The sequence below is a fragment of the Zingiber officinale genome, chromosome 5A (genome assembly GCF_018446385.1).
Source record: "Zingiber officinale cultivar Zhangliang chromosome 5A, Zo_v1.1, whole genome shotgun sequence".
NCBI classification, from domain to species: domain Eukaryota; kingdom Viridiplantae; phylum Streptophyta; class Magnoliopsida; order Zingiberales; family Zingiberaceae; genus Zingiber; species Zingiber officinale.
Window position 1 is genome coordinate 127,734,458 of NC_055994.1, and position 142,966 is coordinate 127,877,423.

General features: G+C 41.2%; 9 protein-coding genes and 1 pseudogene across 14 annotated transcripts; 7 read left to right on the forward strand and 3 right to left on the reverse strand.

Annotated features, from left to right (window-relative positions):
* Positions 1–674: 674 nt before the first annotated feature.
* LOC121981694 (protein SMAX1-LIKE 4-like) lies at positions 675–4,552 on the reverse strand. Its single transcript, XM_042534346.1, has 3 exons — positions 2,791–4,552; positions 2,207–2,399; positions 675–2,117 (listed from the first exon to the last, which is right to left on the reverse strand). Exons 1-3 carry the CDS (start codon positions 4,116–4,118, stop codon positions 735–737), a joined length of 2,904 nt encoding a protein of 967 aa, XP_042390280.1. The 5' UTR covers positions 4,119–4,552; the 3' UTR covers positions 675–734.
* A 23,146-nt stretch (positions 4,553–27,698) lies between these two features.
* On the forward strand, positions 27,699–29,094 carry LOC121983226 (transcription factor bHLH35-like). 2 transcript variants are annotated; one of them, XM_042536179.1, is made up of 5 exons: positions 27,699–27,831; positions 27,891–28,053; positions 28,132–28,335; positions 28,472–28,642; positions 28,863–29,094. In XM_042536179.1, the coding sequence occupies exons 1-5, from the start codon at positions 27,755–27,757 to the stop codon at positions 28,941–28,943; spliced, it is 696 nt and encodes a 231-aa protein (XP_042392113.1). In that variant the 5' UTR covers positions 27,699–27,754; the 3' UTR covers positions 28,944–29,094. The 2 variants fall into 2 exon arrangements, with proteins under 2 accessions (XP_042392113.1, XP_042392114.1); XM_042536180.1 differs by having other exon boundaries at positions 27,700–27,828; positions 28,863–29,093.
* Positions 29,095–29,411: 317 nt separating this feature from the next.
* LOC121981695 lies at positions 29,412–33,983 on the forward strand. The gene is made up of 3 exons (XM_042534347.1): positions 29,412–29,886; positions 33,442–33,541; positions 33,770–33,983. The coding sequence occupies exons 1-2, from the start codon at positions 29,499–29,501 to the stop codon at positions 33,507–33,509; spliced, it is 456 nt and encodes a 151-aa protein (XP_042390281.1). The 5' UTR covers positions 29,412–29,498; the 3' UTR covers positions 33,510–33,541; positions 33,770–33,983.
* Positions 33,984–37,408: 3,425 nt separating this feature from the next.
* LOC121981696 (nitrate regulatory gene2 protein-like) lies at positions 37,409–41,523 on the forward strand. Of its 4 annotated transcripts, none has more exons than XM_042534348.1 (6): positions 37,409–37,562; positions 38,167–38,346; positions 38,449–39,625; positions 39,722–39,930; positions 40,017–40,240; positions 40,818–41,523. In XM_042534348.1, exons 3-6 carry the CDS (start codon positions 38,473–38,475, stop codon positions 41,431–41,433), a joined length of 2,202 nt encoding a protein of 733 aa, XP_042390282.1. In that variant the 5' UTR covers positions 37,409–37,562; positions 38,167–38,346; positions 38,449–38,472; the 3' UTR covers positions 41,434–41,523. The 4 variants fall into 4 exon arrangements, with proteins under 4 accessions (XP_042390282.1, XP_042390285.1, XP_042390284.1 ...); XM_042534351.1 differs by having other exon boundaries at positions 38,249–38,346; XM_042534350.1 differs by lacking the exon at positions 37,409–37,562 and adding an exon at positions 37,777–37,932.
* Positions 41,524–41,820: 297 nt separating this feature from the next.
* Positions 41,821–42,798, reverse strand: LOC121983227. The gene is made up of 2 exons (XM_042536182.1): positions 42,537–42,798; positions 41,821–42,449 (listed from the first exon to the last, which is right to left on the reverse strand). Exons 1-2 carry the CDS (start codon positions 42,702–42,704, stop codon positions 41,928–41,930), a joined length of 690 nt encoding a protein of 229 aa, XP_042392116.1. The 5' UTR covers positions 42,705–42,798; the 3' UTR covers positions 41,821–41,927.
* A 21,103-nt stretch (positions 42,799–63,901) lies between these two features.
* Positions 63,902–64,587, forward strand: LOC121981698 (60S ribosomal protein L12-1-like). Its single transcript, XM_042534354.1, has one exon. It carries the CDS (start codon positions 63,971–63,973, stop codon positions 64,469–64,471), a length of 501 nt encoding a protein of 166 aa, XP_042390288.1. The 5' UTR covers positions 63,902–63,970; the 3' UTR covers positions 64,472–64,587.
* Positions 64,588–64,695: 108 nt separating this feature from the next.
* LOC121981699 lies at positions 64,696–65,887 on the reverse strand. Its single transcript, XM_042534355.1, has 4 exons — positions 65,479–65,887; positions 65,257–65,392; positions 65,130–65,174; positions 64,696–65,052 (listed from the first exon to the last, which is right to left on the reverse strand). The coding sequence occupies exons 1-4, from the start codon at positions 65,717–65,719 to the stop codon at positions 64,995–64,997; spliced, it is 480 nt and encodes a 159-aa protein (XP_042390289.1). The 5' UTR covers positions 65,720–65,887; the 3' UTR covers positions 64,696–64,994.
* A 27-nt stretch (positions 65,888–65,914) lies between these two features.
* On the forward strand, positions 65,915–69,475 carry LOC121981697 (pentatricopeptide repeat-containing protein At3g14730-like). The gene is made up of 2 exons (XM_042534353.1): positions 65,915–68,112; positions 68,699–69,475. Exon 1 carries the CDS (start codon positions 66,132–66,134, stop codon positions 68,013–68,015), a length of 1,884 nt encoding a protein of 627 aa, XP_042390287.1. The 5' UTR covers positions 65,915–66,131; the 3' UTR covers positions 68,016–68,112; positions 68,699–69,475.
* An 11,344-nt stretch (positions 69,476–80,819) lies between these two features.
* LOC121983228 lies at positions 80,820–82,355 on the forward strand (annotated as a pseudogene).
* A 13,434-nt stretch (positions 82,356–95,789) lies between these two features.
* Positions 95,790–98,310, forward strand: LOC121981700 (protein TIFY 3-like). Of its 2 annotated transcripts, XM_042534357.1 has the most exons (5): positions 95,790–95,984; positions 96,075–96,183; positions 96,281–96,461; positions 96,570–96,627; positions 96,718–97,004. In XM_042534357.1, exons 1-5 carry the CDS (start codon positions 95,932–95,934, stop codon positions 96,800–96,802), a joined length of 486 nt encoding a protein of 161 aa, XP_042390291.1. In that variant the 5' UTR covers positions 95,790–95,931; the 3' UTR covers positions 96,803–97,004. The 2 variants fall into 2 exon arrangements, with proteins under 2 accessions (XP_042390291.1, XP_042390290.1); XM_042534356.1 differs by lacking the exons at positions 95,790–95,984; positions 96,075–96,183; positions 96,281–96,461 and adding an exon at positions 98,056–98,310 and having other exon boundaries at positions 96,546–96,627; positions 96,718–97,947.
* Positions 98,311–142,966: the final 44,656 nt, after the last annotated feature.

Consider the following 142,966-nt stretch of genomic DNA (forward strand, 5'->3'; position numbering starts at 1 on the left):
ACTCTTTCTTTTCGCGTCATATCGCTTAATAAATAAATTTACATTTTTTTTAAGAAAAGGTGAAACCATCGGATTCAGTCCACTGAATCAAAAGCAAAATTTGCAGCTAATTTGAATGATGAATCGTTTTCTCGGTCAAAAAGTTTGTGCTTTCCGCTGGATAAAGGACTAAGGATCAAGTATGGATAAAGAAGAATAAAGAAGAGCGTATGGGTTCTTTATGATAGTGTGTCTGTTTTCTTTTTAATTTGAAATTCAATTGATGCCATCAATCTAACCCGTTATCATTTTTATTTTTATTTTGTCTAGATTTTGCCTGATTAATGTTGAAGATAGGCAATTTTCTCTCCTCATTCCCGTTGAAATTCAAACGCTAGTCCTCTTCTCTTCTGATGTAGGACCTTCTACATGAATCTAACAACAAAAGTGATCCAAAGCTAAGATTCATCATTTTTTTTTTTTTGCATGCTGAACAAAGTTTGAGTGCTTCATTCCCATGATAATCTTTTTTAAGATGGGAATTAATGGATCAGTAATGATTGTTTGATCAGTGGTCTCTTCATCAGTGACCAACATGATTGCTTCATAGTATTCAACTCATTGCTTTGCGCCCAAGAGAAGCACTATCAAATGCACACATAAAGTAAGATTTGGATGCGGTAATATGACATTTGTTGATCAAAGTGGAAAATTTTGCCAAAAGAAAATGTTACAAGATGCTCAGTTTTAAAAGATTACTTACACCCACATTTTATCCTATTTGGTAGTTCGGAAGCCATGAAACCAAATGCTTCGATGTCGGTCTCTTTGCCTTCCAAACTCAGCCTCAAGCTCCCGCCCTCTTGCACAGTTTGTAAGCTGACTTGGAACACCTCTCTCACCCACTTAGCAAAGAAGCTCTCGAGGAAGAAGGCTGAGGCCTGCATTAGCTCCTCCGTGACTCCTTGGTCGACAAAGAGTTGGCCTTTTCTGTCCTTGCCGTGCTGCACTTCCTTGAATGCTCGATCGAGCTTTGTGAGAAGATTGAACTTGAATTCCTGGTGCTGACCAGTCCCCGCATTTAAAGTGAGCTGAACAGTGGATTTCAGCAACTCTTGTGGGAGATGGAAGCTAATGCACTCGGTCTCCTGTGTTAGATCACTAGGAACAGCATGGACCTCCTCAATGTCATAATATGGTTCGAAGTTAAGATCAAAAACTTGCTCCTCTTTTCGCAGCCTCTTTGATCTGCTCCCGAGATCATTTTCTATCTTCCTTTTCGCATCACCGAATGATGATGCATCATCAGCACAAAGCTTCATCATCACTACACTTTTGATGTTATTGGCATTCTTAAACTTGGTCACTTGGGAAGTGGTCAGAATGAAAATTACATTAGTTATACTAGCTTCCTCATCACCTTGCGTGGCCTTCAAAGATCCTTTCAAGGAATCTGTGAATGATTTGACAAAATTATCACTCATTCGATCCATATCCTCTACCAAGATTATGCATTTTTGGGCCTTTCTTATGGCATCCATGATGGTTTCACAGCATGAATCATTTTGCTTAATATGTATCAACCTATCCGTTGAGCCAAAGATGGACCTAGCCATGACCAATGCTAGCCTTCTCTTGGCAATATGATCACTACCTTGTATCAGCAGGCTCACGACCTTCTTAACACCACTAATGCAGTCATGCAAGGCTTCCATGATCAAAGGAATGTTGTTTGATTGCCAAGGGATTTCCTCTTGCAATTGGTGTTGCAGATTTGTTGGGTCTGCCATCGGTAGCCTTGTCTGGTCCTTCGATGTTGCTGAATCTGAGAACAGAGGGCTGGATAGAGCAACCGTGATCTTATTCTGCTGATTAGTTGACATTGTAAGAGAATTGAAGCTTGCCTCAGATGAGTTCATTGTTGGGCTTCTCTTGTTAAGCTTGTAAATAGGGGTAGAGATAGATACTGAATGTGGTTTGACGAAGTCTTTGCTAGGCCACCAAGTATGGGACAAAGACCTGGTGTAGCTCTTGTGGGTGACACTTTGATTGAAGAATGGAGAGCACAAATGGGAATTCTTACTATGGAGGCTTTCACATAACTTGTTCCATTTCCTCCTCAATTCTTGCAAGGCTTCCTGAAAGAAACAGAATCAACAAAGATGTTAATCACAGAAAAATATGCTTTTGAAGAAAAGGAAAGAATGTTGCTTTGGTGCTAATTCACCTTGTGGTTTCCCTCAGAGTTGACTTGCAGCCAGCATGGGGTCTCTGACCTGAAAACTGATGCTTCTTTTTCTAGGTTAAGTTTGCACTCATCACAGCAAATGAGGTTCTCTTCTTCCTTTGAGCTTAAAATCCTTGACTCAAGCAGTTCAATTGGGAACTGACCAAAATTTGACAGCCTTGTGTCAATGCCACTGCAAACATGGAAAAGGAGGAGCTGCTTTAATTCCATCTAGTTCTTCTGTTACAATCAGATCATGAAATGGAAATGCATTTAAAAATTGCATGATGCAGCAACAAATTAACTGAAATGTTAACATGATATATGCTTTGGTAAATTTTAGATAAAGCATGCAAGCAAGTATTATTTTGGATTTCTGAAAGTGATGTGTCATGTAAGGGCATGGCAAAGCAAAGCAAAGTTTTGTATTTTGTCTTCCACAAAAGCAAACTAAGGTGGTCCTATTATCATATCACTGAAACTTCTTCCTCTCAAACTTGGAACCACAACATGAACAAAGATTGAAACCAGGAGACAAGGATCCATGCTGAAGGACACTAGGATTTCAATCAATGATATCTCACCTGGAAGCTTGGAGGCCCAAGCCAAGCCAACCTGAGGGAACCACAACAGCTTGGAGGGCCCATAGGGTGTCAAGAGATGGCTGCCTTATTTGGCATTTCCGGTATGTGCTGTAGCTTGCAGTGGCCAATAGCCACACCCTGTTCTCAGTGCTGCTATTGAACTCAGAGAGGAGCTTGCCCATCTTTGCAATCATATGTTCCACAGGATTGAAGCTTAATTCACCCCCATCTCTTGCTTCCTCATCCACTGCCCACCTCAAGTCACCAGCGTAGATGATGATTCCATTTCTATGTGATGCTAGAGAATTGATGGTTCTTCTGAGATCTGATACCTTTGCATCCACATCATCCTCGTGCATGAGCCTGAGGTGGGAACAGGAGAACTGTAAATTTATGAAACTGGCATGCCTGAGTTCAGCTGGGATCTCACTCCTCCCCAGCCTCCTCATCAGCTCAGCCACAAGGCCTTCCAACAAAGAGCCAGAGTCACCCACCACCAGAGTGTTGGTCCTCCTCCCCTGCTGCCTAAGCATCACTTCGATGACCACCCTCAGGTCCTCACTCAACGATGGCTTGAAGTCACGGTTGATGAAATCCTTGGCGGTGTCTAGCAGAAATAGTGAGGATTGGCTCAAGGCAGAGGCCTCTTCCTCGAGATGGCTCTTGACGCATCTGCTGGAGAAGCCAGCCTCCTTCATCACCCTACTCACACTGGGGTCATCAAGAATAGAGAGCATTAACTGCTCCATTCCTACCTTGATGGTCAAAACAGGCTGCTGCAGCTGCTGCTGTTGCTGCTGCTGCTGCTCGAGCTCAATGCAGCCTCGTCTCTGGTTGGCCTGAGCCCTCTTGATGGCTGCAATGAGAGAGTTGGAGAGGGAGGAAGGGGAAGGTAAGAGGGTGCCGGAGGAAGGAGAGGTGGCGGTGGGAAGCCTGTTGAGTGCCACATTAAAGCAGAGCTCAAGAGCTCTGCAGTGGAGTGGGTGGTGGAAAGCAGGACGGTGAGGCTGGGACTTGAGGCAAGCTCTCCTGAGGAGGTTAGAGGAGGCAGAAGACGAGCTGATGAGGGTGGCAGCAACATGGAGGGGTGTGACCTGGGCATGGCCTCTCCTCGTGGCCAGGTCGAGGGAATGCTTTAGAACTGAGGCAACCTCGGCAGTGAGGGCCTGGTGAACTGCGCACACTCCAGTCCTCATAAACACCAGCTCCTGTTGCTCCTCAATGGGTCGTCGAGTGGAGTTGTATTGAGATGGTGGAGAGTTTGCGTTAGAACAAGGAGTTGTGATTGTAGGAGAAGTGTAGTGGTGACCGAGCTTTATACAGAGCATGAGGAGCTCTCATTGTGCTTCTTATTAAACCATCTCTTTCTCTTTCTCTTTTCTCTTTCTCAGCCTTTTTTTATTTCTGTTGTGGTTGCTGCAATAATGTTGTGATGCTTTTCTACATCCACTTCAGGGATTACTCGCTTTCACTTTCTGCACCTTCATTTGGCATAATCCGTCCCTTTTTGTGCTTGCTTATGATCCTGCAAGAATATTGTCAACATTCTTTTCTATTAATTTTGCATGATCCAATAAAATGTAGAAGAAGAGCTACCACACAGGTCTGCCCTACAAAAACGTGAGACAAATGCAGTGCATGGCATGAACTATCTCACAGAATGTTGATGCAGTCTGCTTGTGTACGGACAAGCTCTCAAAGCATCAATCAAAGGCAAAGAGCAGGATGAGGTAGAAGAACAAAGGAAAGAGAAAGGCGGAAAAGGTTGAAAATTTTGAAACTTTATGCTGAGTTAAAGACATGGACATTTGTGTACTGGTGTCTCCTATTCTCTCGCTTTGGAGCAGCCACTGGACTGTTTTCTCCCTGTCTCGTAATAACGATAATGGTAGAGAGACAGTTCTTCCCCCCAAGCACAAAAAAAAGGTCATGGCTGCTCCACTTACGTCACTTTGGTTTATGCATAAAATGATGTTGCATTCAAACTCCAGAACATGTTAATTTAATATGGAACAGATTATTTATTTTTTTATATACTTAAATAAAATATAACTATAAATTCATAAACCTTGACGAGCCAAGTGAATGTTGGTAAACAAGTTTATTTATTTTATATATTTTAAAATATCAAATGAATATAAATAAATTCTTATTTGGTTAAAAGTATTACCTTCATCTCCAAGTGTGAAACCAAAGGCGAGGGTTTGAAGAATGAGAACTGATGTGTTGATGAGCTTGTGAACTTCATGGTGTTGCTGTGCACTCTTTTCCCACTCATTCTTGTGATCGAAAGGAAGCTTTTTGACCAAAGTCTTTTGAGTTTTATTGGTAGCTGTGAAAGATGAGCTCTCTCAGTCACTCTGCCTTCTGTTTATTCTCCCAATTCATATTTGATGGTCTATCGCTTCAGATCCAGGGTCCCATCTCTTGCAGAAATAGTGAAATAAACAAAATTCCTTCTCTTTTACAGTTTTCCTTCATGCGAGCATGGTAAAAGGTAAAAGGCTGCCAAACTATTTAAAATCCATTAAAAAATTACATTTTAATCAGTCATTTTAATCAGTCTCTTTCAGCTATTAAGTTGAAGAGTGAAATAGGCGAAAGAAAGAAAAAACACCTTTAAGAAATAATGAATTTATTAAAGCTTTTGACTAACAAGGAATTATCACAGGTAAAGATAACCAATAGATGGAAATGGGTGAAAATGAAATTGGAATTAGATTAAACTTCATTTGTTAAAGTTAAGAGATGAAGACAAATTTATTGAAAATGGTAATTATTGCCACATGATTTGCTCTAGCATTTTATTATTAGCACAATTTTTTTATTAAAAAATAAAAGTTTTGTTTAGCTAATCAAATTCAATGAGAATGTTTAGGAGGAAAGTGCCTCGAATAATTTGTTCATGGAGTCTGAAGATCATGAGCTCAAATAATTTGCTATGATGAAGTCCAAGATTCAATCCTTCATAAAACATTACAGGTAACAGAATACTACTACAACCATGGGAAAAAAAAAATTAAAAAGCAATAGTCATGCTCACTCCCGTATATTTTTATATCATCTTAAATTATTCTACCAGATCATAATTATTTAATGGGATGATGTTTGAGAGAATCAAACTGTAGTTGAGGAAGAGAGCGAAAAATATTCTTTCAGAAAAAGAAAAGTGAAAAGAAGAGAACCCACTCACAGTGACACCAACACTTGCTTCCTCCAGAATAGACCCATCGCATCGCTACATGCTCCAGCAATAGCAAAACCCAGTATTTTGCCTGCTCAAATCCAACACTCTATCTCAGCATTCAATTACAATTCTAGATCCTTGCCATATGTAGAAAAAACAAAAAAACAAATAAATATATTAAAAAGTTGTTTATACATTTTGATAAAGCAGTCAAAGTTCAGCTAGAAATTGAGATGTATATGCATTAAAATGATTACGTTTACTATATGTGCTCTTCTTTTTATAGGAGAAAAGATACCTTTTATTGGATGATGGCCATTGGAAGTTATTTCATTTATAAAACCAACCTGTAGAAGTTGGATATCTCATGATCATACCTATAGAAATAAGATCATGGGGAGGTATCCGATCCAAGTAAAATATTATTATAATAGAGTACAGATGTAGTAACTAATTATCATGGTTACATTAGATCTTTGGTGCACGGGTTGCCTTTGAAGCACCCTCCTACTTAAAACTTGCTAATGTAAGGTAAAAGGTGTTGAGAATGGAGTAGGCAAATTCGAATATGATAACTAAGAGCTTGAGTTAAGACTCTAAGCAAGAAAGAGTTAGAAAGAATAAAATGATATACTTTTGATATGTGCAACGCGATACTTACTATCAGATGCATTTAATAATTAGCTCGATCTCAACCCATATGCTTGAAATAACTTAACATGATTTGAATAGTCTCGGCGAATCTCAACCACAACCATAGTCCAGGGGTTAACATGTAACTCCAAAATTCTTGCTATAGTCAAGATTGAAGTTTGAAGAATGATAAGCTTGTTGAAAAAGTATGCTCACTCTGATCCAACTTGATCATTGCTCCTTATTCTGAGGAGGCCTAAAAAAAAAATTTGAACTATTGATGGCTTGAAATTTGTGCTTTAGTTGACAGACATAAAGAAGATTCATCTTTCCAAACAAGCAGAGAAAGATTTCAATTTGGCCTCCTAAGTGTATGTGTTGTATCTATTTGTAGTTTAAAAAAATGTGAGGAGTCAAAAATTGCTTAGATTTGATGAAACCCAACTGACTCTTAGAGTCGATGAAGTCCAACATTGATCATGTGCTTTTGCATTGATCTCTGCCATAGGATATAGACAGAAGAAAAGAAACCAAATTTATTACTTCCTTTTGGAGACTTTAAAAGAAAGAACTATCTGGATATTTAGTGTAACAGAAAGAGCTGCAATACCTATCCAAGTACTCAGATGTTAAAGAAGAAGTCACATTCTAATTAAATGGTGTCTAATGATTAGCTGTAAAAATAATTTTGTTCCAAGTTTGGGCGTCAGTGGAGTTTCAATGCCTCAATGCAATAATGAAATAATTCCTGCAAAATAGCATAAAATCAGAGTTGTCATGGCAGAGGCAGACATAAATCAAATAAAAAACAAAGTGACTCTATTCATGTCCTTTGTATTGGTCATCTGCAGTATGGTGGAGAAACCAAGGAGAATGAGTGACAGAAATAAAAATTTCGTTTTTTTTTCCCTTTCATTTTCTTCTTCCTAGATTTGTATATGGCAGCGTCATTTTCAAAAGAACACGCAAAAGGAAGAACGAGAAGGGGAATGAGAGAGGAAAGGGATGGCAACAGTACCTACAAGACAATGTGGGATGACAGATGGATACCGTAGGAAATAAGTGCGGTGAGCGTTGTAGGCAATGCAGCAAAACGCCAAAGGGTGAAACCCAAGACCCTAAAATTCTCCTATCAAAGGACAGGACAGGCATGCAAAACTATGCCTCTATTATCCTTCTCTGTTTTCAAAGCTTTCTCAAATTGGATTCTGTCAGAACAAAGGTCTACCGTCATGGATGGTATGCTCTTTGTTCCACTGGTTCAAGAGTGTATATCATTGTCTTTTGCATGTCATAACTTCTTTGCCCTCAAAAAATTATCTATCTTTTGTTTTGCCTCAAAGTCATATCGGGACAAAAGATCTCATCAATATCTACCCATGTGTTTCACTAATAATCAAAACAACATTACTATGCTCTTCACGGCACCTCACCATAACAAGAACCACAAAACAATTCAATCTGCACAGAACTCAATTGTATTATCACGGCCTGTTAATATTGCTTTCACTTCTGCCATCAAGACAAGGGAATGTAGGACCACAGAGTTGACAGGACAACAGTAAATGTCTCTTGAATTTGGCCCACAAAAACCTCAACCAGATCTCTCTAACATCTGGGACTGGAAAAGGAAATGTGGAAGTGCTTTCTAAAGATGGGTATTTAGTTTGTGTTGGACATCATAATTTTTTAAGCCCAGCTAGGAAAGCAATTCATCCAAAAGACCAAAACTACAGATTGTTTAAAAAGTTATTTTATTCAGAACGAGATAAACTGCAATTATAGATCAGCAAAAGATATCATGTGGCAAAGTTTGTTGAGAAGCAAATACAAATCATAGTTATTCAATACCAAGTCTCCAAAAGGGCTGAGAAGTATAAACGAGTTTCCAGATTGCTAGTCTTTTTATCAAATGTGATGTGTATATATATTTCCAAATTCAATAACAGGTTCTATACCAAGTATCTAAAAATTATTTCTGACCGAAGAAGGTTTGTCACTGACAATTTATTGACGACAAGTATGAGTCAGTCCAACAATTCTAACGAAGGACCATAATTACTCTTATGGTCCAGGCCTCTCCACGAGTATCCGGTCATCCTGACCTGCTTCGGAGCCTTCCCGCAAGCATCAGGTCAATCTGACTTACCCAAGAGCCTTCCCGCAAGCATCAGGTCAATCTGACTTACCCAAGAGCCTTCCCGCAAGCATCAGGGTTCCAAACTCAATTGTGGCAACTAAACACGAGGGTTGCGCTCGTTGCGGGACTGAACCCAACACCTTACGGCACGAGCTGACGACAGCCATGCACCACCTGTGTCCGCGTTCCTGAAGGCACCCCTCTATTTCAAGAGGATTTACGACATGTCAAGCCCTGGTAAGGTTCTTCAAAGCCACCCCACATCTGGTCAACTTGACTTATCCTCAACTTCGTTCAAGGTCACCCCACATGGTTTCTATTAGAGTGTATACTAAAAGCCTAGCTTTTGTAAACAATTATTTGTTGAAATAAAAGAATCACATTGGTCAATATCTGCATTTATTTGTTAAATGTAATTGTTCAATTAATTTATATAGTAGATAACATGGAGTGTGGTGTCACACTCAGAAGATCATGTTGTCGGTTCTCTATAAATTATAAACAAGTTGCTCACGATTAAGATGGAAAGGAACAAACCATCAGAATAGTCGTAGTGTGATTAAGTATTAGTTTATCTTGACTAATAAATTACACTGATACACTTTAAGTGTATTGAGTAGGGTCATTTAGGTAAGTTCTTTTTGTACTGACTTAGTAAAAGAACTAGACCTTAGTTATTATGGAAGTATGTGCTCTTAATCCTAATATAATAACAAGCACATATATTTAATATTTATTTCTTTGACTTATCAAAGGGTGAGGTTTAGCTCGATAAATCAATATGTCCGATAAGTTGGGAAATGATATTACTTATAGTGTGTGTTGTTGATTATAGAAGGAATCTGTGTCCTAGTTATCTAGGTTGAGAATGTCCCCAAGAGGAGCTCATAAGGATTGTCATGTTAAACCCTGCAGGTGGACCTAGTCCGACATGACAATGAAGTTGAGTGGTACTACTCTTGGAGCTAGATATTAATTAAGTGAGTTGTCAGTAACTTACTTAATTAGTGGACATTCGTAATCTTAAACACAGAGAGACTAACACACTCATGATAAGAAGGAGTTCATAATGTAATTTGGGATTGGTGCGGTAGTGCGGTAATAACTCTCTAGTGGAATGAGTTATTATCGATGAATTTGAGTTGTGTGTTCGGGGCGAGCACGGGATACTCAAGCTCATCGGAAGGCCAAAACCAATTTCTCCTCTAGGTCCCTGTCGTAGCCTCATTATAACCTCAAGTTCATCCAAATGTAAGGCTCTTCTTGATGTCCAAGAAGGGGACCGGACCATTGCTTGGTGACCAAGCAGTGGCCGGCCACATCCTCTTATAGGGGCCGACCCTATAGCTTGGTGACCAAGCTTGTAGGGGTCGGCCAATATTAATTCAAGTAGGAGGGTTGTTTTGAATTTTTTAAAATATTCTCTTTGTAGAAAACTATAAGTTTTAAAAGAAAGATTTTAATTTTAAAAACTTTCCTTATTTGAATTTGGCCACATGTTTTAATAGAAAGTTTTAAAAGTTTTAAAACTTTCATTTTTTAACCATCCTCATGGTTTAAGAAAAAAAGGGAGATAAGTTTTAAAATTAAAATTTTCTATCATCATGTTAAAAAAGGAAATTTTATAAGAGAGTTTTTAAATTTTAAAACATGGTTTTAATTTTTAGAAACTTTCCTTTTTTAACTCCTTTTTAGGAAAGAGAGCATGTAAAATTTTATAAAAATAAAATTCCTTTTTCCCCTTGATGAGGTGGCCGACCACCTTGCTTGGTGCCCAAGCAAGTGGCCGGCCATATTAAATTATTTAAAATCATCACAAAATTAAATTTAGTGATTGATTCAATCAAGAGGAAAGAAAAAGAAAAAGGAAAAACTCTTGGATGATTTTATGTTTTGTAAAAAGTTTTTTCTTATTTGCCTTGGGCAAGTAATATAAAAGAAGGGATGAGGGGGCTTCATGAGACACAACTCTTATTCTATTACTTGGAGGTCTTTTGGTGGCCGGCCCTCTCCCTTCTCCCTTTCCCTTTGCTCTCTTCTCCTTGGTGGTGGTGGTGGCCGAATCTTAGAGGAAGAGGAAGGACTCTTTTGGGTGGTGTTCATCTTGGAGGATCGTCACCCACACAACGTCCAAGGCGAGGCGAGGAATACGGCAGAAGATCTCGAGGTCATTAGCTTACAAAGAGAAGGTATAACTAGTAATTTTCTTCCGCATCATACTAGTTATTTTCTTTGTAAGAATTCTAAATGCAAGAGGCAATTAGATCTAGTTTATCGAATTTATTTTTCGATTTTGTGTTTTCTTCTTTTTCGAATTTGTGATTCGATTGTTCTTTTTGGTTAACCTAGAGTTATTTAAGGAAATAAATATTAGCTTTCCTTAAAAGGGTTTGCCTAGGCGGTGGTGGTTGCTCCCATATCCAAGAAGGTCATGTGTCTCGCCATGCAGTCCTAGAAGCCAATTTTGGAAATTAATATTTATGGAATTAATAACTTAGGTAGATTTGAATCAATAGTGTTAAGTTCCGCTTGCGATTCAAATCTAAACCATTAAGAACAGATAAGTTAAATTTGAAATCAATGATGTTAAGTTCCGTTTGCGATTCCTGATTTAACTTCTAAAGAACACAATAGGTTATTTAAGGAAAGGTTCGACACTTGTACAAAAAATTTTGTAAGGATTAACCAACAGTTTCTAGCCTGGACCATGACTCTGATACCATTTGTTGTGCCCAAAGGATGCTCACATATCTCCATAATGATATGATATTGTCCACTTTGGGACTAGGCTCTCATGTCTTTGCTCTTGGGCTATCCCCAAAAAGTCTCATGTTAATGAAGATATCCTACATCCTTTTAAACTCATGATTTTTACCAAATCTTTCCAATATGGGACCATAATTAAACTCCAATAAGTCTACATCAAGAAGCCATCTGCATATGACAAATTTGATTCGTTAGAATCAGATGATAAAGTCTCATCAACATGTCATGAAGCAAACATTCAAAGAAAAACAATGTAAACAAGTAATTTGTTGTTTTCATTCATTAAGAAGGCCATTATTTTACTTTCTTAGCACAAGATGTCATAGACTCATCAACTAGAAGACCTGAAATATTGAAAAGAGTGTGCAAGGTCCCAATCATTTAGAAGCAAATGAATTTGGTGTACTAATAATGTGGTAAAAAAGGTAATTCGTTTACCCCCAATGCCCTTGTCAATTCATTCCTGGGCCAAGACAGAGAAGGTAAATCATGGGTGACTACTAGCCATTAGTGCAAGTGGCCAAGACATGGGGGAAGACATGATAGGACACGCCGAGTTTCAACCCCAAAACCTCATGTGGTAACACCCCATGCCTTAATCACTGCACCGCCCCTAGAGGACATTTGATGTACTAATAATGAACAATAAGATAATATCTAAGCAATGTTTTGCTATTAATTCAATAAATCAAGAGAGACATTCTTTAACTATCAACACAAATGTAGCCTCAATTAACAAAGTATTCTAACGATGTGAATACAACAAGCTAGAATATTCATAAATCAGCAAAACCGGTCTTAAATATAGTAACCAAATAATAATAAAATAATATGGTTAATTGAGAAATTAGCTTATAGAATTTATTATGAGTTTTTAGAAATTTTTCTGAATTTTATAAGAGTCTTTTTATGCTTTATGGGGATAAACGGATTAATAGAAAACCTATTTTAGATACCCTAATTAAACAAGGAAATGTTTAATTTTTCAAATTTAATTTATATAATACCTATATATAAATAAATTCTCATTTCCTATTCATATCTACCCCATGCCCTAACTCTCACTGCCGCCCCTCTCCCTTGTGTCGCTAACTAATGATTGTCAATCCGTCGACCCTCAATGTCATCGTCAACGATGGCCATGTTGACGCCGGTGCTAAAGCCAACCGGCCATCATCACCGTCTCTCCCCTGCTCCAGCCGTTGTATACACAATGGCTAGCCATAAGCGGCTATCACAACCACCACAGCTGCCGGCATTCGCCTTGACAGCGTTGTCGGCCCTCTTTTGGTGTCCAACCTTTCGACTTCATCCCCGCCTCACCCTTGCTCCGGCCGCCACAGTCACAACATCCATATACGGGTGGTTGTCCGTAGCCACCCAACGCTATTATTTCTGCCATTGTCGTCGTTCCAGCCATCATCACCATGCGAACAAACGTCGGCAGCTCAGTGACCAGCATATATCCAAGCCAACAGCAGTCTTGTGCTACCTTCTTGGGCCATCGCCACTTGGGTTTTCTCCGGCCACGAGGGAGACACGGGCGACCACCCTACGACTGACTTTATCTTACCTTCCCTGTTGTTGCCCTCTTCACCTGTGACCAACCACCTCCTTGGTCTTGCCTGTGAGTAGCAACTTCTCGACACTTGCCTCGCCGTGAGCATGAGCCGAAAATCATCGTCACCAGCTCTCTATTGCCTGCTGCCATTGCCGGAGAGGAAGGGAATTGGATTTATGAGTTGATTGATTTAAAGAATGGTTGGTTGAGGATAGTTTCAACACGGTCTACAGATAAAGACGGGTACTTCCTGCCTTATCCTTTAGTACTTTGACCTTAGTGCATGATCTATGTTTAGATAGTTGCTATATTTCCCTTGATTCTATTCGTTCTTACTTCTTGAGCTTAATTTTTTATTTTTTGATTTTGTATGTTGATTTTTTTATATCCATGCAGCCTCATTGTTATCCATGCTATTTATGACCATTTATGCTCATACTATTATGCTAGCGATACTATATCGTAGCATAGTTGTAGAATATTGAACTAAATTATCGGCTTGATATTTATTCATGCCTGTGTATTTGTAAGATCATATCGTAGTGTAAGATATCGAGTATCCTACTTGACCTTGTATGTTATTTAGGCTTATGCTTAAACACTAGTGAGGTTAAACCTTCTACGTATTATTACATTGTTATATCCTATCAACCATTATCTCCCATTCGTGGTTGAGAAAGTCATCAGCAATCGTTGTTATATCTTATCGACCATTGTCTCCAACTCTTGGTTGAGAAAGTCAACAGCGACCGTTGGTATATCCTGTCGACCATTGTCTCCCACTCATGGTTGAGAGAGTCATTAGCGATCATGATATATACGACTGCCCACGAGGGCATTCGTGGTAGCGAGTTCCCATGCAGTCCGTAGCTAGACAGCTACTTATATACCTTACCTGCCCATGAGACCATTCATGGTAGTGAGTTCGCCAGCAAATAGTGACTGTTTACTTATCTTGTTTGCTCACAAAACCATTCATGGTAGCACATTCACCTGCAGATAGTGACTATTTGTTTACTCTGATTGTCCACAAGATCATCCGTGATAGAGCGTTGTCCTGCAGTTAATGCTTGTTATATATTTGCTATATGTCGGTGATGTATTTGTTTGTGCAGGTTGAGATGTATTGTATATGCTCTCGATTTATTGGTCACACTTGGTTGAGCATATTAGTGGAGGATTATTATTGTTAGTTATACTTTAGTTAGCAAACGATTATAGTGACACACTTACTTTTGTAATAAGTATTTTCCTGAGACTATATACCTTTACTCTCCTTATGTTATTATCATGCACTATCTTCTATTACCTGCGGAGTCATTTGGACTCACTACCTGTTACATTTTTCTTCCTTCAGGCAGCAGGTATGATATATGTATGGAGTTGCTTGGAGGATCCTGCCTGCCAATCCCACGTCGCATCGAGAGTTTTATTTTTATTGTTGCTTTTACTCACATTTTGGTTTTCCGAACATGTTCATGTAATAATTAACTTGAGTGTAAATTTTCGTCTTGTGTTGGTCTTTTGTTCGGTTTGATGGTTGATGTGTCAAGCCAAGTTGGCTCGCAGTCCATTGTTTTGTTCATGTCTTCCGTTGTATTTTTCTCCCAGCCGTGTGGCCTGCTATTTATCTTGCATGGTTGTGGTTGTTAGTTTCTAGCCGTGTGGGCTAATGTTATTATTCTTGTTCAGTCGTGTGGCTATGTATCTAGGTTTCATATATATATTATCATAAGAGGAGAGATGTTGTCCGTTTGTCGGGTAGGGACTCCTCCAGAGCATGACAACCTGCAACTTTAGAAACAACTCGAAGTGAAACCAAAAGTGAATTCCTGATCCATCCATAAGTTCTTCATCCACCAACCATAGCTCAATCACCATATCAAGCATGTAGCGGTTGAGAATACTAGTGTTCCCCAATGCTCCATGGACCTTCATGTCATAATTCTGAGATCCATCCACCACTAAACCAGATGGGTTTACATGGGTCCTGAGAAATGCATGAGTGAGATGAATGGCATCAATTCCACTCGTGGCATGGTCAGATTCCTAATCGTCATCTAAGATCGATGCATAGGAAATCTTGGAGCCCATGACATATCTGGAGTGTTTGAAGAGCAAGGCAACGGCATCAGTATTCCTTGCCCCAAATATAAAATTTGCTCTTTATAGAAGCACCTGAAAAAGTGAGAAGTCGATTTAAAATCTAGGACATAGCAATCAAGTGATAGAATTCTATTATCCATGCCTCAGAGCATTTAAGAGATTGATTTTATTGAATAGTAGTACCCTCATAGGATTCAGAAACCGATTCTTAGTCAACTGATTGGCATCTGTATAAACTAGGAAATTAATGATGGTAAAAATGACGGCAAGGAAAGATTAAAAAGTGCCTCATCGGTATCATAATTCCCGAACCTCATTGAATAAATAATATTAAACAACACAGAGACACATAATCGAACAAGATTGTGGAAGGTTAAACGAAGATCGCTAGAACAAACGTTTAGCTAGAAAGGCTTGTTAATAATACTTATATTTGCTAAAATAGCAGTTTATAACCAAAGAAAACAGAAATAAATGGAATCATTCAAGCGAAAAAACTAGTAATGGGATAAAGCAATCAAATGTGACTTCCAAGCTTCGATCAACCTACTGACGAGACTTTCGAGTTGACATCACGTCCCGAAGCCGCATCTCCTGCCCTTTGCGGCAATTTATATCCACCATCTCGTATAGGATATCAAAATAAGCTACCGTCAGAGCGGAATCGAATGGAGCGCACAACGGATCTCTTCACCCTCAGGACGCCGTCGCCGGATGAAAACTCGGGAGGCAGGAGGAGAATCAGAGGAAGAGGAGGGAGGAAAAGCTCGGATCGGAGAAGAAGGACCGACGCCATGGACGGCGGCGCAACCTCTCCGTCGAGGTCGCGAACCGACGGAGGGGGTATCTAGGGACCCACATAGGATCAGACGGGTCCTGTTCCCCCAGGAAAGTGGGCCCCTGCATGGGTCCATACGAGGTAATTAATTGGGTCCATAGTCGGCCCTTCTTAAATGGGCTAAGCAGTTTGGACCATTGAGGGAGCGGTAAATATATTAACTAGAAAAATATAGTTATAAAAAAATAATTTAAAATGTTTTATATGAAAGAAATATATTAAAAAGTTTTTATTAATAGTCAATTAAGTCAAGTTCAAATAAGAGTTTTATATTTATATATTACTTTATGTTTTATTTATTACTTTAAGAAAATTATGTATTTGTTAGATAAAAATCTAAAAAGTGGCGATTGAGATATTGTTTACGCTTTAAATAAAAAGATGTGGTTTATATTATATATATATATATATATATAAAAAGTTCTTTTTAAGCCTAAAGAAATTAAACAAGTCAAAGTCAAATAATGGATATGAGCATCTTACAGAAAAAAGAATCATTATATCTTTTAATTATTATAAGAAAAACTTTTTATAAGTCAAAAGAAGTCAACTAAGTCAATCATATTCGGATCTATGTATTATATATTATGTTTATATCTAATGTCTCGATGCCACTAAAAGAGAAGAGGAAGATAAATATTAAAAAAAAAAAAAAAAGTCTAAAATTGTGATGCCTTTGGTAAGGAGTTCTTATGATAATAAAAATCTATCATTTTAATTACTGTAGGCAAAGTCTTTATAAATCAAAAGAAGTCGACTATTACAGTCAAATTATTCGCCAACATATGCCAGTAATAAATAAATGACGATGAAAAAGGATGAGGGAAAAAAAAGAGTAAAAACTAAACTCCCTATAAAAAGTTGGTGTCAAGTGGAAGGGGTGGACAACAGTCAACATATGCAATAACTGCTTTTTTTAAGTGCCGACTTACATATTTGATGATTTGATTATCATTAAATACTAATGTAGGATCATTATAGTTTAATACTGTTGGCTACCTCTAATCCAGTCCTAAAAAATACTATATAGATTGATCCGGTGGTAACGACGGGAGACCCTCATTGGCGGAAGGTCAATGACGCGTGGAGGTCAAAGGTCAAGAGATTCAACCCTGAGACCCGGCCGATCGGACTGAGAGGGCCGACCGGGAATCCCCCGAGCCGAATGAAAGACAACCCGACTAGGGGTTTCCGATGCTCATGGTAAAAAGATTTCAGGGTCGAGCGGGATGTCCGTTCGGTCGGGGCACAAGGCAACAAAGGCAGGCAGGAGCAATCTCATCCGAGCATACGACCGGGAATCCTCCCGGTTGGACCGATACCTACAACCGAGGCAGGAGTGATGTGCCTGCCAAGCGGTCGAATCGCTCGGCCCTGAAACAGACAGGAGGCGCAAGAGGACAAAGGAAACAGGGGATAACATCATCCTCGAGACATCTGCCGCCGACAAGCAGCAGAGTTGGCGGCTGAGCCGTACACAGGATCATACGGCGGAAGCTTCCACCGTCACATCCGGGATATGCTCGGACGATTGCGGAATGGCGTCAGAGGTACTTTTTTAACATGAGCTCGTTAAGGTATGTTTGGGGAAGCGTGCACGCATCGAGAAGCGTGCCCACGCCTCTCCTGGGTCCTATATAAGAACCCCCCAGACGTCGACGAAGGTATGCGCAATCCTCACTGTAGCCACAGTTACGCCGCCTCTCTCATTTCTCGTTGCATGACTTGAGCGTCGGAGGGTTGTCGCCGGGAAACCCCTCCCGGCTTGGCTTCTTTGCAGGTTCGTCGGAGATCTACACCACCCGTCGGAGACAGCGGAGAGCGCCACGTCCCCAGCGTCCGTCAACTCAGCGCTCGGACATGATCAAATTGGCGCCGTCTATGAGAACGCACCTGAATCCGAGCTTAGAAGATGGAAGAAGCTGGACGTCAACTTCTAGTAACGCTCTCTCCTGAGGAGCTCGAAGCACTCATCCAAGCGCGAGCAGCAAAAATCGTAGAGCAACAACAGAAAGCTCAGGCCGAGCGGGCAGCGCAGTAGGCGACATCAGCATCGGAGGGCCGAGTGTCACTCAAAGAGCGGCCGGAGCAGCTCTCAATATGGGGGCAAAATAAGGGACCGACCGGCACCCAGATGGGGGCGCCGCCCGCCCCGATACCTTTTCATCGGGCTCTGTTTCAGACGCCCTCGGAGGTCGCGCAAGCTAATCAGGACAAAGGATCTTCATCAGATGAAGCACCCGTCCGGGACGTCAGAAAAGGAAAAGTGCCCCGAACGGACGCGTCACCCGAGCGGATCAACCGACAGTTCTCGGATGCCATCCTGCGTGATCCACTGCCGAGGCATTATGTGCCCCCTGCGATCGGGGAATACAACGGGACAACCGACCCAGACGACCATCTGGGTAAGTTCGACAACACTACCACTCTGCATCAATACACAGATGGTGTGAAGTGCCAAGTGTTCCTCACCACCCTTGCAGGATCAGCGCATCGGTGGTTCTGAAGATTGTCTGACGGATCTATCACGAGTTTCAAAGAATTCCGAACGGCGTTCCTCTATCATTTTGCGAGCAGCAGGCGCCACCAGAAGACCAGCGTCAATCTATTCGCCATTAAGCAAGGCTCGAGGGAGTCGCTCTAAGCTTACATCCAACGCTTCAACCAAGTGGCCATGGACATTCCAATGGTCACCTCGGAAACAATGATGAATGCGTTCATGCAAGGGTTCGTGGACAGTGATTTCTTCCGCTCGCTCATCCGAAAGCCGCCCCGGGACTACGACCATATGTTGCATAAGGCCAACGAGTATATAAATGTGGAGGAAACCCAGGCGGCGAGAAGAAAGGAGGCCCTGAATGACCAACCAGCTTCCGCCGAGCGGAAGCAGCCCGTCAGTCACCAGCCCCCCAGAGGACCAAGAGCCGAAGCCGCCCGTCCTCATCAGTACACTCGGTCGCACGCCGTCCAGCAAGTCGCGGCTGATCGGCCCAAGCCCAAGGTGAAGGTATGGACTCCGATGTTTTGTTCACTCCATCAGTCAGCTACTCACAACACCCGCGACTGTCAGAGCCTCCCCCCATCACTCATCCTGCGCTAAGGAGCTACCACCACCGATCACCATCACCAGACCAGCGACATCAACAACGGAGCCCCATTCAAAGAATAGAAAGGAGATCCCCCGAGCGGCAACATCGTCAGCAGCCCGAAGCCCACCATCAGGCGTCGCATGAGCGACCTCAACCATCCGCTCGAGAGGAGGAGAATAGGAGCAACGCATCTTGAGAAGAAATCAACATCATCGCCGGAGGCCCGACTGGAGGAGACTCCAATAGAGCCAGAAAGGCACACGCAAGGCAGCTGAGGATACACGCGGTCGGCTGCAGCCAGGAGAGGCCGAGCGGACCCGAGATCAGCTTCGGGCCTAAGGACCTCGAAGGGGTCGAAGTCCCACACGATGATGCCCTGATCATTCAAGAGGTAATAGCTAACTACACTATTCACCGTATTTTCATTGACACAGGCAGCTCGGTCAACATAATATTCAAGAAGGCCTTCGACCAACTGTAAATCGACCAAGCTGAGCTACTGCCAATGACAATCCCCTTCTACGGGTTCACTAGGAACGAAGTCTTGCCAGTCGGCCAGGTCCGGCTGGCTATCTCGTTGGGAGAAGAGCCGCTCAAAAGGACAAGGACCACCAGCTTCATCGTGGTTGATGCTCCTTCTGCGTACAACGTTATCTTGGGGCGACCGGCTCTCAACGAGTTCCGGGCGGTCGTCTCTACCTCCTGCCAGAAGATCAAGTTCCCGGTGGAAGATCAAGTAGGGGAGGTGCGGGGAGACCAGCTGGCGGCTCGAAGATGCTATGTGGAGATGGTCCGAGCCGAAGCCAAGTCCGCTCGGAAAATGCCGCGAGTCGAGACTTGATCGACGAGAAGCGAGCCAAAGCGTCCGTCCGGCTGATGGCCTACAGACAGAAAATGAAACAGAACTACAACCGTCGCGTGATTCCCCAAGCATTCCAGGTGGGTGACTTGGTCTGGAAGAAAGTGAAGTCAGTCGGGGACGTAGGCAAGCTGAAGGCTCCCTGGGCAGGACCCTTCAAAGTCGTCGAGAAACTCCGATCGGGAGCCTACTACTTGAAGGATGAGGATAGACGGCGACTAGAGAGACCATGGAGCACAAACCACCTCCAGCCCTATCGGGTCGGATGAAAGGTGCGCCGATGTAATATATTTCATGAATATTCTGTTTGGATGTATCCTTTGGCTGTAGGAATGAAAGTTATAAGAACAAAGCAAAGGCATGAGCATTGTGTGCCCAGCGGGTAGCTGTATGAAGGCATGACGAAGACCCCGTGTCGATCGGCCGGGCGTATATTATCCGAGCCACAGGCTCGATGGCGATCCGAGCTGTAAGCTCGATGGCGAAGACCCTGTGCCGTTCGGCCGGGCGTATATTATCCGAGTTGTAAGCTCATTGTTGAAGATCGTCGAGCAGCAACGTTAAATCTTAAAGTCGAATCGGCGACTATAAACCCCCCGGCCTGAAGACCGTCGAGCAGCGACGTTAAATCTTAAAGTCGAACCGGCGACTATAAACCCTCCAGCCCGAAGACCGTCGAGCAACGACGTTAAATCTTAGAGTCGAACCGATGACTATAAATCCCCCGGCCTGAAGACCGTCGAGCAGCGACGTTAAATCTTAGAGTCGAACCGGCGACTATAAACCCTCTGGCCTGAAGACCGTCGAGCAACGACGTTAAATCTTAGAGTCGAACCGGCGACTATAAACCCTCCGGCCGGAAGACCGTCGAGCAGCGACGTTAAATCTTAGAGTCGAACCGGCGACTATAAACCCCCCTGTCTGAAGGCGTCGAGCAGCGACGTTAAATCTTAGAGTCGAACCGGCGACTATAAACCCCCCGGCCTGAAAACCATCGAGTAGCGATGTTAAATCTTAAAGTCGAACCGGTGACTATAAACCCTCCGGCCGGAAGACCGTCGAGCAGCGACGTTAAATCTTAGAGTCGAACCGGCGACTATAAACCCCCCGGCCTGAAGATCGTCGAGCAGCGACGTTAAATCTTAGAGTCGAACTGGCGACAATAAACCCCCCAGCCTGAAGACCGTCGAGTAGCGACGTTAAATCTTAGAGTCGAATCGACGACAATAAACCCTCCGGCCGGAAGACCGTCGAGCAGCGACGTTAAATCTTAGAGTCGAACCAACGACTATAAACCCCCCGACCTGAAGACTGTCGAGCAGCGACGTTAAATATTAGAGTCGAACCGGCGACTATAAACCCCCCGTCCCGAAGACCGTCGAGCAGCGACGTTAAATCTTAGAGTCGAACCGGCGACTATAAACCCTCCGGCCCGAAGACCGTCGAGCAGCGACGTTAAATCTTAGAGTCGAACCGGCGACTATAAACCCCCTGGCCTGAAGACCGTCGAGCAGCGACGTTAAATCTTAGAGTCGAATCAGCGACTATAAACCCCCTGGCCTGAAGACCGTCGAGCAACGACGTTAAATCTTAGAGTCGAACCGGCGACTATAAATCCTCCGGCCTGAAGACCGTCGAGCAGCGACGTTAAAACTTAGAGTCGAACCTGCGACTATAAACCCTTCGGCCGGAAGACCGTCGAGCAGCGACGTTAAATCTTAGAGTCGAATCGGCGACTATAAAGCCCCCGGCCTGAAGACCGTCGAGCAACGACGTTAAATCATAGAGTCGAACCGGCGACTATAAACCCTCCGGTCGGAAGACCGTCGAGCAGCGACGTTAAATCTTAGAGTCGAACCGGCGACTATAAACCCCCCGGCCTGAAGACTGTCGAGCAGCGACATTAAATCTTAGAGTCGAACCGGCGACTGTAAACCCTCCGGCCTGAAGACCGTCGAGCAGCGACGTTAAATCTTAGAGTCGAACCGGCGACTATAAACCCCCTGGCCTGAAGACCGTCGAGCAACGACGTTAAATCTTAGAGTCGAACCGGTGACTATAAACCCCCCGGCCGGAAGACCGTCGAGCAGCGACGTTAAATTTTAGAGTCGAACCGGCGACTATAAACCCCCCGGCCGGAAGACCGTCGAGCGGCGACGTTAAACTCTAGAGTCGGACCGGCGACTATAAATCCATCGGCTTGAAGACCGTCGAGCGGCGACGTTAAACTCTAGAGTCTGACTGGCGACTATAAATCCCCCAGATGAGGCAGTGTCGCGTTGAAGCACTTCAGCAAGACACTAGCAGAAAGTCCATGAAAAATGGAAAGTCATTTGACCGATCGACACAGTAAAGAAAAACACTAAGCGAAAAGCTCATAGAAATCCCAGGGAGGGTGGAAGGTCGTTTGACCGATCGGCGGAGGAAAGAAAAACACCCCAGCGATAAACGCATAGAAGTCCCAAGCATAGTGGGAGGTCGTTTAATCGATCGGCGAAATTAAGAAATTCCCTACGGAAAAAAGGTCGAGCGACCGATTGGCATAGTTAAAAGGAACACTCAAAATAAAAGGCTAACATAGCAAGAGTGGCCGTTCATTTAAAAATAACATTTAAAAGTTACAAAGGCCACATTAAAGTCTAGCTGATCGGTAGAATTACAGGAGATACTTCATTCAAGGTAGTTGAAAATATATTTCGGGATGGTAGTGAGAAGCGCCGCTTGCTCTGTAGTAGGGATGACCACGGAGTCGGGGAGCTGACCCTTGGACTTCAAATAGTCCGCTGTGGCGGTGATGACCAACTCGAAGGCAATCACCAGCCGGTCGCACACCTTCTCCACAACTTTCGCCGAGCGGATGTAGTTTTGCCTCAAGGCGGCAACGCGGCCCGGCTCCGCCTCTTGGTACTCCTTGAAGGCAGCACGGGAAGCATCGAGATCCCCCTGCAAGTCCTTCAAATCGTCCTTGAGTTTGTCACCTCCTCCAAGCGGCTTTTCTGCTCTCCTTCTAGCAGCTCGGCTAGCTCATTCACACGCTGCTCTAGAACTCGGGCTTCCACATTCTTCTTTTCCAGATCAGCGATGGCGGTGTTCTTCCGAGTGGTGGCGAGCTGAATTTTGTGGTCATAACTTTTGACCTGCTTGTTAAGCTGGTCCAGCATGTAAGCATGGTCGGCCGTCTTCTTCCTCTCGGCTTCTAACAGATCCTTGGTTTTGGCGAACTCCTTCTGCAGCTCGGCATAAGAAGGGCCTTGGGAAGACGACGGGTCGCCTTGACTCTTCAGCCTTCTCAGCTCCTCCTCCACCATTGCCAAGCGGTTTGAGACAGCAATCTCTTCCACCCATCGCTGATGTATATAGAAAGATTAAAAGGCCGATCGGGAAGGCTACATAAAGAAGAAATAAACCTTACCCCTGTGGATTGCTGCATGTAGTTGTCAGCTAGCTTGTCAAGCGGTATCATGGCCACACGGGCCCGAGCGTCCGCCCACATCTCAGCAAGAGGCCCCTTCATAGTGATCATGTGTTCGGGAGTCGTCGACCGCTCGGACTCGACCATGAACGCCTCAGTAGGGAGGTGCAGAGTGACCCTGATAGTATGGTGCCGACCCAGAGTCGTCTGAGTGGATGCCAAAGGATCGGAGGTCGGGTTGGACAATGTGGACAAAATGCCCGAGCGGAGGACTCGGCGTGGTGCGAGAGGAAGGGAGCTAATCGGCACCGCTTCGATTGGCACTGCAGGCGCATCCAGCTGAGAGGGAGTCCGGTCGGAGGAGAGCGCCTCCACCGATGGTACTTTGCCGCGTTGAGAGGCGGTGGCTATCCACTCAGACGCTTGTACCGCGGAGGTTGCCGAACGGAGAGGCTTCTCAACTCGTCGTCTTTTCCTGTCGAGCGGGAGCTCATCCTCCGGTTCGGAATCTTCCTCCCGAACGGACGGTTCCTTGCTAAGAGTTGCATCGCCAGCCGCATCCATAGGCGAAGCCTGAGCGGCCGACCCCCCTGCTTGCGCTTGACTCTCATTCTCGTGCGAGCCGACCGGGGCGATGCCCAACTGCTCCATTTCCTTGGTCGCTGCCGCTTCGAGCGCGACCACTTTCTTCTTCAAAAATCTGAACAGCTCGGACTTCATTACGATATTCGCTTTAAAGAAAAGAAAAGGAAATCAGTTAGAACTCAAGGCAAATGTACAAATGAAGTTCTTACCAAAGTTGCTCGGAAGGGGAGTCCGGCTCGGACTCAAACCAAATATGTACATCACTCCTTCAGGTAGGAGCTTGTTGATGTCAAGCTTCAGACCGGCTAGCAGATTCGCTGCTTGAAAATAGTCTGGTCGGGTCTTAAACTTCTTCAGCTCGGGAGAGATGGGCAGTCCGACCTGCCATTTCGTACGGAAGGGGAGCCGCCCAGGAACACGAAGGTAGAAAAAGTTCTCTTTCCAATGTTTGTTGGAAGAGGGCAACTTATCAAAAAAGACTAAGCCGGGCCGAGCTTGGAACAGATAAGTGTCCGGCTCGGACTGCTTGGGATAATAAAAATAATAGAAGACCTCCGGGCGGAGGGGAATGTTGTGTATCTCAAATAAGACCACAACTCCGCACAGGAGGCGAAAAGTATTGGGAACCAATTGGGCGAGCGAAATGCCAAAAAAGTTGCAAACTTCAACAATGAAGGGGTGGAGGGGAAACCGCAGACCGGCTACAAATTGGTCGCGGAAAAGACAAAAGGCGCCGCTCGGTGGTTTGTGTGGTCGAGCGAAAGGTGAAGGTAAAATCAGTTCAAAATCGGAAGGGATATCAAAAGCGTTAAACAGGCTCTCGACATCGCGCCAATTGAACCACGACTCCATGGTGGTATACCATGGGCCGAGAGCCGGGTCCGCAGGCTGAGAGGAACTTGCCATCGCCAGAGCAATAGAGGAAGCAAAAATCGAAAGGGAAAGCAAATGAGCAAGTGAGAAGAGGAGCAAAGCAGTAACCAAAAGACGAAACGCGGCCAAGAGCGTGAAGAAAACACAGGAATCAAAGGAAGAAAGGCGGAAGAACCTTACAAAGAAGCTGAGGATTGAAGGAAGGAGGCGGAAAATCGTCGGAGAACGGAAAATCGGAGTCACCGGAACGCTGAAGCACCGAGGAAGGCTGCGGGACACGCGAAGGCAAAGGTGCGGCGGAGGAAGAAGGTGAAGGCTTTATAAGGTCGGGCCCGATCGGCCTCTACCGTCGGATGCAGGTCACAGGAACGAGGCCCACATCGGGTCGTTCATTTCAAACCGCCGATGTCCCATCGAACACATCGCCGAGCCGTACAATGACGCCAGCGAGGCACCAGGTGGCATGATGCCATAGGGGCGCATTTAATGAGCGTTATTATGGCGCGTAGCGCACATGCTCGGTCTTAATGGAGAGGATTTACACGAATCTCGAGGAGATCCGAAGGGCGTCAGCGTTGACCGTCGACACAGTAGCAAAGCCAGCGATAGTAAGAGGCCGAGCGGCCGGGAGGAGGAACATTCCAGAAAGTGGCAGAGCGGTGTCACTCCGGCCGATCGGCAGTCCAGTCAATCGGACTTAGTGCCTCCTTCGACTAGACTTGAGGGGGAGGCATGTGATCCGGTGGTAAGGACGGGGGACCCTCGTTGGCGGAAGGTCAATGACACGTGGAGGTTCAAGTTCAAGAGATTCAACCCTGAGACCCGGCCGACCAGACTGAGAGGGCCGACCGGGAATCCCCCGAGCCGAATGAAAGACAACCCGACTAGGGGTTTCCGATGCTCAAGGTAAAAATGTTTCAGGGCCGAGCGGGATGTCCGTTCGGCCGGGGCACAAGGCAACAAAGGCAGGCAGGAGCAATCTCATCCGAGCATACGACCGGGAGTCCTCCCGGTTGGACCGATACCTACAACCAAGGCAGGAGTGATGTGCCTGCCGAGCGGTCGAACCGCTCGGCCCTGGAACAGATAGGAGGCGCAAGAGGACAAAGGAAACAGGGGATAACATCATCGTCGAGACATCTGCCGCCGACATGCAGCAGAGTTGGCGGTCGAGCCGTACACAAGATCATACGGCGGAAGCTTCCACCGTCACATCCGGGATATGCTCGGACGATTACGGAATGACGTCAGGGATACTTTTCTGACATGGGCTCGTTAAGGTATGTTTGGGGAAGCGTGCACGCATCGAGAAGCGTGCCCGCGCCTCCCCGGGGTCCTATATAAGGACCCCCAGACGTCGACGAAGGTATGTGCAATCCTCACTGTTGCCACAGTTATGCTGCCTCTCCCATTTTTCGTTGCCTGACTTGAGCGTCGGAGAGTCGTCGTCGGGAAACCTCTCCCGGCTCGGCTTCTTTGCAGGTTCGTCGGAGGTCTACACCACCCGTCGGAGACAGCGGAGAGCGTCATGTCCCCAGTGTCCGTCGACTCAGCACTCGGACAGGATCATAGATATTTTATAATATGTTCTTTCTTTCTTTTTCTTCTTATTCATTTTTTTTTTTTTTTTGATTTCTAAAGCTCCATCTGTAATTCTTGAATCTATCCCTACCTGCCTGGAGTTGAATGATCAAGTTGGCTGATATGTTACTTACTCTCAACAATTGATCTTCACCATCTTGCTCTACCCTCCACTTGTTTTCTCCGACATTCTTCATGGTTTTATCCGACTACCCTTGCTCATGTCGATGCCACTCTTGTCTTCCTCTTGCTCGGCTTGATTGCACCCATTGAAGGAACTGAGAAGAGGTTCTTGGAAGTTCATTTTAGTTTTTCTTCGGTATCCTAAAGATGGCAGGCGGGAGCTAGACTTTAAATGATTATAGCTCTCAAGTTTACATCACCAACAATGTTGAATGATAGAGAGTCATCTTGAAAGCCACCAACACTCAGCTGAACTTCAGGAACCTGCAACCTTTCCCAACACCAACAAATTCAGAAATTTGTCTAAAAAAGAATCATAGTGAATTCAATTTGCAGCGTAATTATGTTGTTAATTTGTCAATTTTCCAACCAATTGTTTGCTACACTTGTATTTATTAGACTTTAGTACTGCTTTTAATTGGTCAATCATTTGTTCAAAAATGTCTATAAAGTAATTAATCGAGAATCATCATCAAAACAAAAATGCCACTGTAGATGTATCTTCTTTTTTGGCAGACGAGTTTTTTTTTTTTTTTTTTGGGTCTCCGCGGATTTATGGTGATGTAAACAGGGCGTCGCCTCTCCTTCGGTATCCTAAAGATGACATTTTATCGCGATGGCAGGCGGGAGTTAGACTTTAAATGATTATAGCTCTCAAGTTTACATCACCAACAATGTTGAATGATAAAGAGTCATCTTGAAAGCCACCAACACTAAGCTGAACTTCAGGAACCTGCAACCTTTCCCAACACCAACAAATTCAGAAATTTGTCTAAAAAAGAATCATAGTGAATTCAATTTGCAGCGTAATTATGTTGTTAATTTGTCAATTTTCCAACCAATTGTTTGCTACACTTGTATTTATTAGACTTTAGTACTGCTTTTAATTGGTCAATGATTTGTTCAAAAATGTCTATAAAGTAATTAGTCGGACATCATCATTAAAAAAATAACACTGTAGATGTATCTTCTTCTTTTTTTGGCATACGAGTTTTTTCTCTTTTTTTTTTTTTTTTTTTTTTTTTTTTTTTTTGGGTCTCCGCGGATTTATGGTCTCTCTTCCCGCTTCCCTTCCCTTGCCTTCCTCTACAAATAACAGGGCGTCGCCTCTCCTTCTCTCCAATTTTCACTGGGCGAAACTCGCAGTCGCCATGGACGACATGGGCGGGGACTACAGCCTCTACTGGGAAACCAAGCGCCTCATCGACTCAGAGGAACTCGCGAGGTTGTTGGTCAATTCTCTGTATTCTTACTAGCTTCTTATCTTGTCTCTGTTTTCCGGTGCAGCTGGGGCTTCGAGGAGGCCGTCGCCGGGGACCACTACGACTCCAGCTCCCCGGATGGCGGCCCCACCGCCGCCGCGAAGAACGTTTCCATGGAGAGGAACCGCCGGCGGAAGGTCAACGAGAAGCTGTACGCGCTCCGAAGCGTCGTTCCCAACATCACCAAGGTGATTACTTACTCGCGGCGAGATGATCTTTTTTCGAGCGAATTCTAAAGCTTTATACGTGTGAATTGACGAGGCCAGATGGACAAGGCGTCGATCGTCAAGGACGCCATCGATTACATTCTGCAGCTTCAAGATCAAGAGCGCCGTATGCAAGCTGAGATTCTTGCGCTCGAGAATCTGAAACAGGGCAGGGCTGACCATGACCTCGAGTTCTGCGATGACATGCACTTGGTCCAGAGGAAGAAGAAGAGAACGGCTTCAGAGCCGATGCAAGCAATCGAAGTAATTCTCTCTCATTCTCTCTCCAAATTCTCAATCAATCACTGCAAAAAGAAGAAAAAGAAGATGAAGAAGAAAAAAACAGCCTTTTTTCCCCTGTTCCAACACTGATCTGCTGTTTGATGGCCATGGCACGCAGCTCACAGTGAGTGCACTGGGGGACAAAACGATGGTGGTAAGCATCACCTGCAAAAAGAAGCATGACGCCATGATCAGGCTCTGCGAGCTCTTTGTGTCCCTCCCACTCAAGATCATCACGGCCAACATCACCTGCGTCTCCGGCAGCCTCTTGCATACTCTGTTCGTTGAGGTACTTAATGATTCCGACCTTTTTGCCCTTTTTTTATTCATATTACAGTATGACGTTACTACTGCATGATTTGCATGATTTCAGAAACTAGTAAACTTTCTTGCATCAACAGCTTCACCTTTCCTCTTTTGCCCAAGCACACGTTTATTAAAACGCTGAATGTTTTGGAACATTAAAATCTTTGTCCAAAGTCTAATCGAGGTAATATAATTATCCGCAGAGTGATGAAATGAGGACCGAACAGTTGAAGGAAGAGATTGAAGCAGCCATCATACGACTTGGGAGCCCAAGGAGGCCGTAAAAAAAAAAGAGACGTTTTTACTTAATAATTACTTAATAATTAAGTTCACGCCTTGCGGCCTTGACAGTCCATCCCTACACTATGTAAAGGGAGGTAAATGACGTATATGAACGATGAAATGTTATGGTCTTCATAAAATATATTTTATACGGTAAAAGACGATTTATTTATAAACCACGGGCTATTAATGTAGGTTGTCAAGACATGAGTACAATATTAAAAAAACAAAATTAATTTAAGTAAGGGCTAAAGGGTCTTACCTAGTGGTCGGATCTGGTTGGATTGAATCTGAGCCGTCATGGTGTTCGCCCACTGGTTTTTTTTAATCGGTGGCCGGGACCGTAGTTTTTAAAGGGATTTGGTCTGGTATTAGTTTGAGTACGAATGGAGCCCACTTATAACGGCTGCGTGGCGAGGTAACGCACTAACGCGCGTAAGAATTCCGCGTAGGATGAGGTGGTGGATGTAGAGTTATATTCTTCCAGCGGTTCCGTTCTAATCCGCCTCTCTCTCCGCCGGTTCCCCCATTTCCTTTCCTCCTTCCCGTTCGAATCGATGGCTCGCGTCTTCTCCCACCTTCGAATTCGCGATGCCTTCCCTTTCAACCGCCTCATCGCCGTCCGAGAACGCTCTCACGCGCGGATCATTGAGATCGACCTCGCCGCCGAGGCTGACGCCGGTGAGGGCGAAGGCGAGGGCGAGGTTGATGTCGACGTCCTCAGCCTCCGACGCCTTGAGGATGCTGTTCGCGCGATCTCTGTACGAAGGGCGGCTCCGGATTGGCTCCCTTTCGTTCCGGGATCCTCCTATTGGTTTCCCCCGCCCAGACGGGCCGGCGGAGTGGTGGATGTGGTGAAAAAGCTAGCGAATCCTCTGACGGAGGAGGAGAGCATGTCCCTGACAACTGTCCGCGGGTGGCCTTCTTCGGCTTACTTCGTTGACGGTGATGGATCAGTTTTGGCCTTTGTCTACTAGATTAAATTATATACCTTTATTTCGGTTCTTCATCGCTTTAGTAAAGTTAGTCTTTTGAGGCTTCTTAGTCGTTAGATCTGTTTGTTCTTTTAATAAAGGTTTGCTTCAGGTAAGCTTTTAGAAATTTTCATATTTATCTCAAGTAAATAGAACGAACTTAGATTTTTTTGACCAGTAGCGTAACTAGTCAGGAAGGAATCGCCCATTTCATATCTGGAACATACAACTAACTTGATTTCACAGTTCTTCTTTTTGCTACTTTTTGAACATATTCTGTATGCAAAATTTAAATGTGATAAGTTCTTTAAGTAATTCTTAGAAATTTAGATCAAGTGAGTCTCTATTGCAAAAAAGCACTTCAAGTGAAAATTTACAATGTCATAGCTGTGTCAAACAGCAAGTATATATTAATTAGTTTGTTTTGTTACTTGTTTGGCACTCTAAATACCATTAGGTTTGATCCTTTTACTTAACATATCCACGACTTGATAGCACAGATCCTTTGTTTCATTTTTGCATTCTTAATGAAGAGATCAATTGGCAAGTAACAATTGTTAGAATTTAGCAGTGAAATTAGGAGTAGCTTGCAATTAATATCCTTGTTTTCATCTGCTTGTTAATGAATGCTACTGTCTGATGGACAATGTTCACACTGAACTTAATGAACATTTAGAAAATAGTACTTAAAGAATCATATTCTTCCCATAGATGTAGAAATTCTAGGAACTCTGCAGAATTAGGGTTGCTGGCATTTGAGTATAGAGAGTTTGATTTCAGGTTTCCTTGTAGAATAGGGATAGAAAATATGGCAGAAAACCTTGCATAGATACTCCAATGGCTCGCCCAAGTGTAACTTTAAGTTTTAAAAATGGTATGCAAATGACATTGGCCCAGTTGCTGCATAGTCCACGTGCAACTAGTGGTTGTGGAAAAAATACCAAATTTTTTATGTGAAACATGGTAATCTTCTTTAGGCAACACAATTTTATCGAATGTTTCATAATTATTTCAGTCCTCTCATCATCTGAACAAACGTGTAAGTTCTTCCTCTTCACCAACTTATCATTCATTAGTTTATATTTCTAGTGAAAGTTGATTCTTGATTTTAGTAGTTTGTTAGAAATTTGTTTGCGAAAAGAAAATCTCACATCAAGCTCAACTCAAGTAAAATTTTTTTGGACTATCTAAAAATAACTCCTTTACACTTACTACATCCTTTTTCATTTCTAATTCTTGTCCTTTTTCATTGTTTAACAATTCAATTGAAGTAAGCTTAAACTAAATAATTATATTTGTTCTTTCCATTTTTTGATATACATAATATAATAGTTGAACTGAACAACTAGGTTGAGTTGAATTTTTTCAATTGAAAATTCACACAATTCCAACAGCCTATGCATGTGCTTCCATAAAGACCATGATTCTAAAAGCATTGGCATGAGATATCATAACTTCTAATTGTTAACCAAGCAAACGCTTTTAGCAATTCAGTAAGAAGTATTTCTGACTTTGCAGCAAGATTGGTTATTCTATTCCCCCTACAATAACTGTAATTTTTCTTTTCAGTGAGAATTTTCTTGCTTCATTAATAATCTAAAGACCTTTTTTGGTTCCCAGTTGCAACTATTAGTTTAGCAAGTTTTATGAAAATTTTAGGTGTTAGGTGACCAATTATGGTGTTTTACCCTAGCTTCTAAGAGATTTTGAGAGGGATAGAAAGTAAGAGGAAAATGAATGTGCGTCCATTTTTACCCTTGATTTAAACCTATTAGGAATGATGATGAAAAAGTAAACTCTTTGGCTTGGTATATTTCTTCTTTTGCAAATCATATGTGAAACTTGTTATTCAAATTCTCATCACATTATCCCTGTTATTCAATTTTATCTGTGTTGACTAATTTTCTAAATGTGTATTTTATATTTATTATAATCACAATCACATTTGTTAATAATGCTTAGAGGGCGAGGCACTATTCTAATAACTATACAAATCCACTTATAGAAAATTAACCAAATCATTCAGACATTGTAAAACATACAAACATAAGTGTCCTTGAAAGTAGACAAAGGGAAAATAAAATTTATCAAATATACCTATCCACATTATGGTTGTAAATTAAGTGCAATATTATCACATGGATTATTCTTTTTTCATTTGCTAAAATGACTTACAAATCTTGGACCAGTGAGTCTGTTTGTTGTATTCTTTAAAATCATCATGTAAAACTATCTTTTTGTAGAATCATATTTTGCAAGTCTATAATATCTTTGACTAATGACAATGAGAAGATCATTAACGAAAACAACAACATGCATGACTCACCATAGTTTGAGATAAGCTTAGTAGATGAAAATGAATAATACATGTTTTAATAATTATAATGTACTTTGTTTCAATGTGCATGGAAGTTAATGTAAACAGTTGAATTTGATAAGTTATACTTCTCTTTTCCTACTTCCAGCAAAACTTGTATTTGTATCTTCTACAATTTATAAATAATTTGGCTAATTTTCTCTAAGTGAATTTGTATAGTCATTAAAATCTTATTATTAACATGTTTGATTCTAGTTATAATAAATATAAAATATACATTTATGAAGTTGGTTGAAATAGTTATGAAAAATGAACTTGAATTGCCACAATAATTTAATAAAAATTCTCACAATACTATTTTCTATTTTAAGTTTTAACATATCCATTTTTTACTCTTTTTTTTTTTAAAAAAATATTTTCTATAAACTGAGAATAGAAAGATAATACTCCACAAATTTTCAGATACCGGATGCAGCATAAGTTTTTTTTCTCCAATAAATTAGATGAACTCCTTATGTTTTAAGAACTAAGTAAACTTCGAGGCTCTCTAAAGTTCTAGAATGCAGATGAGACCATTGAACATGCGTAAATAGGAATTTATAGTGAAACTCTTTGCTTAGTCGTCTTAATTTTATTTAAAACAGTCTGGGCTCTGGTTTACATGATGTAAACTCAATTACAGCTCCTGTGATATGTGAATCTTGTGGCGTTTATCCAACAATACTTTGGCAATGCTATGGCAGTCGAAACAAAAAGATGTAAACGAACTTGTACTTACTGAGCAATAAATAAATAGCATAAATATATTTGAAGCTGGTCAGGAGATGGCACATTATTTTACATGTAGATTTCATTTAGGTGTGCTATGTATAATTTGGCTTCTTCTTTTTCATTATTTAAAAAATAGCATAGTTCACTTGAACACGCAGCTTAAAATTTCTTAAACTGTATCAGAAATGCCCTCTTTTTTTTCTTTGAAGCTTTGATGTTGTGTTTATGGGCAAACGGTGGAATCACATGGTAGTGATTTGAGGTCATTAAAAGTGATTTAATAAATTTGAATATTATTAGTGACATAGTATCAGTGGTGGACGATATCCCTAAAGCTAAACTCCATTTAGCCAGGATTTACTCTGCTGCTGCTTCTTTTTGATTTGGTAACTTTGCTTGATGAGTTTTGCTGTCATAACATAGCAAAATCAACCACAGGTGTCTCTCCGCGTTCTGTAAAGAAGAATATGAAGAAGGCATCAGCACAGTCAGATGATGAAGATTGATTAGTCTCTTCTGATGGACGGAGCTGGGCTTGGTGAGAAATTTTGTTTCACATACATTTGTTGATATTTTTTTTCTAGAATATATGCTTCTGCATTACACTCAAATGGTTGCATCACAATAATTTAACTAATAAAAATCTGGAACACTGATCTAAGGTCATATCCATCTACTATTACATAACCACTCTATTCTTATTGGTAGTTTTCAGACTTAATTTTAGCATATTTTGCTGATTATTTTATATGATTCTTCAATGCAGATTCACGCCTTGTAAATAATTTAGCTGTTGTGCCCTGCAATCCAAGGGATGTAAATAGGCGAAGCATACATCACCTGTGCAATTTGTTTTCGTTTTCCCTTTAATCTTGTTGCAACTTATCGATGTATGTGCTACTGGTTCTACTATGAGTGCTATTTTAGAAAGCCAGTAACCTTTAGCTTCTCTCACAAAAAACTCTTCTCGTTAAACTTAACATTGAACAATTCGACTCAGAGCATAGTAATGTGTGGCTATCTTTGCTAAAGCTATCTTCTGATGCTACTTCAACTTCTCAATTTTTTTTAAAATTTTCTGGTGTTGTTCAGTAACTATTTATTAAACAAAACGATATGTTTTACAAAAATTCTAGCGAACTGTTGTTCTTGTCAAGTTAACTGGCGTATTCTGTTATATAATCATAATCTTTTAATAGATTATTTTTGTATCACATTGTGTTGTTTTAACATTCAAATATAGGAAGTACCAGTGCATGCTGAATTACTATTTTTTTTAAAATAAAAAATAAAAACTGCACATATTTTTCATAATATGTGGCACACAGTAGTATTTACTCTGTGGAAATAAAAGTGTTTTTTTTTTTTGTTTTTCATTATTATTATTATTATTATTATTTTCCCTCAATGGCTAAAGAGGAGACATCCTTCCTGGGACACAAATCTGGATTCCTGATATGTTTTCATGTACCATCACAAATCAAATCTCAGGCCTATGACTCCTCTCCTCTGTACTAAGAATATCAATTTTCTTCTTTTTTTTTAATTTTAAAAAAAGGTAAAGACAGAAATTCTTTGCTGGCAAGTAACTGAGAGAGCAGACAACTCCAACTGATAAGAGTGGTTATAAGATTCTCAGGTACTCTCTCACAGAAAAGAGTGATTCATTTTATTATTATTTCATTAAATATTAATTATAAAATAATGTAATTTTAAAAAGAAAGTATAAATTATATATGAAAAATGAATCATTCTCATTCCATTCTATTCTATTTAGCCGTCTATTATGCATTGTTTCTTATATCTTCAGATCATTATTGCCAGTGCTTTCTCATCTTTAACCAAAGCTGTTGTTCTTCCTACCATGACGCTGCTTTTCCAGAGATCGAGGAGGACTCTGTCGACTGCTGCTTTATTATGTTTTAATGCTCTGGAACTCTGGTAAATTTGTTGGGATGATCAAAACCCAAAACCAAAGTTCCTTTTTACGTACACAGTTTGAGCATGATACGACGCATGATCAAAGAGCAGCGAACACATTCCCAAACAAAAAATGAATGAATCCAAAAATTATGTGATATATGCATCAAAATTGTCTGTTCGCCTGTCTGCGGAAGAAGAACCTTTAAGATTCCCGTTGTTCCCTGAGACCTTGGGCACGACGGTGCAGCGCCAGTACAGTGAGCCACGGCCTTGTGGCCTTCCGCGGAGGAACAGAGCTTTCATTCTTCGTGCAGAGATGGAAGAGGAAGATTAAGGCTGCAAAGCTTGAGGGCTTCCGAGTTTGATGAGCAGAAGAAGACGATCCATTAGAGATCGTAGCAACGAGGGAACATCATTTTTTTTTTTTTCTGTTCTAATAAATCAGTGTTCGGATATTGAATATCGACGTATTTATCCGCATAGTAATTTATATAGGAGATAAATGAGGTGCTTTTGTATGGGCCCCACCCGATTCCCTTTCTATCTTTTTTTGCTTTATCCGGCCGGTTCAAATATTACTTTTTTTTTTCATTTTGTCTTAAATTCTAGCCCTTTAATTTACTTCCCTAATTGTGTCATTAGTATTAATTGGCTTCCCAAATCCCGCAAAAATACATTCGAGAATTCGGCTACTGCATCCACCATCTCCTGCCTAGTGCCAAATTACTCGTTTGCCCCCCTCACGTACTAAATTATATATTATTCATTAATGTTTTTTTAATTTATTAAGATTTTAAATTAATAAATTTGTACTGATCGAATTGTTTTGCTAAAAAAATAATTGCCGTTTAATGAGCAGAGAGGGCTCAAGAAGATATTAGCCGATCTAAGCATTTGCTAAAAAAAAAAAAAGCTAAATTTATGGGGGTGTATTTAATCAAGAGATTGAATGATTTTCATTGATTTTTTTTTAATGATAGACTTTTGTGGAGTTGATTGATTTTTATTGACTTATATAGAATCTCGTGTAGTTGTGAAAAGAATTCTATGGAGTTCTATAAATTTTTTTGCAAGACTTTTATAGACATTATAAATTTTTTCATGGAAATTTATGGATTTATGAGAAAGAAAAATTCGTTTCATTATTGCCAATATGATAAACATCGCTCCGCATTCGATTCGCTATTGTATCTCTCCATGCATTGACATTTGCTCGTTGTTATTCTTGAGTATCAGATAATTGATCAAAGCAATCGACACTTTGAACTTGTTCTGGTAAGGATGATAAAGCTTCATTATCTGGTTCAACTAGAAATTCATCAGAACGGCACTCCTTGTGAAGAAAATTATACAATCCGACATAAATCAAATTTTTTATAATAAAAATTTTATTTTAAAAAAGATCGTAAACTTTAAAAAAAATTAAAGAAAAACTAAAAAAAGGTAAACTAAAAAAATCGTAAACTTAAAAAAAATGTAAAGAAAAAACATAAACTTAAAAAAAAAAAAACGTAAAGTCAAAACTTAAAAGAAAACCTAAACTAAAAAAAACATAAATTTCAAAAAAATAAAACGTAAACTTTAAAAACAAAAAAAATAGAAAAAAGCATAAAATTCAAAAATAATAATAATAATAAAGTTAAAAAAAATATGTATATTTAGTTTTGTAACAGAGGATAACACACCCTAAAGTAATCTCTATGGTAGACCGTCGATGTGATCAAGGTGGTGAAGGAATAACATCGAGAACAGTGTTAAATTTGATCAAGGTGGTGAAGATTCTTTGTTGAATATGCGTCAAGTTGGACTGTATACTATATTGTATTGGTAGGCTCTGGACGGGGCTCAAAGAAATAATCAAAATCGAGGAGCGGAAAGAGAAATGACTTATTCGTAAAAAATTAAAATGATTTGAAGTCTATAGAAATCTCAAGGGTGAGGAGAAGACTTTTTATTTTATATTTAAACTTGTACCAAGTATTTTGGAGAGCTCTCATTGGTTAAAATTTATATCAAGGAATTCTAAAAGAATCCATGAAAATCTATTAAAATTTTGGATATCAAAAGATTTTCATAGAGTTTTTAAAAGTCAAGTTTGAATACCACATGACTTTTTAAAACTCTATAAAAATCTAATTTGGATACCATTAGATTTCTATAGAGTTTATAAAAGTCTAGATTGAATATAATTAGATTTTTAAAATTTACAAAAGTCATTCAAAGTAATTAAAAGTTTAACATTGAATACACCCCCTTTAGTTTCTAATTGCTGTGATGATTAACTTCATCTTCATGTGTGCCTCATTAATGAAAATTGGGACAAAATATGTGCGGGCGAATAAATCAATTAAAACAGTACCAAATGTTACATGTTGACTTTGTAATAGTATTTTTTTTGTAATTACGGAGAAGCAGAAGGGTAAAGTTCGTGCTTAAGTAGTACTCTCCTTTATATGCGCTGCGCTGGTGCTGTGCTCCTCCATTCCTCATTTGACCGTTGCCTCTCTCTTTTTCTCTAACATCTCGCTCTCATTGATGGAGTTTCTCAGATGAGGAAAGCTTAAGTGATTCCAGTTCCATGTGCAGCGGAATTGGATTCCTCTCATGTCTTGCGAAGGTGAAGGTTTCGCTCCGAGGTATGATTTTTCCCCTTTTTTTTTATTATTATTATCTGTTTGTCTTTCTACCTTCTTTAGAGATGAACGATTTGCGGAGTTGAATGTACCACTATTCGTGGAAGGGAGATTTCCTATTGATCTTTTATGAGTTTTTGTCATTTTTCTCCTTGTTTTTACGCCTTAACTGCGCATTTCAGAGTTTTAATGCAACGCTTTTACTGCTTTGTCCTTTTTTCTTCATGTGGTGGTGGTGGAATACGGAATACCTTCTTCCAAACCAGGTTTATCGGTTTGTGTAGACGGCTGGATCAAGACTTCAGACTTTGTTTTGCAGGATTTTCTTTCTTAGATTTGTTCATTTATGTTATTCCAGTCAAGAGATCCACATGTATGTTTTTCTTTTTTAGCCTGTTGAACTATAGAGTACTCGTTTTTTCTTCTGTTTTTTTAGGGATTGTCTTCTCCGGTAACTAATTAATTTTCTTCAGATCCTCCGATCATGGTTTTCTTCTGTCCTTTAGGACATGGAAGTTCAAACCATCAGATCTTCTTCTTCTTCATCATATTTTTCTTCATTTTTTATCTCAACCCCTTGATTCTGTCTTTTTGTTAATCATTTCAGTATTACGTGAAGAAATAAGAGTCACAATGGTAAAACTTTGAAGCTAAGAATCTAACCGAGTTAACTTAATCTCAATATTCAGTCTGGTGAAGGGTTTCTGCTTACTGCATTTTCTTTGCTCGGTCCCATCTTGTGAAGGAAAAGGGATTCAGAAAATTACTCTAGTTACCTCCACTGTTCGTAAGTTCCTTCAATACTTGTGCATATCAATTTTAGTTCATAATTGTTGAAGGATCTAGTTCCAAAAATAAGTTGAACGTCAGTTTATACTTCATACCTCAGGAAATCTTCACCATCCTTCAAGAGATGGGATGTTCGGCTTCGAGGTTGGAAGATGAGGAGGCTGTCCAGCTCTGCAAAGACAGAAGAAACTTCATAAAACAGGCTGTTGAGCAAAGGAACCGCTTTGCTTCAGGGCACATTGCTTATATTCAGTCTCTAAAACGAGTCTCTCACGCTCTTTGCAATTTTGTTGATGCCGATGAGGAACATGACACCTTCTCAGAAGCATTCACTATGTCTCCATTCATGCCTGTGAAGAAATCAAGCCCGGAAATGATAGGCATTCCATTCAAATCCACTGTACCAGCACTTGACCAATATGAGAAAAGGATGGGGGTTCCACTCAACTCTGCATCACACACAAATCAGTCCCAGGGAAGTAATTTTCATGTTTCGAGATATTTGAGATCGGGAGGGAGTCCTTCGGTTTCTGTTGAAGAGCATCCTCAACCATCAGAGACAGTGAGAATCAACTCTTATTACCCTATGGAGCATGATGGAAGTGATACATATTTCACTGCGCAGGCTTCCCCATGGCACTCGACATTCTTTTCATCAACTTATGAGAGACCGAACTTCCCTCCACCGTCACCACAAAATCCACAGTGGGACTCCTTTTGGAATCCTTTCTCTTCACTAGACACTTATGGATACACATACCAGAGTAATTCAGTTCACATGATCAACGACGATGATGTAGCAGGACTAAGGCAAGTAAGAGAAGAAGAAGGAATTCCCGAATTGGAAGAAGAAGGAGCAACCGGGGAAGACAAGCCTGCGCAGATAGAAACTCAGAATGAAGCATGCGAAGTTGATTCAAATGATACTAGAATGAGCGGGGCAAGTGTAGATTCTTCAGCAGCCATATGTAAAGAGCCTAATGTGCAAGGAATTAAGAAGTTTCACACTAAGAGTATCAACGATATTCGAATATCAGAAACAAAAGATGCCATAGAACTTAAAATAACCAGAGAGAAGGGAATGGCAGGGAAGATAAAGCCTGCAGAAGAAACCCCAGGTTTTACTGTGTACTTAAACCGAAGGCCAAAAAGCATGCCAGAAATCATGAAAGATATCGAAAGTCAATTTTTGCGGATTTGTGACTGTGCTCATGAGGTTTCAGTATTGTTGAATGCGAGCAGAGCTCACCATGCTTCAAGTTCAACTGAAATTGCTGGTATTTGATTCAAGTTCTCCAATAAAGTTATATAGTACGAAATGATTCTGAATTTAGTATTATGGTTTTAATATATCACCTGCATTTCTGCTACAGCTAAAATGATGAATCCAGTTGCCCTCTTCCGGTCTGCATCTTCGCGTTCATCCTCTTCTAGGTTCTTTAATGCCTTTTCCACTTCAGGATGTGATGATTATGAAAGCAGCAGTGATTATTCGGAGGAGTCATGGACGACATCAGGAAACCACCAGTCAACATTGGATAGATTATATGAATGGGAGAAGAAGTTGTATGAGGAGGTTAAGGTAGTTCTTGTGATTTGCAAGGTCTACTTTGGATCCATCCAATTGAGGAGGTTGATATTATCTAAGATCATGTTTTTACGTCGCAGGCTGGAGAACGCTTAAGAATAGCATTTGAAAGGAAACACATGCAAATGAGAAACCAAGATGTCTATGGTAAAGAGACTTCATCTGTTGACAAAACAAGATCAACAGTAAGAGATCTACATACTCAGTTAAAAATTTCTATACATTCAGTTGAGTCAGTTTCAAGAAGAATTGAAACTCTGCGGGATGAAGAATTGCATCCACAGCTGATCGAGTTATTGCAAGGGTATGCTTCAAACTTCTGCTTATTTTTCATGTTCAATTAATGCCACTAGACTAACCAAGTATGACAAAGAAGTCGTTCTATAGATGAATAATGTATGTTCTAAAGCTACTATAAAGTAGTATAACAAATACTACAAATTTCTGAAGTCGAATTCTCAAACACTAAGCTACTGCAAAGAGACTTATGTATGTCCTAGTAAAAGCAGGACAATGTTTGCATTTTCTATTATTCTCACTTAGGTAAGAGTTGTATCAAGGAGGAACCAATTGTTATCTGACATCTTGTTCATTCTTGTCACTTGCATCTACCATTCTTTAGGTCATGTAAAATTGCATCAGGGATGAAATTGAGTCTCCATTATTGCACCATTGAATAAGAAAAAGAAAAAATGGGACCACGGATCAGAATATAGTTGGTTCTGGAAGGGTTAAACAAGCTACACATGAGACAGAGTTGTTATCGCTGGCTCTTTATTTTGTTTGGTCTGCTTGTTACCACGGGCGGTGGGGATCCACCGAGTCCAGAGCAACGTCAAATCACGTCCGTCTAATTTGTACATATGGCGATTGCGGCGCAGGTTAGCGAAGATGTGGAGGACCACAGCCGACTGCCACCGGATCCAGAAGCGCACGATAGACGAGGCCAAGCTCCTGATCCTCTCCGCCGGGAAGGTATTGGACGAGGCGGTTATCCCGCCGCCGCCTAGGCAAGCCCGATCTGCCGCCGCCCTGGAGGCGGAGCTCCGGAACTGGCGCGCGTGCCTCGAGATCTGGGCGGAGGCGCAGCGGGCCTACGCCCGCGCTCTGGCCAGGTGGGCCCTCCGCTGCGGCGACCAGTTTGACGGCGGCGGCGGGCGGTCCCCGCTCTCCCCGCCTCGTCCCTCCGCAGGTGGCGCGCCGCCGGCTCTCGCGGTGTGCGCACGGTGGTCTCGGCTGCTGGAGTCGTTGGGGGTGGCGCAGGTGGTGGACGGCCTGGACTTCTTCGCGGCGGGGATCGCGTCGGTGAGCGGGATGGAGGCGGCGGACGCGGAGGGGGACGACAAGGGAGGAACGCCGGCGACGGCAGAGATGGCTAGGAGAGTACTATGCGCGGGGATGTCGGTGGCCGTCAGCTCGCTGTCGGAGTTCGCGACGAGGTCGGCGAACGGGTACGAATGCTTGGTGCGTGGCGGAGACGGGAGTGCAGAACCGTAATTCCAACGTAGTGGTCTTCTTGTTATTAACTTGTAAAAGTAGTGGCAGCTTTGACGATAGATTTATTTTAGAAGTTTAACCTATTTATTATATTTCTGGTAAATTGGCAAATTTGTGCCAAATATCGTTTGGCAAACCCTTGAATCGACGGCCCAAATTTTTTTTAGTGATATACAAGATTTTTTTTTTTAAAAAAAAAACTCGTGGTATATATATTTACAAGGATTACTATCCTTAAGTCTTTAGAATGGAATATTATTCCTTATTGTATTTCCGAACATGCGAAACGATATGACAATAACTGAACAACACAAAGCTTTATATAATAATAATAATAATAATAAGGGATAATACGGCCTAATTAAGCATTATTTGTGGTTTGGAGCACTGAAGAAAAGTATGATCAACCGCAACAGCGTAAAGGCAGGAACCATTTTAAATCTATGGTATTATTAATTTGCCGGCCACCTTTGTGTTGGGTGCTGGCTAATGGTTTACACGCAGCCCTTCTCGTCGTCTTTACTTTTGCCTCGTACCTCATACACCACATCGAGGTTGTACAAAATGAGCACCATGGTTAGGGAGGAGAAAACGACGGGCAGAGGGCCGAAGATCCAGAGGAGCAGCGGCAGGGCAGCGTAGAAGAGGCGGTTGCCGACGGTGTTGAGGGCGAAGCCCTTCTCGAGGAGGTCGGCGACGTAGGCGACGGTGACGAGGGAGTCAGAGAGAGGGACGTTGATGAGGAAGTTGGCCTGGTTGACGAAGCGGATGGAGAGGGAGTGGCAGAGGAAGGCGAAGACGAAGACGACGAGGAGGGACACGTACTTGAGTGCCACCATGAACTCGCCGTGCGCGCCGAAGACGGAGTCGTACAGCGGCCGCTTGACCGAGTAGGTGCTGCTGAGGACGGCCGCGAGGCCGGAGCTGAGGAGGATGGAGGTGGTGGCCATCAGCGTCGACCCCATGATCGTGTTCCGGATCGTTTGCACCGCCAATATGTTCTTCTTGTCATTGTCCTAATTTAAACACAAAAATGCGAAAGAGAAAAATTTACATATATATATATATATATAAAGATTTTAGCTTTCAATGGACATATATACCTTCATCACGGCTTCGACCCAAAGACGACGGCCAACAGAGTTGATGCCGATGATGGTGTGCAGCGGCTTGGACCGGACTCTGTACCAGAGCCAGAGGTGGTAGACGAGTGGGAGGAGGAGGCCTAAAGGCACCAGCACAAGATCCAAATAGCCCTTCCTCCACTCCATCAATCACTACGTACACTAGCTAGCTAGCTAACTGAATGCCCTAATTCTTCTCGGTTGAAGGAGCTCTGACGATGAATGCAACGGTCGTAGCTATGTTGTTGGAAAGGAGAGTGTGACTATGTGGTTATTTATAGAGGATCATTGGGACGTGAAGTTAATGCAAATGGACGTGGTGCCACTAACTCCACAGCACCAAGACGACAGCGCAAGCTGACAACAAGCACACATGTTTTGTCCAATCGCCTTCTTCGCAACAAAAAACACACATTCAATTGCGTTACATTGCATTGCAGTTTGCATTGCATAAATCAGTTTGCTTGACGTTTAATTCGATCCCCTGCTTCTTGTTTCGTTCTTTTACCAGCTGAGTCCAAATTTCATAGTACTGTCACATGCCTCTCATGGTCCTCTTAAGAAATAAAAACGTTAAAGTGCATGCCGTTAATCTTTCAAGATTTATAGAGTGTAAAACTGATAATTCTAAACAATTAATGAATGAATGAATGAATCATATCAGTGTGTGTGCTGTAGATACAGATCAATGGAGAAGTGCGAAAGAGAAGTTAATTTGAGTGCTAGTGGTGTTGTGTGGTTCTCCAATGGAGAAGCCAATTGGGTAGGGACAAACAAGGGATTCTCCTAATTGGTCGAGCTGTGTCAATCAGAACTATGAGCATGATATGCAAACGGGTGACTAAGCATAATGCTATGGATAATCTTTGCATGCAGATCGCCATTGAATTATGTGAATCTAGCAATTGGTTCAAAGTTGCATGCAGCATCGTGCGTGGGAATTTATAAATTCCTAAAGGGATGGAGATGATAAGGTTCCATGAACCTGGACGGTATTGTTCGGCTACTTTGGGCAGGAGAACAAGAGTGAAAATGGACGTAAAGTGAGATGATGAATAAAATAATCCAACGTGTTTAGTCTGTTTAGGTAATTAACTTGGACGAATTGTATAATTAATTGCAATAAAAGAAGGGAAATGGTTTCCATGTAACATTGCACTTCATTTGGTCCAGAGGTTGGAAAAGTAATTAAATAAAATACATTTTTTTTTACCGAACAAGTAGGTAATTTTTCAAATTACTTAGATTAGTTTTAAAATTACTAAATTATATATCTATTTTCTATTTTACCTCTAATTAATTGACTGATAAAAAAAAATCAGTTGAATCAATTTATGTTTAAAAATTAATCGATTGATTTTTAATATCAATCGAATCGATTTCTCTCTGTATTGAAGTTTCGAGCAAATCAGTTGACTAATCAATTTGCTTTTGTATCAAACTCGATTTAATTTTGGATAAAATTAGTTGATGGATCAAACGACCTCAGATTGACATGAAATTAATTCTTATATGTTCGATTAGTTCTAATTATATTTATGCCCTTCAACATCAATTCGACCCAATATATTGATCAGTGATTTTTGAATACGGATGTATTTGAAAAATTCAATTCAGGGTCCATCAGCTAGAGTCGTCAATTTGGGTTGGGCCCGTCGGGTTGGCCCGCCCCGCCAAACAATTTAAGCGGGTTGGGTTGGAATTTTATCAACCCAAGTCCGTCGTGGGCCGACCCCTAGGCCCGCGACCCGCGCGGGTCGGCCCGCTCGGGCTTGGGTTAGCCCGCGGGTTGAAAAACATATGCAAGTTACGTTTTAGGCCAATTTATTATATTTCTTTGTTATAATTTTGAAATAAAAATAGTACTTTTCATCCAACATAAGTACTCATTTGTGTTCATTTATATTTAAAATACATGTTTATATATACATTTAATTGTAGAAAAAATTTTCGAAGTAAAATGTTGAAGATATGAAATATTTTTTATTTTTTTTAAAAAATTTTTTATGGGCCCGCGGGTTGGCCCGCCAAACCTGCAACCCGCCTTAGAATGGGTTGGGTTGGAAATTTCCCAACCCGCCAAGTTGGCGGGTTGGCCCGCCCCGCCCCACCAAATGGTTAGCCCGTCACGGGCCGACCCGCCCCGCCACGGGTTGGCCCGTCTGACAGCTCTACCATCAGCCGATTTTAAGCAAAATCAGTCGATGGACCAAACCTCATCAGATTAACATGAAATTAATTTTTAAGTGTTCGTCTAGTTTTTCAAATTATATTTATACCCTCAAATATAAATTTGACCCAATATATTAAGAGCAGTGATTTTTTTAACACAAATATATTTAAAAAATTTAATTTATGTTTAAAAAAAATTACTACTCTCAATATATTGGGTTAAATTAAAGTTTGAGGGCATGAATATAATCAGGAGAACTAACCAAACACATAGGAACTGATATCATGTCAATTTGAGGTCGTTGGTCCATCATATAGTTTTGGGCTCCTGATTATATTCATGTTTTCAAACATCAATTTGACATAATATATTTAGAGCAATAATTTTTTGAATATGAATGTGTTTGAAAATTTTAATTTGTATTAAAAAAATCAATACTCTTAATATATTGGGTCAAATTGATATTTGAGAGTATGAATATAATTAGAAAACTAGTTAAATACATAGGAGTTAGCTTCATGTCAATTCAAGATAGTTTGGTCATGTTGAACTATGTTAGGCCGGTAAGAGGAGGTGAATTACCTGAAAAAGAAAGATAAACCCTTTCTCGATCTTTTGACTTTACTAGTTATGCATAGTTAATTAACAAAATAAAAATGCAAGAAATTAACAACTTTAAAGAGAATAATAAGAAGGTTAGATTTACTTGGTTACAACTTAAGTAGTTGTTAATCTAAGATGGTGAAAAAACTATTAGTGCAATTGACCTCTAGGGTTTCGATGTTTGACAATGCACGCAAGTCTGGTCAGTTTGACCAAGGGTTAATCCAAAAAGGACTTGATGTTTGGAAGAGAGTAGTCTAGTCAAGACTAGATAACTAGTAAGGGTAAATCCTAACTGAAGGATCAACAATTGAGAAATCTTAACTAGAGATTAGGCAAGTGGAAGTTCTAGTGAGTGAAGTCGGGCCCTAGTGAGTGAAGTTAGGTGGTGGAAGTCCTGGTGAGTGAAGCGGGCCTTAGTGAGTGAAGTTAGGTAGTGGAAGTCCTGGTGAGTGAAGTCGGACTTTAGTGAGTGAAGCTAGGTGGTGGAAGTCTTGGTGAGTGAAGTCGGGCCCTAGTGAGTGAAGCTAGGCGGAGGAAGTCCTGGTGAGTGAAGCCAAACAATGGAAGTCCTAATGAGTGAAGCTAGGCAACCCTAGGGAGATTGTTGGGGTTGCAAGGTTGCAAACATAGTCCCATATTGGAAACACATGGGAAAGATTATGGGTTTATAAGAGAAAAAGATATCTTCATTGGCCTCATAAGCCCTTTTGGGGAGAGCCCAAGAGCAAAACCATGAGGGCTTAAGCCCAAAGTGGACAATATCATGTCATTGTGGAGATATCTAAATTCTTTTCGATCCTATAATTGGTATCAGAGCCCAGACTGCCAGAAGGTTTAACCGTCGACTGTGCACAAGAGCTATGGTCTGATTGAGTCATGTGGGTACAATATTGACCTCGAACAAAGAAAGTGGGGGCTCCTATGTTTGGATCAAGAGGACTAGACACCAGACAGGAAGTCCTAGTTGCGACTAGGCAAGGAAGTCCTTGTAGGTCGGGTGGACCGAGGGGCAGGAAGACCTGGTGGGTCGAGGATCGGACGTGGGAAGCCTATGGTCCTTTGTTTGAGGGGGGGATTGTTGGGGTTGCAAGGTTGCAAACATAGTCCCATATTGGAAACACATGGGAATGATCATGCGTTTATAAGAGAAAAAGATATCTTCATTGGAATGAGACCTTTTGGGGAGAGCCCAAGAGCAAAATCATGAGGGTTTAGGCCCAAAGTGGACAATATCATGTCATTGTGGAGATATCTAAATTCTTTTCGATCCTACAATTGGTAGAGGGGGGGGGTGAATATCGATTCGAAAAACAACGAGTATAAACGCAGCGGAATAAGAAAATTGAACACAATGGATTTACTTCGTTCGGAGCCTGTGACGACTCCTACTCGAAGGCCCGTACTCCGTACGGAGTACTTTCGTTGGGCAATTCACTAGCAATTCGAAATATAGATTACAAGTTAAGTACAATATTGCTAATAAGGAAAAATTACCGACAATAAAAAGACTTAGAACAGAAAGGAAAAGCTTGTCGGAGATCGCAGCGCAGCAGGAGCACAACGAATCAGATTCTTCATTCTGAGAGTTGTGTCCTTGAAGCTTCCTTTTATAGCCCTTTGGAGGGGTCTCCAGAGCTTATCAGATCCCAAAAATTCGGATCAGATGAGGAGAGTTCGAATCTGGCTGATCCGAGTCGTCTCCAACTACTTGTTTGACACAGTCATCTTCCGAAGGTCATAACTTTTGACTCCAAACTCGGAATCAAGCTCTGTCAGTTGCTACGCGTGAAGAATTTGAAGCTCTACATTTGTATCTACAAAATAGAGTTAGGAAAAAAAAATATATACACATTTTATACAGATTTATGAGTTAGGTCCTGTCTTCCCGAGACCAGAACCTAGTCAGGGTCTCAATTTAGGGATCCAAAATGGACCTAAACTGGACCGACGCCTACTGTCCCTTAACTGGGATGCGTCCTCACAGTCACTCTCCTCCAGTGACTTACCTTTACTTACCTGCCAGACGTTCGGTCAGCCCTTCGACCCGTCTGGACTTTGTGCCAGCTATCCGGTCAGCCCGTCGACCTAGCTGGACTTTGTGCCAAGCGTCCGGTCAGCCCGTCGACCCGCTTGGACTTCGTGCCAGCTATCTGGTCAGTCCGTCGACCTAGCTGGACTTCTCGCCAAGCGTCCGGTCAGCCCGTCGACCCGCTTGGACTTCGTACCAGACATCTGGTCAGCCCGTCGACCTGTCTGGACTTAACCTGCATACTCGATCAAAGCATTAGATAACGACAAACCTAACTTAACCTATTTGTCTTTCATCAAAACCTGGGTTAAATCGTTAGTGCTAACCGCACCAATAATCTCCCCATTTTTTATGGAATGACAACCTGGTTAAGTTAGTGAAAACATATGCAAGAAAAAAACAAGTAACAACATGCATTTATGTGGTTTTTAAGTTAGTTTGTATTTTCAGTTTGGTTTAGCTAACTTAACCACCTAACCCTCCCCCTTTGGCATTCATCAAATAAGGATATAAGTCAAGTAATCAACAACACAGAATACAGACAAAGTAAAAATTGTAAGAAATGATGTCAAGTTAATTTGGGGGAGTTTAAACTTTTGAAAACTTGTTTAAAGCATTAGCTTTTAGCTTTTAGAAAAATAGCCAAGTTTAGATAGCCTAATTTTCAAACATAAGTGTATATGTTCTAAATTTCAAGACCAAGTTTTAAATTTTCAAAACTAAGTTAAATCTAATTTTCAAAATTAATTTTCAACAAAAAGTAAAACCCAATTCTTAAAAACAATTTAGTTTTATAAGAGTTAGTTTTCAAAAATAGGTTTAAAAAATTTTTAAGAAACCATTTTTCAAACACAAATTTTAAAATATTTTAAATAAAGGGAAAATTTTAATTAATTCCTCCCCCTAAACCTGACATAAAATTTTGAAAATATTTGCTAAAAATATTCAAAGTAGATTTTTTTTTAAAAAAAAAATTGAGGTAGAATTTTCTAGAGAGATTTTAAAGAGAAGATTAAAAAATAACACTTAAGGAGATAATTAAAAAATAAACCTCCCCCTGAATTTGATACTCCTTTAATTTATTAATCCTCCTTATTTATTACTCCCCCTTAATATAATGCTAAGATTTGAGTGTGTTAAATTTCAAGCCCTAACACATTTGTCTACCTAAGTGTTCTAGGGGATTTGGTAACACTTATATTATTTACATATTTATCTCTGTATCCTTGATATAATTGTTTATTTGAGTTTGATTAATCAACAATTAATATTAGATTTAGGTGCTTAAGCTTCAGTTTAAGGTTTAATAAGATAAACTTTATTAAATCAAAAACAGTTGGTCATTATCAATAATTTATTGATTAATTTTTACTTAATTTAATAATTTAATACTTAATAAAATAATTTAAAATTCATATTAATTGATTGAGTTGGTCAATGAAAGTGTTAGTTATAATTATTTTTTTTATTTACTTCCTTTTAAGTGGGATTAATTTAGTTTGAAGTTAGCATGAAGTTAAAATTATTAGACACAGTTAAGTAAGGTTTAATTCAAGTCAATTTTAGTTCTCAAATGAAGTTAAACTTAGACAGTTAAGTTCTACTTATTAATTACATAATTAAGTTTAAGGTTAAAGTTAACAGAATTTAAGTTTTTAAGTTAGGTGTCTAAGTTTTAAATGAATTTAAAAGAATTATTATTATTATTATTTTTAAGGGATTTCTAACAGGATTTCTAAAACAGTGTTTAAAAGGATTTTAAAATAATTTTTATAATTATTTAATGGCAATTAATATACGTTCAATTCAGTTTTGATTTTAGATTTAAATTAATATCAGTGATTAATTAAGGTTTAAGTTTTAAGTTTAAGTCAAATTTTTAAATTTTAATTGTAATTTCAATATTAAGTTTTAATTAAGTTTTAATTTTTAGTTAGGTTAAATTAAGTTTAAAAATAATTTTAAGATTTAAATAATGTTTAAGGTAAAAAAATTTAAAATCTAAATAATAATTTTTAAAGTTTAAATAATCAATAAGACTAATTTTTTTAAGTTAACAAAATTTTATTAAAGTGAAAAATAATATTAAGAAGAATTTTTTAAAATGATTTATAAAAGATTTAATTTTTAAAAGACTTTTTTTTTAAACTGATTTTTGAAAGAGTTTAAAATTAATTTTTAAATAATTTAAAATGGTTTTCAAAAGAATTTTTAAATAGTTTTTAAAATAATTTTTAAAATGATTTTTAAAAGAGTTTTTAAAATAATTTTTAAAATAATTTTAAAAAGAGTTTTAAAATAATTTTCTAAAAAAAATTAAAATAATTTTTAAAAGAGTTTTTAAATAATTTTTAAGATGATTTTTAAAACAGTTTTTAAATAATTTTTAAAATAAATTTAAAAGAGTTTTTAAAATAATTTTTAAAAGAATATTTATATAATTTTTAAAAATGATTTTAAAAGAGTTTTTAAAAATAATTTTAAAATAATTTTTAAGAGTTTTTAAAATGATTTTTATATGAGTTTTTTAAATAATTTTTGAAATAATTTTCAAATAATTTTTTAAAGGATTTTAAAAGGATTTTTAAAATAGTTTTTAAAAGGATTTTTAAAATAGTTTTTAAAAAGATTTTTAAAATAATTTTTAAAAGGATTTTTAAAATAGTTTTTTATTTAGAAGATTTTTAAATTAATTTTTAAAATAGTTTTTAAAAAGATTTTTAAAAGAATTTATTTTTAAAATAATTTTTGAAAGGATTTTTAAAAGTATTTTTTAAATAATTTTTAAAAGGATTTTTTTAAAATAGTTTTAAATAAGATTTTTAAAATAATTTTTAAAATTGTTTTATAAGTATTTTTAAAAAGATTTTTAAAATAGCTTTTTTTTTAAAAAAAAAATTAAATAATTTGTAAAATAGTTTTTAAAAGGATTTTTAAAATAGTTTTTTTAAAAAGATTTTTAAAATTGTTTTTTAAATATTTTTAAAATGATTTTTAAAAGATTTTTTTTTAAAAAATAATTTGTAAAAGGATTTTTGAAATAATATTTTTTTAAAAAAATAATTTTGAAAAGGATTTTTAAAATAATTTCAAAAATAGTTTTTAAAAGGATTTTTAAAAGCATTTTAAAATAATTTTTAAAAGGATTTTTAAAATAATTTTAAAATAATTTTTAAAATAATTTTTTAAACTAGTTTTTAAAAGGATTTTTAAAATAGTTTTTAAAAGGATTTTTTTTAAAAATAATTTTTAAATGGATTTTTAAAATGATTTTTAAAATAGTTTTTAAAAGGATTTTTAAAAGGTTTGTAAAATGATTTTTTTTTAAAGAAAATAATTTCTTTTAAGTTAATGTTTTTTAAAACTAATTTTTTATTAAAAATATTTTTTAAATAATTTTAATTTTAATTTTAATTTTAATTTTAATTTTAACTTAATTTTAATTTTACTTTAATTTTAAATTAATTGTAATTTTAATTTAAATTTAATTTTCTCTAATTTTAATTTAATTTTAAGTCCTTAGTCATCTCACCTGATCTAAATTATCAATTAGGGAATCCTATTATTTGGTGAGATGAATTAGATTCCATTTTAGGGTTTGGTTTAACTTTGTGTTAGCTTTAGGTTTAGCTTTGGATCTAACAAATAGACATTTTTGGATAAACTTCTGGGCTATGGTGAGTCACTTGGATATCATTAGAGTAACCATGCCTTCGAGGTTTTCCAAATAGTCCTATCCACTGGACTTAGTACAAAACCTTGGTCTAACTGGTTAGGATCCATAAAGGGTAGCTTCGGCCAGTTCCACTTAGCCAAATGCATCAGGTCGAAGTCATATCTTCCTAGACATGCATAGACTAAGCTTCCCTAACGTACTATCATCCAAGACTTCACCAGTACCGTTGGTCAAGTTAAACTATTATCCCTTTTGAACTAGTCCTAATTACCCTGCCAAGTACATTAGTTATTGGTTACGCTGTCGGGTAAGTTAGTTTTGGAGGTGTCAGCTATTCTGGAGCCCCCCCCCCCTAAAATTATTGATTTTCCTTTTAAGATTTTTTTTGTTTTAGTTTTAATTTATAATTTAGATTTAAGTTTTTAATTTTGAATTAATTAAATTGGTCAAATTATCCTTCTTTAAGAGAGTGTATTTAATATTTAAATTTTCTTTCAATTTTAATTTTATTAAGTTAATTGAATTGTCTTTATTTAATGGTTTATCGTTAACGATTGAGTTTTTATTCATTTTTAAATTTGAATTAATTAAATTATATTTCTTTAAAGGTTTATCTTTTAATCTTTTATTAACCATTAATTTTAAATTTGTTAAATTTATTTTTGATTTTATCAGAGTGTTTGAGTTTATCCTTATATTTTCTTTACCTTTTAAGTTGATATAATTAGTGGAATTTATTAAATAAATTTTATCTTTAATATTTAATTTTTTGTTAATTAGATTATCTCGAGTTGAATAAGACTTTCTAGATTAATATTGTCTAGATTAAATAATTTATTAATTTTATCTAGATCAATATTGACCTTGTCATCTTTTTTGTTTGAATTTTCAAATTTTTTTAGGTTTAAATTCGAATTTTTAGATTTATTAATTATTTTCAGATTTTCTGCATTTTCTAAATTAATTATATTTGTTTTATTAGAAAATATCCTAGGGGTATTTTCTGAATTAATTATATTTGTTTTATCAGAAAATATCCTAGGGGTATTTTTGTAAGTATTGTCATGTACACTATTTTCACATATACTTTCAGACATATCCAAATTAACATGCACATATTTTAAACTACTACTAGCAAGAGTGTTTTGGTAAATATTACTAACATTGAGCGCAACCCCTAATTCAGCAGGCTTCTCCGTTGGATCTGACTCGAGTTCGGATTCGATTTTGGCTTGATCGTCTGACTCCAACGGCTTCTCGTGGAGCTTGATCAACTTGGTCCAAAGCTCACACGCATTCTTGCACTTTTCTAGTCTGCATAAAACATTGTTAGGTAAAACACTACAAATAATTTTACTTATATTTTTGTTCAGTTCCGAGTCCTGAGAGGGTTTTCTCAATATTAGCACATAATTGAAATCTAAGCTTCCTAAGAAGCATTCCATTAATCGCTTCCAGTAGTTGAAATCTTGATCATATGGTAGTGGTTCGTGAGGGTTCCGTCCTTCTAGAAGAGTCATTGAATGCTGAAGATGGAAAACTAAAAAGTGGTGCCAAGACTTGGTCTTGGATTAGCAGTGTGGGAAGAAAGAAGAGTAATGAAAAAGAGCTAAATCGATGTTGCACCAATTTAGTTTTAATTACGAAAAAAAATTTCAAAAAGGTAATAATACCAATTTGGAGTTATGCGAAAAACTGAAAGCCAAAAAAAAATTAAAAGAAATGTTTCTCCCCCTGTCTGATTGGTGGTTGCACCAAATCAGAGCGGTACCTACTCTGATACCACTTGTTGGATCGTGAAACGTCGATAGAGGGGGGGTGAATATCGATTCGAAAAACAACGAGTATAAATGTAGCGGAATAAGAAAATTGAACACAGTGGATTTACTTCGTTCGGAGCCTGTGACGACTCCTACTCGAAGGCCCGTACTCCGTGAGTAATTTCGTTGGGCAATTCACTAGCAATTCGAAATATAGATTACAAGTTAAGTACAATATTGCTAATAAGGAAAAATTATCGACAATAAAAAGACTTAGAACAGAAAGGAAAAACTTGTCGGAGATCGCAGCGCAGCAGGAGCACAAGGAAGCAGATTCTTCGTTCTGAGAGTTGTGTCCTTGAAGCTTACTCACCCCCTCCTTTTATAGCCCTTTGGTGGGGTCTCCAGAGCTTATCAGATCCCAAAAATTCGGATAAGATGAGGAGAGTTCGAATCTGGCTGATCCGAGTCGTCTCCAACTACTTGTTTGACACAGTCATCTTCCGAAGGTCATAACTTTTGACTCCAGACTCAGAATCAAGCTCTGTAGTTGCTACGCGTGCAGAATTTGAAGCTCTACATTTGTATCTACAAAATAGAGTTAGAAAATATATGTATAGACATTTTATATAGATTTATGAGTTTGGTCCTGTCTTCCCGAGACCAGAACCTAGTCAGGGTCTCAATTTAGGGATCCAAAATGGACTTAAACTGAACCGACGCCTACTGTCCCTTAACTGGGATGCGTCCTCACAGTCACTCTCCTCCAGTGACTTACCTTTACTTACCTACCAGACGTTCGGTCAGCCCTTCGACCCGTCTGGACTTTGTGCTAGCTATCCGGTCAGCCCGTCGACCTAGCTGGACTTCGTGCCAAGCGTCCGATCAGCCCGTCGACCCGCTTGGACTTCATGCCAGCTATCTGGTCAGCCCGTCGACCTAGCTGGACTTCTCGCCAAGCGTCCGGTCAACCCGTCGACCCGCTTGGACTTCGTGCCAGACATCCGGTCAGCCCGTCGACTTGTCTGGACTTAGCCTGCATACTCGATCAAAGCATTAGATAACGACAAACCTAACTTAACCTATTTGTCATTCATTAAAATCTGGGTTAAATCGTTAGTGCTAACCGCACCAACAGAGGTGACCCTAGGTAATGTGTGAGCGACGCGCGGTCGATCGGACCAGCGAATCTTGAAATATGTTGACATTATTTTACTTTATTATTTTATCTATTGTACTAACGCAGTGTGCAGGAGTTGACAGATCTGAGGAAGTCCAGATAGATCAATGGGCCGACCGGATATCTGGCAGAAAGTCTAGTTGGGTCTACGGACCGGACAACTGGCAAGTTGATAAGTTAAGATAAGTCACTGGAAGAGAGTGACCTTGTGAGGACGCACCCCGGTTGAGAGGACAGTAGACGTCGGTCCAGTTTAGGTTCATTTTGGATCTCTAAACTGAGACCTTGACTAGTTTCTAGTCTTAGGAGAACAAGAATTAATTACTCCTTATTATTATTATCCTAATAATTGTTTTACAGGTTATTTGGACTAGCATTATTTTGTAGGACAAAGGAACAAATTTGCCTTCGGATGAACAATGTCTGAAGGCGCCTTCAAGCAGTGAAGGTGCCTTCGTACTGTTCATAGAAGGCGCCTTCCATGGCTATGGAAGGCCCCTTCCACAAGATAAATTTTAGACGTAGTCTCGGATAAGTGCCAGGATGCTCGGAATCAAATTTACCAGGTTAAAGGCACCTTCAACGCCTATAGAAGGCACCTTCCATGCCTTATATAAGGCAGTCTTGAGAAGGCTTTGATAAGACACCCATATACGAGTTACTACGCATCTGCTTGAGCTTCTGACTGCTCCAGGCTTCTACTACGACTCTGCTGCAAAGCTACTATGCTCGATGACTGTTCCGAGGACTTTCGATCGTGGCCGGTAGACCAACAACGACATACGAGCGCTCCCATTTCGATACTTCAATGACAGTAACGATTTTTGTTTGTGTACTTAAACTCTGCAAAAGGATGAGTGCAGTGTGTTGCACTTATTCTAATCATTTTTGTACTCGATTCTCTCTTTTGGAGTTACCGGAAGATGTTTTTAGTGAATTACTTATCAGTATGTCCGCGGGACCTAGGTCTTGGAGTAGTAATCGCCGAAGGCTCCGAACCAAGTAAACTGACTGTGTTTTCTTGTGGCTTTTGTTTTAGATTTCTTATTTACATTCCGCTGCGTTCACACTCATGATTTTAAAAACAAGAAACCTAGTTTTTGAAAATCACGTGATTTACCCCCCTCTCACGTGCGTATCGATCCAACAAAAACTCTACTAAAAATTTCCTTTGTTGAAGGCAGATTTTCCTCTTACAGTCGTTGATAGCTTAGAAAAAAGACTAGGAAGTGATTACAGAAGTTGTAGTTCAATTATTATTTAATTCCTAGCTCCAGGAGGCTTTGTACAACCTCTGGAAAAATGTTATTGTTGGTTGGAGGCACCTCTAAAGAGATCCAAGGCACCTCTAAGATGATAGAGTTTTATGCTCTTTGCAAGATAGCCTAACAACTATTAAAGGCGCCTCAATGGCTTAAGGGTGCCTCCCAAGAAGGTGCGAGAGCACTCTTCAAAGACTTAAGGGAGTATTTGTAGCCCAAACTGGGCAAGGTGCCTGGACCTAGTCCAAATGCTCGAAGTTCCAGCACTTTGACCCATTCCAGGCGCCTAGATAGGCAACAACTCGGCTGCTCTTTTCTATTCACTTGGGTGATTTTTGTTATCTAGAATTGGGTTCACCCAAATCCATCTTCTAGCCTTCTTCTCTTGCTTCTCGTCCCTTGGAAGCCCCACGTGATTCATTCTCTTCCTTCAGCATACTCTTCTACAGCACCTCGTCCCTTAGATGCACCAAGTCCGTCGACTCCCTTCCTATGCCATTCTTCTCACTCGCTACGTCTTCGGCTCAACTTTTTGTGTTCCTAAGCTTCGTCACACTTAGGCACAAGGATTAAACCTAACATAACCTAACTTAATCCGCTTGACTAGATCAAAACTAGCCCAAGGTATTTACAATCTCCCCCTTTTTGCTACACATCAACCCAAGTTAAGTTAGGATTAAACCAACATTAAATCATTTGACTAATTAAATGAAAATTATAATTATAATAGAAAATTTGCAAGTAAGCACAAGGATAAATATGTAATTTTTCTACGACCCCTTAACTTAATCCTATCTCTCCCTTTTTGATCACATAAAAAAATTAAGAAAAATACAAAAAAAAAAGTTAGAAAAAATGTGAAAAGTTTGCTAGGGGATAATGAACAGAATTAATAGTAGTCTAAGATTTTTCAAACATAATTTTTAAAAATATTCTAATTGTACTAAGTAATTCTCTTTTGACAAAAATAATTTGACAATTATTTTCCTATTTCAAAAAAATTCTGAATTTTTGTCAAAAACAAAATAGTTAGACAAATAACAAAAATTCATGAAAAAATATTTTTTATTTTAACAGAAATAAATAGTTTCATTGCATAACCCTATTTTTAGAAAAATAAATATTAAAAATAGATTTTGATCTAGAAAAATCTAATAAACATTTGAAAAAATTAAAATTTTCAAAATAACATTTTTAATATTAAAAATTAATTTTTCAGTAAGTAATTCATAGAAAATTTATTATAATTTTTTTTAAAAGATTCAATCTAAAGATAATTTGCTATTCTATCATTATAAAAATTTTAAATACAAAATGCTAAAGAAAAGTTTGTATGATGATATTTTTTTCTAAGTAAAGTAATTTCTACCCTAGTAAATCAATTAAATGGAGGATTTAATTTGGACATGATTTTAGAATTCAATATGAGTTTTTATCTACTAGATTTATTGGGAACTATGGTGGAATATAATTTATAGGGAATTTTCTAATTTGTCATCTATAGTTCTTGATATACCAACTAAGTATGTTATAATTACTAAAATTTGACTTTCGTAGAACATTTGATTTTAAGTATGCATAGTCATTTTTCAAAGATTCTATTTATTCTTTCAGTCTTTCATTTTCAAATTTCAACTTATCAAAATCTTTTAGTCGACATGCATTTGCTAAGGTCAATTTTAACTATATATTTTCTTTTTTTAATTTGCATATATTCTAGAAAGTATTTTAATAAATTTATATGATTATTCAGGAGATAAGAAATGTACCTCACTTACCTCGTGATCCAACATTCCTTCATCGCTGCTTCTGTTTGTTGACGCTCCCCTTTCGTCGATTTTCATTTCTGAGGTACTTTCTTCATCCCTCTGATGGTTCTCCATTAGTGTCAGTCCGTCATATGCCTCAATCTCAAATTCAGAAGACGATGATTCATCCCACGTAGCTTTTAAGTTTCTTTGTTTCATTCATCTTGACCCTTTTTCTTTTTCTTCTTCTTTAGTTTAGGGCAGTCATCCCTGATATGTCCTTCTTCCTGGCAGTTGTAGCATCGAACATTCCTTTTGCTTCAAAGGTGTTTCTTTGTCTGTGACTTGTGAAATTTGTTAGATTTAAAAAATTTACTAAAGTTTCTTACCATGAGGGTTGCTTCGTCTTCGTCGATAAAAGCTTTGGAGTCAGGTTCATCCACTTTTGCCTTTAAGGCAATGTTGTGATTCGGCTCCTTCCTTTGTTTTGCACATTTAGATTCGTGAAGTTCTAAAGTATAAAATAAACTTTCTAATAAACTTACCTCTAGATCCTTAGAGATATAATAGGAGTCTATTATGGACGCCCACTTGGTTGATCTTGGGAAAGCGTTTAGTTCACACCTTAGTGAATCTCAGTTTGTTATATTTTCTCCGAGATTTGTGAGTCTGGTAATCAACGCCTTTAGTTTGGCGTGTAGTTAAGCAACTAACTCTCCTTCTTTCAACCGAAGGTTCATTAGTTGATTGTGGAGCATGTGTCATTTCACGAGCTTGGCTTCGGAAGTCCTTTCGTACAACTCAAAGAATTTTTCCTAGAGTTCTTTTACTGATATGTAGGCGCCAATTCTATTAACTTCCTGCGGTGGTAGTACACTTAGGAGGTGGTATTTCACTCGTCCGTTTGCAACGAAGTTAATTTGCTCTTTCTTGGTCTATTGATATTCTTCTTTTTCTTCTCCTTGCTAATCTTTGGGAGCTACAAAATCATCTTTGATCATTAATAAAATTTTGAAATCGGTTTTGAAAAATACCTCTATTCACTTTTTCTACATCGCAAACTCCCCCTTAAACTTTTGAACTTTGGCGGATAGATGCTGTTGAGACCTTAACGTCCGCTAGAGGAGGGGGGGGGGGGTTGAATAGCGTCTCACCCAAATCGTCACTTCCGTAACACAAGGCGTTTACGTGGTTCGGAGATTAGGGCTCCTACTCCACGACTGTCCGTAAGGTGAACGATCCAAATCCGTCGGTGGATGACTCCCCGGAAACCTTCAGCTAGCTCAAACCTCCTTCTCGGTGGAGAAACCTCACCACAATCTTGATCCAAACACTCTTAAATCACAAGAAGAGCTTGGAGGCTTTGAAAGACTACTAATAGGGGTTAACCACCTCTATTTCGTCAACCTTAACCAAACATCCAATGTTTGGTTATATAAGCCACGAGTTGAAAAACCCCGTCTACCAGTCGACTACAAAAATCATCAGTCGACTACCCTCTGTGGAGATTCGACCGTTACAACCCAATGACTCGATACCAGTCGACTGATACTTTCATCAATCGACTACTCCACACTAACCGAATGAACAGAAGCATTCTGTTCACTCCCAGTCGACTGATACAGTAACACTACAGTACTGCTACAATAACGCTATAGTAAAACCTTAATCATAGGTTTTAACCCCCGAGTGCATTCACTCAGCACTCGTTCTCACCTGACCAACCTAGACCTAGCCTTCTAGCCTCCTCCATCCGCCTTGCATCCATCGGATGCCTCCCCATCCTTCACGTCTTGTCTTCTGGAGCTTCCATCAACCTTGTCATTGTTGTTAGGGTCTTCCTTTGCCAAGAGGTCGCGCTTCCGAGACTTCATCCATTACCAAGTCACACTTGGACTTACGTTGCCAAGACTACATGCTTGGACTTACACCGCCAAGACTCATCCTTAGACTTTCTTCCTTTGCCAAGATCATCCTTAGGCTTTCCTTGTTGTACCTGTATCCTGCACACTCACAATGCATATCAAATACAGCAATAAATCTAACTTAAATCTTTGCCCAAACATCAAAACTTAGGGTACCCAGATTGCTCCAATAGATGCTTGGTTTGGCCATAGTTTTTGTGCTCAGTTGGCGATTAGTTCTCTGAGTGATTGAGCTCTGATACTAATTGTTGGACCGTGTTAGGCCTGCAAGAGGAGGATGAATTGCCTAAAAAAGAAAGATAAATTTCTCGATTTTTGGACTTGATTAGTTATGCACAATTAATTAAACAAAATAAAAATGCATGAAATTACCAACTTTAAAGAGAATAGTAAGAATTCTAGATTTACTTGGTTACAACATGAGCGGTTGAGAATTCAAGACATTGAAAAAGCTCCACTAGAAATTGCCTTTGCCGAAGGCGGAGTAGTCTCTTACAGGTGTTGACAACTTAGGAATAGTCTAGGAAGTGATTACTTCAGTTGTTGTTTAATTCCTAACTCCAGGGGACTTTTTATAGCCTCTAAAAATATGTTACCATTGGTTGAAGGTGCCTTCAAAGAGATCCAAGGTACCTTCAAGAGGATAGAGTTTTTTCCTCTTCGCAATTGTAGCCTAATGGCTACTGAAGGCGCCTCAATGGCTTGAGGGCGCCTCCCAAGAAGGTGCAAGGGTGCATTCAAAGGGTTGAGGGTACCTTTGCTGCCCAAACTGGGCGAGGCACCTAGACGAGTCTAAGCACCTAGATGGCAACAACTCCGCTGCTCCTTTCCTTTCGTTTGGGTGATTTCTATCATACAGAATCAGGCTCACCCAAACTCATCTTCTAGCGTTCTTCTCAAGCAGTCTTCTACTCTAGCTTCTCATCCCTCAAAAATACAATGTGCTTCCTTCAAGTATGCTAGTGCACTCTTTCGCGGCAACTCGTCTCTCGAAGGTACCGAGCCCATCGACTTCCTTCCCGTGTCATCCTTTTCGCTAGCTGCGTCTTCCACTCGATTTCTTGTGTTTCTAAGCTCCTGCGCACTTAGACACAAGGATTACCCAACACGACCTAACTTAATCCGGTTGACCACATTAAAACTAAACCAGGGTACTTACAAGTTCATCAGTCAATTTTCTCCAAAATCAGTTGATATACCAAACTATCTCGGATTGACATGAAATTAGATCCTATGTATTTGACTAATTCTTCTAATTATATACATGCCTTCAAACATCAATTTGACATAATATATTGAAAGCAGTGATTTTTTTAATACAAATTAGATTTTTTGTGTTTAAAAAAATCATTGTTCTCAATATATTAAGTCAAATTGATGTTTGAGGGATATGAATATATTCAGAAGAACTAGCCGAATATATAGGAACTAGTTTCATATCAATCCAAGGACGTTTGATATATTAACCAATTTTACTTAAAATCGGTTGATAGAGCATGACTTAAATTTTATGAACACATTCATATTAAAAAAATCACCACTCATAATTTATTTGGTCAAATTGATATTTAAGGACATGAATATAATCAGGAGAACTAATCGAACATATAATAAAAATTTCATATTAATCCGAAGTCATTTGATCTATCAATCAAATTTGCCCAAAATCGACTGATCCTGTTGGGAATTTGAGAAGACAGAACTGTCGGAATGACGTGGTTGAAATGTTGACCGCATCTCCACGACCAAGATGGTGAGCTGTCTTCTGTGTTGACCATGTCATCATAGGGCCTCTGTCAACAGTACCTGTAGCCAGCGACCGGGTTGCCCTGGTCCCTGGTACATCGATGCTCGAGGTGGATCCCACGAATATATAAGCAGTCGAATAATAGTAGAACAATGAAATAAATACAGGATGAGTACAGTGACATACCTTGGCCCCGGGGGCGCCCTCAGAAGGATCGGTGAGTTGGTCGCGCTACTGTTCGACCATGAAGGGTAAATGAGTGTGAGTCAGCTGAGCAACCGAATCTGAGGGAAAAGACATGGAGTCCGGTGTAACATGGATCCAAAAGGAAACATGTAGGCCGAAATATGACAACGACACCTAGGCCGACATACCCCAGCGACTCACAGACCGGAACACGGAACGTAGGCGGGGTAATACCCGTAACTCACAACCTGAAACACAACGGCTCGATGGCCGGAACACAACAGATGGATCAAATGTCATATCGGCGTCGAAAGCATGCTACAGTGCAGATGACTCAGAGGACGGCGTCGGCCAACTGCGATGGCCATGAGGAAGAGAGGGAGATCAGAAATCTGCCTGGTGTTGTCAGTCGGAGAGGGTACAGTGTCCGAGGCCAAAAGGAGGCAGTTTAGCCATCTAAGGGAGGCTGGTGGCCGGATGCGCGGATACACCGTCGGCTGGTTGTAAAAGACGAAGAAAAAGGGATGACCATCGCTGGTAGCAGTGCGAAGGCATGGCTAGCGGAAGAGATGTGGTGCTCACATGTGTCGACATCGGCGTGAACGAAGGGTAGGGAAGGGCAGTGCCGACCGCTAGAGGCTCGACGCTGGCTGCGCCCTGGATCGAAGAGGAGAAAGGGGAGTAGGGGCGCTTGGCCTCTGGGTACGACGACGTCCGGCTCAGGGCGAAGGTGGCAAGAGGGGCTGTCGACGTCGTCGTGAGAAAGAGAACAGAGGAGAAAGGGAGCCGCATCTGGTCGACGTGCTTGAGGAAAGGGAGAGCCCCCCGATAGCCATGGTCGCGGCAGAAGGAAATCAGCCCTTCCACCTGGCGGCCCCCGGAGGCCGCGATCCGGTGAGCAATGGAGGTGCCATTCTTGCGCATCCCTACAGCAGCAGCCTAAGCACGCAGACAAAAAAGCCTCCTCTGAAATCTATGAATAATGCTCCCTATAAACTCAACCTTAATAATGAAAAGGCCACACTTTCCTCCATTCCACTTATCCTTATCTCATCACCGCACTTCGAGCCTCTAGCGGTCGACACTGCCCTTCCCTGCCCTTCGTTCATGCCACTGACGATGTACGTGAGCACCACATCTCTTTCGCTAGCCATGCCTTCGCACTGCTACCAGCGATGACCGCCCCCGTTGGTCGTCCCTTTTTCTTTGTCTTCTACAACCGGTCAACGGCGTACCCGCGCGTCCGGCCACTAGCCTCCCTCAGACGGCTAGGCTGCTTCCTTTTGGCCTCGGACACTGTACCCCCTCTTCGACTGACGACACCGGGCAAATTTCCGATCTCCCCCTCTTCCTCATGGCCATCGCGGTTGGCCGACGTCGTCCTTCGAGTCGTTTGCACTGTAGCATGCTTTCGACGCCGATCTGACATCTGTTCCATCTGTTGTGTTCCGACCATCGAGCCGCTGTGTTTAAGGTTGTGAGTTATGGGTATTACCCGACCTGTGTGCCGTGTTCCGGTCTATGAGCTGCTGGGGTATGTCGGCCTAGGCGCCGTTGTCATATTTCGGCCTACATGTCGCCTTTTGGATCCATGTTGCACCGGACTCCATGTCGTTGCCCCCAGATCCGACTTCTCAGCTGACTCACACTCATCTACCCTTCAGGGTCGATCAGTAGCGCGACCAGCTCACCGATCCATCCTAGGGCGCCCTCCGGGGCTAGGGTATGTCACTGTACTCATCCTGTATTTATTTCATTGTTCTACTATTATTCGACTGCTTATATATTTGTGGGACCCGCCTCAAGCATCGGGGTACTAGGGACCGGGGCAACCCAGTCGCTGGCTGCATGTACTGTTGACCAGAGGCCCTATGATGACTTGGTCAACATAGAAGACAGCTCACCATCCAGGTCATGGGGATGCAGTCAACATTCCAGTCACGTCATTCCGACAGTTCCGTCTTCTCATATTCCGACGGGATCATATTAGCATCGTTGGTCGGAAAGGGGGTACAGTGTCCGAGGCTGAAAGGAGGCAGTCTGGCCGTCTAAGGGAGGCTGGTGGCTTGACGCGCGGATATGCTGTCGGCCGGTTGTAGAAGACGAAGAAAAAGGGATGGCCAGTGGGGGAGGCCATCGCTGGTAGTAGTGCGAAGGCATGGCTAGCGGAAGAGATGTGGTGCTCACGTGCATCGTCGGCAGCGTGAACGAAGGGCAGGGAAGGGCAGTGTCGACCGCTAGAAGCTCGAGGCTGGCTGCGTCCGAGATTGAAGAGGAGAAAGGGGAGCAAGGGCGCTTGGCCTCTGGGTACGATGACGCCTGGATTAGGGTGAAGGCAGCGAGAGGGGTTGTCGACCTCGTCGTGAGAAAGAGAACAGAGTAGAAAGGGAGTCGCGTCTGGTCGCCGTGCGTGAGGAAAGGGAGAGCCCCCCGATAGCCATGGTCGCGACGGAAGGAAATCAACCCTTCCTCCTGGCAGCTCCCGGAGACCGCGATTCGGTGAGCAATGGAGGTGGCGTTCCTGCACGTCCCTGTAGCAACGACCGAAGCACGCAGACGAAAACGCCTCCTCTGGAATATGTGAACAGTGCTCCATATAAACTTAACCCTAATAATGAAAAGACCACACTGCCCTCCCTTCCACTTATCCTTATCTCATCACCGCATCATCGACTTTGATATATAAACAAATTGATCTAACTTATTTTCATTATCATTTAACTTATTTGTTTGAAACTTAAGTTCATAGAGAAATCAATTCGACTAACGTTAAAAATTAATCAACTGATTTTCAAATATAAATCGATTCGACTGATTAAGGGTAAAATGAAAAATGAATATGTGCTAACCTATGTGATTTACTAATTTTTAGAAATTTATTTATGCGGTTGGTTCCATAAAAAGTTAAAAAAAATGGAAAAGAAAATTAATTAAGGAATTAGTAGGATAATTGGGATTTAATTTAAGATTTTTAGGGTTTAGGGCCTGTTTATTTCGGCCTTTGCCCCCAAACCGCTCCTATTCACATAAAGCGGCCCAATACATACAATATATAGTCCTTTTTGGCTGCGTCCAAACCCTAACCTTTGAGCTCGTCTCTGCTGCGGACGCCGACGGCGCGATGCCGCCCAAGTTAGATCCGTCGCAGGTAGTGGACGTCTTCGTCCGTGTCACTGGCGGCGAAGTGGGTGCCGCCAGCTCCCTGGCGCCGAAGATAGGCCCGTTGGGTCTCTCCCCGAAGAAGATCGGAGAGGACATCGCCAAGGAGACCGCCAAGGACTGGAAGGGCCTCCGCGTCACGGTCAAGCTCACCGTGCAGAACCGTCAGGCCAAGGTTACCGTGGTCCCCTCCGCCGCCGCCCTTGTCATCAAGGCCCTGAAGGAGCCCGAGCGCGACCGCAAGAAGACCAAGAACATCAAGCACAACGGCAACATCTCCCTCGACGACGTCATCGAGATTGCAAGGGTCATGCGGCCCAGGTCCATGGCCAAGGACCTCTCCGGCACCGTCAAGGAGATCCTAGGAACCTGCGTCTCCGTCGGATGCACTGTCGACGGGAAGGACCCCAAGGACCTTCAGCAGGAGATCAGCGATGGAGAGGTCGAGGTGCCGCTCGAGTGAGCAAGGCCATCACTGCCGTTAATTACACTAGTCCAGGATTTCTATGTGTCAAAACTCTTCCCTCTCTTGATCTTTTTAGCATTTCTCGTTCTGAAGATTTGTGTTTGAATTCGATACAATGGCGTTATGAATCATTTATCTGCTTGTTCCTATACAATGGCGTTATTTTCCAATCTGTTCAATTTGGCAAAAAAGAATGAGATGATTGCTGAAAACACTAGAAATCAAATTAAAACAGTGAATATTTCCAAGATTTATATTTGCTATCACTGGATACATTCTCATCGGCAGCGACTGGGCGCTGCAAAGGCCGAGTTTTGGCGAGCAACAGCGGCGATAGTGCTCGTTAATTCTCGTGTGATTAATGGGATAAACATCGAAAATATAACAATTTACAACTGGCTGTATTCTTGCTTTCATCATCTTCGAAATCCTTTTGGCGCTTGAACAAGAGTTGAGGATTGATGATCAGGGAAACAAAAAACTCTTCCTCTTCTCCTAATATGTTTCTGGCCGGAAAGCATCAGGGGCCATCTTCTCCGTCCTTGATCAAGTTACAGATATCGGAGCACTCCAGTAAACTGGTTGAAGAAGGGTTCCGAGTTTAGCGGCCCTTCCGAGCATCGCAAAGATAGATCAAACAGAAGAACTCGCTTACCAGTACTGACGACTGCGAAATCCGTTCTTGAAGACAACAAGAGGCCTGCGTGCGGAGGATAATGGCATGAATTTGATTCTTGACGATTTGATTCGACAAGGACGTGAAAAGAAGCTTAAGATTGTACCTTCTCACATTGAGCGGTCCTTCGGCGCCAGGCGAACCGGCGCCGCCGAGAATGCAGGTGGTGACGCACTTGCCCACGCATCTTTCCGCTAGCCTCGACTTCGGCCGCTGTATCCTCGCCCCCTGCTTGTCCTCCCCTGCCCAGTTACTCCATTTGGTGATTCGCTCCAAATCAAGGAAAACCCTAATCCACCGAGACGCAGGGAGGCCGGCTCAGACTCACCGGAAAGCGTCTGCGGCACGTCGTACCGCGGGTCGAGCGCCGGAGATGGCGCGGCGAGGGAGGCGAAGAGGACGGCAGCGGCCAGCCACGCAGGCGCCGTGCTCGTAATCGTCCTTGCCGTTGCTATTGTTCTTGCTCTGCTTCCGCCTCCGCTGCTGTTTCTGATTCTGCTTCTGCTTCTGCCGATCCGTGGCAGAAGGTGAAGAGGAGGGCAAGTCCTCGGGATCAGTAAGCTCTCCATCTGAATCTCGATCTATTTCTTCTACCTTTCCTGGATAGCCTTCATCCCTTTTGGTCAAGGATCAATCAGTGGGAAGGTTTTTCTGCTGTCTCGAATTTGTTCCTGTTAAAAATTCGATCTTGCATTCGGAGCGGCTTCTGTTGCCTGCAGCTGCTGCCTGCGGGGAGAGGACGAGACATTGCGATGCGGTGCTTGCGGATGAGGAGGTTCCACCTACGTTCGTGGCTGCTGACCATTGGGCAATCTGATCCAAAAAATCCTTCCTTTCTTGGTCAACAATTTCCTTATTTTTTATGACGAAATAAAACAGATGGGGAAAAAATATAAAGGATTTTAATATTATTTAATTCAAATTTTTAGTAATGCGAAAGCTCGATCACGGTGCAGGAGCCCGACCCAAACCCCATCGAGCATGCTTGCTAAGCCCTTCGTCGCGCTCCTCGGCCGCCGCCTCCTCCCGTCCCTTCCTCTTCTCCGGGCCTTTCACTCTAATCTCCACGCGTGCGTTTCCCTGCTTCAGCTCTGTGCCGCCCGCCGCGACCTCACCAGGTCCAGAGAGCTCCATGCCCACCTCCTCACCACCGGCCTCCACTCCTCCCGGTTCGCCATCTCCGCTCTCATCTCCCTCTACTCCAAGTGCGCCCGACCTGTCGAGGCTCTCTCTGTCTTCCTCTCCGATCGAACCCCAACCCCCGACCTCTTCGTCTGGAATGCCGCCCTCTCTGCCCTCGCCTCCAACGGCCTCCCTGCTGACGCCCTCCGCCTCTTCCGCCGCCTCTTCTCGGAAGTCGGCCTTTCCCCGGATGAGTTCACCTTCCCTTGCGCTATCAAAGCCTGCTCCGATCTCGGTGATTCCGACGTGCTCCAGGAAATTCACGCCGCGCTGTTCAAGGTCGGGTTTTCAGATGAGATGTTCGCTGCTAGCGCTTTGGTCCATGCTTACTTGAAAATGGGGCTTTTGAACGAGGCGGAACAGGTGTTCGATGTATTGCCGCAGAGGGATGTCGTCCTCTGGAATTCCATGGTGAACGGCTTTGCGCATTTGTGCCAGTTTGCTCGCTCTTTGGATTACTTCCGCCGGATGATAAACGAAGGTGTCATCCCGAGCAAGTACACAGTTACCGGCATTCTCTCTGTGTTCACCGCATGGGCTGATCTCAGAAATGGCAAAAAGATTCATGCTTTCGTGTTAAAGACGAGATATGATAATGAGATTTCTGTCTCAAACTCCCTCATAAACCTCTACGGTAAGTGCCACTTGCTGGAGGATGCAGAGCGGATCTTCGAGTCAATGCAGGAGAAGGATGTGGTCTCATGGAACTCAATGATTTCTGCCTACCAGTACTCCGCCCACCACTCAAAGACTCTCCAGCTTTTTTGTCAGATGAGACGCAATGGGATAATGCTGGATGCTATCACAGTTGCTGCCGTCCTTCCAGCTTGCTCTCACTTGGCAGCTCTAAGGCTTGGGAGAGAGATACATGGACTTGTCATTACAAGCAGCATGAGTGCTAAAGATGTATTTGTGGTGAATGCCTTGATGGATATGTACGCAAAATGTGGTACTTTGGAGGAAGCAAGACTCGTGTTTGATAGAATGCTAGAACCCAATGTGACCTCATGGAATATTATGATTGACGCATATGGTATTCATGGTCTGGGTGCAGAGGCTGTTGATTTATTTGAGCAGATGGTGGGAGTAGGCCTGACCCCTGATGAGATAACATTCGTTGGTGTGTTATCAGCATGCAGCCATGCTGGGTTAGTGGAAACAGGAAAAGAATTGCTTCATCGAATGGAGTCAGAATTTGGATTAACACCTGCAATGGAACACTATTCGTCTGTAGCAGACATGTTGGGTCGAGCCGGCTTTCTCGAGGAGGCAAAGGGGGTTGCAGAGAAGGCAGGAGTGAGAGGTGCTGGTGTTTGGAGGGCATATTTAGCTGCATGTCGAATGCATGGGGAAGCAGGACAAGCAGTAGAGGCAGCAGAGAGAGTCGTGGAAATGGAACCTCAAGGAAGTGGGAGTTATGTGCTTATGGCAAGTGCTTATGGTGGCGCTGGAAAATTCAATGAGTTAGCAGAAGTAAGGAGCCAAATGAGTCAAAAAGGGGTAAGGAAAGCCCCTGGGTGCAGCTGGGTGGAGGTGGCAGGAGCAAGATTGCATGCATTCGTTGCAGGTGACCAGAATCACCCAGAGGCAGAGGAGATCTACACAGCACTGCATGGTCTGTTTGGTTGGATGAGGGAGGAGTTGGGGCATTCTACAGAGGTGATTGCATTTCATGGGGAGTGATTTTTACTATTTAGCTTTTTTTCTTGAATCTGTTGGTAGTTCCCGAAGAGGCAGTCAACCTGAGAAACTGAATACCTGATACCTAGTCCTCACAGAGGTCAGTTCAAGTTTTATGCAGCATTCTAAAGATTGTTGCTTTTTCTCGGTGATTATTCTGGCACTAAGTATCTTAATATCATTGTATAGCTTTGAACTACTTAGATTTGCCTGTTGTTTTAGGTGGCACCGCTTAAACTAAGTGTTTGGTTGCTGTCTGCTATTCTTCTCATGGGAGATTTATGATATGCACAGATTATACTGTTGGATCTTCCTCTAGCAATTCATTCATTGTGACAAATTGGTCCTCTTATATAGACAACAGACTTAAGATACTTCCCACTATTTTTTTTCAGATTAAATCAATCAACTTGTAGCCATCGTATATAAGCTTTCATTTGAAACATAAACTCTTAAAGAAGCTTGCTCAATAGTGCAAGCTTACAAGAGGACGGTACCCTTGATGCATCTTTGATTACAATTTATCAATGGTTGTGGTATGGAATCTAATTCATAGCACTTTGAATGTCTCTTTGCGTGATATGCTTCAATCATGAATGAGCATTTGGTCAGTGGTAGTCAACATTCTAAATGTTTATGATGGCTACGAAAACTTACTGAAGTTTATGGTGTTCACTATGATGCAGCTCAATGAGGTTCTGATGTTTCCAACGAGGGTTGTTGACCGCTGTGGTTGTTAAAATCAGGATCAAGATCACCATCAAATGGCTTCTCATTTCCAAGTGAATTTTCTCATCAATCTCACTCCAAATGTGCTAGCTGACATGGTTTGCTGATCGAGTGTGAGATGTGGATCAAAGTCCCACCATTTCATGAACATGCACAAGAAAGGTACCAGCCATCAACTAGGATGTAGAAGGAAAGCAAATGTCAGAATTGCATTTGGTGGACCTTGGCCATAATTTCATTTGCTTCTATGATCTAGTAGAGGAACATCTCCAGTTTTACCGAGAATAAACAGTCCTGTGGAGTATCAAAGTAAATCAGAACAAACAAAGTATGAATTCATGCGGCAGTCATTTTTTCTATTAAATGGTTGAGCAAATGAATCTACACTACCAATAATGTTCAATCTGATAAGAAACGCAGCACTGGCTGCTGTCTCTGGTGGCCATACCACATCTTAAGCTATTAGCACCTCCATTGGCAAATATTCCTCCAGTTGCAAGGGATCAGTCTTCCACCATTTCTCTTTTTTCATCGACAGCCACTACTGCAGCTACATTTTACTACTGCATTTGTTGATGTTTTGTTCAGTTTTAATTATTCTTTTGCCTATGTTATACTCAGCAAGCTCAACAACAAGATCATGTCGCTGGATATGCCATGGACAAAAATAAGGAATTATTTTGTTTACTGACATCGATTTATGTTGATCTTCAAAAGTTTCTGATTAATGGATGTTTGCTGCATTTATGTTCTTGTTCTCTTTCTCCAACTGCGCTGACGAGCAAGCATACTGCACAAATTTTGAACTTGGGGAAATGACTCATTAAAATAAATAACAGCTCATATTTTGCTATTATAACATTCGAGATAAATCATCACCCATTCAAATTTGACAGTAAATGGCTGAAACATTCAGATTGCGTTGGAAAGGAAAAGATAATATTAGTTTTTAATTCTCTGAAACTAATTATTTGATGTATCTAAGACTTCAATTCCTGAAAGATCTAATTATTTGGTGATAGTTGGAATAATACTCTTCTCCTTTCCTCTTTATTATCTGGTCCATCAACTCCTTGAATTACAGGCAAAAGAGTGTGCAAATTATAATCGGAACCGAGTTTGGTAAGCCGGTTGGATCTCGACTCTGAAAGCTGATGCAAAGGCAGTGACAAAGTGCTAAAATGGTAGAGCTGTACTAAAGTATAAAAAAATATTTGATAATCAATTATCACAGTATATTCGTATTAAGTTGTATCATTTTCATGCCATTGTTTATGCATTTGATATTGAATCTGGTCAGTTCTTGAAGATGACATAAATCATAACGGTAAATTTATATGGCCAGAATCTCTATCAGCTAGAAAATTAATTAAATATTATTAATAATATTTTTATATAATAAATTATTAATTATTCTTATCTTGTAAAACTTAAAATTAGCTGTAAAATTTATTAGGAACTTGAAATTAGTTAGAGAATTTATTAGAGACTGTTAATGACATTTTCTATAAAAAATTAATAATTAGTTCTTAATTATACTATTTTTTTCAATGATGACTTTAATTAGTTTACCGTTAAAATTGATAATCACAATATCAATTCTATTCTTCTTCTCTATCAAAAACTATTCTCTTCTTCTCTATCAAAAATTATGAAGATCAAAAATTTTAGAAATAGAGATTCTTCGATGACAAAATTTTTTAGTTCTGATGATGAAAATTTGTTAAAAAAAATTCAAAGCAATTGAGACTCTTCATCTTCAGTTCATTAAGAATAGTACATGTGCAATAAAAAAGAACATTTCATATTCTTAAAAATTTTTAAGATTCTTGAAATTTTTTAATGAAAATATGTATTCATAAAGGATTCCTTTAATCAATGCATGTCTTTTAGAAATGTTGGTTGATACTGATATGTCTTGATGGCAAAGTGGTAATTAGGAGAGGGAGGAGGGGTAATTTTGTCATTCCACTATGTAGGATATTAAGAAGGAAGGGGTTTGTTTCGTATTTTTGTTCCGCCGCCGCCAACATGAACCAAGTGGAACCCTTCTTCTTCTCTCCCATGCTCTTCGCCGGCGCCGACATCGGCCGTCGGCCGCCACCTCTGTTGGGGCAATTTCCCTAGGTCAAGGTTGACCAGTTTGACTAAGTTTGAGTTGAGTCAAGATTGAGTCAGGATTTGAGTTTTGATGTTTGACAATATAAAGAAATTGCTAGAGCAATCATCCGGTTATGAAGATGGTCAAAGGGTTGACCAGGTTGATGAGAATACAAGTCAAGTAGGTCAAGGTTGACAGAAGACTTGACTGAGAAAGTCCTAACTGGATGTTAGGCATTTGGAAAGTCCTAGTGAGGAGTTAGACAGGAGAAATTCCTGGTGAGGAGTCAGGCAACAGGAAAGTCCTAGCGAGAAGCTAGGCAGGGGAAAGTCCTGGTGAGGAGCCAGGCAATGGGAAAGTCCTAGTGAGGAGCTAGGCAGGAGAAAGTCCTGGTAAGGAGCCAGGCAATTGGAAAGTCCTGGTGAGGAGCCAGGTAAGTGGAAAGTCCTAGTGAGGAGCTAGACAATTGGAAAGTCCAGGTGAGGAGCTAGGCAAGTGGAAAGTCCTGGTGAGGAGCCATGCAGTTGGAAAGTCCAAGTGTGATCTTGGCAAAGGAGAAAGTCCTGGTGAGGAGTCAGGCAATTGGAAAGTCCAAGTGTGATCTCGGCAAAGGGTGTAAGTCCAAGTATGTGGTCTTGACAAGATAAGTCCTAGTGTAACTTGGCAAGGAAGACCCGACAACTAAGATGAGGCCGAAGGAAGCTCCTGAAGGCAAGGCGTGAAGGATAGGGAGATATCCGAGGGACGCAAGGCTGATGGAGGAGGCTAGAAGACTAGTTCGAGGTTGGTCGGGTGTGGCCAAATGCTAGGCATGGAGACCCAACATGTCACGGTTGACTGGGCATTGGGTTGGAGACTTTGGACTTGAGATTGAGTCAAGTCCAGACTGGTCAATCAATCGGGCGATCGATTGAACAAGGTCCAAATCGACCGGTCGATCGATTTGGACTATGCTACGATTGTGGGAAGGCCCAATCGATCGACCGATCGATTGGGATATGAAATCGCGAGCACATAGGCTTTCCCAATCGATCGGTTGATCGATTGGGAGCTGCCAATCGATCGATCGATCGATTGGGCAGCAGAAGCTCTCACGCGGGCGCGAGAGCACAGAAAGACACTGAATCGATCGAGCGATTGATTCAGGCAGTCCCAATCGATCGGTCGATCGATTGGGAAGTGACCGTTGCGCAGGTGCAGATGATGGACGACTGCGATGGAGTGGTGCTGACGTGGCAATCGATTGGGGTTGATTTCAATCGATTGGAGGCATTATATATAGCCTGGGCGAAGCGTTTTCTTCGCTAAAACTTTGTGTTCTTCTCCTGCGATCTTCAGTGATTTTCAAGCGAGCTTCTTCCGATCTTCATCGCCAGTTCTTGAAGGCGCTTGGGTGCATTCCCAAGGTTCAAGAGGCAACAACAAGCAACAAGTAAGCAAGAAGAAGAGTGTATTTCATTTATATCTTGTATTTTCTTCTTGTGTGAGTTGTGTTGTTGTGTGTGGTTTGTACGAGGCTTCTCCGCCTCCAGTTACGACCGAGAATGAGTTGTTCTTAGTGGAGATAGCGTGTCATGTGTTAGCATTGTCGTTAGTCACCTATTTTTGAGGTGGATACCAAGTAAATCCAAGGTGTTAGCATTGTGAGTGTTTGTCGTTGAGTATTCCGCTGCACAACAACAAGACGAAGCAAACCGACGTAAGCGCGACGAAACGCTATTCAATTACTAATCCCAACAACCTCTTTTTTTCTCCCTCTCCTCCTTGCGACACCATCACTGGACCGACTCCATTTCTCTCTCGCTTCTTCACTTTAGCCCACCGCCGCTGCTTTGCTCTCCCACACCTCCAGCCAGCAGATGCCGCCAACTGCCTTCTCCTTTCTTCTACGCTATGACGACGAACCGAGGGGTGCTCTGCTGCGTGGGATTCTCTGTCGCTGGCGATGTAGCTCGCTACCACACTCATTTCTCCCTCATAGCCCACCCACTAGATCAGTTGCCGGCATCCATAGCCGTTTCCAGCGGCTGCCGGTGTCCACAGCCCCTTCCGGTAGCCGAGGGCAGCCCCGCTTCACCTCCCTCTCCCTCCTTACCAGCGCCTTTCTCTCTGTTGACCATGACAGCACAGAATCTGTCCCGAGCCGCAGCCGAGTCCCATCGTCGCAGACGGCCTCTGAGTCGCAGTCGTCCCCCCATCGTCGCGCCTTCGATCCGCGCAGTCATACATCGCCTACATCGATTCGGTATTCGATCCATGTTGACGCATGTTTTCAGCGTTGATTAGACCCTTGAGCCACGGTTGTTTAGGCACTATGTCATGGTTGTGTTTCTCCCCTTGAGCCGTGGCTATATTCCGGTCTTTGCACCGTCCGACCTGTGTGTCAGATCCTGGGTTGTGTGCCATATCTCAGCCTACGTGCCGATATCATGTTCCGGCCTTCGTGCCACCATTATATCCCAGCCTGCGTGCCGATGTCTTATCTGTTGGTCCCCGTGGTAGTTTTGATGTGATCAACCAAGTTGGTTAGGTCCTGCTGTATTTGATCCCTGTGTCTGAGTGTGCAGGAGCTTAGGAGCACAGGAAGTCGAGCGGAAGACGCAGCTAGCGAGAAGGACGACACGGGAAGGGAGCCGACGGGCTCGGTACGTCCGAAGGACGAGAGAGCTGCGGAAGAGTACTCCGGTGGGTGTGAAGAGCGTGCGCGGTGTTCGAGGGACGTGAAGCCGGGACGGAAGGCTGCTCGAGAAGAAGGCCGGGAATTGGGTTCGGGTGAGCCCTATTCCGGTTGGCCGCAATCACCAAAAAGAACGGAGCATCGGAAGCTGAAGAAACCAAGCTGAAAAATGGAGCTGTCAGCTTTGAGGTGCCTCCATCATGAAGGCGTCTTCAACCCTGTTGAAGGCGCCTTCAACATGTCAGATTTGACCGTTTGCGTTGCGGATAAAGTTTTATCCGCTGACCGAGCTGGAGGCGCCTTGAACCTTGTTGGAGGCGCCTTGGACCCTCGGGATAGACTTTCTAGGAGCTATATAAAGCCCCCTGGAGCTGGGAATGAAAGAATAACTCAAGCAATCAATCTGTACTCAATTCCTAGTAACTAAGTGAGCGTTCTAAGTGTAAAAAGGCTTCTCCACCTACAGTAAAGGAGATTCTGATAGTAGAGCTTTTTATCGTCCTGGATTAACAACCTCCTTGGTTGTAACCAGGTTAAATTCTGTTTCTGTTTCTGTCTCCTTAATTTAGTTGTTATTTTATTGCTGATTTAAATTCTGAGTTGAAATCCGAGGAGGGTATAGTTTGTTTTTGTTTTCAGCAATTCACCCCCCTCTTGCCGGTCTCCGCTGCACCAACAAGTGGTATCAGAGCCTGATCGCCTCAGAAGGACTAACCGCACTACGATCAAGACGATGGCCGGAGCGAACATCCATCCCCCGAAGTTCGACGGAGACTTCGCCACTTGGAAGCGCAAAATGGAGGTATTTTTTAAAACGGATTTTGATATTCTTATTACAATGAAATATGGTTTTGCAGCGCCGAAAGACAAAGAAGAAAACACATGGAGCAAGAAGGAGTAAGCCGATTTCGTCGCCAACGGAAAGGCAGAGTTCCACTTGCTCAGTGTGCTGCCGCCGCAGAAGGTAAATCGGATCGGAAGCTACGACTCAGCTAAAGATCTCTGGGAGAAGGTACTTCCGAAGCGAAGCGCGACATCCTCCGGAACCAGTTAACGAACCTCCGGATGAACCAAGGCGAGAAGGTAGCGCAACTCCAAGCTAGAATCAAGGAGCTGATAACGCAACTAACGAACCTTAGAGAAGAGGTAACCAACCGGGATTCCATCCGATACGCGCTCAATGCATTCCCGAGAACTCCAGAGTGGGCCTCCTTAGTAGATGCGTATTACATTTCTAAGGACCTCGAGGTAAGTACTTTAGAACAATTATTTTCGACTTTTGAACTTCACGAATCTCGAATTTCAGAACCCAACGGAGCAGAGAAGACAAGTCAGAACATTGCCTTAAAGGCAAAAATGAACAGTTCTGACTCCGAAGCCTCAGTCAACGAATCCGAAGCGGCACTGCTGGTAAGACGCTTCAATAAGTTTTTTAGTACTAACAAATTTAAATCGCAGAGACATCATCGAAAGAAGAGGACGGATCGTTGCTACAACTGCAACGAAGAGGGGCACATCAAAGATGACTGCCCAAAGTTGAAGAGAAAGGAGAAAGAAAAGGAAAAGCCAAAATACAAGAAACCAGAACCCTCCAAGTACAAGAATCTGAAGGCTACTTGGTCAGATTCATCAACCTCTGAGTCGGACATCGAAGAATTCTCATCGTCGGATCCATCCGGTTTCGTGCCATCGCGTCCGACTTCACATCGTCGAATCCAGTTCTTCATCCAGCTTGGAGTCATTTGCCTTTCCGGGTCACGACAACTTGATCAGCGCCCCATCCAAGGGTGCCCCCTAGGCCAGGGTACGTTCTCCGTACTCAACCCTCGTTTATTTCATTATTATATTATTAGCTTGTTACTTATATATTCGTTGGATCTGCCTTGAGTTTTGGGGTTCTAGGGACCGGGGGCAACCCGGTCGCTAGCTGCAGGCAGCGTTGACCAGAGGACTTTTGACGACTTGGTCAATACAGAAGCCATCTCAGCACACCCCCTCCGGGACATCGCGACTCGGTCAACATTCCATCCACCTCACCCGGCGATCCATCTGACTCAGATTTCGGACGGGATCAATTTGGCGCCGTCTGTGGGAATCTTCTCCACCTGTTCTGGAACGTAAAGATGGGCGACGTCGGGAGGTTCTCTGCTATTCTTACAGTCCTAGAGGATTCCGACGAACATATTATCTTTTACCCTCACTCCATGGGTATTCAGAAGTCGAGGGATTGAGTTGGAGCTTCGGCTGACCGACATGTTAGTTTTTTCATTATGTTTTTTCCCTGACTCCACGGGTATTCGGGAGTCAAGGGACCGAGACAAATCCTTAGCCGGTTGCCACGACTCCCCGATCAGGTACGTTACATGCTTTGCTTCATTTTTACGATTATAAGAGCTGCTATAGCTCCCTGATAAGAAAGTAAGATCCTAGTTTCTTGATCAAAGATTAGGACCTTCAATTTTTGATCGGACACTAAGGACCCAGCTCCCCGATCAGACATTAGGGATATTGTTCCTCGCTCATACACTAGGGGCACAACTCCTCGATCATTGACTCGCATTACAACTTCCCGATCAGGATCTAGTGCCCTCACTCTTTGATTACAAGCTAGGGGCCTTACTCTCCAATCAGGGACCAAGAGACCAGCTCCCCGATCCGGTGTGTTATAGACTCTGAACCCTTCACCATGAGGCTCTACATCCTCTTACTGCTACAAGCTTTGCACCCTTCACCATGATGCTCTGCATCCTCTTACTACTACAGGCCCTGCGCCCTTCACCATAGGGTTCTGCATCCTTTTACTGCTATAGGCGCTTCACTCTATTATTACTATATGCTCTATATTCTCCACCTATTTTGTGTCCTTTTACGTCTACAGGCTCGGCTCCCTTCACCCGCGGTGCTCTACTTCCTTTTATTGCTACGGGCTTTGCTCCTTTATATGGCTATGGGGTTCACTCCCTTTTACGGTCAGGTCTTAGATTATTTTTCTCCCTGACTCCGCGGACATTTGGGGGTCAGGGGATTGACACTATTTCACTCACCGACTTCACGAGCATTTGAGAGTCAAGGGATCAAGTTAGATCCTTAGCCGGTTGACACCACTTCGTGATCAGGTATAATAAAGGCTCTGCCCCCTTATATTGCTATGAGCTCCGCTTCTATAGACTTCAGGGCTTTTCTTCCCCCTTTTTCGGGGTTGAGCTATCGCCACCGGTCTCGGACCAAAGTATTGCCATCAATCTCAGATGGGAGTATCATCGGCGACCTTCCGGTCGGGCGTCCAGAACAATACTTGGTCGAGCTTCTAGACTAATTCCTGGTCAGGTCTCCGGATCAAGTCCTGGTCAGATCTCCAGAGCATTTCCTGGTCAGGCCTCCAGAGCATTTCTTGGTCAAACCTCCAGAGCATTTCCTGGTCAGACCTCCAGAGCATTTCTTGGTCAAACCTCCAGAGCATTTCTTGGTCAGGCCTCCAGAGCATTCCCTAATCAGGCTTCCAGATCATTTCCTGGTCAGGCCTCCAGAACACCTCCCGGTCAGGATTCCAAACTCTCGCCCCAGTTCGAGTTATAAGTGAGCATGCTCTCACGGCTCCAGACTCTCGCCCTAGTGCGAGTTATAAGTGAGTCTGCTCTCACTCCTAATGACCTCTCGGTCGGGATTCCAGACTCTCGCCCCAGTGCGAGTTATAAGTGAGTTTGCTCTCACGCCTCCAGACTCTCACCCCAGTGTAATTATAAGTGAGTCTGCTCTCGCGCCCAACGACCTCTCGGTCGGGATTTCAGACTCTCGCCCCAGTGCGAGTTATAAGTGAACATGCTCTCACGCCTCCAGACTCTCGCACCAGTACAAGTTATAAGTTAGTATGCTCTCACACCTCCAGACTCTCGCCCAGTGCGAGTTATAAGTGAGTCTGCTCTCACGCCCAATGACCTCTCGGTCGGGATTCCAGACTCTCACCCCAATGCGAGTTATAAGTGAGCCTGCTCTCACGTCCAACGACCTCTCGATTGGGATTCCAGACTCTCGCCCCAGTGCGAGTTATAAGTAAGCCTGCTCTCACGACCAATGACCTCCCGGTCGGTGTTTCAAACTCTCGCCCCATTGAAGGTTATAAGTGAGAAGGGCTCTCGTGCACAACTAGTCGGTCAGGTTTCCCTCCTAGTTGGTGTCAAGCACTCGCCTCACTCGCCGCTTTGCTCGACACTTATCACACTCGCTTCACTTGTCGCTCTGCCTGACACTCATCATTCGCGTTTTGCTCACCGTTGTTGCTTGGTCGGCGCTCACCGCTCATCGCTCACTCACTACTCTGCCCGACACCCACCATTCGCGTCTCAATCACCGCTATGCCCGACACTCACCGCTCCTGCCTCGCTTGCCGCTTTGCCTAGAACTCGTTCCTCACATCTCACTCATCGCTTTGCCCCGCATCTGGCGCTCGATCGACATTTTCTCGGTTGTGCGTTTGATACCGCTCGCCCATCGTCTTTCAACCCACTCAGCATTTTTCGATTGCCAGGTCGGCATTATTCGATTGCCCGATCGTGATTTATTGAGGCTCGGTCAGTATTTTTCTCGGTTGCGCCCATGGCTCTGCTCGTCCGTCATTCTCTCTATTGCCCGGTTGCGATTTATTGACGCTCGATCAGTATTGTTCTCAGTCGCGCTCATGACTTTGCTCGTCCATCATTCTCTCTACTGCCCGATCGCGATTTATTGACGGTCAGTCAGTATTTTCCTTGGTCACACTCACGACTCTGCTTGTCCATCATTCTCTCTATTGCCCGGTCGTGATTTATTGATGCTCGATCAGTATTTTTCTCGGTCGTGCTTACGGATCTGCTCGTCCATTATTCTCTCTATTGTTCGGTCACAATTTATTGACGGTCGGCCAGTATGTTTCTCGATCGCGCTCACAGCTCTGCTCGTCCATCATTCTCTCAATTGTCCGGTCATAATTTATTGACGCTCGGTTAGTATTTTTCTCGGCCGCGCTCACGGCTCTGCTCGCCCATCATTCTCTTTTTTTCCAAGTCACGATTTATTGATGCTCGATCAGTATTTTTCTCAGCCGCGCTCACGGCTCTACTCGTCCATCATTCTTTCTATTGCCTGATCGCGATTTACTATCGCTCGGTTGACATTTTTTTTGTCACCAGGTCGTGATTTATTGTCGCTCGATCGCGCGCTCGACACTGTTCGCCCATCGTCTTTCGACTCGCTCGGCATTCTCGATCACTCGGTTGACATTTTTCGGTCACTCGGAATTGATTTATTGTCGCTTGATCGTTTTACTCAACATCTCTCGATCGTCTGCTCGATATCGCTCGACATTCGCCAGATCGCTCTTTCGACACTCGCTCGATATTGCTTTTGTCGCTCGGTTGGTACTTATTCTTTTCGTCGCTTTGCCGGGCGCTCACCGTTTGTAGCTACTCGTTCAACGTTATAAAACAAGCCCAGTGATATGAGTTTGCGTTCAATAGTAATTCTATTTTACGTTGGGCTTGGTCCAGTCAGTCAGACTTGCGCCTCCTTCGACTAGACTTGAGGGGGAGACTTGTGATACGGATATGCCTTGATGACAAAGTAGTAATTAGGAGGCGGAGGAGGGGCAATTTTGTCATTCCACTGTGTAGGGCAGTAAGGACAAGGAAGTGAGACTGCCAAGTGGAAGCCTTCTTCTTCCCTCCCATGCTCCTCGCCAGCGCCGACACCGGCTGCCGACCGCCACCTCTTTTTCTCTCCCTCTCCTCCTCGTGATGCCATCACTAGACCGACTCGCCGCCGCTCCCTCTCTCTCTCGCTTCTTCACTTTGGCCCACCGCCGCGACTCTGCTCTCCCACTCCTCCGGGCGGCAGATGTCGTTAGCTACCTTCTCCTTTCTTCTCCGCTATGGCAATAAACCGAGGGGTGCTCTGCTGCTGCGTGGGATTCTCCGTCACTGGTGCTGTAGCTCGCTACCACACCCATTTCTCCCTTATAGGCCGCCCACTGGATCAATTGCCGGTGTCCATAACCGTTTCTAGCGGCTACCGGTGTCCACATCCCCTTCCAGTAGCCAAGGGCAGCCCTGCTTCGCCTCCCTCTCCCTCCTTACCGGCGCCTTTCTCTCCATCGGCCATGACAGCATAGAATCTATCCCGAGTCGCAGTCGGGTCCCATTGTCGTAGATGGCCTCTGAGTCGCAGTTGTCCCCCCACCGTCACACCTTCGATCCGCGTAGTCATACATCGCCTACGTCGATTCGGTATTCGATCCATGTTGATGTATGTTTTCAGCGCTGATCAAACCCTCGGACCACCGTTGTTCTGGCTCTATGTCATGGTTGTGTTTCGCCCATTGAGCCGTGGCTATATTCCGGTCTTTGCACCGTCCGACCTGTGTGTTAGATCCTGGGTTGTGTGTCATATATTGGCCTGCATGCCGATATCATGTTCCGGCCTTCGTGCCACCATTGTATCCCGACCTGTGTGACGATGTCTTATCTCGACCTGCATGTCGATGTTATAGCCCGGCTTGCATGCCGAGGTTATATCCAGTTTCGTGCCACTGCGTCCGGCTTTGTATTGTCGGATCCAGTTCTTCATCCGACTTGGAGTCATTTGCTCTTCCGGGTCACGACAACTCGACCAGCGTCCTATTCGAGGATGCCCCCTGGGCCAGGGTGCGTTCTCCATACTCATCCCTCATTTATTTCATTATTATATTATTAGTTTGTTACTCATATATTCATTGGATCTGCCTCGAGCCTCAGGGTTTCAGGGACCAGGGGCAACCCGGTTGCTGGTTATAGGTAGCGTTGACCAGAAGACTTTTGACGACTTGGTCAACACAGAAGTCATCTCAGCACACCCTCCCTCCTGGATATCGCGACTCGGTCAACATTCCATCCACTTCACTCGACGATCTATCTGACTCAGATTTCGAACGGATCACATGTCATATTGGAAATGTAATTAATTATTAATATAAAGATAATTTGCACGTCTCTTAGACATTCATGTCATTTGTTAATGCAATTAATCATTAATATATACCTGTCATTTGTAAATGTAATTAATCCTTAATATAGAGAGATAATTTTTAAAAAATAAATGAAAAAGATATAATTGGGTTATAAAATATGATATTACTTGTATACCCTTAATAACAATCCTAAAAATTACTAAATATTGCAACTGATGAGATTCATCATTTAGCACGGTCCAAATCATAATTAATATGACCTATGTATTGATTGCGGCCAGTACAGTGAATTTGTAATTTTCCCTGGAACGGCTTCAAGGTTTTAAATGCATCAGTGAAGTGAAGGCCAACCTTCAAAAATTAAGTCTCAGTTCTTTTCTCCATTTCCTTATCAATATGCCTAAACTATTTCTTAAGCTCCCAGATTGCTAAGATTTTAAACGCGCAACTGCACTGCGCTGCCCAGCACGTGGAGACGACGATCGAATGCATGCATGGATTTGCATGGTGTATGGGAGTTGGCTTCTCCAATTAAACGAGCTCCTCCGCCCGCAACCTCTGGTATTCAATGCCATTTACTCACCTCAACTACCTGTACCACTTGCTGTGCTACTACAAATCAAACACCCACTTCACGCCCCCAAACCCCCATCCGATCCATCTCCTGTTCTCCTTCAGCTGAGCAGAGCACGATCATGAAGTCGACCGACGAGGAGGGTCAGCAGCAGCGGACGCAACAGGGCGGCGACGTGGCTAAGGCTGAGGATGCCGGCAGCGGCCGGGTGGCGGAGACGCTGCTGCGGGTGGCGCCCATTGGGCTCTGCCTGGCGGCGATGGCCGTCATGCTCAAGAACTCGCAGGACGGCGACTTTGGATCCATCTCCTACTCCGATCTTGCCGCCTTCAAGTTTGTAAATTTGGATTTTAGTCTTTAATTGGTTTCGCACGCAGTGTGTTTGAGTAAATGCCGGAGTGACCGTTTTGAGGTGGAAGAGCAGGTATTTGGTGTACGCGAACGGGGCTTGCGCGGCGTACTCGCTTCTGTCGGCGTTCTACGTTGGCATCCCTCGCCCATCGAGTCTGTCCCGGTCATGGTCTGTCTTCCTTTTGGACCAGGCAAGATTGAACTAAAACTCTCATTTGCTAATTTCTGTGCACTGATTAATTGGTCGATCAGAATGAAATATTCCGTAAATTAAACTTGTTCAATTAATTAGATTCACTAGCTGCTATGACTTAAATCATTCTGCCTTCGTTAGCATTTAACATTAAGCATCTTTTCATATATCGAATGATAACAGGACAAGATCTTAATGGGGAACAACTTGACTTGAGACAGTCTTATGTGAATCAGAGTTCCTGAACTAATAATATTCGTTGTGTTTTCACAGTTCCTGACATACATAATCCTGGCTGCCGGAACAGTGTCGACGGAGATGTTGTATTTGGCATACAAAGGCAGCGAGAATGTTACATGGAGCAAATCGTGTGGAATCTTTGACACCTTCTGCCGGCAAGCAACCACCTCGGTCGTCATCACCTTCGGCTCGGTGGTTTGCTATGTGCTGCTCTCCCTTATCTCGTCCTACCGCCTTCTCAGCGGCTATGAGGCCCCATCCCATTCCTAAGCAGCAAGAGCCAGGAGATAGCAGCCTTCCCTAGCTGAGGCAGCAAAGCCATGGCTAGATATAATATAGCTCAAACTTTACCCTGCTTATTTATAACTAGTGTTACAGATTCTACTATGCTCTCACTGATGCAGTATTGTAATAATTCATCTCTCAAGTTTAATCAAAATGTGTGGTACAAGGATGGTTTCATGTTGATTCTTTAGATAAGCTCCTGCCTGTTTCAACTTTGTGTATGTATGATGTCTTAAATTGAACTTGAATTTCTTTAGAATCGTACCAAGGCTCGGTGTTAATATGTTTTCGAAACTTGTAAAAGTGTTTGGCAGAGTTGTTTTGTCATTGACTGTGAGACTAACTCACAAACTATAGTGTGGTTATTAGTAAATTCCAAACTTTAGTAAATTGCTAAACAAACTATAAGATCATCTTCAATACAAAGTTTGTAAGAGTTTTGTAGAACAAAAAATTGAATAAAAAAGTTTAAATCAATATAGAAATAAAGTTGAGATTTATAGTTTTATAGCAGTAGTAAAATTTATTTTTTTTTAAAAAAAAATGATGTAATATATATGAATCATGTATTGTTATAAATTGGATACAAAATTTTATTTAGGATTTTAATTAGATATGTTTTAATAAAATTTTATAATATTGATGTGATATACTGGAAGTATAGAAAATTTAATTTAGAACTCTGGTGATACCTTACGTATGAATTAAGTAGAAAGATTTGAGTCGAAGCAAAAGTCAGAACATAAGGTGTCATGCATTTAATGCTATAGATATCTGGTGCCACTTTGTGAGTACTCAGTGCTCGACTTGTTTGCAGCGATTTCCCAATTTAAATTCTAAGATTCTCTCTGGTATCTTTCATAATCTCAATCTCGTGAAGTTGGAGATATTATAATTTAATAAACCAAGTGACCATAAGTCATCTAATGCTGAATATAACGGGAGATAATTTTATTATAATCGGATAAAAGTCAATTCTTAACCGATCTCCATCTGGTGATTTAATAATTAATTATAGATTTTGTCTGAGATAAATATAATCATTTGAATATAGATTAATATCCTGGACATGTGATATTTTTGATGTTATAGGAATACGTTTAAGACCTCGCCAAGATTTACCTAAGAAGGAGGAGCCATAAAGGTTACAGTGGGGTTGATTGCTCTCAACTCTCATCAAGCGACGGAGTCCCAGCCGTGAGCCGTGTCTAAGGAATTGAACTTTTTATTATTAAATATATTTATTATATTGTAAAAAAAAATTCTCTTAGCTCTCGTTAGAAATTATCTCTAGATCCGTCCTTGATGATTGAATCTCACATAAACTCATGATTTGAAATTCACCCCACCATACTTCTCTCGCCTGTGTTTCTAAATTTACCTTCCTCCATATTCGTGAGGCTGACTCTAGTGGAGATGTTGAGGCGGCCGATCCACCCCTGAATATAGATTGATCTGTTAGAGGATAGCAAATTTACTACAATAAGACATGGATCAAATTCTAACGGATACATACCCTTGGGAAAAAAACTCCTATCAACCCCTAGTCACTTAGTGATTGGTTATAAGCTGACCTTGTAATTTATCTCTCTTCACATAATTTGCGGATGGACTGTAAGCATAGTTTGTAGAATCGCGATCCTACACAGAATCAATTTAGGATTAGGATCGGATCGTAGAATCCTACAATCCTACCAAAAACCCTTAATATCTTATCATACCTAATTAATAATTAGAAAAAATACATAAAAAATTCATTTACATATAAATAGATTCTGCTCCGATCCTACCGATTCTGTTCCGATCCTACCGATCCTGCTGCGATCCTATTGCAAAAATCGATTCTGCACGATCCTGGATCGATTTTGGATTTCCGGATTGTAGGATAGTACGATCCATATTGCGATTTTGCAAACTATGGTTGTAAGGGATGCCTGGGGTGAGTGTAATCACCCCTGAATATAGATTGATCCTGTCAACAAACACTAATGAATGAGCCATCGGTGAATAGGCATTGAGCTTGACTTGGTCGTCGCTCGCCTAGCAACAATGAGGACTAGTGGAGAAACTTGCTGAGCCTGAACAGGAAGAGTTAGAATGAGAGGGTTAGAATGGCGAGTGGAAGGTTCCCTAGCGCAACCATTCCGACTCTCAAGTAAGTCTTCGGTTAGGGAAGAAGAAAGAACAGTAGTCTAGGGTTTTGGAGGCATGTGTAAATGTAACTGCACCTGTCGAAGTGGGCTACCTTTTATAGGGTTGCAGCTATGCTCCTGATGTCCCGAGATCAACGCCAGTGTTTTCCACATTCCTTGAAATAAATGGTCATGTTGACAACCTTTAGCGAATTAAAAGGTCGACATTTTCCACGTTCTTCAGAAAGCAACAGTTATCTTATCCGTATCTTCAGCGAGCAACAACTTATTACCTTAATTGTCAGTAGTCGGGTGTCTTCTCTAGTTAATTGAGGTGATTCAGAATCGAGATCATTGTGGAGTCAAGTTGCTTGAATATGAGGATGATGTTGATCCTAGAGCGATGCAGAGTCGAGTCAATATGAAGTCGTCAGAGTATGCAAAGTCAGGGAGCGACTCTCTTTTGACTTTTACAACCACCTCAGTAGGACTATTAATTCCTTAACCACGTGGCACTAGGAGTGCAAACGAATCAAATCGAGTCGAATAGTATAAAAATATTGATATTTGAGTTCGAGCTTGAAAAATATATATGATATTTGAAATTCGATTCGAAGCTCAAAAATATAAATAATTTTGGCTTGAGCTCGATTTGAAATAAAATTCGAGCTCGAGTTCAATTGAAATTGTTCAATCTTGATTTGAGCATATTTAAAATATGATTCAAAATGACTTAAATTTAAATTCGGTTCAAATTATTTGAACCTTAATTTAAATATATTTAAGTTAAAATTGTGTAAAAATAATTAAAATTATATTCAAGTTTGACTTGCGAGCGACTCGTAAACATTCGAACAAAATATTATGTTGAATTTGACTCAAAAACATTATCGAACATGCTTGAGTTCGGATTGAATTCGATAATTTCAAATACAAATCAAATATTTTTAAACTAGCTCAAAAAACTCACGAACCGGTTCGATTCATTTGCACCCCTATGTGGCACCCTTTGATTATCTCCGCATTACCAGTCTCCCCTTCAAATCTAGGCGAAGGAAGCGGAAGTCCAAATGACTAGACAATTATGTTGTCGAGTATATCATCTATCTCTTACCCGACTATAACAACCATGTGGCAAATCCCAGGTGTGTTCCAAACAACATTTTACATTAGATGTTGTCACGCTTAATAAGTGCATGCCATGCATAATCTACCTTGATCATTAGGCCTAGAATGTGTCTGCATGCCTTTGAGATTACGTCTAATTAAGGTGATGTGCCAATCTACAAAGAAAGCGAGGTGTCATCCGAATTGTAATAATTACCCAGATTTGACTCGATCCATATGCTTAATCAAACGGTTGAAGGCCATCTCGATCGCTTTTGTGATTGCAGAGATCCATCGGTCAGAGTTGAACGAATGAGTGTATATTAGGTTAAAGAAGGATGCCCTTACCTTTATCATCTTATCGTGTAACCTTTGCTTTTGTGTCCACCGCTTGCATTGTCTTCTTCTTCGAGTGCTTTGATTCCCAACTTGACATAAGGTGCCCTGCTCTTCATTCTCATCTTCTATTCCAGTCAGCTAGTGATAATCAGTCATTCGATTTATATTTATTGTAGTCATGTAGTGTTCATTTCAATGGTTGGGGATTCTTCTTATACTCCCTGATATAGGTCTATCGAATCAAGTTTCACCAACAGGGCCTTGGATTGAATAAGGACAACCTACAAGATCTCAACCGATCATTGGATAATGCTTCCAAATGGTAATGTCCACCCGAATCGTCCCCCTGGTTTCGTGACATTTTTCAGAAGTCGTCTGTTGAGTGGGTTGCACTTCCCTATTCCAACCTTCTTTGCCGAAGTGTCATGATATGTTCATATTCGTTTGTCTTAACTTGGTCCAAATTCTTTCCAAATTCTAATAAGTGTAGTCATCCTTTTTCGACTGTATCAGATTCCCCTATCTTCCTAAATCTTTCATTTTTTTCTTGTATCCGAAGAAAATGGAAGACGAGATATCCTTATTTTCATCTAGAGTTAGGCTTAATCTCCTAAAAAACTTTCTGTCTTCGAACAAGGGGTGGAAACCTCAATTCTCTTCTTTGTGAAACCCCCAAACCCTGTGTCTTAGCAGACTTGATGGCAACTTGAGTTATCCACGGCTTCCACCTTTAAAAATTATCATTTATAGCGGGACTACTTTAATTTAGTGCACTTAAGAGATTGCAAGATTTGAAGTTCGATAGAAATTTTTACTAGGGGAGGGGTTTACAAATTCGGGATGAGTCTCGTGCCGACCCCTCTAATAGATTTATTAGGTAAGCCTGTTTTTTTGCACTAGTTTTGATAATTGAATGCCTTGTTGATTTATGCAGTCGACACATGCTGAAGGTCTCAATGAACAAAATGATGAAGATGATCGAGGCTGCATTGGAGGCGCATGGTGAAATGATCATCAACTTAACTTTGAATAAGGTAGTGTCTGAGGGGGACACCGCCTGCTCCACCCGTGGCTCTGACAAAAGTTGCCCCCAACTAGAAGCTAAAGAATCGACTCTGCCTAAGTAGTTGAGAACGCCCCCCAGCTCACCAATTGGAGGCTACAGAAGTGTCTCCATTCGAGGAATCGGGAATGCCCCCAAGGCTAACAAGAAAGAGGCAACGCTCGCCAAGGACTTCTGCTGGCCTCTCAGGTCCGTCGTCACCAACACCAATTCAGATTCCAACTTCACCGATTGAGTTAGGCAACCATCAAGCGGTGGTGAGTTCCTCATGACCACGAGGCCTAACCACAGCCCTGGGGTCGGGGCCCCCACATCCCCTGCTCATTTAGGGGGCTCCCGCATTGAGGCTAGCCTGACACATCATTATTTGGCCCTTGGTTTCCCAAGTCGGTAAGATGACTTCCTAGAAGAGTCCTTGCTCCTTGAAGTGGGCAAAGACGTTGTCTCGACCCCCATAGAAGCACTCCAAGAACAAGAAGTTCTAGGAGAGTATAAGTTAGATCTCACTCTCTATGATTCGGTGGCAACCAGATGGACGGACACTAAAGAGATAGCTAAGGGCATATCTTTTAGGGCATTGATGGAGGCTTGTACTGAATGGAGCCGAACACATATCCAAGCTGATGATATTTGATCAACGATTCCTTAAATTTTGATAAAATTATCAAGAAATGCTTGCTTGGATATATGAACTGGAGGCTCAACTAACCGAGTCCCCTTCGAACAAATCCCATGACCTCAGCTCTGATGGAGAGCCATTGTTGAATTTGAGTCCTGATCTCAGCTCTCCAATTTAATCAAAATGTGTGGTACAAGCAGGGGCGGATGTAAGGGATGGCAGGCCTGGGCTGTAGCCCAGGCCTGGATTTGGCCCATTCTCTATTAAATAGAGATATAGCATAATAAGAAAAAAAATTATGCTTCGTTACTTAACCTACCTGCCACCCCTTTCATCCGCCGCAGCCTGCAGGTGACGCCGAGCTTCACGCAGGCAACGCCTAGCTTCATGCAGGCAACACTGAGCTTCACGAAGGCGAAGTCGAGGTCTCGAGGAGGTATACCGGCTATACATAAGATCTCCTCTTTTCTCCCTTCAATCATCCTCTTTGAGTTTTTTCCCCCTTCGATCTCCTCTTTTCCCTCGCAACCTGCCGCTCAGTTCTAACTTCTAATGTATCAACTGAATTAGGGAACTATCAGTGTTAGATGGTTGTAGACTTGTAGCTTCCAAACGGACCAAACCGTACTAGAGAATTGTACAGTTTCCACTTTCCAGCAAGCAACCAAAAGGGAATTGCAATGCATTTTAATTTTGAATTTGTTAATGTTATATCAGTGGGCATTAACGAGTTCTATGACATTCTTTATAGGTTTTTTAGTTTCCTTATTTCAATGCTCCTTATTTATAGTTTCAATGCAGCACCTATGATAGAATTTTAGGTTTTCCATATCATATTTCTTGTTTGTTTTTGTGATTTTGTTTAGTATTAAGAATGGTAATTTGATATGTATTTCGGTATTTGAGTAGTATTATACAGAAAAAATATGAAAAATTCTAAGCGGTATTAATCAGTCAATATAAGAGTGGGTAGATTGGACTAAATCGTTTCAAAATTACTTGATGGTTCCTTGCTGCCCAACCAGCAAGAACAATACTATAATACTCATCGAAGTAGTTTGAGGCATAAAGCTAACATAGCTCGATAATGATGATATTTCTAAATTAAAAAAAAATAGTTAATAACAATAAAATAAAATAAAATTTATTTAAATTTGGATGTTGATGTAGCATGGGATAGACTTTAATAACATAAAAGGATCCATAAAATCGACTCACCTATTGGGGTAAGACTTTTTTATTATTATAGTAATAGTTAAAAATTTTAGCCACTCCTTTAGTCAATTCCTGGCTCCGTCCCTGGGTACAAGGACGGTTTCATGTTGATTCTTTAGATAAGTTCCTGTCTGTTACAACTTTGTGTGTGCATTGTGTCTTAAATTGAACTTGAATTTCTTTAGAATCATACCAAAGCTCGGTGTTAAAATGTTTTTGAAAGTTGTAAACGTGTTTGGCAGAGTTTTTTTTTTGTCATTGACTTCATACTAACTCACAAATCCTAGTGCGGCTATTAGTAAATTCTAGATGGGTAATAGAAAATAGTTAGAATCTGATCTGTTAAAATATATTTTATAAATCATTATCAAAAATATTTTAATAATATTATATTTATATCTTACTATTTTATTAAAAATCTTCCCCCTTTACTAACTAACTTTGGTGAAGACTAAAATGAATTTATGTTATTGTCCTTTTTTCTATTCACTTTAAAAATAATTCCAAGGTTTATTAGTAATTCCACAAGCGAAACAATAATCATTGATCTAGAGTTCGAGACTCAGCTGCGGCGTATTATTATGAATTTTTCTCATCATTAATTTTCTCTGGTTGTTTTATATAAAAAAAAATATAGTTCTCTTTAGTCCCACGTCTTAGAATTGACAACACTATGATCAAAGAATTTTTTATAAATATTTTAGGCCAACGATGTTAAAAAATATGCTTTTCTTAGTGTTTTTTACTAAGATAAGTATAATATCTTACTATTTTATTAAAAATCTCCCCCCTTTACTAACTAACTTTGGTGAAGCCTAAAATGAATTTACGTTATTGTCCTTTTTTATTCACTTTAAAAATAATTCCAAGATTTATTAGTAATTCCACAAGCGAAACAATCATTGATCTAGAGTTCGAGACTCAGCTGCGGCGTATTATTATGAATTTTTCTCATCATTAATTTTCTCTGGTTGTTTTATATATAAAAAATATAGTTCTCTTTAATCCCATATCTTAGAATTGACAACACTAGGATCAAAGAATTTTTTATAAATATTTTAGGCCAACGATGTTAAAAAATATACTTTTCTTAGTTTTTTTTACTAAGATAAGTATAATATTAAATTAAAATAATTTTTTACATAGGGAAATCCGTTGCTGGGATTCTCTAGCGTCACTATTATATGAGTCTAACGAATCTTACCCAAATAATTAATTCTTGGTTTATAAGGGTGACACTAGAAAATTCAAATAATTTGAATTTTCAAAGATCCAAATAATTTATATATTATTATATTACACACGTAACGCATATGCACGATCACACTAGTATTAATTATATGTATATATTATAATTCATTTTTTTTAACGGATTAAATTTTAACTAACAAAGATTTATTGATTCCAGACTTTAGTAAATTACTAAACAAATTATTAGAGCATCTGTAACGTTTTTAACGTATAACTATATTAATATATTTCTTTTATTATTTTTTAATAAATTTGTAATATTAACATGTTCAAAAATTTGAACACGTTAATGTTACAATATCAAAAAAGTTATCCTAAGTAGGAAGATTTGACTGAGGAAATGTCAAATCATCAAGGCATCATGCATTTAATGCCGTAGATATCCGGTGCCACTTCGTCGGTAGTGAGTGCTTCAGAAACTTGATTGAAGTGATCCCCACGTTAAATTCTAGGAATTTCTTTGGTATCTATCTCAATCACGTGTTCGAGAAATTAGAATTTAATAAAGCAAGTGACCACAGGTTTTCTAATCCTGAATATAGATCGTTAATCCACAGTCAGATTCTCAATATAAAATATAAAATATAAAATATAAAATTTAGAATAAAAAAATTAATATTTATTTTTTCACTATACAATGCATTAAATATTTTTTTATTTTTTTTCTTTTTTCTTATATAATATTTATTTTCATCCTTTACTTTTTATCTTTATTCAAAATCAAATAATATTTTAATATTTAAAAAATAAATTTTATTCTATAAATTTTTAAAAATATTATTTATAAAATCTAAATTTATACCGCGGATAAAATAGCTAAAATAAATATCACTGTCACACTGTCAGTCATCAAACTAGCTGATTTACTTCAGTACTCATCATGGTTTTGATCATCCAAATGCAATAATGATTATAAAAATTAGATCCGATCTCGGTCCAGGACCTAGCCCGGGTCCGTAACTAGATCAACAGGGCAACTACCCTGTTGACCCGATTCGTCGGGTCAAACCAGAACCGGTCCGGCAAGTTGTCGGGTCGGTTCCGGTTCCGGTTCCGTTGGTGAAAAATCGGTGGATCACCGGTTAACCGCCGGTTCAACATTTGATTTTTTTTTTTGATTTTTTTTTTACCGACTTGAACCGCCAGTTAATTGGCGGTCCCAACGGCTATGAACCGCCCCAGATCGGATCTAATCCATGTTAACCGGCGGTTCATAGCCGTTGGGAGAGGGTTGGGGGGGAGCGAGTTTGGGTATTTTTTTCAACGATTAAGATCATTTGATCATTTTTAAATCAATGACTATGATTTAGTATCCGTTATTATAACTCTATAAATAGAAAGCTTATTTCATCATTTTCACACACATCTTCTCTACTTTTAATCTCAATTTAGTATTCTCTACACGCTTTCGTTTCCAATTTTCAATTACAATGGAAGGAAACCGCGGAGGTACGTCATCTCATGTTCGGAAGGGAAAGAAAATAATGAATCCGCGGGAGGAGGAATCCAACATTCAATCCACCGATGATGAGATCGAGCATCTTCCGAATCTGACACCCGAAATACAAAGAAGTACCGATGTAATTACTTCTAAGGTTCGGGAACTTCCTCCTCTAAAGTCTTTTATTTTCACTAAATATTTTGAGAATGTCACTCTTCCATCGAGAGAAATGCGTGCAAAATGTAAGCATTGCAATGTGTCCTACAAATTCCAAGCTGGCGGCGGCTATGGGTCGTTGAAATGACATGTGCTAAATGGTTACAAAAATTAGATCCGATAACGGTAAAGAGTCGCTTAATCCATGTGCTAAACGTGTTCCTAGAACTACACTTACTCGTAAAATTAAAAAATTAGTAAAACAAGAAAAAAAAATTTAATTGATGAATTTAGTAAATTAGATAATAAAGTTTCTTTATGTTCCAATATTTGAGTGATCATTTGCAAACACATTCGTATATGATTGTGACTTGCCATTGGATCGATAACTCTTGGAACCTCCAAAAAAAAAGATTGTTATCTTATAAAGTTTTTGATGAATTACATAATGTTTATAACATCACACAATTATTTTGTTTAATTTTAGAAGAATATGACTTAACTTATAAAATATTTTGAATATCATTAGATAATGTCAGTTCCAACCGCTTGTATAGATGATTTAAAATTTGTTTGTAAACCTATTATTGACAGTTAATTTTTTATATTCGTTGTGTATGCCATGTTTTAAATTTATGTGTTCAATATGGTTTAAAAGTTTTAGAAAGTTATATTAAACCGATTAGAATTGTAGTTTCTTATTTATGGTCCCATCCATCTATAATAAAATAATGGGATAAGTTTTGTAAAATTAATTGAATGAGATCTAAAAAATTTCCATGTGATGTAACAACACGTTAGAATTCAACATACCAATTATTACAAAATTCATTTAAATATAAAGAATTATTATGTTCATTTTTTTTTGCACAAAATACTAATATTAATATATATTTATTTTCACAACAATGGAATATTTATAGTAGTATTTGTGAAATTTTAAAAGTATTTAATGATGCAACTGAACAACTTTCCGGTTTTTATTATTGTATTGCTCAATTAGTTTTAGAATTTTTTTAATATAGTATTAGTTTTAAATGAACATATTAATAATGAATCTTTATCTCCTTGCATCTTAGCTATGAAAACTAAATGGGAAAAATATTTTTATTTTATTCCTGAAATTTATTTAATTGCATTTGCTTTAAATCCTAGATTTAAATTAGAAGTTTTATAAGAAATGTTAACTTTATATTACGTACACTTTAATTCCAATTTAATTCCAATTATAGATTATTCTTCTCCTTAATATTATATATAATGTTAGAATTTATTTATATGATATTTATAATCAATATTATGCAAAATATGGAACATAAATTAATATTTCTGAAATACAACAAACTACTAATATAATTTAAAACTTACAAAAGCACAACTTTTATTAAAAGAACGACCAAAACGTCCATGAAGATCCTTAAGTTCCACACAAGAATTTGAGAATTATTTTACAACTTCTTTTGATTTTAATGAAACAAATAGCGAAAATTTTGATATCTTAAAGTAGTGGTCATAGAAGGCTCAAAGCTTTCCCGTCTTCTCCGTGATCGCTAAAGAAATTTTAGCTTGTCCAGTGTCAACTGTTGTTGTGGAGCAGACGTTCAATGCTGACAGCAACATATTAGATGAACGACGATCAACTTTGTCTCTCGACTCATTGGAAGCCCAAGCATTACTGGACGATTGGACCAGAGCGGAGAAAAGAATCCAAGGAATGCAACTTTCAGATGACAAAGTTGAAGATTTTGATACTGAATGAACGAATATGACAGGAACGGGAAATGGAAGTGAGTGAAAATGAATAAAAATATAAAAGAACTACGTAGGCTTTGATTCCCCTAAAGGGATACATATACAACTTAAATAAGTGCAACCTTTTATTCTAATAAATTTTAATTTATAATTTATAATTTGTAATATTTAATTTTTAGTTTATAGTTTTTAATATTTTTAACATAATAATCTTGAATCGTTGTGAACCGTGACGAACCGTGAATCATATTTATCACTGAACCCGTCTGAAATTGCTGAACCGATGATTCTAAACCGTCAAACTATCGATTTCGAACCGTGATCAGGTGTAGCCAAAATACCAACTCTGTTTTTTTGAAGTTAGTTCATACGCACTGTTGTCCTCTCCATTTGAAAAGGCAAAAACAAAAATGAGATAGAGCTCAGTTTTGTTCTAGGGTTTAGGTGCCGTTTCTTTACCAGACTTTCTTCCCTTTCCCATGCAGTTTCCTCCTCTCTTCTTCTATTTCTACATGATGATCAACTTCTCGCAACAGGCCAGTTTCTTGTTTTAACTTTTGAGTACTGAAACTTCTAACCAAGAAACAAAAGCATATACCATTTCAGCAAATGGAGAAAACATGTAGAATTTCATGCATCTCAGCAAGCTAAAGGCAACATGACATAATCCTCTGGGAGCAATAAAGAAATTCATACTTCTTCTTGGCTACTTGAGATTTCTAACCAAAATCAAATTGTTCGCGGGCCACTTTGTGTTGCTAGAGCACAGCTTCTAATGCAGCTAAATTTGATTTACATCCCTGTAAGATAATCTGGCGAAAGATTGTGATGTAGATAGAATTGCAACACAGAAGATCTTTCGATTTTCCACACTACCTTTATTCTAATCAGACACAAGATCCTCAAGTATCTTTCAAGATGAGGATCTTGTGTCTCGACGTGAAAGGCAGTAGATATTAGAGAAGCTTGTGGATGTGCCTCTCCATGTGCTTCGACTCAGAGGTATAAGCGTCCTTTTCCTTCCTACAAATTACCGTGCCAACAACAGGTAAACCTCGAGTCATTTTAACCACGAAGATATAAAAGATTACTTCATGTCCCAAACATGAAGAACGGGTCATCTCGACCATTATTGCTACTGTTGCATGGCCATTAAGCTCAGAAACTAGTTTGTACAAGTTATTCAATAGAGAGGAGGACTCTTCCTTGCCACTATTTTGCTACTAAACAATAATAAAGAACCATATCTTGAACACAGTGGTCATTCTATAACTGGTCGTGGCGTATCAGTTACTTTGTTTTTTCGGCAATTTACCAAATTATGCACCTAGATATCTTAATTGACCAAAAGGCGTATGCTACTTTGATATTTACCAAAGGACACACTTTTTCAAGTGCACTTCCCTTTTTATTCTTCTGACCAATCAAACTTTTTTTTGTCATTTTTCTTTTCTCCCTCTTCTCTTTCCTATCTCCTCTTTCATCAACGACATTTAAAATTTAGTTAATTTTTTGATAATATTTTAATACATTTAGATAAGCTAAAATAAACTATGAATAACAAATTTGAACTCCTTGCAACATCAGGAATCTACAAGAACTCCGATTGTACCCATTTCAATTTCTATGGATTTCTAGTATTGCAAGGAGTTCAAATTTGTTATCCATTATTTATTTTGACTTTTAGAAAGTGTTAAAATACAAGAAGAAAGAATTAGTAAAAAAAAAATTCATATCAAGTCCACTTTTAGAAGGTGTGCTAATTTTTACTCGGCCATCATACTGACTTGAAAGTTGAAGTATCTACACCCAGTATATTTTCCCCGATTCCCACTCTAATATTGTGTTAACTTGTTCTTCCATGTGCGCAAAGAGGAGAAGGAGCTTTGTCTCTTCAATTCAAAAGTTTTCTTCTGGCCTATATCATCGTCACTTGCCCCGCGCGTAATTTCTTTGGCTTTCAGATAAGATGAGGTTGGAAGAATGAAAGTTATCTGAAATCATTTGTTTCTTTCTCTGGAACCTATTTCTCTACGCAAGTAAACATACAAACAAGTCAATCGATTTTTTTTTAAGACGATTCTTGTAAAAATAAAACAAAGAAAAAATAATTAATTTTTGTGATGTTATTTGACTCATGACAACAAAAGGTCCAATTATCCTGTGACTTTTCTAGTTTTTTTTCAAAAAAAATAAATTATTCCAGTGGTATCGGCGATAAAACCGTGGGCGTCGAAGGACACAAGTACCAAAGGCAAAGCATAAAAATAAATTGAAAGTAGCACGTGAAAAACAGTGCTAATTCTTAATTTTATATTATTTTTTAAAAATATCTACTTCATTGATATTTTTTTGGGAAATCTTTTATTCCACCCTTTCAAAGTTTACACGCGTCTCATCTTGAACCTCAGAGCTTTGATACCGTCAAAAAGTCCTTAAAAGTTTCCACATTCATGCCATTCAATCCTCGGTCCCTACTGTAATCTACGCAAGTTAATAAAGTAATCACGCGCGAGTATGGTGTTTTGAAAAATTTTGTAAACTTTGAGAGTTAAAATGAAATTGTTGTTCCCATCAAAACTTGGGTCTCCTTGCCGTGCGGAGTGAGGAAGAGAGAACCGCAACTCCGCGGGAAAAAGGTTCTCGTTCCGATTTAAGAATCGGCTGTCGCTCTTCAGAGCTCCACTGGCGTTTGCTTCTCCTAGAAGAACAGGTCGGATGGAAGGATCCGAAGCCGTGAAGAAGGAATCGAGGTTGAACTCTCTCGGAAGGTACTATTTCCTCTCGGTTTTTCTGCTTGTGGTCCGAAGATTTTATAGCTTTGATTTGGCCCTCGGCGATTGACTGTGAACGATCGTTAGGTGTTTGACGATGCCAATGGCGAGAACATCGTTCGCCGCTTCGGATTCGCCGCTCACCATTTTCTACGGCGGCAAGGCTAGGGTTTACAACGCGATTCCCCCAGAAAAGGTTGCTCGCTTTAGTGTTTTTTTTAAAGTTTTTTTTTGTTTTTGTTTTTTTATTGATGAATCGAAGTTTTAATCGATTTGGGTGGATGCTGAAGCAGGCGCAGGCGATAATGGTCATCGCGGCCGCCGCCGCAGAGGCCGCAAAGGTCGGGGCTCCGGCTGAGCACAACGCAGCTGAGGTCCTTGGGCTGGCGTTCACCAGATCTCTATCACTTCAAAGCTCGACGGCGGAAGGAGGGCAATCTGCTACTCCCAACGCTCTCTTTATGCTCCAAACAGGTATCTTTTGGTACTCTTTTGCTGAAATCGGATGATTGAACTGGCGTTCATTCCCGTATAAAGATCGAAAACATGATCAGGATGATTTGTCTGTTTACTTGGTCGCAGAGTTGCCCATTGCAAGGAGGCACTCGCTTCAGCGTTTTCTGGAGAAGCGCCGGGACAGGTGATGTTTCTTCCGTAGCACAAACAATTATACTCCATGCCTTCAAAACAAATGCAATTAAATTACTTGGATACGGCCACTTCTCTGCAGGTTGGCAAACAAAACTCCATATGCTTCAGCAATGTCGCCCAACAACATGGAAGTGGTCTCGGAGGGCAGTCCTAAACTCACATAATCCCTATCAGCTATTACTAAGTCTCTATTGTCTAAGGAAGAAACTTGATCCTAAAAATCCTAGTATAGACTGCGTGTTGAGTCTCACCTTGTTTGGATTTGATTATGAACTTGTTACTCTCGTCTTTGTCATAACTAACTAACTAAGCTTTGCTTAAACTAATTGTTAATATATCTATATATTCATGGGTTGATTAATTGAAGCCTCGCAAGTCTGGCAGACAGCCTAACGATGGTTGTAAAATTAGCAGAGGAGTGTTTAAACTGAAATTAACTTTTTGAAATTGATTAAAATTAAAAAGCTTATTGTTACAAAAACAGAAGTTTGTTTTGGATACCAACGGGCACCGCGGTGGCGTTGAGCGGTGGGCATCGCAGGTCGGAGCATCCGCGGCCATTGCTGGCCGCTTAAAAGGACAACAGCGCCGCCTTCGCTGTCGCAACCGCCACCGCCACCTTCAAATCCAACCCTTCACCGCGCTTTCTGATTCGTTCGCCGCTCCATCATCATCTATCGTCGCTCGGCGTCCCCTTCCGCCTCCAGTCGCGGCCGCGCCGGCCCCGGCCGCTATGCAGAGCTCCTAAATCATCCCGTGAAGCAGAAGCGAGGAGGAGAATAATATTGCTTGGATTGCCTTTTTTTTCTGGCGAGGATGAAGAAAAAGAGTGCGGATCTGGTGGTTGATTTGCCCCGTGACCGCCCCTCGATGGCATGGCAGATCTCCACCGTAGGCGGCGCGGCGGCCGACGGCGGGTGGAACAAGAGGAAGAAGCTGTCGATGCAGGAGACGACAAGGGAGGCCAAGTGGGAGAAGCGGCAGCGGATGCTGCTTGCCGTGGAGGAGCAGGAGGAGCAGCAGGCGGAAGAGGTGGAGGAGGGAAGGAAGGTGAGGAGCCTAACGGACGAGGACCTGGACGAGCTGAAGGGGTGCATTGAGCTAGGGTTTGGGTTCAGCGAGGAAGGGGGCGGCCACGACCTCCGCCACACGCTGCCGGCTCTCGACCTCTACTTCGCCGTCAACCGCCTACGGAACTATTCGTTGAGCTCGGGTTCCACCTCCAGCGCCTCCACGCCGACCACGCTGAGCCCCCGGAGCGCCGACGGAAGCTCCACTTCAGGCGAATCCTGGAAGATTTGCAATCCAGGTACACACTTTCATTAAAAATTGTAAATCCATCGTGCAAATTGTCCAAGAGACCGGAGAGAATTCCGATTCCTGCATTTCTTTTCTTTTTTTGATGAATCGAAAACAGGGGACGATCCGCAGCTTGTGAAGACGAGGCTGAGACACTGGGCGCAGGCCGTCGCTTGCTCCCTCCGCCAAAGCTGCTAAACCTTCTTCCAATTGGCACTCACGTCTCCATTATCAGCCACTGTAAACTCCATCTCCTCCCCTCATCGTCGTCATCCATCTTCGTGTCTCGCCTCCACTTTCTCTCGCTGTACATTCAAGGATCCAGCAATGTCACTCCTTTCCTTTTTTGATCTACTCGATTTGCTATTTGTCAGTTTGAGAGGGGGAAAAAATAATCAAAACAATTAAAATTTTAGTTTTAAAAAATTTATACCAAAATCAAAATGAAATAGTAAATTGTTCAATTCGTCTAGAACAATTAAAATTGGAAATTTTAGCTTTGATATTTTTTTTTTTACTTCAGAACTAACTTAAATTTAAATTCGCCTGGCAACAAATTGGGGACCGAGTCTAATAGATAATGTATGCATCCTAATAGTGTTCCACAGGTGGAAAAAATAAAATAAACAGGGTACATGAAATAATAATAATATACATGGGACGTATGTAGCCATAGTTAAATAACTCATTTATGCACTAATAGATATTTTTGAACAAAATAAATAAATAATAGAACTCATACAAAATGTCGATATAAATTTACCATTCTATAATCAATACTCACGTGAATCGCCATCCAACACTTCGTAGATTCTGTGCAGTCATTCCACAATTTCACCGAACAAAGAAGAAAGAACTACAAACATAAAATTTCAATCAAGCAACGCTGGTCGTGACGATGGCCGAGCGCATTCCATCAACTTGAGCAGTAGTTGCAGGCTGCTAGTTTTAAGTCGTACCACAATGCCCGACCAGCTACAATTAATTATGAAAAAAAAATCTACAATGCACAATCTAGCAATTACAGTCTTTTGGTGTCGACTTAACACCAGAGTGAAAGGCATGTATGTTTATCTTGAGACTTCAAATTTGAATAAGTGGTAAAGCTGGATGGTTCTCGTAAAAATCTAAGTCGCATGAATTTTAGACAATCAAAATAAGAATTCGTATAGAAAAAAATAAGAACATATGAGTATGATCTTCGTTTCATCGAGAACATGACATAAGAAAATAAATATTTAATTACAAAGAACTTGAATGCAGCGGAATTGTCATTGTTCTTAGTGTAGAATTCGTCGATCCAATAATTCTACGGAAGAAGAAGAAGGAGAAGGTTAGCCTTCCGGAGGAGTTAGGGTTGACGACGCCGAATTCTCTTTGTCAGTGGGGAACGAAGAGACGTCTCAAAGATTACTCTAATCCTCTGGGGACCAACCCATTATATAGTGCACATTTATTATCAGTCCATAGATAATCATAGATGTGGAACTATAAGTCCATATATATACTGAACATCTATTATCAGCATATATAGATGATAATAGATGCGAGCTTATAGGTTCTACACATATGAGATTCACATCCAATTACCCGAAACCCACTAGACATAAGTTAGATCACTTTAAAGGGGTCAGATCGTATTCACGCATGCAACTTACAAATAAGCCTACCCAATAGGGATAATTATATCCAACAATCTCCCACTTGGGCTATATGTGAGTTGTATATGAATACAAGTAAAACTTTAGTTGATATCAAACTTTATTGGTACAAAATACCCCTGTAAACAATATGGTCCATTAACTTCATTGGTATAGGATTAAAGAGGTTATAACTACTGTATATAATCGTAACAAGCCCCAACAGTAATCACAATACCAATGTCATTAATGGCATAGATCAAGATATGGATGTGTAGAGTGTAAATTACATGAAATGTGATCAATACATGTCAATTTCCAACTGGTCCTAAGATGACCTCAAAAGAGGTCCGATCATATTTGCAAAATACTTTATGCTAAACTGCAATAGCAAATCATGATCAATTTTATGATTCCAAAAGGAATCTTTATAATATTTACAAACACAAAATGCTAAACAACAGTAGTAAATGATGATATCACAATCAGAGTGTCAAACAAACATGTAAATTCCCATTAATGTTTTGAACTTTAAGTACGTACAATAATCAAAACCAATTGTTTGTCATTATTATCAAATATAGAGCAATAAGATAAATACAGACTCCCACTAGATGAGTTCTTCTTCCATAAGGACTCCTATATCCACAATATGCGCATGAAACACCTTAGGCACCAAGCGTTTGGTAAGTGGATCGGCCAACATAAAATCTGTGCTGATGTGCTCTACCATAATCTGATAACTCTGAACTCTTTTTTTAACCGCTAGAAGTTTGATGTCGATGTGCTTGGACTTTGACGAACTGCGGTTGTTCTTGACATAAAGTTCTGCGACTTTATTATCACAGTAGATTCTTAGTGGTCTGTCAATACTATCAACAATTTGTAATACTGTGATGAAGTTCCGCAGCCAAATCTCGTGATTGGATGCTTCGTAACATGCTACTAACTCTGTCTCCATAGTAGAAGTGACTACTAGTGTCTGCTTGACGCTCTTCCAAGATATAGCCCCTTCAACAAGCATGAAAATATAGCCCGAAGTGGACCTCCTGCTATCCAAGCATCTAGTAAAATCAGAGTCTGAATATCCAATCACCTCCAAGTGATCTGATCTCTGATACGTGAGCATATGTCCTTTAGTTCCTTGCAAATACTGCATTACTCTCTTTACCGCTTTCTAGTGTGACGGTCCTGGGTTACTAACATATCTGCCTAATATCCTCACTATAAATGTTATATATGGTCGAGTACAAACTTGTGCATACATGCGCCTTCTCACTGCTGACGCATATGGGAATTGCTCAATCTCCTTTATTTCAAGTTCAAGCCGTGGACACTGCTACAAACTGAACTTGTCACCTCTTGACACAGGTGTGTCACCGGGTGTACAGTTCTGCATACCATACCTTATAAGCACCTTTTTAATATAAGCCTGTTGTGAAAGTCCAAGAACGCCTCTTAAACGATCATGATAGATCTGTATGCCTAAAGCAAAGGATGCTTCACTAAGATCTTTCATTTCAAAATTACCAGATAGAAATGACTTAGTTTGAAGCAGCATATCCTTATTATTGCTCGCGAGCAATATATCTTCCACATACAAAACAAATATAACAAACTTGCTCCCACTGTATGCACTGATCAACGGAATTCTCTTTAAATCCAAATGAGATAACCACTTGATCAAATTTCTGGTACAATTGACGGAACGCCTGCTTTAAACCATAAATGAACTTCTTTAATCTACATATTAGGTGTTTTGAGTCCTTAGACTCAAAGTTCTCTGGTTGCACTATATATATAGACTCCTATATGTCTCTATTGAGGAATGCAGTCTTTACGTTCATTTGATGTAGCTCTAAATTATAATGAGCTACAAGTGCCATGATTACCCTAAGGGAGTCTTTCGTCGACACAGGTGAGAAAGTCTCCTTGTAATCAATGTCTTCTTTCTAAGTGAATCCCTTGGCAACAAGACGAGCCTTATACTTTTCGACATTACCCCTTGAATCCCGCTTGGTTTTAAATATCCATTTACAACCAACGGGCTTCTTTCCTTCAGGAAATTTTACAAATTCCCAAACGTCATTGTCTGTTATAGACTTCAACTCTTCTTGCATGGTGTTAATCCACCTTTCAAGATTAGAGCATTGTTTGACTTCTTGGAAAGATGTAGGATCACCTTCCAACCCTATGTCAAAGTCATGCTCTTGGAGATAAACATAATCACGAGAATTCGTGCTTCTCCGTTCCCTTGTGGATCGCCTTAAAGACACTTGTATTTGAGGTGGTTGAGGTACTTGCTCATCAATATGAGACAATACTTCAATTTCAGTGGCAGACTCCTCCAATTGCATTGGAGATGTCATGGGAATATCTTGGTTCACTACACTTACTGGATGTGTGATACCCATAATGTGCGATATGATAACTATATCGCTACTGATCGCACTAGTAGTGACCATAGGAGGATTGCCATCGCATTCCTCAAAAGATATTTTTCTAATTTTATCACTCCCACTATCCTCAATGAACTTGGCATTTCCCGTTTCGAAGAAGGATCTATTAGAGGGATCATAAAATTTATACACTCTTGATTTTTCAGAGTATCATACAAAATTACAACTAACCGTTCTTGAGTCTAATTTCTTTTCATTAGACTTATAAGGCCTAGCTTCAACTGGACAATCCCAGACGTGTAAATGCCTAATGCTAGGCTTCTTTCCCGTCCACATCTTGAATGAGGTTTTAGTTACTGCCTTACTAGGTACTTTATTAAGTAGGTAAACTGCAGTCTTGAGTGCTTCACCCCACAAGGACTCTGGTAGAGAAGTGAAAGTCATCATACTTCTTACCATGTATTTTAGGGTTCGATTGCGACGCTCAGCTATACCATTCTGACTAGGTGTACCAGGCATGGTATACTGAGGCACAATTCCACACTCAGCAAGGTAATTCGCAAAAGGTCCTGGACGTTGTTCACCTGATCCATCATATCGATTGTAATATTCACCTCCACGGTTAGATCGGACAGTTTTAATTTTCTTACCTAGTTGAAGTTTAACTTCGGCTTTGAAAATTTTGAACATGTTCAAAGATTGCGATTTCTCATGAATAAGGTACAGATAGCCAAATCTGGAATAGTCTTCTATGAAGCTAATAAAGTATGTGTGTCCACTTCAAGAAGCCTTAGGGAATGGTCCACAAATATCCATATGTATTAACTCCAAAACATCACTACAACGGCTAGCCCCCTTATTCCTTTTGTTAGTGGTCTTTCCCTTGAAACACTCTATGCAGACATCAAAGTCTGACATGTCAAGGGAATCAAGAATTTCATGTAACATTAACCTTTCTAGGCATTGTTTTGATATATGTCTTAAACGCCTATGCCACAATATGGAAGAATTCTCGTTAGTCAATTTACGTTTTGTACCTATACTATGCATTATCATGTTGTCAACAGTAGGAGTAAAGGTGTTCAATTTATAAAGCTTATCAACTAAGGAACCATTGCCAACCAACAATGAATTAAAGAAAATACTAAAAATTCAATTTCTAAACGAACAAGAATAACCTGGTTTGTCCAAACAAGAAATTGAAATTAAATTCCGTCGAAAAGACGGTACAATAAATGTATTTTCTAAATCCAGAAAAACATTGGTTCCTAAACAAAGCCTAAAAACACCAATTGACTCGACTTTAGCCTTCTTTCAATTTCCTGTATAGATGTATCTTTCACCATCAAACAGAAGTCGGCTCCTGAGACAACCTTGCATACTGACACTTATGTGAGTAGTAGCACCGGTATCTATCCACCAAATGTCAGTGGGTACAATAGCTAGATTGACTTCCGAACTAACAAAGTTGAGAAGTTTACCTTTCTTTACAGCCAGTTAGCGTCCTTGAGGCAGTCTTTCTTCATATGACCTTTCTTCTTGCAAAAGAAACAAGTGGATTCCTTATCCTGCTTCCTGTGCTCCTTATGGTCATTGCCTCCAAAATTTGTAGTTTGTTTTCTTTTTTCCTTTCTTATAGATCCTCTTTCATTTCTTGCTCACACTTTGAGAACCAGATGCTAAGTGAGCACTCTTAGATGTCTCAATCTTTAGTCTCCCCTCCTCTTGCATGCATTGGGCAATAAGCTCATTCAATGACCACTTTTCCTTTTGAGTATTATACGATATCTTAAAAGGAGTGAACAGTGCAGGCAGAGACATCAAGACAAAATGCACTAACATACCCTCAGACATATCGAGTTTTAGTGCTTTCAGACTTGTCGCTATATTGGACATCTCCATTGTTGGAATGTATACTATAAGCCTAGCTTTTGTATGAACAACTGTTTTTGAGATATTTTGAAATGAGAATCACTTTGATCAAAAGTTTGAATTTTATATTTATATATATGTAGTTGTCCATTTAATTTATATTGTAGATAACATGATATGTGGTGTCACACAGAAGATCACGTTATCGGTTCCTTATAAATTAAAAACAGTAGCTCACGACCAAGATGGATAAAGACAAACCATTGGAACGATTGTAGTGTAATTAGGTATTAGTTTATCTTGACTATAAAATTACACTAGTACACTATGTGTGTATTGAGCATGACCATTTGAGGTTGTTCGATTTATACTGTCTGCATAAAAGAACAGAACCTCTATTATTATGGATGTGCGTACTCTTAATCCCGATATAATAACAAGCACATATATTTAGTATTTATTTATTTAACTTATCAATGAGTGAGATTTATTTGTTAAATCAATAGACCCGATAAGTTGGGAGATAGTACCATTTATATGGTGTATTGTTGATTATAAAAGGAAACTGTGTCCTATTTATTTAGGTTGATAATGTCCCCTTGAGGAGCTCATAAGGATTATCATATAAACCTTGCAGGTGGACTTAGTCCGACATGATAATAAAGTTGACTGGTACTACTCTTGGAGTCAGATGTTAATTAAGTGAGTTGTCAGTAACTCATTTAATTAACGGACATACGATATCTTAAACATAGGGAGATCAATGCACTCATGATATATAGGAACCCATATTGTAATATGAGATTGGTGTGGTAGTTCAATAATAACTTTTTAGTGGTATGAGTTATTATTGATGAAATTGAGTTGGGTGTTCGGGTCGAACATAGGAAGCTCAAGCTCATCAGGAGACCAAAACCAATTCCTCCTCTTGGTCCCTGTTGTAGCCTCTATAAAGCCTCATATTCAGCCATTTTATTTTTTTACTTCCTACCCAAGAAAGGGGTCGGCCACATCCTTGCTTGGAGCCCAAGCAAGGGGCCGGCTAAGCCTTGCTTGGTGCCTAAGATGAGGGTCGAGCAAGCCTTGCTTGGTGCCCATGCAAGGGGCCGACCATAATAGTAATAAAAGGAAGGTTTATTTAAAATAGAATTTTGTTAAAAATTATTTCCTTTTATAACTATTTACAATAATTTAAAAGAGAGATTTTAATTTTGTTAAAATTTTTCCTTTTTGTAACCATCCATAATAGGAACAAAAAAAGAAAATTTTATTTAAAAAAAGAATTATGTTAGAATCTTTCCTTTTTAGCCGCCAACAAAGATTATTAAAGAATAGTAGGAGGTTCTCCCTAAATAATAACCTAATATCTAATCTCTCCTCTCCACAATTCTCCTCAATCCCTCTAAGGCCAGCAACACCTAGTTGTTTTTGCTAGGGCTAGCGGCAATTCTAGCCTCCACATCTTTTGTGGCCGGTGGCAAGAAGACAAGAGGAAGAGAAGAGAGAAAGGAGAAGAGGCAGCATCCACCTTTAACCCATAGGGTCGACGGCAATCCTTGCTTCCACCTTGGTGGCCGGCGTCATTAAGAAGAAGGAGGCACCCCTTTTGCTTTGCATTCTTTGGTAGTAGGTGGCTTGGAAAGGAAGAAAAGGTTTGGGTGTTTTGTCTTGGTAGATCGTCGCCCACACAACGTCCAAGAAAAAGAGAGGAATACAGCAGAAGTTCAAGAGGTCTTAGCATACGAAGAAAGGAACAACTAATTCTTATTCCGCAACGCAATTAGTTTGTTTTTCTTTGAATGAATCCTGAACACCAACATAAGAGGCCGGGGATCTTGTGCTTCGATCAAGGTCCGCTTTGATCAATCAAGAACTTGCTTGATTGATCAAACACATGTCTGATCGAGCATGTGAGTTGTTAGAGAAAGTTCCTGTACTTGTATAAATTTTTATACAGGGGATTTACACAGAATGGAATTCCCAACGCCAACAATTGGTATCATAGCAAGTTTTCTGTCTTTGTGTGTTTGGTTTTCGGTTAAATTATACACTGTTCATATATAATTTAGGCAGAATAATAGTAGGATATGCAAAATAGATTAACTCTGTGGTTGCAGGTATCATAGTTCCAACTATTATGACCTATTGTGTTTGTATGTGATTTGAACCCTCGGGCTTGTCGAGTGTATTTTGTGTGTGCATGATTGTAATTATTAAATACAACTGGAGCTGTACTAGTATATTTTATATTTTGTTCGATCTAAATTACATGTACATTCCTTCATGGAATATAGGATCGATAAATGTAATTTTTTATTTCTTATTGTTGCGGCTTGTTATGCGTGGTGCTATCTTGAGGACCGGAGGTGCGGTGAAGAAGGAAGCAAGATAGACGTGACAACATAGACCCTAGGGCTGGTGGCTAGGTTTTATCCTCCTCACCTGGCTAGGGTTGGCGGCGGTTAGGGTTGGTGGCATACAGAGGACATCGATGGATTAGGCCATAATAGTTGAAAATTTATTTTCATATTTATTGCCTTTATATGTTGTGTTTGTGTGCTTGTGTGCATGTGTGATGTGTGTGCTGTTAGGACCAAAAGTAGCTAGAGGGGGGGGGGGGGGTGAATAGCTCGTCTCGTTCGCTCGGTGCTTCGCGGTGCTTGTTTCTTCAAAGATGTGCAGCGGAAAATACAGAAACAATCACACAACGCTAACACGGTTGGTTTACTTGGTATCCACCTCACAAGAGGTGACTAATCCAAGGATCCACACCAACACACACACCCTCCACTAAATAAAACTCTCCTTTATGGTAACTACCAAGGGCGGAGAAGCCCTACAAGACTCAATACAAGAAGAGAGGGAAAGGATACAAGAAATACAAGCTTACAAGCTTACAATGAGTATAAACCCTAACCCTAGCTTCTCTTCTTGGCTTTGATCCGCTCTTGACTTGGAACACTTCCAAGATCCTTCAAGAACCGCGATCCGAGCTTTGTGAGTGCCGTGGAGGAGCGTAAACTGGAGTGAATCGGAGAAGAGATGCCGCAGCCATCACACACCTGCAGCTATAAACGACGCTAACGGTCGGATCCCGATTGATTCGAATATCCCAATCGATCGGAGGCTTTGGATCGATCCACGGATCGATCCGGAGCGCCTGTGCGAAAGCGCTGGATCGATCCACGGATCGATCCAGCTTTTAGTCGGGAACCCCCAATCGATCCATCGATCGATTGGGACCTCTGATTGATCCACGGATCGATCCGGCTCTTACCATCAGAGGTCCGATCGATCCATCGATCGATTCAGAGCCTGGATCGATCCATCGACGATCCAAGACTTGATTTTTGTCCAAAACCAAGTCCCAAACCTCCCAAACCAACATCCGGTCAACCTCGACTGTTGGTATGTCATGCCTAGCATCTAGTCACTCCCTCGACCGCTAGGACTCCCTTACCAAGTGTCCGGCCAACCTTTGACCCACTTGGACTTTTCTCTCCAAGTATCCAGTCAATCCTTCGACCTACTTGGACTTTTCTTTCATGCCAAGTATCCAATCAATCCTTTGACCTACTTGACTTCCCAAGACGATGTCCGATCATCCTTGATCCATCTGGATTTTCCTTGCCCGGCTTCACTCACTGTGACTTTCACCTAGCTTCACTCACTAGGGTTTTCCATCCGCCTAGCTTCACTCACTAGGACTTTCACCGGCTTCACTCACCAGATTTCCATCCGCCTAGCTTCACCACTAGGACTTTCACCGGCTTCACTCACCAGGATTTCCATCCGCCTAGCTTCACTCACTAGGACTTTCACCCAGCTTCACTCACTAGGGTTTTCCATCCGCCTAGCTTCACTCACTAGGACTTTCACCCAGCTTCACTCACTAGGGTTTTCCATCCGCCTAGCTTCACTCACTAGGACTTCCTTCCGCCCGGCTTCACTCACGGGACTTTTTCCTGCTAGCTTCACTCACTAGGTCTTTCATTTTGCCTAACATCCCGGTTAGGACTTCTCAAGTATCCGGTCAACCTTGACCTACTTGACTCTTCTTCAATCAATATCTTATTGTCAAACATCTAAACCCAAACCAAGACTCGGCTTGGTTACCTAGGTCAACCTTGACCTGAGGGATATTGCACCAACAATCTCCCCCTTTTTGATGTTTGACAATACCACAATAACACTTACAATCCCATATGTAAGTTAGGCTAATCCCATAGCCTCCTTCTTCATGCCACTAGGTAATGAAAGCATAAATTAAGCTCTTCATTCTCCCCCTAAGAGGGCAAACTCCCTCTAGGTAATGAAAGCCTAACTTACTCCCTTTCATGAGTCCTTTCATTCTCCCCCTATGACCTTCCCATAGGTAATGAAAGCCTAAGATTAACCATACATTCTCCCCCTATTGGCACACATCAACCCATCGTTGGACACACATCAACCTATCGTTGGACACACATCAACCTATGCTCCAATTCTGGGCACACTTCAACAAATCCATTTGTTGAAGACTCTCCCCCTGAAGAGTTGCTCATCGTTGTTCACAACATCACTCGTTGTGATCAACACGATAATGAAGGTCCCATACCCTTCATTTATCCTTAACTTCTCCCTCAATGTAGACAACTACCCAACCTTGAGCATTATCTACCACTTGAGTGTCCACTTGAAATAATGAGGATATCCACTCCCCATTTCTCCCCATTTCAAGTTTAAATGCTCAACCTTGAGCAAGTTCACAACAGAAGGTTAACCACCTTCCAAGGTTCATGAAAAATAATTTTCATGTCTTTAAAGAGTCCCTCCCCCTAAAGACATGGTGGTAACTTCTGTCATTGCACCAACAATGACTTGGAATCCCTAAACCTTTAGGAAACCCAAATTTAGAAGTTTTGAGGTTCAAATATTCAAAATTTGAAACAACCTCAACCTAAACTTCTACTTAGTCTTCGTTAACCAATCCATCCTTGTTTTCAACATGAAAACACCCTTTGTATGTATACAAATGTATTTAAGGGGTTTGGAATGGTTACCTAGACTAAAATAGGTTCAAAGATGTTGAAATCAGGCCTTCCCAGCCAAAATCAGCAACTTGGATCGATTGGAGTTGGGTTCCAATCGATTGAACCTTTCTGAATCGATCCACTGATCGATTCAGACTCCCTGGATCGATCGGCTGATCGATCCAGCGAGCTTCTGCTCGCGGGAATTGCCGTTTGAATCGATCCATGGATCGATTCAGGAACTCCAATCGATCCATGGATCGATCGGAGCTCTGATAGTTGCTGAAATTCCATTTCAGTCAACTTCAGAAACCCCTAGAAAATTCTACAAAAATTCAAAAATTATGAAATTTCGTGTAGACATTATTTAGGGCGTTTACTATCACGGAAAAATAGTTTTCTATGAAAATACTTCATATTTTCAAAGATTGACACAAACTTGAAAACTTGCAAAAACTTTAGTGTTTTCTTCAAGTTTGTGTCTAATTATTCAATGGTGATTACTATCAAAAGATAGCCTTCACCAAGGTTTTCCAAAAACATTTTAAAAACATTTTCAAAACCAATATCCCATCACATTCCTTGGGCTTAATGCACATGACTTGTACATTAGCTTTCCCAATGATGGGAAAACACATAACTATGTGTTTTGATGAATTTAAAACTCAAAGGAATGCACTAAATCAACATCTTGAGTTTTGTTCATCATCCTAACATCTCACTTGTATCTAATGTGCACTAAACCACATACAAGTCACCTTATAGTCTTTGTGAGATGTAGATTTTGGTTTTTGCCCTAATCTAGGGATCATGCATATCTATCTAGGTATTTTAGAAATATTAGACATCCACCTAGAATGTCACTTGTTAATAAGGGTTGTTAAATGCCATTTGTCCTTAATTACAAGGGAATTAAACTAATGCATGATAATGTTATGGCATACATCAAAATAAAATAACTTTCAAAAGAAAGATTCCTATAATTACATGATGTATGAATGTCATGACATGGTATTTTTGGATTTTTCATAATAAAACATGAATGCAAAAATAGACATGATGTCATGGCATATGATGGGCAAACAATCATGGCAAGGTTTAGCATAAATAAAATATACCTAGATTAAGTATCTAAGTATCCTTAAAATCTTAGCTAAACTTACGACTTAAACCTAGATTGCCCTAAAGTGCTTCAAGAAAATGCCAAAACCTAAATTGGCATTTCTAATTTCCTTGTTTAATGTATGCCAATTGAAAATAAATATGTCCTCAAATGTTGACATATTTCATTTTTCCACAAGAGTAGCATTTTTTAAATTAAGGCTTAGTTTGCCTTTAATTTCCTAAGAACATACCAAAATCCCAACTTGGTAGTTCTTATGTTTTCTCAAATTTGTGCCACTTTAAAATAAAATCAATACTTCTCCAATTTGGCACATTTTACTCTTTCAAGGAGTAAATAATAATTCCATTTCATTTTCAAAGGTTAACAATAACCTTGAAAATGCTCCTTGAGTGTCAATTTCCTCAAAGTTGGGTTAACTACCCTTCTAATCGGAGTTGACACTCTCTAACCCATCTATGGGGTAGAGAAGATGCTCCTAGGAACCCAACACCTATTGGTGCTCCTTGGATGCTCTAGGTACTCACTAGGGATAACTTCCCTAGATACCTTCCTAGTGACCTTGTTGGGCTTATTAGAAGCCTTGGTCACATTTTCTAGGTCAATTCTAGGGATAGCCTCCCTTGTAACCTTGTTCGTGACTTTCTTAGACTTCTTAGAAGTCTTAGTCACTTTGGTTGCAAAGATACTTCTAGGGATATCTTCCCTTGTATCCTTGACTTGACCTCTAGACTTAGGGTTCGTTCCATAACTATATGGAACCCTATGATAACTAGGCACATCCTTCTTAGCTTTTGGTTTGTATCCCAAACCTTTATGGCCATTGGATGGCTTTGATTTTCCTAAACCTAAGTTATGCTCACTTTGCCCTAATAGGATATTTTCCATCATTTTTAGGGTCTTCTCCATTTTATCAAGTCTTGACCTCAAGACTTGATTTTCTCTCACTAAGTCCTTAGTATTTGTTCCATGAGCATTTTTATTTCTAGGCTTGTATCTTAAATCCTTAGAGTTATCGCCTAGGTTTTTACCTACATTCCTAGCCTTAGGATAGTAGTTTTGGCATGTAGGGCCACATGCTTTTCCTTAAAGCCCTCATGCTTCCTATTCTTATGGTAAATCGCATTAAAATGATAAAAATTTGACCTAGCATGCTTTTTACCATTTTGCAAGGGAATAGGCTCAATGAAAGTTACCTTCCTTTTACCTTGGAGGCTCCCCCTTGACTAGTGCCTCCTTGAGCCTTGACCATCTTCTTCCCCTTGGGGCATTGACTTCGGTAATGCCCTTTTTGTTGACACAAGAAGCACACAATGTGCTCCTTACTCTTCTTTGTCCCGGGGTGGTCTCCTTGAGCTTCTCCTTGCCCTTTGTGCCATTTGGCCCTTCTTCTTGGCCAATTTAGGGCACTTGCTCTTGTAGTGCCCATGTTCCCTACACTCAAAGCATATAATATGATTTTTATTATTAATTGAAATATTTATACCTTTGCTTGTAGGGTGGCATCTTTTCTTTGGATCCGGAGGTAGAAGCTTCCTCTTGATCGGACCTTGATTCTCCTCCATTTGATTTTTCTTGACTTGTGGAGGTAGAATCTACTTCCTCCTCTTCGTCTCTTGACCCGGATGTAGAAGCTTCTCCTTCTTCTTGATCCGGCGTCACCAAGGATTTCTCTCCCTCAATCCTAGAGGTGGAGGCTTCATCATCTTGAATATGAAACAAGGAGTATGCTCCCTCCTTGTTCCCTTCGGTGCATTCCCTTGAGGATGAAGCTTCTTGGATTTCCTCTTCTTCGGAGGTTGAGCATCTCTCAACCTCGGAGTCCTCCTCTTGGTCTTGATCCAATGAGTCGCCCTCTTTGGATTCTCCTTGATTTGATACAGTGGAGGGGATCTCATGAATTCTTGCCAATTTGCTCCAAAGCTCCTTGGCATCTTCAAACTCTCCAATTTGTTCCAAGATGTTGCTTGGCAATAAATTGACCAAAAGCTTGGTCACTTTGTCATTGGCCTCACATCTTTGGATTTGGTCTTTGCTCCACTTGCTCCTTTTGAGTACTTTGCCCTTGGAATTTGTGGGAGCTTCAAAACCTTCCATGAGAGCAAACCATTGCTCTATCTCCATCATAAGAAAATTTTCGATTCTTGATTTCCAAGAATCGAAGCTTGTAGATGAATATGGTGGAGCCACCCTTGTGTCAAATCCAAGTCCATCTTGGAATTGCATCTTGAAGTTGAGCTTGATAAAATCTTGAACTTGAAGAATTTGCTCCAACTTCTTCACCCTCTAGCTTTTCTTGTTATGCTTGACCCTTCCGGCGATGATTCCGGTGAAGAGCGGCCTCGCTCTGATACCACTTGTTAGGACCAAAAGTAGCTAGAGGGGGGGGGGGGGGGGAATAGCTCATCTCGTTCGCTCGGTGCTCGGCGGTGCTTGTTTCTTCAAAGATGTGCAGCGGAAAATACAGAAACAATCACACAACGCTAACACGGTTGGTTTACTTGGTATCCACCTCACAAGAGGTGACTAATCCAAGGATCCACACCAACACACACACCCTCCACTAAATAAAACTCTCCTTTATGGTAACTACCAAGGGCGGAGAAGCCCTACAAGACTCAATACAAGAAGAGAGGGAAAGGATACAAGAAATACAAGCTTACAAGCTTACAATGAGTATAAACCCTAACCCTAGCTTCTCTTCTTGGCTTTGATCCGCCTCTTGACTTGGAACACTTCCAAGATCCTTCAAGAACTGGCGATCTGAGCTTTGTGAGTGATGTGGAGGAGCTGGCGAGAAATCTAGAGTGAATCGGAGAAGAGATGCCGCAGCCATCACACGCCTGCAGCTATAAACGACGCCAACGGTCGGATCCCGATCGATTCGAATATTCCCAATCGATCGGGGAGGCTTTGGATCGATCCACGGATCGATCTAGAGCACCTCTGTGCTCTGGAAACGCGCCTGGATCGATCCACGGATCGATCCAGCGCTTATCGCGCGAAGCAGCCGCGTCCCAATCGATCCACTGATCGATTGGGACCTCTGGATCGATCCACGGATCGATCCAGAGGCTCTCTATTCGCTGGGACAGGTCTGGATCGATCCACTGATCGATCCAGAGCCTGGATCGATCCACTGATCGATCCAGCACTTGATTTTTGTCCAAAACCAAGTCCCAAACCTCCCAAACCAACATCCGGTCAACCTTGACCTGTTGGTATGTCATGCCTAGCATCTAGTCACTCCCCAACTGCTAGGACTCCCTTACCAAGTGTCCCGTCAACCTTTGACCCACTTGACTTTTCTCTCGTGCCAAGTATCCGGTCAATCCTTTGACCTACTTGGACTTTTCTTTCATGCCAAGTATCCGATCAATCCTTTGACCTACTTGACTTCCCAATACAGATGTCCGATCATCCTTGATCCATCTGGATTTTCCCTTGCCTGGCTTCACTCACCAGGACTTTCACCTAGCTTCACTCACTAGGGTTTTCCATCTGCCTAGCTTCACTCACTAGGACTTTCACCTGGCTTCACTCACCAGGATTTCCATCTGCCTAGCTTCACTCACTAGGACTTTCACCTAGCTTCACTCACTAGGGTTTTCCATCTGCCTAGCTTCACTCACTAGGACTTTCACCTAGCTTCACTCACTAGGGTTTTCCATCTGCCTAGCTTCACTCACTAGGACTTCCTTCTGCCTGGCTTCACTCACCAGGACTTTTCTTCTGCCTAGCTTCACTCACTAGGTCTTTCATTTTGCCTAACATCCCAGTTAGGACTTCCCAGTCAAGTATCCGGTCAACCTTGACCTACTTGACTCTTCTTCAATCAATATCTTATTGTCAAACATCTAAACCCAAACCAAGACTCAGCTTGGTTACCCAGGTCAACCTTGACCTGAGGGATATTGCACCAACATGTGCATGTTAAAATTCCTCGATTTTAAATAACTAAGTGGGAGAGGAATTATTTAAATAAATTCTACGGTCTCCATTACTGGTTTGTAAGTGATACATACAAAATTGTGTGTTGACTTTAAGTGTCTTCCTCCATATCAGATGAGTTTGTTTGCAGATCACTAGATCAAACTTCCTCTATGGATGATGATCCGATGGTAAACGTAGGGGGGCCCACATGGGTGACGGTCAACGACGCGTGGAGGTCATGATCAACCTAAAGATTTCGCCGATCGGAGAGGTCTAAAGTCTGATCGACCAGATCTAAAGTCCGATCGGCCAGATCTAAAGTCCGATCGGCCAGGATAGCGCTAGAGCTGGCGCGAAGATAGCTCAACCATGGGTCAGGCTTCCGACGCTCAATTTGCCCACCAAGGAATTGCTGCGCCACTCCGCTCGGCTGAGTTGTTGACCAACCAAAGAACATATGCCCGTCCGAGCAACCAGGGGGTCTCCCCGCTCGGTTCGGCACACCTATGCGTCTGACCACCTGGGCGGCTGGGCAGACTCGGGAATAGACAAGACGCAAAAAAGGACAAAGGAGACAGATAGCAGGGTCGACGGCTAGACTAGACAGAGAATCGTACGGTGGAAATTTCTACTATCATGTCAGAGATATGCTCGGGCGGTTGCGGTATGGCGCCAGACATACTTTCCTGACACATCCATTTCAAGGAATGTCTTGGGAAGCGTGCATATCTCGATAAGCGTGCACGCGCCTCCCAGGGGGCCTATATAAAGACCCCCAGGCTCCGACGGAGGTATGCATTCTCATCTATTATAACTACAGTCTTTACTCTCATTATTCTGCCTCGATTTCTTCTCGCCGGAGCTGACTTGAGAGTCGGAGGGCTGTCGCCGGGAATCCCTTCCCCGCCCGATTTTGTGCTTGTAGGTTCTCGCCGGAGGCTCGCGTCAGTTGGAGATTCATACACCGTCAACAAGAGTACCACGTCCCCGGCATCTGGCGACTCAACATCCAGACAAGATTAATTTGGCGCCGTTTGTGGGAACTCACCTGAATCCGGAGCCGAGACGATGGAAGAAGCTGGACGTCAACACACTGTGACGCTTTCCCAAGAAGAGCTCTACGCGCTCATCCAGGCGAGAGCAGCGAAGATAGTGGAGTAGCAACAAAAGGCTAACACCGAGCGGCTGGCACAGCAGGCCACCTCGGCATCAGGTGGCCGAGCGACATTAGAAGATCGACCAGAGCAATTTTCTAAGTGGGCCCAGAATAGAGGGCAGACCGGCATGCCAGGAGAGGTACCCGCTGCCCCTATTCCCTTCCATCGTGCCCTGTTCCAGACTCCGTCCGAGCTAGCCCAAGCCAACCAGGGATCATCCGATGAAGCGCCCGCGCGGGATGCTAGGAAGGGGAAGGCGCCTCGAACTGAGTCATCCCCCGAGTAGATCAATCGCCAGTTCTCTGAGGTGATTCTACAGGACCCGCTCCCAAAGCATTACGCTCCTCTAGCGATCGGAGAGTATAATGGCACGATCGACTCGGACGACCACCTCGGTAAGTTCGACAACACCGCTACTCTTCATCAATACACCGAAGGAGTCAAATGCAGGGTCTTCCTCACTACCCTCTCCAGCTCCGCACAACGTTGGTTCCGGAGGTTGTCGGACGGATCGATTCGGAGTTTCAAGGATTTCCAAACGGTTTTCCTCCATCACTTCGCAAGCAGCAGACACTACTAAAAGATCAGTGTCAGTCTGTTCTCCATGAAGCAGGGGGCCAGAGAGACTTTCCGAAATTACATCCAGCGATTCAACCAGGACGCTCTGGACATTCCTGCAATCTCGTCCGAGACCATGATGCACGCCTTCACCCAGGGGATGATGGATGGCGACTTCTTCCGCTCACTCATCAGGAAGCCGCCGCGCGACTATGACCACATGCTAAAAAAGGTGAGCGAATACATCAACGTTGAGGAGGCGCAAGTGGCCAGTAAAAAGGAAACATCGGCAGAGTCAGTGGCACTGGCCTAATGGAGGCCTCAAGCCATTCATCAACCCCCCAGAGGGCCCCGGGTCGAGGGGATGAGGCCGCATCCGGAGTCGAGGCCTCACGCTGTCCAACACGTGGAGGCCGAACGGCCTAAGCTGAAGGGAAAGTTATGGACTCCCATGTTTTGTTTACTTCATCAGTCAGCAACTCACAACACCCGCGACTGTCGGAGGCTCGCCCCGATCACAAAGCCAAGAAGCTATCGCCGCCGATCGCCTTCGCCTGACCGGCGACATAACCATCAAGGTGCCGGACGGCGAATAGCCAGACATGTTGGTTGCTACTCGGAAAACCTATAGGTTCCACTGTACAAAATTTTGTACAAAGGTCTGAACCTTTTCCTAGCTACTATGTGTTCTTTTAAATTAAATTTTGGATCGCCTGCGGAACTTAACACGTTTGATCCAAAACTTAATCTATTTGTTCTTTTAGGTTTTGACTTGGATCTCCTGCGGAACTTAACACGTTCGACCCAAATCTCCTTAAGTTATTAATTCCATTAAATATTAATTTCCATAAAAGGTTCCCAGTACTGACGTGGCGAGGCACATGGCCTTCTTGGATATGGGAGCAACCACCACCGACTAGACAAAACCTTTAATAGAAAGCTAATATTTAATTTCCTAAAATAACTTTAGGTTAACCAAAGAGAACAATCAAATCACAAGGAAAAGAAAGAAACAAAAGAACACAACTTCGAAAAAACATATTCGAAATACTAGAACGTAAGCCTCTTGTATTTGGTATTATTTCCATAAATAACTAGCATTATGCGGAAATAGAAATTACTAGTTATACCTTGTAGAAAAAAACCTCTTGATCTTCTACCGTATTCCTCTTCTAACCTCGGACGTTGTGTGGGCAACGATCTTCCAAGATGAGAAACCACCAACCACCTTCTTCTCCTCCAAGCAAGGTTCGGCCACAAAAGAAAAGCTTTACCAAGGAGAGAAACCAAAATACTAACCAAGCTCCAAGAGATGCTAGCTTTCTCTCCTTCTTCTTCTTCTTCTCCGAGTAGTATCCGACCACCACAAGAACTCCAAGGGAGAGGGAGAGGTTCGGCCACCACAAGAGGAAGAGAAGGAGATGATGGCCGGCCACACCAAGGAACAAAAGAGGGAGAGGAATAATAGAAGTTGTGTCTTGTGAAGGCACCCTCACCCCTTCTTTTATATTCCTTGGCCTAGGTAAATTAGGAAATTTAATTACAATAAATTTTCCTTAATTTCCTTGACATGATTTAATTGAGAAAAATAAAATAATATTTCCCCAATTAAACAATGATGGCCGGCCAAATCAATAGGAAGCAAATTGGACAAGTTTCAATCAACAATTAAAACTTTCCTTATTTGTTTCCGGAAATTTTAAAAAATAAAATTTCTCTTTAAAATCTCTTCATGGTTAATAAAAGGAAATATCTATAATTTTAATTTTATTAACATGTGAATAATTTTAAAGAGAAAATAAAACATCTCTCACATCTACAAATAAGGAAAGAGATCTAATCTCTTTCTTTAATCTTTTGTAAATCTTTTACAAGAGAGATATTTTAATTTTAATTCTCTTTTAAATTAAATCTTCCACATAATAATAAACATTAAAATTAAAATTTCTTTTTAATTAATTATGGCCGGCCCTACTAGCTTGGGTTCAAGCTAGGGCCGGCCAAACCCAAGCTTAGGCCGGCCCTAGCTTGGTTCCCAAGCTAGCTTGGCTGGCCCCCTTTAGGTGGGTATAGAAGGTGGGTATATGTGGGTATAGTACTCTATAAATAAGAGGCTACGATAGGGACCGAGAGGAGGAATTGGTTTTGGTCTCCGATAAAATTAAGCATCCCATGTTCGCCCAACACACAACTTAATTTTATCAATGATAATTCATTCCACTAGAGAACTATCATTGAACTACCGCACCAATCCCAAATTACATTTTGGGCTCCTTCTTATTATGAGTGTGTTAGTCTCCGTGTTTAAGATATCGAATGTCCACTAATTAAGTGAGTTACTGACAACTCATTTAATTAATATCTAAGTCCAAGAGTAGTACCACTCAACCTTATTATCATGTCGGACTAAGTCCACCTGCAGGGTTTAACATGACAATCTTTATGAGCTCCTCTTGAGGACATTATCAACCTAGTATCTCTAGGACACAGTTTCCTTCTATAATCAACAACACACACTATAAGTAATACCATTTCCCAACTTATCGGGTTTATTGATTCAACGAACTAAATCTCACCCATTGATAAATTAAAGAAATAAATATCAAATATGTGTGCTTGTTATTATATTAGGATTAAGAGCACACACTTCCATAATAACTGAGGTCTTTGTTCCTTTATAAAGTCAGTATAAAAGGAACGACCTCAAATGGTCCTACTCAATACACTCTGAGTGTACTAGTGTAATTATATAGTCAAGATAAACTAATACCTAATTACACTACGACCTTCTAATGGTTTGTTCCTTTCCATTCTGGTCGTGAGCTACTGTTTATAATTTATAAGGTACTGATAACATCATCTTCTGTATGTGACACCACATACTATGTTATCTACAATATAAATTAAATGAACAACTACAAACAAATGTAGATAATTAGACCAAATGTGATTCTTTATTCATAATGAATGTTTACAAAGCTTAGGCTTTCAGTATACACTCCAACAAGACAGTCACCCGAGCAGCGACATCCGTAGCAACCAAGAAGCAACCCCCGAGCCTCCCAAGAGTGAGCCAGGCCGTTTGCTCGGGAGGAAGAAAATAGAGGCAACACTGCTCGAGGGGAAATAAACATCATCGCTGGTGGGCCAACCAGCAGTGACTCCAACCGAGTCCGCAAGTCGTACGCCCGACGATTGGAGATCCACGCCGTGGGATGCAGCTGAGAGCAGGCAAACGGGCTCGAGATCATCTTCAGCCCTGATGACATAGAGGGAATTGAAGTGCCTCACGACGATGCCCTCATTATCCGAGCGGTAATAGCGAACTATACTATTCATCACATCTTTATTGACACAGGGAGCTCGGTCAACATCACCTTCAAGAAGGCGTTCGACCAAAATCAGATCGACAGGGCTGAGCTGCTGCCCATGACAACGCTCTTGTTCGGATTCACGGGTAACGAGGTTCAGCCGGTTGGCCAGATGAAATTGGCTATCTCGCTCGGTGAAGAACCGCTCAGAAGGACGCGGACCACTAACTTCATCGTAGTGGATGCGCCCTCGGCATACAACATCATTTTAGGCCGACCGGCCCTAAGCAAATTCCGGGCTGTTGTCTCAACATTCTATCAGAAGATCAAGTTCCCTGTCGAAGATCAAGTGGGAGAGGTTCGAGGTGATCAGTTGGCAGCACGGCATTGCTATGTGGAGATGGTCTGAGCCGAGTCAAGGTCCGCTCGGAAGGCCCCCAGGATCGAGGTAAATACTATAACTGAAAGGCCTCCCACCTTAGTGTATGAGGAAAAAGAAGAAGTGCAGGTCCGGGACGACCGACCGGAGGCCACCACCTTCGTTGCATCAGACCTGGAAGCAGGCCTGAAGGACGAGCTAATCATGTGCCTACGGCACAACAACGACGTCTTCGCGTGGTCAACACACGAGCTACCAGGCATCTTGCCGAGCGTCGCGCAGCACGTGCTTCATGTCCGGCCGGACGCTCGGCCCGTTAAGCAGAGAAAGCGGGACTTCAGTGCGAAGCAGATCGTCATTATCCGGGCGGAAGTCGAGAAACTCCTGGAGGCCGACCACATACGGGAGGTACAGTTCCCGAGTTGGCTAGCAAATGTGGTGCTGGTCTCCAAGCCGGGCAACAAGTGGAGGGTCTACATCGACTTTCGAGATCTGAATAGGGCGTGCCCAAAGGACTTTTACTCGCTGCCCCGAATTGATCAGGTGGTGAATTCGACCGCTGGATGCGAGTTAATATGCATGCTGGATGCATATCAAGGTTACCATCAAGTGCCACTCGCCATGGAAGACCAGGAGAAAGTGAGCTTCATTATGGCGGACGACACTTACTGCTACAACGTCATGCCGTTCGGATTGAAGAACGTAGGTGCCACATACCAGCGGCTCATGAACAGAGTGTTCCGGAAGCAGATCGGGCGGAACCTAGAGGTATATGTCGATGACATACTTATTAAATCAATCCGAGCGGTCAACCTGTGTGCAGATATAGAGGAAACCTTCGGGACGCTGAGGACATACGGGGTTAAGCTAAATCCCCAAAAGCGTCTGTTCGGAGCAAAAGGTGGCGCTTTCTGGGGTACATCGTTACCAAGCGGGGCATAGAGGTAAATCCCAGTAAAGTGAAAGTGCTGCAAGACATGCCGCCTCCCAGAAATCTGAAGGAAGCTCAGCGCCTTACGGGACGAATAACCGCACTGTCCAGGTTCATCTCGAAGACCGCCGATCGGAGCTTGCCCTTTTTCAAGTTTCTGCGCCGAGCCATTAAGTTCCAATGGGATACTGAGTGCGACAAAGCCTTCGAAGAGCTCAAAATATACCTCAATTCCTTACTTGTGTTGGCTAAGCCGGTCGCCGGGGAAGCCCTTAGAGTATACTTGTCCTCGACTGAATATGTCGTCGGGTCGGCTCTTGTGAGGCCAGACGGTGAAGAACAACCTGTGTACTTCTTAAGCCACATACTAAAGGATGTTGAGTCTTGCTACACTGGCCTCGAGAAGTTAGCTTTCGTGCTGGTACTCACCGCTCGGAGGCTCCGCCCTTATTTCCTGGCGCACCCGATCGTTGTGATGACGAACAACCCCCTGGGAAGAGTCCTTCTCAATCCAGAGGCGTTCGGTTGACTAATCAAATGGACCACAGAACTCAATGAATTCGACATACAGTATCAGCCCAGGATGACCATCAAGGCGCAGTCGTTGGCAGACTTTGTCACTGAGGTACAAGATCCCGAGCCCTAAGCCACTTGGCGGGTGAACGTGGACGGATCACCCACTTGGCAAGGAAGTGGGATCGGTGTGCTGTTGATATCCCCCCATGGTGAACGAATGCATCTGTCCGTACGGCTAGATTATCGAGCGACCAATAATGAAGCAGAGTATGAGGCGTTGATAGCGGGCCTGCAGGCTACTCGGCATGTGGGAGCCAGCAAGGTCTTGATTCACTCAGATTCACAGTTGGTTGCTTAGCAACTCTCGGGAGCATTCGAGATAAGAAACGTCAGGCTTAAGCTTTATACGGAAGCCTTCGAAAAATTGAAGGCCAGTTTTAGAGAGGTGCTCATCCAGAAGATCCTCCGAGCGGAGAATCAAGCTGCAGATGAGCTAGCTAAGATAGCCATCTTGATATTGCCAGTTGTCATCCAACAGCCGATCAAGCAGTTATCTCTGGTCGGCCACATCGACCAGATGGAGGGGCTCACATTTCCAAATGACTGGCGGATGGCTATAACAGAATTTCTGAAGTCAAGGGCAACGCCTTCTGATCGGTTGGAAGCGCATCTGCTCAGAAGGAGAGTTGGTCGGTTCGTCCTCATTGGCGACCAACTCTACAAAAAAGCATTCTCCAGGCCTCTACTTAAATGTGTTGGCCCAGAGGATGTGGACTATATTCTGCAAGAGGTACACCAAGGCTCATGCGGCGGGCATCCGGGCAGTCGCTCGTTGTCGAGAAAGATTCTTTTGGCCAGTTACTTTTGTCCAACTTTACAGGAGGACGCCGCCCGGACAGTCACCACATGCTTATCTTACCAGAAGTACCACAATTTCTCACATCGCCCCGCGGAGGAATTAAAGACATCCACGGTGTCCTGCCCGTTCGATCAATGGGGCATGGACATTGTGGGACCGTTTCCAATGGCGATCGGACAACGGAAGTTCTTACTAGTAGCGGTCGACTATTTCTCTAAGTGGATCGAGGCCGAGCCAATGGCTAAAATAACCGAGCAGATGGTCAAGAAATTCATCTGGCAGCATATCATTTGTCGGTTCGACATCCTGCGGTGGCTCATCTCTGACAACAGAAGACAGTTCTCGGGCCAACAACTCAAGGAGTGGTGCAAAGGGTACGGCATCTAGCAGGCTTTCACCTCTGTCGCATATCCCCAAAGCAACGGGCAAGCTGAAGTCGCCAATCGGGAGATCCTGCGAGTTCTTCGGGCTCGGCTCGACCACAACGGTGGGAGTTGGGTAGACAAGCTGCCCGGTGTATTATGGGCACTCCGAACAAAGCCCCAAAGAAGGAACAGGCATGCCCCCATTCCACTTGGTGTATGGTGGAGAGGCCATCGTCCCAGTAGAGGTCGGGATAGAATCCGATCGGACCGAATACTACGACGAGAACAATGCCGAGCAAAGGCGCCTAGAGCTGGACCTGGTGGATGAGACGCGAGCCAAGGCCGCCGTCCGGCTAATGACATACCGGCAAAGAATGAAGCAAATCTACAACAGACGGGTAATTCCTAGATCTTTTCAGGTCGGCGACCTTGTCTGGAAGAAAGTCAAATCAGTGGGCGATGTCACTAAGCTAGGAGCTCCTTGGGCCAGACCCTTCAAGATCGTAGAAAGGCTCCGGTCGGGCGCCTATTACCTTGAGGACGAAGACGGGCGGAAGCTGGAGCGACCATGGAGTGCAAGCCACCTCCAGCTGTACCGAGCTGGATGAAAGGTGCGCCAATGTAATATGTGATACACTTGTTATCCTCTTTTGTTTCCTTCGACCGCAGGAAGTAAAATCAAAAAGGTTTTGCAAAATTATGGCCGAGTAGCCGAGCTAGAGTTGAACCGACGACTATAAAAAATCCGGCTTGAAGACCGTCAAGCGGCGACGTTAAACTCTAGAGTCGAACCGGCAACTATAAAAACCCCGGCTTGAAGACCGTCGAGCGGCGACGTTAAACTCTAGGGTTGAAGCGGAGACCATAAATACCCCGCCAGGAAAACCGTCGAGTGGTGACGTTAAACTCTAGAGTCGAACCGGCGACTATAAAAATCCCGGCTTGAAGACCGTTGAGCGGCGACGTTAAACTCTAGGGTCGAAGCGGCGACCATAAATACCCCGCTCGGAAGACCGTCGAGCGGCGACGTTAAACTCTAGAGTCAAACCGACGACTATAAAAACCCCGACTTGAAGACCGTCGAGCGGCGACGTTAAACTCTAGAGTCGAACCGACAATTATAAAAACCCCGGCTTGAAGACCGTCGAGCGGCGATATTAAACTCTAGAGTCGAATCGGCGACTATAAAAACCCCAGCTTGAAGACCGTCGAGCGGCGACGTTAAACTCTAGAGTCGAACCAGCGACTATAAACCCCTCAGCTTGAAGACCGTTGAGCGGCGACGTTAAACTCTAGGGTCGAAGCGGCGACCATAAATACCCCGCTTGGAAGACCGTCGAGCGGCGACGTTAAACCCTAGGGTCGAAGCGGCGACCATAAATACCTCGCTCTGAAGACCGTCGAGTGGCGACGTTAAACCTAGAGTCGAACTAGCGGCTATTAAAAATCCGGCTTATCGCCGATCGACAGCTATAATGATTCAGCCAAGGCATCGCTTAAGCTTAACAAGACTTAAGTTGTCTTGTACTCGATTGCTGAGCGGCAGTTCGGAGATCAAAAGATGCTCTCACGAATTCAATAACGATCAAAGGAGTGGGTAACTCGCCCGAATACACACAGCAGAAGAGCAATAAGGAAAATTCATTAAGAAAAATAAGGCGAATACGCAAAATGAAATAGGTCGAACGGCCAGTACACAGCCATGACTTCACTCTAGATAATTAAAAATCTCATCCGGAATCGTGGTTAGAAGATCAGTGTGATCCCGGATGGGAATAGTGAAATCCTTAGGAAGCCGGCCCTTGGTCTTTAGGTAGTCGGCCATGGTAGTAATGGCTAGCTCAAATGCGTGGACAAGCCGAGCGCAGGTTTTCTCCACGAATTTCTCCGAGCGGATGTAGTTTTGCTGCATGACAGCAACCCGGCTCGGCTCGACATCCTGATATTCTTTGAAGGCAGCTCGGGAAGCCTCCAGAGCATCTTGAAATGCCTTTAGATCAGTCTGAAGAGCGGCCACCTCCGCCGAACGGCCTGTCTTCTCGGCAGTAAGCAGGTCGGTCAGCTCCTTGACTTTCAGCTCGAGCGCCCGAGCCTCGGCGTTCTTCGTCTCAGGTCGGTGATGGCCTGATTCTTCCTGTTGGTGGCCAAAGTGATCTTCTTATCGTACGTTTTGACCTGCTTCTCGAGCTGATCGACCCTAGTCTATAGACCCAAGGATTTGTGCCGTTCGGCCTTGAGCAGTTTGTTGGTCTTGTCCAGGTCGGCCTTCAGCTCGGCATACCGCTATACTTCAGCTTGTTGGTCTTGTCTTGTCTGGAGGAGGAGCCCCATCAGAGACCTTGAGTTTCTTGAACTCCTCTTCAAGGAAAGACAAGCGGTGACATACCGCTATACTTTCCACCCAATATTGTAGCCAAGTCGGAAGGAAAATAGTCAGTACCGAACGGAGATAAAGAAATAAAGGCTTGTGATAAAAATTACCCCGGTGGTTTGTTGCAGATAGCTATTGCCGAGTAGCCCCGGGGGCATCACACTAATGCGCGCTCGGGCGTCCTCCCATACCTTCACCAGTTGTCCCCGGATGGTTAACTGGTGTTCGGGGCTCATCGGCCGCTCGGCCGCCTGCAGATATTCCTCCGTCGATAGGTGGAGGATGGCCTTGATTGTCCTGCGTTCGCTCGGGGCAGATTGAGCAGATGCTGAAGGGGTGGAGGAATGGCCGACCGACTCAGAGCGAATAAGAGATCGCCTGATTGCCCGAGGAGCAGGAGGGAGTGAGCTAAGAGGCTGAGCAGTGACGGGGTCGGAAGGCTAATCTCCTTGGGATGGGGTCCGGTCAGAAGACAGCGCTTCCACAGCCACTGGAGCCAAAGGAGGGTTATCCATCGACTCGGACACGTGAACAACCAAGGTGGCTGATTCGGTTGGTGTGCCCGTTCGACAGCGCTTGCGCCTAACCAACGGGAGTTCGTCACCGGAAGACTCGGCTTCCTCAGGCTTGGAGGCCGGTTGGGCACTTGACGGAGCAATTTCTCCTGCTACATCGGTAGTGGCAGTCCGAGCGGCAGATACATCACCCGCCGCCGTCTGCGCCCCTTCGCTCTCGCCCTCATGAGAGCCGACCGGGGCGATGCCGAGCCTCTCCTCTTCCTGCATTGCATTCGCCTCAATCTCGGCAGCCTTGCGTCTTAGCATGCCGAGCGCCACTGATTTCATCATGGTCACGACTACAAGAAAGAGAAAAGAAATCAGTTAGACCCAAAGAAAAGAGAGAAAGTTATTTCTTACATGGGCCGCTCGGAAGCCGTGCTCGAATCGGGCTTAAGCCAAACATATACAACATCCCTTCGGGCAGCAGCTTGTGGATATCCAGCTTCAGCCCGGCCAGCAAGCTGGCCGCGTGTAGAAATGCAGGCTCAGTCCTATACCTTTTCAGGTTGGGGGGAGGTGGCAGAGCTGTTTGCCATTGGGTTCGGAAAGGTGATGGCTCGGGGAAACTCACAAAGAAAAAATAGTCTTTCCAGTGCTTGTTGGAGGTAGGCATTTTGTCGAAGAAGACTAAGCTGATCCGCGATTGAAATAGGAAGGTGCTGATCTCGGACTGCTTGGGATAGTAAAAATAGTGAAAGATTTGAGGCTTAAGGGGGATGTCGTGCGTCCGGAAGAGCACCACTACACCGTACAGTAGCCTTAAAGAATTGGACACAAGCTGGCCGAGCGGAATGCGAAAATAGTTGCACACTTCTATGATGAATGGGTGAATAGGAAACCTAAGGTCGACTACGAATTGGTCGTGGAAGAAAGTAACCGTGCCGATCGGTGGGTCATGGGGTCGATTGGATGACTCGGCCAGGGTAAGCTTGTGGTCGGCAGGGATGTCATAGGTATTGATCAAATTATAGACATCTCCCGAGTCGAACCGGTTCTCCATGGCTTGGTACCAGAGACCACGAGAGGGATCCAAGGTACTGGCCATGACCGGAGAGGGAAAAACTCGATGTTTTTTCAGGTGGTTCAATAGAGAAGAACCAGCGAGAATAGGAACGAAGAGAGAACCAAAACGGAGGAATAAGGTGACAAAGTAAAGCAATGAAGAAGCTTACTAGGGAAGCGAAGCGTAAGGGGAAGGGTGCCGAGAGTTCACCGGAGCGCCGAATGAACAAGTCGCCGGAGAGCTGGGAACGAAAGGAATCACCAAAGCACTTTGACAGTAACGATGGAGCAGAAGTTGGCGTTGAGGTTTTATAAACGCTTAGCCCGGCCAGCCAGAACCATCCGATTTAGGTCATCGGAATCAAGGCTTGCATCCGGCCGTGAAATTCGAACAGTTGTGTGTCGCATCGATGCTGTCAAATTTGCCGTACGATGATGACGGGGTTTCCATGTGTCGCCAGGTTACTGGGCAGCATTTAGGGGAGACCATTATTCGGCGTGGTCGCGTGGTCGTTGTTAATAAGGAGGATTTGCACGAATTCCAAAGGGATCTTGATGACGATAGCTTTTGACCATGAGTAGACTCGGACGCGGAGCAAAAATATTTAACAAGTACAAGCGCACGCCTCGCCGACCAGCCAGAGAAGGTTCGGCCAGCGGGTTGCCCAAGCCCACCTCAATCCTTTTACCATCGCTGCTAGACGACCAGCAAAACACTAAACCAGTCTAGTCAGTCGGACTTACAACCTCCTTCGACTAGACTTGAGGGGGAGGTACGTGATCTGGTGGTAAGCGTAGGGGGCCCACATGGGCGACGGTCAACGACGCGTGGAGGTCATCATCAACTTAAAGATTTCGTCGATCGGAGAGGTCTAAAGTCTGATCGGCCAGATCTAAAGTCCGATCGACCAGGATAACGCTAGAGCCGGCGCGAAGATAGCTCGACCATGGGTCGGGCTTCCGACGCTCAATTTGCCCACCAAGGAATTACTGCGCCACTCCGCTCGGCTGAGTTGTTGACCAACTAAAGAACGTATGCCCGTCCGAGCAACCAGGGGGTCTCCCTGCTCGGTTTGGCACGCCTATGCGTCTGACCACTTAGGCGGCTGGGCGGACCCGAGAATAGACAAGACGCAAAAAAGGACAAAGGAGACAGATAGCAGGGTCGGCGGTTGGACTAGACAGAGAATCGTACGGTGGAAGTTTTCACTGTCATATCAGAGATATGCTCGGACGGTTGTGGTATGACGCCAGACATACTTTCCTGACACATCCATTTCGTGATACATCTTGGGAAGCGTGCATGTCTCGAGAAGCATGCATGCGCCTCCCAGGGGGCCTATATAAAGACCCCCAGGCTCCGACCGAGGTATGTATTCCCATCTACTGTAGCTATAGTCTTTACTCTCATTATTCTGCCTCGATTTCTTCTCATCGGAGCTGACTTGAGCGTCAGAGGGCCGTCGCCGGGAACCCCTTCCCAGCCCGGTTTTGTGCTTGCAGGTTCTCGCCGGAGGCTTGCGTCAGTTGAGATTCATACGCCGTCAACAAGAGCGCCACACCCCCGACATCTGTCGACTCAGCATCCGGACAGGATCAGATGATTATAGGAAATTATTTATGTTTGTGTGATCTTCTCCATCTGAAGGGGCACAATTTTAATTAATGGACTAAGTATCAAGTAATGATATATACTTAGGCGCATTTAATAGTATTCTCCCAATCGGAGTCATTGCTATTATTTGTGTGACCGAAGACAAACCAACTATTAATTTTATTTGTCATAAAGTTAGGTTGACAAGATAATAAAATTAATGGGTAAAACCTATTCTTACAAATGTTTGAATTAGTATACGTCCACACTATCGTGGCATACGAAATTCATGGTGTTTTGAGGTGCTAGTGAATTTAAATTATATTGTTCGAGGAATCAATATTATTTGAAATTATAAAGTTTTGACCAAATATTTTATTTTGTGATTCTCAGGATTTTAAAATGGCTTTCAATCCTCTTGTTGTTATTTAAAAGAAAACAAACTTACTAGTCCCAATTATATTGATTGGAAATGAAACTTGGGCATTGTCTTAACTGTTGAAGGATACAAGTTCATACTTTTTGAGGTCTGTCCAAATGTGCCTGATAGCGATTCTAGTGAAGAGGAGATTGACAGACATAGGAAATGAGTCAAGGCAGATGAGATGGCGTGGTGTTACATTTTGGCTTCTATGTCAAATGTGCTGCAACATCAGCATCAGGCTTTACCCATTGCCTATGACATGATTCTTAATCTCAAGGAACTCTTCGGACACCAGAATCGGGCTGCTAGAAAGGAGGCCATGAGAAACTTAATGACGACCACCATGACTGAGGGGACACCCGTAAGGGATCATATCCATAAGATGATGGCTCATTTGACGAACTGTCCTCGCAGAAAAGAGAACAATAAAGGTATTGTTGGATCATAGACGTTCGATAGAGGGGGGGGGGGTGAATATCGAATGTAAAAATTCGTTCAAGTATAGGCGCAGCGGAAATAGAAAAACAATGCTAACACAAATCAATTTTACTTGGTTCAGAGCCTGTGTCGACTCCTACTCCAAGGCCTGCGGTCGTTGACCGCTTTCGGTGGGCAATCACTAACAATTCGAATTTTATTACAAACTAAGTACAGAAAAAGCTAATGAAAAATGACAGCAATACCGACAACGGAATGAATCGAAAAAAGAAACGTGTGTTGTCGGAGCTTCGTTAGTGTCGTAGGAGCGCAGAGCTGCAGAGCAAGCAGTAGAAGATCTCTTTTTTCAGTTGTATTTGAAGCTCCCCTCTGACCCTCCTTTTATAGGATGCTCGGGGCGCCTGGTTCCCTTCCGGGCGCCCTGGTGTGACGTAGCCCGCCCAACCAACGAGCTCCACGTGTCGACGCACGCCAGGGATAGAAATTGCCTCTCGGGCGCCCGGATCCCTTCCGGGTGCTCGGACCTCTTTTTCTCCAGAAGCTCCTTTATTTGCAAGAAAGAGTTAGTCCGAGGCAAACAATATGTATATCCTACAAAATAAGATGTTAGCACAGTTTATACTTTAATCAAAGAAGATTATGACTTAGATTTCGTCTTTCCGAGACCGGAATCTAGTCACGATCTCGACTTAGATATCCGAAATGGATCTAAGCCGGATCGACGCCTAATATTCCCTTCCCGGGAACGCGTCCTCACAATCACTCCCTTCTAGTGACTTACCTTTACTCACCTGCCAGACGTCCGGTCATCCCTTCGACCCTTCTGGACTTCTCGCCAGCTATCCGGTCAGCCCGTCGACCTAGCTGGACTTCTCGCCAAGCGTCCGATCAGCCCGTCGACCCGCTTGGACTTCTCGCCAGCTATCCGGTCAGCCCGTTGACCCGCTTGAACTTCGTGCCAGACATCCGGTCAGCCCCTCGACCTGTCTGGACTTCGTCTGCACACTCGGTCAGAGTGTTAGATCACGACAAACCTAACTTAACCCGATTTGTTATTCATCAAAACCTGAGTTAGACTGTTAGTGCTAATCGCACCAACAATCTCCCCCTTTTTGATGGAATTACAACCTGGTTAATTTAGTAAAAATATGCGAGTGAAAAAAATTAAGCATTTTGTTCTAGCATGAGGTTTAAGTTAGTTTTTAATTTTATTTTATTTTTCTAACTTAACCCCTATCCCTCCCCCTTTGGCATTCATCAAACAAGGATATATTTTAAACATTCAAAAATACAGAACACATAAAAAAATATGTAGGAAACGATGTCAAGTTAACTTGGGGGAGTTTGAACTTTCGAAGATTTGTTTAAAACATTAACTTAATTTTTAAGACTAAGTTTTTAAGGTAGCTAAAGCATGTAAAACAGTCTTTTGGAAAATAGCTAAGTTTTGAAAGAGTGGCTAAATATAAAACATTTAAAGATTTTGTTTTGCAAAAGTTAATTTTCAAAAATGACTTTTCAAATTCATATAAGTATAAGTTTCAAATTTTAGGATCAAGGTGAATTTTCAAAATATGTTTCAATTTTGAAGTATTTTTCAAACATAAGTTTTGACAATCAAAATCTTAAGGCTAAGTTTTCAAAGTTAAATTTTCCAAACAACATTTTTCAAATTTGAAAAAATTTCAAAACTGAGTTTTAAAAGATATTTACTTTTCAAAACTGATTGAAATTAAGTTTGGAAAAAAAATCTGAGTTTATAAAATCTAATTGAAGAATTTAATAAAAGCTAGTTTTAAGAAAATATTTGAAAAATAAGATTTCAAAAACTAAGTTTGAAAAACTTTTCTTTTCAAGACTTATTAAGTTTGTAAAAATTTTAAATTTGAAACCAAAGAGCAATTTGAATACTAAAAAAAATATTAGAAAAAATATTATGTTTAAGGTGGAGAAAATAATTGTTGGTGTTAAGTGTTGATTTAATCCTCCCCCTAAACCGGACATCTAAAGTAGCTGTCTAACCAATTAGGCACTTACTGACTATCAGAAGATAGCAGCTTTCACTTGGTTAGTCAAGTTAAGTTCGTTGTAATCAGTTAGTGGTTGACTTAACTGAGTAACTTAGCTTGATCAATGTATGTTTTGTATTTAACGCCCAGACTTATGTCGATGCACTGATATAAGTATCTTAAGTCCAGGCAATCGGCCTATACATCTCACCCCTTTCTATGTTTGTCAATCACAAGTAAGGTAATCCTAGGGTGTTGGTGAGATGCTCAAATACTAGTCCTGGGGGTACATGATTTCTAAGGGGATTTTTCTAGTTTAAGACTAAAGTTATTTTGAAATTATAAAAGTTGGAAGGTTTTAAGACAAATGAAAACAAATTTAACCTAGAATTTTAAAATAATTGTTTTTTGAAAATAGTTTTGAATTTTGAAAAAGTCCTAGTCTATTAAGCACATTCCTAATTTTCTACGCAGATTACTAAATTCACTTTTAGGGAGTGGTTTTGTGAATATGTCAGCTAAATTGGATTTGGACTCAATGTATTTGGGTTCAATGTCCCCTTTAGTAACATGATCCCTGATAAAGTGATGCCTAATTTCAATATGTTTAGTTCTGGAATGATGCACTGGATTTTTTGTTAGGTTAATTGAACTAATGTTATCAATTAAGACTTTGACATTTGTGAGGTTCAAGTTGAAATCTTTTAGGGTGTGCATCATCCATAATAATTGTGCAACACATTCTCCTATTGCTATATATTCTGACTCAGTTGTAGATAGGGCGACACAATGTTGTTTTCTACTAAACCAGCTAACAAGTGATGGACCCAATAATTGACATCCACCACTTGTGCTTTTGTGGTTTAATTTGCATCCAGCATATCTGAGTCAGAATATCCTATTAATTCAAAATTATTTGTCCTAGGATACCAAATACCTACAGTTGTTGTTCCTTTAAGGTATCTAAAGATTCTTTTGACTTGAGTCAAATGAGATTCTTTAGCACAGGTTTGATATCTGACACACATACTGACTGCAAACAAGATATTCAGTCGACTTGCAGTTAGGTATAGTAGGCTACCTATGACACTCCTATAATGTTTTAAGTCAACTGATTTTCCATTGGGATCATCATCTAGGATTGTGTTTACTGCAATAGGTGTTTTTATTTCTTTGCTGTTTTCCATTCCAAATTTTTTAAGTAATTCCTTAGTATACTTTTGTTGATAAATGTAGTTACCTTCATTTGTCTGTTTGATTTGTAATCCTAAAAAATAGGTTAATTTGCCTACTAGACTCATTTCAAACTCGTGTTCCATTAAGCTTGTAAATTCATCTAAGAATTCTGAATTTGTTGAACCAAAGATTATGTCATCTACGTAAATTTGTGCTATAAAAATATCTTCTTTTATTAATTTGACAAATAATGTTGGGTCAATTTGTCCTTGGTTAAATCCTTTAGAGATTAGGTAAGACGTTAGTCTTTCATATCAAGCCTTAGGTGCTTGCTTAAGTCCATATAAGGCTTTCTTCAATTTATAGACATAATCAAGGTGTTCTAGACTCTCAAACCCAGGTGGTTGTCCTACGTAGACTTCTTCTTTTATTAGTCCATTTAGGAATGCTGACTTAACATCCATTTGGTATAATCTAAACCCTTTGTGTGCTGCATAACTTAGTAACATCCTAATGGACTCTAGTCTAGCTACTGGGGCATATGTTTCATCATAGTCAAGTCCTTCCACTTGACTGAACCCCTTAGCAACTAGCCTGACATTATTTCTAGTAATTTCACCAGTTTCACTTAGTTTGTTTCTAAATACCCATTTTGTTTCTATTATTTTCTTATTCTTGGGTGGTGGTACCAGGTCCCAAACTTCATTACGCTCAAATTGAGCTAATTCTTCTTGCATAGCTATGACCCAGTCTGGGTCAAGTAGTGATTCGGCTATGGTTTTGGGTGGTTCAATTTTGAGATTAAGGATATTTGACTTAGATTTCTAAAGGAGGATCTAGTTTGAACCCTAAGATCTGGGTCACCAATTATTTGATCAGTTGGGTGATTTGGATTGACTCTTATTGTTTTAGGGGGTTGACTTTCCTGAGGTTGTTCTTCTTCTTCATGACTTAGGATTTGGTTGGTTCCTTCAAAGTTATTGTTTTCTCGAATAAATTCACTTGATTGATGTTGTGTTTGTTCTAGGTTTTGTTTGGATTCTTCAAATTTCACATTAGTGGTTTCTTCAATTCTTAAGGTAACCTTATTGTAAACCCTGAAGCCTCTACTATTTAGGGAGTATCCTAAGAAAATTCCATTTTCAACCTTGGAGGTGAATTTTCCTAAATGTTCTCTTGTGTTTAAGATAAAAGCTGGGCACCCAAACACTCTAAAGTATTTTATATTAGGTTGTTTATTGTAATAAACTTCAAAAAATGTTTTGTTATGGGTTTTGTTTAGTGTTGTTCTGTTTTTATATATAGCAAGCTGTACTAACAGCTTCTGCCCAAAAATATTTAGGTAATTTGTATTCATTTAACATCATTCTAGAGGCCTCAAGTAATGTTCTATTTTTTCTTTCTACAATCTCATTTTGTTGGGGGGTTTTAGGACACGAAAATTCGTGATGGTAGCCATTTTCAAGACAGAATTTGTTAAAGTTATGATTTTTAATCTCTCCCCCATTATCACTTCTAATTCTTTTAATTTTAAGGTCCTTTTCATTTTCAACTTGTTTACAAAATTTTGTAAAAATTTCAAAAGTTTCATCCTTATTTTTTAAAAATTTTACCCAAGTGAACCTAGAATAGTCATCTATTATAACTAGACAGTATATACTTCCATTTATTGATTTAACTCCATGGAAGTCAAATAAGTCTAAATGTAACAGTTCTAAGATTGAGTTGGTTTGTGATTCATTAGTTGGTTTGTGGGTAGATTTTGTTTGCTTATCTTGTTGACAAGCATTACATATGGTTAAGTCAAGGTTAGGTAATTTTGGTAGTCCTCTAACTAGTACATTTAGTCTGCTTATATTTCTGAAGTTTGTATGTGACATTCTTCTATGCCATAATCATGTTTATTCTTTTTGTGTTAAATAACACTTAATTGAAGAAGTGGTTAAGTTAATCGCATAGATGTTGTCTTTCCTAAACCCTTTTAGGCTTATGTTAGGGTTGTCTAGGTGTTTGATTAAGCATTCTGTAGATAAAAACCTAACCTTATACCTAGTATCACACAGTTGACTGATACTCAAAAGATTATACTTGAAATTTTCAACAAGTAAAACATTTGTAATGATAAAGTCAATTTTTAGTTCGATGTTACCTATACCAAGTACCTCGAGTTTGCCGTTGTTCCCAAAGGCAACTGTTCCTAGGTTTTTGTAGGTGAGTTGAGTGAATTTTGTGTGATCTCCAGTCATATGTTTGGAGCAACCACTATCCAAAATCCACTTAGTTTCCTACAATAGGTAGGAATTAGGGTTAGTCTAACTATAGGAAAAAAAAAACTAAATTTTTAAATAAATTAAGTTTTAAAATAAGTTTTAAGTTAAAAAGTAAGTTTTAATTTTTAAATTAAATTTTTAAGTTAAAAAAAACTTTAAGTTTTAATTTTTAAATTTTTAAGTAAAAAAAACTTTAAATTTTAATTTTTGAAACAGTTTTTAAGTTAAAAAAATTAAGTTTTAATTTTTAAAATAAATTTTAAGTAAATAAATTTTTAAGTTAAAAAAATTTAAGTTTTAAAATAAATTTTAAGTTAAAAAAACTTTTAAGTTTTAATTTAAAATAAATTTTTAAGTTTAAAAAATTTAAGTTTGAATTTTTAAAATAGATTTTAAGTTAAAAAAAACTTTAAGTTTTAATTTTAAAATAAATTTTAAGTTAAAAAAGATTTGATTTAAAATAAATTTTTTAAGTTTAAAAAATTTAAGTTTTAATTTTTAATATTTTAATTTAATTTTAATTTAATTTTAAATTTTAAATTTAATTTTAATGTCCTTAGTCATCTCACCCGATCTATATTTTCAATCAGGGAATCCTATAATTTTGTGAGATGAATTAGACTCAGTTTTAGGGTTTGTTTTTAACTTGCGTTAGATTCAGATTTAGCTTTGGGTTCAACAAATAGGCGTTCTCTGGATAAACTTCTGGGCTATGGTGAGTCACTCAGACATAATTAAAGTAACCATGCCTTCGAGGTTTTCCAAATAGTCCTATCCACTGGACTTAGTACAAAACCTTGGTCTAACTGGTTAGGATTCATAAAGGGTAGCTTCGGTCAGTTCCACTTAGCCAAATGCACCAGGTCGAAGCCATATCTTCCTAGACATGCATAGACTAAGCTTCCCTAACGTACTATCATCCAATATTTCACCAGTACCATTTTTCAAGTTAAACTTGAACTCTTTTTAACTAATCCTAATTACCCTGTCGGGTAGGTTGGTTAGGGTTACCCTGCCGGGTAGGTTAGTTTTGGAGGTGCCAGCTATTCTGGAGCCTCCCCTTGAATTAATGGTCATTTAATTTAATTTTGTTCTTGGTTTATATCTATTTCTTTTGTAATTATATTTTACTTGGTGATAATTTACATTTTGTTGAGTTTTACTATGTTTAGATTTTAAATTTTTTGGTTTAGGTTTGTATTTTAGTCTTTGACTTGATTTGTTCGAGTTTATATAAACTATTTTTTCTTCAGGTATGTAGTATTGATTAAGTCCTACTTGCGTAATTAAACACGCTTTCGGAACCCAAGCTTGTTTTGTTGGTTGTGTTGGGTTATTAATGACTTGAATGCTTTATTTGAGCTTGACTTATAACCAAGTCCGGTTTTATTATAAATTACTTTTTGATTATTTAATATTAAATCTAAGTTTTTGGATCTTGTTGTGAATTTTTCTAACATTTCTTTTAAATTATTAATTTCTAATTTTAAAGATGAATTCTCCTCCTCAAGTGTTAGATTTTGAGTTGGATTTGAATTTTTTATTTGTTCCTTGAGATTTTGATTTTCTTCAAAGAGCAACTCATTTTCTTTTTCTATTTTAACTAATTTATTGTTTAAGCAAGAAATAATTTTAAAAAATTTCCGGTTTAAGTTTAGGAATACCTCTTCGGAACCTTCGGAAACGAGTACGAACTCGTGGCTCGATTCGAGTTCGGACCCGTCTTCTGATTCTTCCTCCGATTCTTCTTCACGGGCCATCAGCGCGAGGTAACTCTTGTTCTTCTATTCTTCGGCTTCCGATTCATCCGAGGAAGTGTCGTCCCACGTTGCTTTAAGAGCCTTCTTTTTGGCCGTCCTTGGTTTCTCGTTTTTCAATTTCGGACACTCGTTCTTGTAGTGACCCTTTTTGTCGCATCCAAAGCATGTCACGCTCCTCGGGTCGGTTGGAGAATTGATCCTCTGAAGGTCCTTTTTGCTGAAGCTCCTTTTCCTCCTGGTGAACATTTTTCTTACCAAGTTCACCAGGTGCTCTTCATCTTCAGAGTTCTGATCAGAGTCGTCTTCAGGTTCAGACTTGTTCTTTATCTTCTCCTTGGAGGAACCTGCAAACAAAGCTACACCCTTCTCGGCCCCGACATTAGTTTGTTCGTGTAGTTCTAATTCACAAAACAACTCATCTAATTTAAGTTTAGATAAGTTTTTAGAAATTTTGTAAGCAACCACAATAGATGCCCACAACCTATTACGTGGAAACACATTCAGTGCATACCTTATTAAGTCCCGGTTCTCCATTTGATGGCCTATCGCATGGAGCCCGTTGAGGATGTCCTTGATCCTCGTGTGCAGCTGACTTGCAGTTTCCCCTTCTTGCATTTTTATATTAAATATTTTATTTAAGAGTAAATCCCTTTTTGTTACCTTAGCGTCGCTGGTTCCTTCGTGCAGCTCGATCAGTTTGTCCCACAGCTCTTTGACGTTCTTATGTGGTCCGACCCGGTTTAGTTCTTCTCTAGTCAATCCGCACTGTAGGGTGTTGATTGCCTTGTTCTATGTTGATGCCTTCTTTTTTAGGTCTGATGTCCAATCTTCTGGATCCAGTAGATTCCCGGAACTGTCTACTGGTATTTTGTAGGGTCTAGTGACGCTCATCCACTGGTCGAAGTCCGTCTTGAGATACACTTCCATTCGCTTCTTCCAGTATGGAAAATCATCCCCGTTGAAAAGGGGAGGTCGTATTGTGCTGAAACCTTCAAGATGAGACATTTTAATCCCTGCATACAATCAAACAAATAGACAGGCAAATTCCCAAGACTTGGTCTTGGATTAGCAGTGCGGGAAGAATTAAAAGATAATAAAGGAACTGAATTGGTGTTGCACCAAGTTAGATTTAATTGCAACGAGAAAACTTTCCAAAAAGATAATAGTATCAGTTTGGAATTAAACGTAAGACTGAAAGCGAGAGAAAAAAAACAAAAGAAAATTTCACCCCCTTGTCTGATTGGTGGTTGCACCAAATCAGAGCGGTACCTGCTCTGATACCACTTGTTGGATCGTAGACGTTCGATAGAGGGGGGGGGGGGCGTGAATATCGAATGTAAAAATTCGTTCAAGTATAGGCGCAGCGGAAATAGAAAAACAATGCTAACACAAACCAATTTTACTTGGTTTGGAGCCTGTGTCGACTCCTACTCCAAGGCCCGCGGTCGTTGACCGATTTCGATGGGCAATCACTAGCAATTCAAATTTTATTACAAACTAAGTACAGAAAAAGCTAATGAAAAATGACAGCAATACCGACAACGGAATGAATCGAAAAAAGAAACGTGTGTTGTCGGAGCTTCGTTAGCGCCGTAGGAGCGCAGAGCAGCAGAGCAAGCAGTAGAAGATCTCTTTTTTCAGTTGTATTTGAAGCTCCCCTCTGACCCTCCTTTTATAGGATGCTCGGGGCACCTGGATCCCTTCCGGGCGCCCTGGTGTGACGTAGCCCGCCCAACCAACGAGCTCCACGTGTCGATGCATGCTAGGGATAGAAATTGACTCCCGGGCACTCGGATCCCTTCCGGGCGCCCAGACAACTTTTTCTCCAGAAGCTCCTTTATCTGCAAGAAAGAGTTAGTCCGAGGCAAACAATATGTATATCTTGCAAAATAAGATGTTAGCACAGTTTATACTTTAATAAAAGAAGATTATGACTTAGATTCCGTCTTTCCGAGACCGGAATCTAGTCACGATCTCGACTTAGATATCCGAAATGGATCTAAGCCGGATCGACGCCTAATGTTCCCTTCCCGGGAACGCATTCTCACAGTCACTCCCTTCCATTGACTTACCTTTTCTCACCTGCCAGACGTCCGATCAGCCCTTCGACCCGTCTGGACTTCTCGCCAGCTATCCTGTCAGCTCGTCGACCTAGCTGGACTTCTCGCTAAGCGTCCGGTCAGCCCGTCGACCCGCTTGGACTTCTCGCCAGCTATCCAGTCAGCCCGTCGACCTAGCTGGACTTCTCTTCAAGCGTCCGGTCAGCCCGTTGACCCGCTTGGACTTCATGCCAGACATCCGGTCAGCCCGTCGACCTGTCTGGACTTCGTTTGCACACTCGGTCAGAGTGTTAGATCACGACAAACCTAACTTAACCCGATTTGTCATTCATCAAAACCTGAGTTAGACCGTTAGTGCTAACCGCACCAACAGGTATATCTTATTCATTAGTTGTTGAAACAGGTTTAGTGATTTTATCTACCGGTACCTGGTGTGTAGATACGGGAGCCACTGATAATGTCTGCAATTCATTGCAGGGGTTCCAGGAAACTCGACGACTACATGAAGGGGAGATCACCGTCTACATGGGCAATGCTACGAGAGTAACGACTGTTGCAGTGGGAGATGTTTATTTATCTTTTGATAGGAATACAATATTGATTTTGAGAAATTATCTTTACGTACCATGTTTTAGAAAAAACTTGATTTTAGTTTCTAAATTATTTAAGGATGGATATTCTGTTTCTTTTGATGACAAAGTAGTTGTCAAGAAAAATAGAGTGGTTATCTGTTCTGATACGTTGGTTGACAATTTGTACACTCTTAATCCAATAACTCCCACGATGCAACAAATGAAAATTAATAACACATCTTCTAATTCTAATAAGAGAAAGCAGCATTCGAAAATGAACCAAACATATCTTTGGCATCTAAGGCTAGGTCATATTAACTTGAGTAGGATTCAAAGGTTAATAGCCGATGGACCTTTGGGTTCATTGGTGGTGGAGAATTTTTCAACCTGCGAATCTTGCTTGGAAGAAAAAATAACCAAGAGACCTTTTAAGGCACAGAGATATAGAGCCAAAGAAATGTTGGAATTTATTTTTTCTGATTTGTGTAGACCTATGACTATCCAGGCAAGAGGTGGTTTCGAATATTTTGTCTCTTTTATAGATGACTATTCGTGATATGGGTACATTTACTTGATGCGCCGTAAGTCTGAGTGCTTTGATAAGTTTAAAAAGTACAAGACTGATGTGGAGAAACATCATGATAAAAGTATCAAGACACTACGGTCAGATCGTGGTGGAGAGTACCTCTTAGGAGAGTTTAGGAGTTACTTATCAGAGGTCGGGATTCAATCCCAATTGTCTGCACCTAGTACATCCCAACAGAATGGTGTGGCGGAACGAAGGAATATGACTCTTATGGAAATGATTAGATCAATGATGAGTTATTCAGAATTACAAAATTCGTTTTAGGGATATGCTCTGGAAACGACGACGTATATTCTGAACTTGGTACCTTCCAAATCAGTACCCTCTACTCCCACAGAATTATGGAATGGGCGTAAGCCTAGTTTGAAACACATTCAGATTTGGGGTAGTCCAACACATGTGCTGAAGGGAGATGCTGGTAAGTTGGAATCACGTAAAGAAGTTTGCTTGTTTGTGGGTTATCCTAAAGGAACGAAAGGTGGTTTGTTTTATAGTCCTAAAGATCAGAAGGTCATTGTTAGCACCAATACCCGATTTTTAAAAGAAGACTATGTAATGAACAACAAGACTATGAGTAAAATTATTCTTGAGGAAATAAGAGAGGACACGTCTAATTTAGTACCAACGGTACAAGATGAGATACCACAAGAAACTGTAACATGTGTCACAAATAATGCACAATTACAGATAGTGTCTCGTCGTAGTGGCAGAGTTGTTCGACAACTTGATAGTTTCATGTTTTTGGGAGAGTCTTCGGACTTGATCCCTGGTGAACATGAACCTGATCCATGGGCATATGATGAAGCACTCCAAGATAAAGATGCAACAACTTGGCAAAGTGCAATGAACTCTGAAATAGAATCTATGCATTCTAATCAGGTCTGGGAGCTTTTAGAACCACCAAATGGTGTAAAAGTCATTGGATGTAAATGTGTCTATAAAAGAAAAAGAGGGACATACGGGAAGGTGAAAACCTTTAAAGCAAGTCTTGTTGCGAAGGGGTATACTCAGAAAGAGGGAATCGATTATGAGGAAACTTTTTCGCCGGTAGCCATGCTTAAGTCTATCTGGATTCTTTTATCTATTGCTGCTCATATGGATTATGAGGTATGACAAATGAATGTCAAGACTGTTGGTTGCTACTCGGAAAACCTAGAGGTTCCACTGTACAAAAATTTTGTACAAAAGTCTGAACCTTTTCCTAGCTACCATGTGTTCTTTTATATTAAATTTTGGATCGCCTGCGGAACTTAACACGTTTGATCCAAAACTTAATCTATTCGTTCTTTTAGGTTTTGACTTGGGTCTCCTGCGGAACTTAACACGTTCGACCCAAATCACCTTAAGTTATTAATTCCATTAAATATTAATTTCCATAATTGGTTCCCAGTACTGACGTGGTGAGACACACGACCTTCTTGGATATGGGAGCAACCACCACCGACTAGACAAAACCTTTTAGGTTAACCGAAAAGAACAATCAAATCACAAGGAAAAATAAAACAAAAGAACACAACATCGAAAAACATATTCGAAATACTAGAATCGTAAGCCTCTTGTATTTGGTATTATTTCCATAAATAACTAGTATGATGCGGAAAGGAAAAATTACTAGTTATACCTTCTAGAAAGACCTCTTGATCTTCTACCGTATTCCTCTTCTAACCTCGGACGTTGTGTGGGCAACGATCTTCCGAGATGAGAAACCACCAACCACCTTCTTCTCCTCCTAGCTAGGTTCGGCCACAACAAGGAAGCTTTACCAAGGATGAAGAACAAAACACCAACCAAGCTCCAAGAGACGCAAGCTTTCTCTCCTTCTTCTTCTTCTCCAAGTAGTATCCGGCCACCACAAGAGCTCCAAGGGAGATGAAGGATTCGGCCACCACAAGAGGAAGAGAGGGAATGGATGATGGCCGACCACAACGCGAAGGAAAAGAGGGAGAGAAATAATAGAGGTTGTCCTCCTTGAAGGCACCCCACCCCTTCTTTTATATTCCTTAGCCTTGGTAAATTAGGAAATTTAATTACAATAAAATTTCCTTAATTTCCTTGACATGATTTAATTGAGAAAAATAAAATAAAATTTCCCAATTAAACTATAATGGCCGACCACATCATGGAGGAATAAATTAGACAAGTTTTAATTAACAAATTAAAACTTCCTAATTTGTTTTCAGAAATTTTAAAAATAAAATTTCTTTTCAAAAATCTCTTCATGGTTGATAAAAAGAAATTTCTATAATTTTAATTTTTCAACATGTGAATAATTTTCAAAGAGAAAAAATAAAATATCTTTCCAATCTACAAATAAGGAAAGAGATCTAATCTCTTTCTTTAATCTTTTGTAGATCCTTTTAAGAGAGATATTTTAATTTTAATTCCCTTTAATAAATTATATCTCCCACATAATAAAAATAAAAATAAAAATTCTTTTTAATTTAATTATGGCCAGCCCCCTCTAGCTTGGGTTCAAGCTAGGGCCGGCCACCTTAAACCATGCTTAAGCCGACCCTAGCTTGATTCCAAGCTAGCTTGGCCGACCCCCTTTAGGTAGGTATAGAAGGTGGGTATAGGTGGATATAGTACTCTATAAATAAGAGGCTACGATAGGGACCGAGAGGAGGAATTGGTTTTGGTCTCCCGATAAAATTAAGCATCCCGTGTTCGCCCCGAACACACAACTTAATTTTATCAATAATAATTCATTCCACTAGAGAACTATTATTGAACTACCGCACCAATCCCAAATTACATTTTTGGGCTCCTTCTTATTATGAGTGTGTTAGTCTCCCTGTGTTTAAGATATCGAATGTCCACTAATTAAGTAAGTTACTGACAACTCATTTAATTAATATCTTAGTCCAAGAGTAGTACCACTCAACCTTATCGTCATGTCGGACTAAGTCCACCTGCAGGGTTTAACATGACAATCCTTATGAGCTCTTCTTGGGGACATTATCAACCTAGTATCTCTAGGACGCAGTTTCCTTCTATAATCAACAATACACACTATAAGTGATATCATTTCCTAACTTATCGGGTTTATTGATTGATCAAACTAAATCTCACCCATTGATAAATTAAAGAAATAAATATCAAATATATGTGCTTGTTATTATATTAGGATTAAGAGTACACACTTCCATAATAACCGAGGTCTTTGTTCCTTTATAAAGTCAGTATAAAAGAAACGACTTCAAATGGTCCTACTCAATACACTCTGAGTGTACTAGTGTAATTATATAGTCAAGATAAACTAATACCTAATTACACTACGACCTTCTAATGGTTTGTTCCTTTCCATTTTGGTCGTGAGCTACTGTTTATAATTTATAAGGTACTGATAACATCATCTTCTGCATGTGACACCACATACTATGTTATCTACAATATAAATTAATTGAACAACTACAAACAAATGTAGATAATTTGACCAAATGTGATTCTTTATTCAAAATAAATGTTTACAAAAGCTTAGGCTTTCAGTATACACTTCAACAAAGACAACTTTCCTTAACGGAAGTTTGGAAGAAAACATTTATATGAAGCAACTAGAGGGGTTCATTGCAAAGGGCAAAGAGCATCTAGTTTGTAAGCTCAATCGGTCCATTTATGGACTGAAGCTTGGAACATCCGATTTGATGAAGTAATCCAGTCTTATGGATCCATTCAGTGTCCGGATGAGTCTTATGTATATAAGAAAAGTGACGGAAACGTGGTGGTATTGCTTGTACTATACGTAGATGACATTCTGTTCATTGACAACAATGTCAAAATGTTGTCAGACGTAAGGGTATGATTGTCCAAGCAATTTGATATGAAAGACTTGGGAAAATGTTGATATATTCTTGGGATCAAAGTAATAAGGGATCACAAGAAAAGATTTTGTGCTTATCCCAAGCTTCGTACATCGATACTATCCTAGCTCATTTTAGCATGCAAAACTTCAAGAAAGTTTTTCTACCTTTTTGGCATGGACTACCTTTATCTAAAGAGATGTCTCCTAAGACACCAAAGGAAATAGAGGAGATGAAGGCAATTCCTTATGCTTCGGCTGTAGAAAGTCTAATGTATGCGATGCTATGTACGAGACCGGATATCTGTTTTGCCGTGGGTATGGTTAGCCTAATGTATGTTTTTTTACTTTTT

Excerpts from the sequence above, each read along its gene's own strand:
- LOC121981694 (XM_042534346.1), bottom strand. The coding sequence starts at position 4,118 with ATGCTCTGTATAAAGCTCGGTCACCACTACACTTCTCCTACAATCACA. Across the intron at positions 2,400-2,790 it reads TTGGGCCTCCAAGCTTCCAG|TGGCATTGACACAAGGCTGT; the intron begins GTGAGATATCAT and ends CCATGTTTGCAG. Across the intron at positions 2,118-2,206 it reads ACTCTGAGGGAAACCACAAG|GAAGCCTTGCAAGAATTGAG; the intron begins GTGAATTAGCAC and ends TGTTTCTTTCAG.
- LOC121983226 (XM_042536179.1), top strand. The coding sequence starts at position 27,755 with ATGGACGACATGGGCGGGGACTACAGCCTCTACTGGGAAACCAAGCGC. Across the intron at positions 28,336-28,471 it reads AGCCGATGCAAGCAATCGAA|CTCACAGTGAGTGCACTGGG; the intron begins GTAATTCTCTCT and ends CATGGCACGCAG. Across the intron at positions 28,643-28,862 it reads TGCATACTCTGTTCGTTGAG|AGTGATGAAATGAGGACCGA; the intron begins GTACTTAATGAT and ends AATTATCCGCAG.
- LOC121981695 (XM_042534347.1), top strand. The coding sequence starts at position 29,499 with ATGGCTCGCGTCTTCTCCCACCTTCGAATTCGCGATGCCTTCCCTTTC. Across the intron at positions 29,887-33,441 it reads TTCGGCTTACTTCGTTGACG|GTGTCTCTCCGCGTTCTGTA; the intron begins GTGATGGATCAG and ends AATCAACCACAG.
- LOC121981696 (XM_042534348.1), top strand. The coding sequence starts at position 38,473 with ATGGGATGTTCGGCTTCGAGGTTGGAAGATGAGGAGGCTGTCCAGCTC. Across the intron at positions 39,931-40,016 it reads AGTTGTATGAGGAGGTTAAG|GCTGGAGAACGCTTAAGAAT; the intron begins GTAGTTCTTGTG and ends TTTACGTCGCAG. Across the intron at positions 40,241-40,817 it reads CTGATCGAGTTATTGCAAGG|GTTAGCGAAGATGTGGAGGA; the intron begins GTATGCTTCAAA and ends ATTGCGGCGCAG.
- LOC121983227 (XM_042536182.1), bottom strand. The coding sequence starts at position 42,704 with ATGGAGTGGAGGAAGGGCTATTTGGATCTTGTGCTGGTGCCTTTAGGC. Across the intron at positions 42,450-42,536 it reads GGGTCGAAGCCGTGATGAAG|GACAATGACAAGAAGAACAT; the intron begins GTATATATGTCC and ends TGTTTAAATTAG.
- LOC121981698 (XM_042534354.1), top strand. The coding sequence starts at position 63,971 with ATGCCGCCCAAGTTAGATCCGTCGCAGGTAGTGGACGTCTTCGTCCGT.
- LOC121981699 (XM_042534355.1), bottom strand. The coding sequence starts at position 65,719 with ATGGAGAGCTTACTGATCCCGAGGACTTGCCCTCCTCTTCACCTTCTG. Across the intron at positions 65,393-65,478 it reads CGTGCCGCAGACGCTTTCCG|GGGAGGACAAGCAGGGGGCG; the intron begins GTGAGTCTGAGC and ends GTAACTGGGCAG. Across the intron at positions 65,175-65,256 it reads GGACCGCTCAATGTGAGAAG|GCCTCTTGTTGTCTTCAAGA; the intron begins GTACAATCTTAA and ends CTCCGCACGCAG.
- LOC121981697 (XM_042534353.1), top strand. The coding sequence starts at position 66,132 with ATGCTTGCTAAGCCCTTCGTCGCGCTCCTCGGCCGCCGCCTCCTCCCG.
- LOC121981700 (XM_042534356.1), top strand. The coding sequence starts at position 97,455 with ATGAAGAAAAAGAGTGCGGATCTGGTGGTTGATTTGCCCCGTGACCGC. Across the intron at positions 97,948-98,055 it reads CTGGAAGATTTGCAATCCAG|GGGACGATCCGCAGCTTGTG; the intron begins GTACACACTTTC and ends AATCGAAAACAG.